At 37.7% G+C, this 103,499-nt stretch overlaps 4 protein-coding genes across 5 annotated transcripts in view; 1 reads left to right on the forward strand and 3 right to left on the reverse strand.

Moving 5' to 3' along the window:
* The window catches only part of LOC131545636 (protein-lysine 6-oxidase-like), a 7,102-nt gene extending 1,225 nt beyond the window's left edge, over window positions 1-5,877 (reverse strand). Inside the window, exons 1-6 of one of the 2 annotated variants that reach the window (XM_058784649.1) lie at window positions 5,382-5,424; window positions 4,947-5,055; window positions 2,871-3,002; window positions 1,443-1,599; window positions 294-389; window positions 107-222 (exon numbers count right to left, since the gene is read on the reverse strand). In XM_058784649.1, coding sequence (XP_058640632.1) covers window positions 107-222; window positions 294-389; window positions 1,443-1,599; window positions 2,871-3,002; window positions 4,947-5,055; window positions 5,382-5,424 — 653 coding nt within the window. Of the gene's footprint in view, window positions 1-102; window positions 223-293; window positions 390-1,442; window positions 1,600-2,870; window positions 3,003-4,946; window positions 5,056-5,381; window positions 5,425-5,464 lie in introns of those variants that run through there. The other variant, XM_058784650.1, reaches the window with a different exon arrangement.
* Window positions 5,878-17,750: 11,873 nt separating this feature from the next.
* Window positions 17,751-26,126, reverse strand: prr16 (proline rich 16). The gene is made up of 3 exons (XM_058784648.1): window positions 25,798-26,126; window positions 21,018-21,614; window positions 17,751-18,098 (listed from the first exon to the last, which is right to left on the reverse strand). The coding sequence occupies exons 1-2, from the start codon at window positions 25,933-25,935 to the stop codon at window positions 21,072-21,074; spliced, it is 681 nt and encodes a 226-aa protein (XP_058640631.1). The 5' UTR covers window positions 25,936-26,126; the 3' UTR covers window positions 17,751-18,098; window positions 21,018-21,071.
* Window positions 26,127-32,049: 5,923 nt separating this feature from the next.
* Window positions 32,050-48,685, forward strand: hsd17b4 (hydroxysteroid (17-beta) dehydrogenase 4). Its single transcript, XM_058784635.1, has 24 exons — window positions 32,050-32,259; window positions 32,715-32,768; window positions 32,845-32,952; window positions 33,050-33,109; window positions 33,931-33,952; window positions 34,375-34,421; window positions 35,532-35,616; window positions 35,690-35,877; window positions 37,337-37,428; window positions 37,596-37,620; window positions 38,368-38,496; window positions 38,605-38,699; window positions 39,303-39,533; window positions 39,611-39,662; window positions 39,740-39,811; window positions 40,142-40,245; window positions 40,333-40,398; window positions 45,058-45,127; window positions 45,342-45,448; window positions 46,222-46,308; window positions 46,428-46,511; window positions 46,588-46,726; window positions 47,633-47,754; window positions 47,830-48,685. The coding sequence occupies exons 1-24, from the start codon at window positions 32,202-32,204 to the stop codon at window positions 47,917-47,919; spliced, it is 2,187 nt and encodes a 728-aa protein (XP_058640618.1). The 5' UTR covers window positions 32,050-32,201; the 3' UTR covers window positions 47,920-48,685.
* A 102-nt stretch (window positions 48,686-48,787) lies between these two features.
* On the reverse strand, window positions 48,788-101,463 carry dmxl1 (Dmx-like 1). The gene is given in 48 exon segments (XM_058784621.1): window positions 48,788-50,659; window positions 51,844-52,061; window positions 52,154-52,206; window positions 52,283-52,374; window positions 52,782-52,859; window positions 52,975-53,102; window positions 53,625-53,685; window positions 53,757-53,898; window positions 53,975-54,096; window positions 54,173-54,259; window positions 56,725-56,775; window positions 57,000-57,117; window positions 59,564-59,765; window positions 60,195-60,280; window positions 61,406-61,557; window positions 61,634-61,827; window positions 63,138-63,386; window positions 63,463-63,584; window positions 65,862-65,938; window positions 66,016-66,204; window positions 67,126-67,574; window positions 69,835-70,413; window positions 71,162-71,284; window positions 71,287-71,401; window positions 71,563-71,728; window positions 71,910-72,007; window positions 72,661-72,830; window positions 73,051-73,161; window positions 74,719-74,844; window positions 74,847-76,247; window positions 78,010-78,231; window positions 80,094-80,213; window positions 80,295-80,382; window positions 81,364-81,453; window positions 81,531-81,652; window positions 82,014-82,668; window positions 84,595-84,809; window positions 87,245-87,421; window positions 88,834-89,002; window positions 89,784-89,976; window positions 91,451-91,629; window positions 92,454-92,520; window positions 93,705-93,819; window positions 93,908-93,986; window positions 94,377-94,451; window positions 96,083-96,208; window positions 96,738-96,858; window positions 101,326-101,463. Coding segments are annotated over 47 exon segments (8,763 nt in total). The 5' UTR covers window positions 96,825-96,858; window positions 101,326-101,463; the 3' UTR covers window positions 48,788-50,434.
* Between the last annotated feature and the right edge of the window lie 2,036 nt (window positions 101,464-103,499).

Below are 103,499 nucleotides of genomic sequence, written 5' to 3' on the forward strand. Positions count from 1 at the left end.
GATATTTATACTAGAAAACAAGACACAAACACTATGTAAGAGAGTCATTTTTTGCAGCGCACAAGGTGGTTTCTTTCAGGTAGGATGAAGAAAGCGTGTGACTTACGACGTCATGCTGCAGCCGGACACATGCGCGTAGTTTCCGGTGTAGTGGACGTCGCAGCGAACTACGTTATTGCTGAAGTCCGACTCTGACACCTGGAAGCCTGGGTTTACTGTAACCTGCAATAAAGCACATCAGATCCTTGAGAAGATCCTCAAAGCAACAGCAGCTCATGAGGAGGCTTTCTGACCTTCAGCGTGTAGCGTCCCGGCTGGACGTCTGTGATATCGATCCACTGACAGTCGATGTCTGCGCTGTAGGTGTCATAACATCCGGGACTCAAACCCTGCGATCAGTGTTGGGGAGTAACTGGTTACATGTCACGGAATTACGTCATTTAATTACAATATGTGACCCTGCAGCACAGAAGCAGTCATAAGCAGCACAGATATATTTGTAGCAATAGCCAACAATACATTGTATGGATCAAAATTATACATTTTTCTTTTATGCCAAAAATCATCAGGATATTAAGAACATGTTCCATGAAGATATTTAGTAAATTTCCTACCGTAAATATATCAAAACTTCATTTTTGATTAGTAATATGCATTGCTAAGAACTTCATTTGAACAACTTTAAAGGTGATTTTCTCAATATTTAGATTTTTTTGCACCCTCAGATTCCAGATTTACAAATAGTTGTATCTCAGACAAATATTGTCCAACAAACCATACATCAATGGAAAGATTATTTATTCAGATTACAGATGATGTATAAATCTCAATTTCACAAAATTGACCCGTATGACTGGTTTTGTGCTCCAGACTCACAAATAAGGTTACACGTTATTTTAAGGTGTCCCTGTTACAGTGTAATTTTACATTTAAGTACTGAGTAATATTAATTAACTACATGCACTTACTATATGGTTAGGGTTTGGATTAGGGTTACTTGCATGTAATTATGCATAATACTGTAATAGTAAGTAGATGTGTAACAAAGACACCTTAAAATAAAGGGTAACACCCTGTGTGAGTGTGTGAGTGTGTGTTTGTGTGAGTGTGTGAGTGTGTGAGTGTGTGTTTGTGAGTGTGAGTGTGTGTTTGTGTGAGTGTGTGAGTGTGTGTGAGTGTGTGTGTGTGTGAGTGTGTGTGTGAGTGTGTGTTTGTGTGAGTGTGTGTTTGTGTGAGTGTGTGTGAGTGTGTGAGGTGTGAGTGTGTGAGTGTGTGTTTGTGTGAGTGTGTGAGTGTGTGAGTGTGTGTTTGTGTGAGTGTGTGTGTGAGTGTGTGTTTGTGTGAGTGTGTGAGTGTGTGTTTGTGTGAGTGTGAGTGTGTGAGTGTGTGTTTGTGTGAGTGTGTGAGTGTGTGAGTGTGTGAAGCGCTGGGTAATTACACACCTGCGTGTGCGACGTGCAAGCGTAGCGGCGGTAGTATCCGGGGTCGCAGGACGTGTCCTCCAGACAGAAACTGGCTTTATGACCCTCGGCGACGCGCTGCTGTGAGCTCGAGTCCAGCAGGTCGTAATGACAGAACTCACTCATGCTGTGATAGTGACTGATCACAACAAAACATCATCAGCAGCACACACCCACAATCACATTCCCTGCTAAACATTATCAGTTATGCATATGCACTGCAAAAAACATTCTCTTACTCAGTGTTTCTGTCTTGTTTTCTAGTATAAATATCTAAACATTCTTGAATCGAGATGCATTTACTGTACAAGTACAAGTACAAGTGAAATGAGTTAAGATATTATGTCTTGTTTTCTGTAAAAAATATTAAAATGTTGTTAGTTTTCGCTTAAAACAAGCAAAAATATCTGCCAATGGGGCAAGAAAAATAATCTTGTTTAGCCTTTGAATTAAGATTAATTTTTTTACCCCATCTTAAATCATTTCACTTGTACAGTAAATGCATCTTGTTTCAAGAATGTTTAGATATTTATACTAGAAAACAAGACAGAAACACTGAGTAAGAGAATAGTTTTTTGCAGTGTGCTTTTGTTCCACTGTAACCTGATGTTTTGTGTTCATAACATCTTTTGCCCTTCAAAAGTTTTGGTTCATTATTGTTTCTGAAAGAGTTTATTATTAAGAGTTAAGTGAGTTTATTGTTAATTGAGTTAGAGAGTTTATTGTTTATTAATAGTTTCTGTCTCTTCTGCTCACCAAAGCTGCATTTATTCAATCAAAAATACAGTAAAAATAGTTAAATATTATTAGAATTCCATCAAAGTCAGCAATCATTTAGCTGTGTAAAATTTTATTTGTGTTTCTGAAAGAAGTCTCTTCTGCTCAAGGCTGCATTTTTTTTTTACAAAAACACAGTAAAAATGTTTAAATATTATTACAATGTAAATCAGCTGTTTTCTATGTGAATATGTGTTTAACTGTAATATATTTCTGTGATGCGCAGCTGTATTTTCAGCATCATTACTGCAGTCTTCAGTGTCACATGATCTTCAGAAATCATTCTAATATGCTGATTTACTGCTCAACAAACATTTCTGATTATTATCAATGTTGAAAACAGTTGTGCTGCACAATATTATTTTTCAGAATTCACAGATGAATAGAAAGTTCAAAAGAACAGTATTTATTTTTGTAACATTATAAATGTCTTTACTGTCACTTTTGATCAATTTAATGCATTCTTGATGAATAATGCATGCATTTCTTTTTACACACACACTTCTGAACAGTATAGTGCACGTTCAAATATTTTACTTTGCATCACAATATAAATAATTAATTGTACATAAAGCAGCATCATTAGCAGTTATTCTATCAAAGGCAGTGACGTGTATGTGTATTTCTCCTCACTTGTGACAGCTGTGCCATTCCCAGGCGTATCTCGGTTTGCTGGGCAGAAAGTCTGCGGTTCCTTGATTCTTCACGCGCTGTGGGAACCTCAGCAGGACCCTGGTGTCGTAATCTTGTGCGTTTGCAGCCGAACTGAGGAACACAGCAGGACATTTCATTGAAGTCTCAACAGCCTCAGCAGAGAAACCTCTTCTCAAGAAACAGTTCGGGCTCTGCACAAGTTACTGAGCGACTCTAGGCTCTTGGCAGATTATGATGTTTGATTATAGGTTCTTCAGATCAGTGTTATGTCAGGTTCTTTAAAGCACCAGAGCACTGATGCTTCTCTAAAGAGCTAGAGCGTTTCTCCTGTGACTTCAGACTGTGCTTCTACTTCACATCTTCAACATCAGCTAACAGAGAAAACGTTTTTTTCAATACACTGTAAAAAGTGATAAGTTGACTTAACTTAAAAAAATTGAGGAAACCCGTTGCCTTAAAATGATTGAGTAAATAATTTTTTTTTTTTTTTAAAGTTAAGTGAACTTGACAATTCACTTAACTTATTTTTTTAATTATAATTTACTTAAAAATTTTAAGGCAACGGGTTTCCTCAATTTTTTTAAGTTAAGTCAACTTATCACTTTCGTTGGGACAAAACATTCTTTTCGTAACATTATTAATACTTGATATACTTTCTTGAAAGGTTGAGAGGAAATGTTCTTAGAACAGTGTTCTCAAACGTCCTCATGATGTTATTTGTATGTTCTCAGAAGTATTTTCAATAACTTTCTTCAGTATTAACAACAGAACATTTTCATAACATTACACAATGAAGTGTTTAACATTCACATAACAAGGAAAAAACATTCTTTAAATACAAAAAAATGGGTGTTTTAGTTGAGAAAACATTCAAATGTAAGTGTTTTCATAACATTTTTAGAATCATGTTTCACTAATGTTCACATAACCATTACAATTTTTTTTATTTAAAAACTGACTTTTAAAAACATTGAGAAATTATGTTTTCTTAATGTTTTAAAAAAATTATAGAATGGAATGTCACTCTAATGTTCACATAACCAAGAAATAATGTTCTTTAAATATAAAAAGCTGAAGTTTTAGACGTTTAAAGAACAATTACATTTAACATTGTTACATATCGTTACAATATTGTAACATTTTCCAAATACAGAATAGAATGTTTCTCTAACATTAACATAAACAAGAAAAAACTTTAAGTATAAAAATGGGTGTTTTAGATGTTGAGAGAACATTCAGATTCAGAACCTTTTTTTTAAATTATGGAATATAATGTGTAACGTTCACATAACCAAGAGGAAACCCTCTTTAGATGTAAAAAAAAAAAAAAAAGGAAAAAAAAGGATGTTTTACATGTAACATTACATTGTAACATTGACTGAGAACATTCTAATGTAACGTTTTCAGAACATCTTCAGAATGACAGAATGGAATGTTTGTCTAATGTTTGCATAACCAAGAAAAAATGTTCTTTAAATATAACAAATTGGTGTTTTAGACATTTAGAGAACAATTACATTTAACATTGTTATAACATTCAAAATACAGAATAGAATGTTTCTCTAACATTTACATAAACAAGAATAAACTTTAAATATAAAAAATGGGGTGTTTTAAATGTTGAGAAAACATTCAGACAACATTTTCAAAATTTTAAAATATAATGTTCCAGCAACGTTCACATAACCGAGAAACAACGTTCTTAAAGGGATAGTTCACCCAAAAATGAAAATTGTGTCATCGTTTACTCTCCCTCAAGTAGATCCAAACCTGTATGAATGTCTTTGTTCTGCTGAACACAGAGGAAGATATTTTGTAACCAGGCTGTTTTGACGCATCATTGACTTCCATAGTAGGGAAACAAAATACTATGGAAGTCAATGGTGCCCCAGAACTGCTCTGTTTCCCACATTCTTCAGAATATCTTCCTCTGTGTTCAGCAGAACAAAGACATTCATACAGGTTTGGATCTACTTGAGGGAGAGTAAACGATGACACAATTTTCATTTTTGGGTGAACTATCCCTTTAATGCATCATAAGAAGGTGAGCTGCACCTGGCCAAGCAGTTCTCCTCCGCGGCGCACCTGAGGTTGTACATGGGCACTCTCTGGACATACGTGGACACCTGGATCATGTATGGATCCACCACCAGATCCGGGAGACCTGTGCACATGAAAGAGAGAGTAGTGCTTCCTTACAATCATCAGTTATGTATTTAACCTCAGAACGATCTGAAAGTAAAAAGAGGTGCTAAAGTCTGGTTTAGTGCTGGCTGTGCTTTAAAATGAAGTTATTAGAATCTTAATTGAAGTGATGAAGGACAGTAATCAGTGTTGAGTTCTAAACCTGCCTGCTTTAATTGTTTCAAAATGATTATCAGTTGAAAACATTTGTTAGAAATTTAGAAAAGTGATCAAATGTAATCAGTTACATTAATAAAGTAATTGAAATAGTTACACTAGCCTACTTATTAGATTTTAAACTGTAACCTGTTACAGCCTTCCCAGCACTGTTCATCATCATCATCATCATCTCAGAGACTGCAGATCTCCAAACACACGCTTCTTCTCACCGTTCTGGAAGTATGTGGTTCCGTATCCGTGATGCCTCTGCGTGCTTCTCTGTCTGGGTCTGTAGTACGAGTCGTAGTAGTTGTAGTATGGGTTATAGGGACTGTTCCTGACGGACTTGTAGGGATCGTAGGGGTCATCGGACACCATCCCGTCACTGGAGTTCGCGCTGGTGTTCCTCCGGTCTGTGGTGGCGGTCACCGGCACCGGCGCAGGCGCTGCTCGGGTCGCCGCTCTGCGTCCCGGTGGCACGTACCGAGACCCGGGGCTCACCAGCTGATACGAGCGCCCGTTATTCGTCCATCGCATCCGCGCTCTCGGTCCCGGCTGAAGCTGAGAGAACACCGTCAGAACGCGAGCAGAAACGCACAGAAACAGCAGAACGACACCGACACCGAACCCGGACCGCGCCATAATCCGCGTAAACGCGCCGCGAGCTCCTGGAGCGCCGTTTGAGAATGCGGTGCAGATGAGGAGGATGATGAAGATGAGGAGGAGCTGCTGCACGTGCACGAGTTTTACAGTTTCTGGATCAGTTTCAGAGTTACACAAGTGACTCTTAAAACCGCATGATGTGTGTGACCCTGGACCACAAAACCGGTCAGACTGCATCATCTGAAGCTGAGTAAATGCGCTTTTCATTGATGTATGGTTTGTTAGGATCGGACTGAGATGCAACTATTAGAAAATCTGGATCTGAGGGTGCAAAAAAATCGAGATAAAGCAGATTTGCTTTATTCAACATCAAGAAGATCAGGTCCTTTCTTTCAGAACATGCTTCACAACTCCTGGTTCGGGCTCTCGTTCTGTCCAGACTGGAGTATTGTGATGCTCTCTTGGCAGGTCTTCAGTCAGTTCCATCAAACCTTTACAATTAATCCTAAACTAACTGAGACTCGTCACAGCACTTGTGTATCATCGCTCTTCTCTTCTGATTGCTTCTATTGTCCTCATTTGTAAGTCACTTTGATAAAAGCGTCTGCTAAATGACTAAATATAAATGTAAATATAATTTTTTTTTTTTTAAATGTTGCTGATGCAGCCAAGTAGAAACTATGGTCTTGATGTTGACATAATTTTTATCATTTATTTTCACACATATTATCAATATTTCGTAAGAAATAGACTTATATTTCAGTCATTTTGCAGTTCAGGTTTTTTTCTCTGAATTGTGAGCTATAAAAAAGTTGTGACCTCTTTTGTTGTTTTTATTTTTTTTAAAAAACAGAATTGCAAGGAGAAAAAAAAAAAAATCTGGATTGCGTGATAAAAACATTGCAACTATCCAGAAATGGGCTTCCATATAGAAAAAGTAATGCTGTAGTATTTTTGCAGAAAAAACTCATTTCCATAAGAGTCATTCAGCTCATTGTGCTAAAATATTCAGTAATACTGATTTGACATACACTCTAAAAAAATGGTGCTATATAGCACTAAAAGTGGTTCTTGGCTCGTCATCATACACTGAAACAAACAATAAGTAAATTTACTTAATTTTTATTTGGCAAGTTTTTGCACAAATAAATTTTAAGTAAAATGAAAGTACTGAATTAAGTAAAATCTACTTTGCTAAGTTAGGTAAAATTAGCAAAGGAAATTAGTAAAATTAACATGGCCAGTTAGAGTTTGATGAGTAATTTTTACTGGATTATTTTATGTTAAATCTGCAATACTTAAGCATTTTTCACTCAGTCATGGCTTCTAAAATTTACTCAAACGATGTAGTACTGGGAAACAGTACTGACCCAATCAGATAGTCAATAGTCATTTTGAGTAGAAAATCAACTCCAGATGTCACAAAACAGTAAGTTACTAAACCTAACAACAAAAGCAACCATAAAACAGTGTAAATATAACTAAAAAACAGTGACAAATTTAACCTTTTTAATTTTTCATGCCCCAATGCATGATGGGAAAAACGGGATCATAACTTTGATATTTACTTAAAGAATCCTTGTAAACATGACAAACAGTTCCAAGTAAAATATGCTTATAAGTTCAAACTTTAATTTCTACAAGCTTAAATTGAGTACTAATATAGAATTTACTTTAATTTTTTAATTCTTGCCTGAACTAAATTATTTAATGTAGAAATTACATTTGTTTTTATGTAGTGTTTACTTCACCAAAAAATCATATTTATCAGTGTAGGGGAACCACTTTTGGTGCTGTACAGCACCATATCTTTAAAGGTGCTATACAGAACCTTTGTCAAATGGTGCTATATGTAGAACCATAAGAGGTGCCATATTGCATTGTATTTCTTCAACAAAAATGGTGCTAAACAGCACCAACAGTGGTTCTTTGGCTCGTAAAGAACCTTTAAAGGGACTTAAAGGGACTCAAAGGGACTTTGTATGGCAGTGGTGCTATATAGCACCTTAATCACCCCAGAGAACCACTGAAGAACCGCTGAAGAACCACACAGGAGCTTAATAGGTTCTGTATATGGTAGCGGTGCTATAAAGCCCCTCAGTCATGCCAAAGAACTGGTGAAGAACCACTGAAGAACCACTGAAGCACCAAGATTTGGTGCTATACAGCACCAAAAGTGGTTCCCCTATGATTATGAGCCAAGAACCACTTTTAATGCTGTATAGCACCATTTTTTAACAGTGTATAAAGTGCCTGTTGTTGGGCTTCTGTTTTTAATCAAAGGAGAAAAAGCAGTGAAATTGTAGTAGTAAAATCCTACGACTGGTATTTTAGAACAGAATGTGATGTGTGTTTGTCAGCTTCTCGCTGTCTTAAATGAATTTGTGGAATTCTGGGTTTGGCCGCTGGATTTGAGTCTGATGTTCTTGTGCTGACAGAAGTTTCTTGTCCTCAACAACACAGAAAGAAACACAACAGCAGCAGTGAAACTGGAGCGATTCAGATTAATGTGTGTCCATCTGTGATGAGGCCGTGTGAGGATGACCTCTGCTCATTAAACTCAAATAAAACACTCGTCTCAAGCCACATGTGGCCTCAGAGCTCGTTTAACATCAGTTACGCTCACATCAGCATCTGCGTGACACGCCGTTGATCACGTGATTCCACATACAGTACAGACCTCTTAAAGTCTGACTAACTTGCAGATAACAAAGGGCTAATCAGATCAAATTAGACCAATCTGTTGATTTGCAGCTAGTTTAAAGTAGTTCTGACCAGTCTTGAAAAAAAGTGACTTGTAAGACTAGTCTACGCAGTTTATGCAGTCAATCATTTGTTTTCATGAGTTCAGTTCAGTCCATTAATTATTTCATACAGGACAAGTTTATATAACTACGGAAGCTTAAAGCTTGTTTCTGCCACAGAACAAAAAAATACAAAAGTAATTGTGACTGTTTATCTTGCAACGCAATCAGAATTTTATTCAGAAAAAAGTAAGAATTGTGAGATAAAAAGTTGCAATTACCTTTTTTATTTTCTATTCTGTGGCACCCCCCCCCCAAAAAAAAACACTGCAAAAAATGATTCTCTTACTTCGTGTTTTTGTCTTGTTTTCTAGAATAAATATCTTTTAAAAATATGTAATCAAGATGAATTTACTGTACAAGTAAAATGATTTAAGATATTATGTCTTGTTTTCTGTAAAAAATAAATAAATAAAAAATTCCCTTAAAACAAGCAAAAATATCTGCCAATGAGGCAAGAAAAATGATCTTGTTTAGCCTTTGAATTAAGATGATTTTTCTTACCCAATTGGCAGATATTTTTGCTTGTTTTAAGCAAAAACTAACAAAATTTTGATTATTTTTTAGAAAACAAGACTTAATATCTTAAATAATTTTACTTGTACAGTAAATGCATCTTGCTTCAAGAATGTTTAGATATTTATTCTAGAAAACAAGACACAAACACTGAGTAAGAGAATCATGTTTTGCAGTGCAGAATTGCAAGATACAGTAAATTCACAATTCTGAGAAAAAAGTAAGAATTCCTGCTTTTTTTTCCTCAGAATTGTGAATTTATATCTTACAATTCTGACTTTCTTCCCATAACTGCAAGAACAAAAAATAAAAAATTGCAATTACCAGTTTTATTTATTTATTTTTTACAAATTTCCATATAACAGCACATGATTCAGCTTTTGCATAAAATGCATTAATGGCCAATAATACAGCTTAATGTGAAATGATCAAGAACATGCAGAAACGCCCTGAGAAAGACTGCAGTGAACAGTGTGACAACATGCCCCGCTCTCACGTGGCACGGCATCATGGGAGACGAGACCTGAAACAGAAGTGCAAAGCATTTAAACTCCAGCGTCTGTCTCAGAATCCGCAAACGTGAACATGAAATCACCTCAAAAACATCACCAATGCTGTTTATTTCCAAAACCTGTCCATGTGATTCTCTGAACCTTCTTGTTTCTTTGCTGTCATATTTCTCTCGTTTGCCGTTTGCTGTTGCAGCATCATGAAAAAGCTGTCAAGAGAACGAGAGAGGGATACATTTAAAGTCACAATCTCTTCCACAGCTTTCAGTGTTAAAGACCTTCAGTGACTCGACTGATGTGAGCGAATCTTTCAGAGAGATGAACGTGCCATTCACAATAGTGACCGCAAAACAGGTTTTCATTCATAAAGCTCCAAAAACCGTACTGACTGATGTTTTAGTGCATTTCCTGCAAATATGGAATAAATAAAAGGTCTCAATTAAATATGTGCAGTGTCACATGATTAGGACTGCATCAAAGCTCCGAAACAAAAGGCTGTTAATAAAGATATGACACAGATTTTCAGTACATGTTATCTTTAAGGCGTCTAGTATTAATATATGAATTCACATATCTTCAGTTTTGTTGAGTGTGGTCACAGAAGGAGTAAACATGCTGATGGTCTCAATAGTGACCGCTGGATAACAGTGAGTTTAGGTTTACATATAAATCCAGTCGCAGTTGTTGCACTAAAATGTTGCAACGACAAAATATTGCACTGAATTAAAAGTTCAAATGTTACAAATAAGTTACAATATTGATGTAATACTGGTAGCACTAATGTAACAATTTGATCATATGTGTTACAATAAAGTAACAATTCTGAAATATGTTGGTTGTATTGTTTTGTCTTTTATCTTGGCTAAGAAGTGTTGTACCAGGGTTTTTATGCATAATAATAAACCATAATATAAGATATATAACAATTTCGATGACTGCAGAAATATGTTTATTCAGTATAAACATTAGTATGACTGACCATAAAACACAATTTTTCACACACTTTTCTCAAATCATTTGGATATTTTCATGTCTGGGGAAAATTTGGGATTAAACGGGTTAAATACCAGATTTCTTTCATTCAACTCAACTCAACTCAACTCAACACGCTGGATCAGTGAAAGCCGAGAATCTCCTGAACGAGACAGTTTTTAAACGCGGTGTAAAGATCAAAGTCAAGGCGCTGTAGCGAGGTGAATATAACGGCCTGCAGGTCGGCGTCTCAATGAGCTGCAGATGTGTGGCATTGATCTGAAGACTTTAATCTGCATTCTAATGAGGCGGCGCTCCGCGGGGAGACGGCTGCTGCTCACACACAGGACATATAAAAACATGGAAAATCAGCGCTCCCCATCCCATCAGCCACTGTAAAACACCAGCGGGACGTTCTGCTCGCTCAACACACGGAGAGCTGCTGACAGCAAACCTCCACAGCCAACACGCTCACAACTTTCACTAACGGTTCAAAAATCCAGCATACTGTTATACTGTCTTCTTCTGAGACTAAAATTTCTGATTGTATCTCCTCTTAGGGCTTCAATGCCACACGCACCAAATTTGGCAGAGACCCGGGCCTTGATCTGTAGTTTGTTGCTGCAACTTTTCTAACTGATCAGACTTACAGTTATTGTATAATAACCAAAAATCAAAAACCTCTCATAGACTTACATTGGCTCAACAAAAATGCCCAATTTCAGTCCACTAGAGGGAGCCACAGGATGAGAAATCTTTCAACTCCACTCTTTTACTTTCAATTTAAATCAGTCAAATTGACAAATAAATGCATACATTTCCTTTATGCTGCCGAGTAGATCCCTGCGTGGAACTGTAATCTTAATCAAACCTCGCTCCCTCAGCTCGTGTTGGACGCAGGGTTGCCGAGTCCATGTTTTTGCCATGGAATTAGGCTACTTTTAAAATGCTGCCGTGGGTTGATTTTCCCCCGTGGGTTAAAAGTCTGAAATATTGCATGAATTACATTTGACTGAAATGCTTGTATTGAAATATTTAGCATTCTACCTGTGATAAAACTGTGCTAAATGTTGAGTTTTGTGAAGGAGGGCCTCTGGTAGGAAGCCTTTAAGCTGTGTTTATGATCAATGTGCATAACAGTGACTGTAAAATATGTATTTCAGGTATGGAAATGACTTAGGGTTAGGGTTAGGGTCATCTTAATTCAATGACTAAACAAGATAATTTTTCTTGCCTCATTGGCAGATATTTTTGCTTGTTTTAAACAAAAACTAACAATATTTATTTATTAAATTTTTTTTTTACAGAAAACAAGACATAATATCTTAAATCATTTTACTTGTACAGTAAATGCATCTTGATTCAGGAATGTGTAGATATTTATACTAGAAAACAAGACACAAACACTGAGTAAGAGAATCATTTTTTGCAGTGATTACAAGAAAACTAGACATTTCAACATTTCGAAACGGTTTTCGTAACATAAATGTGTTCGCAGTGGTTTGACGCGCTTCAGTTCTGCAGCATGAGGAGGATGAACGATGATTACGTGATACTGAGTTCATCTTCGGGTCCAGCAGCATCAGATCTGCAGGCCGTGGTGTTTGTTGATGCTCGGTTCATGAGCAGATCTCAGCTGCTGATTTTATGGCTCTCCATGCGACGTGGCAGTGAACGTGAGCTAGAGAGCGTTTGCTGATTGAACACAACGAGAGTCTCTGTTGCACAATTCATAAATACGTTGAGATCTCAGATATGGCAGAAGCTCATTCCAGCGGTCGCAGCAGCTCCATGATCACTGTAATTTGGACGCAGTGAGAACAAAGACAGGTTTGGCTTCGAGACGGCTGCTTTTACGAAGTCACACGGGCCGTAAATCAACACGTGAAGGATAAACATCACACTCTTGAGAAACTCAAGAGCCAGGGTCACGGGCAAATAAAGCTTACTGACTTGACATAATGAAAATATAGTAAAATATTGTATTCCGATAACAGCAGCAGGCTGAAGTAGAACAGATTTTATTTCTAACTAATGCAGTGCTGTGACTCATTCACACACAGCCAATCAGAAATGAGTTCATTTGCATAGAAGATTTAAAGAGACAGCAGCAAAAATAAAGGCCTGTTTAGTGGAGCGAAAACTGGATGTGAAACACTTACGAAACAAAAACTAACACACTTCAAAAAATGATTTTCTTACTTAGTGTTTTTGTCTTGTTTTCTAGTATAAATATCTAAAAAATCTTGAATCAAGATGCATTTACTGTACAAGTAAAATGACTTAAGATATTATGTCTTGTTTTCTGTAAAAAAAAAAAAAATACAAATGTTGTCAGTTTTTCCTTAAAACAAGCAAAAATATCTGCCGATGGGGCAAGAAAAATAATCTTGTTCAGTCTTTGAATTAAGATTTTTTAGCAGATGGCAGATATTTTTGCTTGTTTTAAGCAAAAAGTAACAAAATTTAGATTTTTTTTAATTTTATTTATTTTAAGAAAACAAGACTTAATATCTTAAATCTAGAAAAAAAGACAAAAACACTGAGTGCATTAGTGGATCTCAGGGGAAAAATACAGTCATGGTAATAAAAATAAAATAAAGCGAGCCTTCAAATCAGTGTTTCTCAAGCAGATCCTCAAGATGACTTTAATAATAATTTCAAATAATTTAAAACAAAGCAAATCAAACCACAAACAAACAAACAAACATAAAAAATCAAGATATTTCTTATTTTCACTCAAAAAAGGTGTGAGATAAAATTGTCACAATTTCCAAAAACAAACAGAATTGCGAGACGTAAACTCAGAATTCAGAGAAAAGCAGATTTGCAAAATGAAATCTCAGAATTGTGAGTTTATAACTCAAAATTATACGTAATTTCACTGATTTATAAGAACAAAAAAGTTGAAAAGTTGCAATTACCTTTTTACTTTTTTAGGCTTCCATATATAACAGCATGTGATTCAGCTGTTGCGGAAAACTCATTAATGGCCTACAATACAGTCTGAATCAAAAGATAGCGTTATTTACAGTGCGACAAAATGCCCCATATTAGAGCTTTACGAGGGTTACTAATCGAGAACAAACCCATCCTGAGAAACACTGCAGTGAACTGTGTGACAACATGCCCCGCCCTCCTGCTCTCAGCAGCACGGCATCATGGGACGAGAGACCTGAAACAGAAGTGCAAAAAGCATTGTTATAATCAAAAGACACGAGCCTTTAAATCAGCCTCGAGATGAGACAAATCAAACAAACTATTTCAAAGATGTTCCTCAACAACTGTTTTTTGTCTTTCAAGAACCACAGGAGAATGATTCCTTTTAAAAGCGTAGTTTCTAGATTTGGAAGAGACATGGAAATGAATTAAATCTTTAATATAATGACATGGGCATTTTTAAAACAAATACACATTTGATAGTTTCTAGTAAAAATTATATATGTGATGCTGGAGCACAAAACCAGTCTTTAGTGTCAATTTATTTTTCTGAAAAGCTGAATAAATAATCTTTCCATTGATGTATGGTTTGTTGGACAATATTTGTCTGAGATACAACTATTTGAAAATCTGGAATCTGAGGGTGCAAAAAAATCTAAATATTGAGAAAATCTCCTTTAAAGTTGTTCAAATGAAGATCTTAGCAATGCATATTACTAATCAAAAATGAAGTTTTGATATATTTATGGTAGGAAATTTACAAAATATCTTCATGGAACATGATCTTAATATCCTAATGATTTTTGGCATAAAAGAAAAATGGATCATTTTGACTATTGCTACAAATATACAAACTCGATTCCAAAAAAGTTGGGACACTGTACAAATTGTGAATACAAAAGGAATGCAATAATTTACAAATCTCATAAACTTATATTTTATTCACAATAGAATATAGAAACACATATCAAATGTTGAAAGTGAGACATTTTGAAATGTCATGCCAAATATTGGCTCATTTTGGATTTCATGAGAGCTACACATTCCAAAAAAGTTGGGACAGGTAGCAATAAGAGGCCGGAAAAGTTAAATGTACATATAAGGAACAGCTGGAGGACCAATTTGCAACTTATTAGGTCAATTGGCAACATGATTGGGTATAAAAAGAGCCTCTCAGAGTGGCAGTGTCTCTCAGAAGTCACGATGGGAAGAGGATCACCAATTCCCCCAATGCTGCGGAGAGAAATAGTGGAGCAATATCAGAAAGGAGTTTCTCAGAGAAAAACTGCAAAGAGTTTGAAGTTATCATCATCTACAGTGCATAATATCATCCAAAGATTCAGAGAATCTGGAACAATCTCTGTGCGTAAGGGTCAAGGCCGGAAAACCATACTGGATGCCCGTGATCTTTGGGCCCTTAGACGGCACTGCATCACATACAGGAATGCTACTGTAATGGAAATCACAACATGGGCTCAGGAATACTTCCAGAAAACATTGTCGGTGAACACAATCCACCGTGCCATTCGCCGTTGCCAGCTAAAACTCTATAGGTCAAAAAAGAAGCCATATCTAAACATGATCCAGAAGCGCAGGCGTTTTCTCTGGGCCAAGGCTCATTTAAAATGGACTGTGGTCAGACGAATCAAAATTTGAAGTTCTTTTTGGAAAACTGGGACGCCATGTCATCCGGACTAAAGAGGACAAGGACAACCCAAGTTGTTATCAGCGCTCAGTTCAGAAGCCTGCATCTCTGATGGTATGGGGTTGCATGAGTGCATGTGGCATGGGCAGCTTACACATCTGGAAAGGCACCATCAATGCTGAAAGGTATATCCAAGTTCTAGAACAACATATGCTCCCATCCAGACGTCGTCTCTTTCAGAGAAGACCTTGCATTTTCCAACATGACAATGCCAGACCACATACTGCATCAATTACAACATCATGGCTGCATAGAAGAAGGATCCGGGGACTGAAATGGCCAGCCTGCAGTCCAGATCTTTCACCCATAGAAAACATTTGGCGCATCATAAAGAGGAAGATGCGACAAAGAAGACCTAAGACAGCTGAGCAACTAGAAGCCTGTATTAAACAAGAATGGGACAACATTCCTATTCCTAAACTTGAGCAGCTCGTCTCCTCAGTCCCCAGACGTTTGCAGACTGTTATAAAAAGAAGAGGGGATGCCACACAGTGGTAAACATGGCCTTGTCCCAACTTTTGTGAGATGTGTTGATGCCATGAAATTTAGAAATCAACTTATTTTTCCCTTAAAATGATACATTTTCTCAGTTTAAACATTTGATATGTCATCTATGTTGTATTCTGAATAAAATATTGAAATTTGAAACTTCCACATCATTGCATTCTGTTTTTATTCACAATTTGTACAGTGTCCCAACTTTTTTGGAATCGGGTTTGTACCTGTGCTGCTTATGACTGCTTCTGTGCTCCAGGGTCATATATTATATGGAAAAAGCCCATATACGAATGGAAAAGTCATGGTGGCATCAAATATTGTTGTTAAACAAGACTTTAAATGATGGTTTACTAAATATTATGTCGACAGTTTCCCATGAGCCTCATCTGCTTCCACCTGTCACGAGAAACAACATTTACACAGATTATGAAGATCAAAATCTCACCTCTTCAATGTGCATCTGTGGGACGTTCTCAGCCGTTTCTGGTCCAGCAGGTAAAAACTAGTTAACTATGAGGAACTAGTTACGGTACATGCAACAGAACTGTAATCTGTTATGGTTACTGAGAAAAAAGGTAACACTTTATTTTAAGGTGTCCTTGTTACACGTTACATGTACTTACTATTATAATAATAATTAATTATGCATAATTACATTCCTAACCATGTAGTAAGTACATGTAGTTAATTAATATTACTCAGTACTTAAATGTATAATTACACTGTAACAAGGACACCTTAAAATAAAGTGTAACCAGAAAAACTGTGTAGTTAAATTACAGTTACTTATGAAAATGTTAATAATTACAAAGGAGGTTACATCTGAATATTTTCAGATATGATTGATTTCTTTCATGACGGCTCTAAAATATGAGACAGCAATGTTTCAGGAGTTTAGGACACATGCTTATTCCATAACTGTTTTATTTCCGATTTGGGTTTATGTAGATGCTTTATTTTTTAAGATGAACTGTTTTTGCAAGACATCGTTAGATGCCAGTGTCATAACTACGCATTTGATATCAAAAACAGTATCATAGCTATTAAACTATATCTTATGATTTTAAATCTGTATTTAACCTCACAATGATCTCATCTGATTTAGTGCTGGCTGTGCTTTAAAATTAAATTATTATAATCATAACTGTTGAGTTCTAAACCTGCCTGCTTTACATGTTTCAAAATGATTAACAGTTGAAAACATTCATTAGAAATGTATAAAAGTAATCAAATGCACTGCAAAAAAAAAAATATGATTCTCTTACTCAGTGTTTGTGTCTTGTTTTCTAGTATAAATATCTAAACATTCTTGAATCAAGATGCATTTACTGTACAAGTAAAATGATTTAAGATATTAAGTCTTGTTTTCTAAAAAAAATAATCAAAATGTTGTTAGTTTTTAATTAAAACAAGCAAAAATATATCTGTCAATGGGGCAAGAAAAATAATCTTAATTCAAAGGCTAAACAATATTATTTTTCTTGCCCTATTGGCAGATATTTCTGCTTGTTTTAAGCAAAAACTAAAAAATTTGTATTATTATTATTTTTTTTTTTCGCTAACTCATTTCGCTTGTACAGTAAATTCATCTTGTTTCAAGAATGTTTAGATATTTATACTAGAAAACAAGACAAAACACAGAGTAAGAGAATAATTTTTTGCAGTGTGTAATCAGCTACATGACTTTAATAAAGTAATTGAAATAGTTACTCTACTCATTGCATTTTAAATAAGGTAACTTGTGAGTCTGTAGCTTATTACATTTCCAAAGTAACCTTCCGAACAGCTGCAGAAACACAAACACACACACTTTATATTATAAGGTGCTTCATCAGATCAGCTCCAGTTAAACTCTATTAATGAGCGCAGGTCTCCCCCTGCTGTCCGCTTTCATCATTTATTCTCTACTCAAACTCATCTGTGGTTTATAATAAAGACATGTGCAGATGCAGATGACTTCATGTTTTTAATCAGTACATAAATACATTTTCCATCGTATACTGTGTGACATCTTTAAAATCATCTTAGAAAATATCAAAAATATGCTTCTTGTATTTGAAGGTTTTCTTTACAAAAACATAGAAGGTCCTTTACAAACGTCTGATTCTCTGGCAGCGTTGGACTGGGTTTCTCTGATGCGGTGGACTGTTAGTAGTTTTTGGTTTCTCTTCTTTAAAGGGTGATGTGATCAGATGCTCTGGCTCGTTCCCCTGCGGAGCCGCTGTGAAGAACACCGATGTGATTTCCATTAGAACCCCTCCGGGTGTTTCAGCTGAAGCTCGCGTGATGAGATGAAGATGATGGGCGTATGAGAGACCTGCAGGGAACGGAGCAGAAGGTCCAGCATCAGCATCAGCATCACAGACAGAAGAAGATGAAATGAGATGCTGCTGTGTAGGAGACGCTCATGAGAATATTCATTTCTGTCCTCCTACAGATCTGCAGATGAACATCTCTGAAAACACATGCCAAATTTGTTTCATAACAGCGTCTCATGTCCTTCCTGAAACTATCAGAGAACATCACGTCTGTCCTTCTCTTCATAATGTCCTTGAATCTTTCATCTGTATTAGACCAGTGTTGCTCATTCACGCGGCAAAAAATCATGTTTCTAGTATAAATATCTAAACATTCTTGAATCAAGATGCATTTACTGTACAAGTAAAATGATTTAAGATATTATGTCTTGTTTTCTGTAAAAAAATAAATAAATTAAAATGTTGTTAGTTTTTGGTTAAAACAAGCAAATATCTGCCAATAGGGCAAGAAAAATAATCTTATTTTTTTCAGAAAACAAGACATAATATCTCAAATCATTTCACTTGTACAGTAAATGCATCTTGATTCAAGAATGTTTAGATATTTATACTAGAAAACAAGACACAAACACTAAGGAAGAAAATCATTTTTTCCAGTATACTATCATAGCTTTTGAATTAGAATTGATTTTGTTTTCATTTAAATTTTACTTAACATTTTAGTAATTTTGTCGTATTTTTATTTTGTATTAGTTTTTATTTCTATATATAGTTTTAGTTATTTTAGTATTTTAACTCAAACTAAAATAAAAATGAGGGATAGCACCTTGGAAACTAGCTGAAATAAAAAGTATATTTAATTTCAGTATTTTTTTATTTTAAGTAATTAATTGTTTTAAATAGTTTTAATTTTTACTGTTTTTTCATTTTGTTGCCTTGGAAACTTGCTGAAATAAAATGTATATTTTAAATATTTTTATTTGAAGTAATGAAAAAAGTGTCACTCATATCATAGCTTTTGAATTAGAATTTATTTTCATATTTTGTTTTCATTTTAATTTTATATAATATTTTAGTCATTTTTTTATTTTGTATTAGTTTTTTATTTGCATATATAATTTTAGTTATTTTAGTATTTTAACTCACACTAAAATAAAAATGATGGATAGCGCCTTGGAAACTTGCTGAAATAAAAAGTGTGTTTACTTTCAATATATATTTTTTTCATTTTAAGTAATTATTTTTTAAAATATTTTTACTTTTTTCATTTTGTTGGGAAACTAGCTGAAATAAAATGTATAATATTTTAAATATTTTTATTCGAAGTAATGCATTTTTTATTTTTTTTTATTTTTTTACTGTTTTTATTGTATTGTCTGTGAAACTAACTGAAATAAAACTTATACTTTATTTTAGTAAATGTTTTTATTTCAAGTAATTTTTATTATTATTATTACTTTAGTTACAGTTTTAGTTGCTGATAATAACCCTGTATTAGAAATCTGCTGCTGTCAAACACTGATCAATGCTGGAGTCATTGAATTAATTGCTTCTTCTAGCGTATCTTCATGGTCTCTAAATGAACGGCCCTCAATGATCTCTGATGTTTTCATCTCACTGCTGAAACAATACAGATATTAAAGGACCCTTTTCACATTTTCAGTTTCCAGAAGTCATCATAGTTGGGTAAACCTCTGTAAAAGTGAACGGAGACTACAACAAAGATATTGTCTTGCATTTTCATTTGATGAAATCCATAACAGTATTTCTAAGACTTTATAAAAGAGGAAAATATGTTCAGATATAGTCAGAGGAGAGACAGATGGCAAATTACTCACACAGCAGCGTTAACTAGTTTACTCTAATTCTATTCAAGTGTCAGAAACAACAAAGTATAGTGTTAGAAACCCATAATCTTTTTAAAAACTTAGATTTATGATGTTAATAACTGAGGAAAAGCATCACAGTCTGTGAAAAGCGTCCATTGAGAATAAGGTGAGAAATGTGTGTAATATTGAGAGGATCGAGTCACATGATCACCCTCCAAAGCTCTCATCTCACAGCAACAGCTGGATTTTGATGATGCTTTTAACAACCTGAACCTGCTCAATGAGACGTTTTTAACTAAAATCCAAGTCCATATTAATCCATAATAACGCTTCCTCCAGTGATAAAGTGTTCTGGTGTGAATCAGGAGAGAGATCTGCACAGATCAAAACAGCTCTAAACAATTATGTGGCTGGATGTTGATGAGAGAGACGACAGCAGATGCACTTTTTCACTGGAGGAAGAGTTATTATGGATTATGGACTCTATGGTATTTTAGTTAAAAATGTCTTAATGCTGGATTTGTTTCAGCTTTTGTCTTCTCCAGATGTTAACTGATGGACTGGAGTGGTGTGGATGATTGTGATGTTTTTATCAGACTCTCATTCTGACGGCACCCATTCACTGCAGAGCATCCATTGCTGAGACACTGATGCAGAGACACATTTCTACAAACCTGATGAAGAAACACACTCATCCTGATCTCTGATAGACCTGAGGGTGAACACATTTCTGGCTGAACTATTCCTTTAATGATGAAGGAAGGCATGATATATGTGTCCCTGCAGCACAGAAGCAGTCATAAGCAGCACAGCTATATTTGTAGCAATAGCCAACAATACATTATATGGCTCAAAATTATCCATTTCTCTTTTATGCTAAAAATCATGTTCCATGAAGATATTTTGTAAATTTCCTACCGTAAATACATCAAAACTTCATTTTTGATTAGTAATATGCATTGCTAAGAACTTCAAAGGTGATTTTCTCAGTATTTAGATTTTTTTGCACCTTCAGATTCCAGATTTCTGCCAAATATTGTCGGATCCTAACAAACCATACATCAATGGAAAGCTATTTATTCAGCTTTTATTGACCCTTATGACTGGTTTTGTGGTCACAGATGGCTGTTGCCTCCTGAAAGCTCTTACCGTTCTAATCGAAAAGGAAACTCTAAAGAGGAGTTGGTTCAGCCTCGGTCTGCGTCAAACGGTGGTGCTGGTGGACTTGCGTAGAATGGTCTTGTGTGGTTTCTGCGAGGGGAAAGCGAGGCCGCCGTTCTCGGCGAGCGCTGGGGTCGAGCTCTGATGGACAGGACTGTGTTTGGCGTCGATCAGCTCGGTGTGTAAGTGCAGATCTGCGCTGTGGGAGTCACAGTCCGGGCAGTAGCCGTGGTACTGCACCTTCTCGCTGAAGCGCACTCGCTCTCTCGTGGTCTGAGGACAGCGGCTCTCGCCGAGGCTCTTCGGCCGGCGACACAGAGAGTCTCCGTTCTGCATCAGCGTGACGTCCTCGGCTCTGGACGCAGTGCTCCGGGGCGGAGGGAGCGGCGGCGTGGGTCTCTTCAGGACGGTGAGGACGGCTGTGGGTCTGAAGAGCGTCTCCTCGGGGTAGATCTTGACGCTGGAGGCCGTGGTGGTGGTGGTGGTGCTGCTGGAGCTGCTGTTGAGCGTGTCTGTCTTGGAGCTGTCCGTCAGATCCTCCTCCAGACGGAGATCAGACGTCAGGCAGTCGATCTCCTCAACCACCTGAGAAGCGCAGCGAGAGTCCGACGTGAGACGAGATCAACATGCACAAGAAACCACAGCGGTGGCCAAAATGATCAGAACACACAGCTAAAATATGGGTTTAAGTCAGTTATTTGTATCTTTTGCTGTAGTGTGTCAGAAGGAAGGGAGGTTTCTTGAAGCGTCTTGAGACACAGTTCTTCTGGATTTAGTCTCAGTTACAATTGATGGCAAAATGAATGTTTGGAAATGTAAACTGATATTTCCTTCTGACACACTCCAGCAGAAGATAGAAATAACTGACTTAAAACCATGTTTAGCTGCAGATAATACTAGTGCTCTAATCGTTTTGGCCACCAACTGCGATATAACTGTATGCATTTTATGTAGTGGCCGACCTATATATTGTCAAGGTCAATATATCGGCCGATATTTGACATTTTTCAAATATCGGTATCGGCCGATAAGTTTTTCTGTTTGGCCGATGTGTTCGAGGTGGAACTTTTATTTTGACGGCACTGAGAAGCAGTTTGCTGCCACAGTTTAACAGTTCTTTCTAATACGGATAGAAGTCGATCTAATAATCAGATAGAATGTTAAACAAAGGAATTGAAAGGTAGGCTATACAAAAAAGTATTATAACGATTGCTTTTATATTATTAGTAATAGAAAGGCAAACATAATACTTTCTCGATTACTGTACCATCAGCATTCAGCAAATACACATTTATATCAGATCTTTGAATGTCTAATGAACATTTCATTTCACGATCCAGCTGTGAGATCTTATAAAGTGTGTGTGTGTATATTGCATGATCGGTCGGTGCGTGCGAATAGAATGAAGACAGGAGGAGAGTTCAGCTTCACGGGAGACATGATCGACAAACTTTAAACTCATGATTTCAAACTATGCTGCGCTTGATCTATTTGCGCATATTCATGTCATTTTCACTGTGTGCTGTACGTAAAATGAGTGTTACCTTCACATGATTTGAAAAAATAATTATTCCCAATGCACACAAACTTCCCAGATTGCTGAGAGCCTTGATGGTTACAGTATTTACTTCCTTTTTATTTATGTATTTTTTAAAATATCTTTTTATTTGTGAAAAATACTGTAATGGCATTACAGAATCAAGTAGTTGTCATCTAAAGTACAAGTATGCTTATTTTACACATTTATCACACATTTCAAATATCTTAAATATTAATTAGAATAAATACATTTTTTTATAATCGGTCACTCTGCTCTCTAAGATATCGGTCAAAAAACCAATATCGGTCGACCAGTAGTTTTATGATCTCGTGTTCTGATGTTCATTGTTTCATGGCAGCTTTACAGAAAACTATGATGTTAATGTTTATAATACCTTAATATCTTCATAATATAGTTAATAATATAGTGCGATAATATAGTTACATTTTGCGGTGATATAAACAATAATGCAGATGAGATTTGCGATATATCACTTTACGAGAGTGTGCTGTATGTACCAAACTAACAAAATGTTCTAAGAACGTTTTTCTAACGTTCCCATTATGTTATTTCTGAACGTTCAAATATGCATTTTTAAAAATGTTTTTATAAAAGTTTTTTCTTGGTTATATGAACGTTAAGGGAACATTTCGCTTTAATAATTTTGCAATCATTATGGGAATGTTACAGTTTAATATTCTTTGAATGTTCTGAAACAAGTAGCAACATTTAAAAAAAATCCAACTAAACATTTCAGAAAGAAAACGTTCCATGAACTGTGTACAAGTAACGTTTTTGTGCTAACATTTTGAGAACATTATTAAAAACCAGATAACTTTGAACAAACGTTCTGTTAACGTTGCTGGTTCATAACTGTCATGAGGAAGCATTATTATGGATTATGGACTCGTATTTTAGATGAAAACATCTTTAGTCTTCTCCAGATGTTAACTGATGGACTGGAGTGGTGTGGATTATTGTGATGTTTTTATCATTCTGACGGCACCCATTCACTGCAGAGCATCCATTGCTGAGACAGAAACCAGACGCTCTAGAGACACGATTCATTATATAACTGCAATATCAAATCGATATCTGAAGGATTAGTCATGAATGACCTCTGATGTTCAGCATAAAGAGCACATGAATTCATTTTATCCAAACTGACTTAAAAAACAGAAAACGAGCGACTCATCCACTGCTGCCATAATTAATTTATACAGACGCTGAACAATTCATGTGTACGTGTTTCCATAAATACTGTAGCATCATCATGAACAGATACTGTACGTAATGAACAGCTGCAAACATTTCAGACTCAATCATGATTCTGAACAAACAGAGAAAAACAACCTCAGGATCACCACATAACAAATTCATAACTCCAGTCTACAGCTACTATAAATATATGCAGTTTCCCAGCTAACAAATTAAACATTATTTCTGAATTTTGTTTCTTGGTTATGCAAACATTAAGGTTTATCGTTTTGCAGTCATTATAGAACGTTACTTTTGAATGTTCTCTGAACGTTCTGAAACAAGTAGCAACATTTAGAATATGTTAGAACGATGTAACGTTTCTGTGCGATGCATTTTAAGAACAATATTCAAGACCAACTTTGAACAAATGTTCTATTAATGTTACTGGTGAGAACAACTGTTCATAACGTTAAGAGAACCTTGCCAGAACATTCTGAGAACGTTCCCTGTTAGCTAGGTTTTACCCACATACCCAGCTAACAGGGAACGTTCTCAGAACATTTTGGAAAGAGTTATGAACCAGTAATGTTACTTAATAATGAAGTTACTTACTAATAATGTTCTCAAAACATTAGCATAGAAATGTTATTGATACATTGTTTGCAGAACGTTTATTTTCCTTAAACAGTTTAGTTGGATGTTTGCATAATGTTTTTTTTAAATGTTACTTGTTTCAGAACGTTCAGAGAACATTCAAAAGTAACGTTCCCATAATGTTTGGAAATGCTCAAATGTAAGACAGCACACGTACGTCTGCAAGATGTCTGTTAAAGATCTCTTGATCTGGAAAGCGTCTGCTGTGTACAAACATCTGACAGACGTCTTTGAAATGTCAGTTTTACATACAAACTAATCATAAACATCTTAAAGACATCTAATAAAGGTCTATTTGACATCTGATAGGAGACGTCCTGTAGACGTACTGCAGATGAGCAAACACTCTAAAAATACGTCTTGCAGATGTAAATGCATACGTCAAATAGACGTCTCCGAGATGCTATTAACGTTCGTATAACCAAGAAAACATTCCGAAATAACGTTTTTATAACTTAATGCACTGCAAAAAATGATTCTCTTACTCTGTGTTTCTGTCTTGTTTTCTAGAATAAATATCTAAACATTCTTGAATCAAGATGAATTTACTGTACAAGTGAAATGACTTACGATATTAAGTCTTGTTTTCTGTAAAAAAATAAATACAAATGTTGTTAGTTTTTGCTTAAAACAAGCAAAAATATGTCAATGGGGCAAGAAAAATGATCTTGCTTAGCCTTTGAATTAAGATTATTTTACTTACACCATCAGCAGATATTTCTGCTTGTTTTAAGCAAAAACTAACAAAATTGTGATTGTTTTTTTTTTAGAAAACAAGACTTAATATCTTAAGTCATTTTACTTGTACAGTAAATGCATCTTGATTCAAGAATGTTTAGATATTTATACTAGAAAACAAGACAGAAAAATGTTTGCGGTGTGGGAACGTTAGTAAAATGTTCTTGGAACATATTTGTTAGTTTGGTACATACAGTACACTCTCGTAAAGTGATATATACTATTGCAAATCTCACCTGATTATGTCATTGCAAAATGTAACTATATGAATGCAATGGACATATATTATAAACATTAACATGGTTTTCTGTAGAGCTGCTTTGAAACAATGTTTCCTGACTCACGTGCGGAACAAATGACTTGTTTCAGGGCATAAATGTTTAATATGAGACATAAGAGCAGACTGAGAATGCTGCTGATCTAGTTAATATCTGAATACTGGATGAATGAGTGACAGCTGTCAATCACGAGCGTCAGAAAAGAGTCGAATCTTTGAATCTGACTCACGCGAGTGAAGCCCAGAGGTCTGTGATGATGATGTCGAGTACATGTCATGTTTTCACGAGGCCTCGATGGACCTCACCTTCATCATCATCATCATCATCATCCTCAGCGCTTATAACGCCCGGCACGCACCTCTTTGAGTTCCTTCGCCACATCCTTCAGGTCTCCCAAGATGTTCTCGAGATCCTCCACGATGCACCTGATCTGTCGTTTGACCCGAACTTTATTGACGCCTCCGTCCTCCGCCGCCGCCGCCGCGCTAACGGACATCCTCCGAAGCGGAGCGCGTCACGGCTGTGCGGCGCGTCTGCTCGTGAAGATCACGCATGTTGACGCTCGCATGTTGTCCTCGGACGCAGAAGAATCTCGAGCTGCGCGACGCGTCCACACGCGCATGCGCGCTGCCTACACAAACACTGAAGCTCGAGACCTCATGAATCCTGAACGATACACAAAACTTCCCAGAAATCATCAGTTCATGAGCAGAGCTGGTTACGTAATCAGATTCCAAAAATTAAGAACAAATTACATTTTAAAACAGCTACTCGTAATCAGACCACAGTGACTTTTTATGCATATTAATTACACAATCATAATTCATTGATTCTCCCTAATTCCTCTTTTTCATCTTTTAAGTTTTCCTACTGCTTATTTAAAGTCTTCCAGTTTTGTCATCTGATCCTCTTTCACCTAATATATTTTTATTTGAAGTACCCCTGAGATTTTAAAGTAAGTATTATAATTATGAAGTATCGCATTTGCATGTCAGGTTGGTCATGCAGGTAAACAAATAAAATATAGCATTTTTTTTTCAGTAGCCTAAGTGTTTATGCATTTTTAAATTATTTGTTTTAATTGAACATTTTTATGATTTAATTAATTATTAGCTTTTCAATAAACTCCCTTCATTTCCTTCACAACCCTTAGTTTGGGAAACCTTGAGGTAATATAATGTTTAATGCACTTCATGTTGTTGATAACAACAAATGGAATATATTTTCTTACTCTTTGTATTTTAATATAAATCTGGTACAGTATTTAAATCAATGTGATAAACAAGTTAAGCACTCTAAAAGTAGCCTAATCGAAAGATTAGATTTTTTTTCTTTTATTATTTTAATATGTTCCTTGAGGTTTACTTATAATGTTAATAAAGTTTTTTTGCACGAAAAAAAAAATTAATTGTGACCCTCATTCTGACCCTCTGTCTAAAACGACCTGTTTTAAGGGGCGTGTTCTTTAAGGCTTGTCAGTAATCAGCCAGTGTTATGATTGGCTGACGTCACCGGACAGGAAACAGTAACCCCGCCCCCTCACTATTGCATGTTTTGAGTGTTGATCAAAACAAAACGGTCATTTCCAGACAAAGCATTATGTTACTGTGTTGTGATGTTACAAGCATTTACTTACGGTTTGATGCAGATCTAGTTCCGCTTCATCTGTCAACAAATGTTTATTTGTGACTCTTCATTGTGCCTCGATTACAAAACAAAATCCTCCGACACGATCCGGGACAACATTAAAAATAATGTAATGTAATCATCCACTTGTGTTAATGTGTGTACTTCAAAAACAGCGATTTTACACCACGCTGCTGAGGAATATAATATGGTGATATAGTGTCTAGGCTATTTTATTAGTAAAGGTTGCGGAAAAGCGTTTATTTGTGTATTTGTGTGTGTTTGTGTGTGCGCAGTGCAATTACTCTCTCTCTCTCTGTGTGTTTGTGTGCATCAATTAAAGCAGCGCATTAATATAGAACGGTGATTAAACTGACTTGGAACTACCTGTGCATTAAACGGTTTTAATGCATACCTGCCAGCCAATCAGAATCCAGTATTCTGACAGATCATGGTATAATCGTCAATGTCTTGCTCTGGAGGCGTGTTTATGCAAATGCGCCTCAGATCCAAACGAGCCATTTTTGGAGCTTGATTAAATAAATGCTTTGTTGTTTTAACGGAAGAACTCTTATATGCCAAAAGATCAATGCAAATTTGATTCCTCTTTAAGGGAACATTCCATTTGCAATGTTGATAATTTTGCAAACATTATGGGAATGTTGCTGTTGAATGTTCTCTGAACGTTCTGAAATAAAAAGTAACGTTTACGCAGTGTTGGGCTAGTTACTGTAATATATTACTCATTACTAGTTACTCCTTTCAAAAGTAATATTGTTACTTTACTTATTACTTTCTGGCAACAGTAATTAGTTACACTACTAGTTACTGTAACATGGCTGACGAGACGTGAGTCGTGCGGATCCATGTGCAAGCTTTATTTAGGCAGAGACATGGTCGTACAGGCAGGGTCTAAACAATGGCAAACAGGTATGGCAGGGACAAGACAGAGTAATACTAGGGCAAGCGAAGGTCGATGATCGGCAACAGTATCCAGTGGGCAAGGCAGAGAGATAATCCAGGGAAACACGGGCTAGAACAAACACGGGAAAACACAAACCAAACAGGAAGGGGAAAACTAGGAAAACAACAGGGGCTCGGTAGAGTAGCTACGGCTATGGGAGCGGTAAACGCATACAATACTCGGCAGTGTGGCAGAGAAGGTCCAGGGTTTAAATAAGGTGTGTGATCAGTGTGTGCGTGGGATCAGGTGTGCGTGTGATTAGTGCCTGCAGCTGTGTGCTCAATTAGTGCAATGGATGATGGGAAATTGAGTCCAGTGTGCTGTGAGAGTCCATGTGGTGTGTGGTGACCTCTAGTGGTGAATGAATGGGAGTGCAGACCAGATTCGTGACAGAGCCCCCCCCCCCTAAGAGCGGCTTCCAGACGCTCCCCACAGTCTATAATCAGGAGGGAGGTGGAGCAGAGGCGGAACAGGGGGAGGGATGGAGGGCCAGGGCCTTGTGGAAGCGGAGTGATCTGGGACCGAGGTAGAGCTGGCAGAGCAGGAAGCCAGGGCAGAGTGGACGGGACTGGAACCCACCAGGGCGGAGCCAACAGAACACGAGCCCACCAGGGCGGACCAGACGGAACACGAGCCCACCAGGGCGGACCAGACGGAACACGAGCCCACCAGGGCGGACCAGACGGAACACGAGCCCACCAGGGCGGACCAGACGGAACACGAGCCCACCAGGGCGGACCAGACGGAACACGAGCCCACCAGGGCGGACCAGACGGAACACGAGCCCACCAGGGCGGACCAGACGGAACACGAGCCCACCAGGGCGGACCAGACGGGACTTGAGCCCACCAGGGCAGCGCAGAAGACCACCAGAGCCAGATAGTGGACCACCACAGCGGAGCAGACGAAGCAAGTGGAGCAGAAGACCACCACGGTGGAGCAGATAGAGCAGGAGCCCACAACGACGGATCAGGAACCCACAGCAGAGCCTGGGACCTAGGGAGAATGGAGACATAAAGAGGAGAGAGAACATGCACGGACCCAAGGGCCGAGGCAGGGAACACAGAAAGTTCATTGACGGCCTCCATAGCCGTGACAGGACAGCACGAGAGTTCATTGACGGCCTCCATAGCCGTGACAGGACAGAACGAGAGTTCAGGGACAGCCCTTCTGGCTGCGACAGGACAGGATGAGGAATCAAGGACGGCCTCTGTGGCCGTGGCAGAGCAAGACGAGAGTTGGTGAGTGGATACCACTGACACCTCCAGAGGTTCTGCAGCGGTTGCCGCCACCTCTGGAAGTTCTACAGCGGTAACAGTCTCCTCGACCGCAACTCGACAGACCGAGAGAACATTGCAAGGCGCCACCACCATACCAGGGGCTGAGGCGAGCCCCACCGCTTCTGGAGGTTCTGCAGCGTGTGCCGCCACCTCGGGCAGTTCTGCGGTGGTGTACGCAGCCCAAACGCAACATAAAGCGATTCCCATCAGGGGGAGCGCTTCAGACAGGGGAATATGCAAAAGAACAGGAGGGTTAGTGTGAGTTGGTTTGGGGATACCAGCAGTGCGTGCAGACACCAACGGTACATCCCTCAAACTAGACATCAAATTGGGATAGTGGAAGACTGACCTTGATGATCTGGGTGTGTCAGCCGTGACTCTGGACGAGCGGCGGAGACGTGCTGCTGTGACTCTGGACGAGCGGCGGAGACTTGGCTTGATTCGTTAAGATCAGCTGTGACCTGACTTGGTTCTTTACTGACAGCAATGACATGACGGGCTGCTGTTGTGGCCGCCATTTTGTGAACGGGCTCCGGTGTCGCTACCATTTTAGTCACGGACACAGTGTTGCATTCCTCTTCCGCGACACCCACAGTAAACGAAGAGCCAGCACACAGCAAAGCATAGTCTATAAAATCCTTTAAACTGATATTAAACTTTCCCTCAGGTAACCAAGACTTTACAGGCTCATTCAGTCCAAAACGAAAAATGTCTTTTAATACCACCTCATCAAAAGGTACCTTGTCCGAGATCACACAAAATTGAGTGACGTACTCCTCAATGGAAAGACTCCCCTGTCGTAGATCGAGCAACTGGTTGAAAGGATCCATACCTGACCAGGGTCCATTGCTGGAAAAGCTGCTGGATCCTCGTGTGGCCGAGTATTCTGTAACATGGCTGACGAGACGTGAGTCGTGCGGATCCATGTGCAAGCTTTATTTAGGCAGAGACGTGGTCGTACAGGCAGGGTCGAAACAATGGCAAACAGGTATGGCAGGGACAAGACAAAGAGTAATCCTAGGGCAAGCGAAGGTCGATGATCGGCAACAGTATCCAGTGGGCAAGGCAGAGAGATAATCCAGGGAACACGGGCTAGAATCCAATGGGGTGCAATGAGAGTCCAAACAGCAAGGCAAGGGTTAATCCAGGGAAACACGGGCTAGAACAAACACGGGAAAACACAAACCAAACAGGAAGGGGAAAACTAGGAAACCAACAGGGGCTCGGTAGAGTAGCTACGGCTATGGGAGCGGTAAACGCATACAATACTCGGCAGTGTGGCAGAGAAGGTCCAGGGTTTAAATAAGGTGTGTGATCAGTGTGTGCGTGGGATCAGGTGTGCGTGTGATTAGTGCCTACAGCTGTGTGCTCAATTAGTGCAATGGATGATGGGAAATTGAGTCCAGTGTGCTGTGAGAGTCCATGTGGTGTGTGGTGACCTCTAGTGGTGAATGAATGGGAGTGCAGACCAGATTCGTGACAGTTACATTACATTATCAATATAATGCAATATTTCTATCTGCTGAATGTAAGCTTTTCCATATTCCGAGCGTGCCTGCAGCACCGGGGACATCACATGCATGTGCAAGAAATTATGAAAATAAATCTAGGAATTATTTGATTGTTAGATTGTAAATCAGCGGGGTTGAGGCATCAAAAGTAACTAAGCTGTTTTATGGAAAGTAACTGTAATATTATTACTGAAATCTTATTAGTAATTAGTTACACTACTAGTTACTGCAAAAAGTAATAGTAACTAAATGACTAGTAACTAGTTACTGCCCAACACTGCGTTTATGTTAGATGAACCAACAAAATCTTCAGAAAAATGTTCCATGAACAATGCAGCTAATTACCATTTTTGTGCTAACATTTTGAGAACATGATTAACGTTGAACAAGCATTCTATAAACATTACTGGAAAAAACATGTGTTCTTAACTTTGAGAGAACCTTGTTAGAAAGTTAGCTAAAGATTTGAGAACTGTTCCCTGTTAGCTGGGATTATTACAGTGACGCACACCAACTATAAATACAAATGCAATTTAATTATGCTGCATTTTTTTCTTTTTTGTAATATATCACATATAAAATGTAGTTATTATCAGACAGATGTCAAAATTACACTCGTTTCTGTGAGAACACAAGATTTGGGGAGTGTCCTGCGCTCTGGCAGCCAATCAGAAACGCTCTTTGCCTGTCAGTCATTTTGGGTACAGGGGTTTCTGACATCGGGTTGGCTGAGGTAGATTTAGAGGGCGGGGCTTTAAAAGAGAAACGGTGTTTACTCCCGCAATTTACAAAGAATTATAAAATAAAACAATAATATAAGAACAAAACGAATAGAGCTGAAACCTACAAATATACTATTTTTAGTCAAATGATACTATGACACATACAGTCAGCACTTTATGTCATATAAGTTTCTATCAAAGCGCTATAAAATATGACTATCAGCTTTATGCTTTTGTAGGCTGTATGCAAATAATACATTCAAATTAATGTAAATATTCCTCACATCACTCAGAACCGATAAACCATATCGAGAACCGTACATTTCACACAAACGGCAGATTTCACAATTTTACACATTAACACTCTCACTGACACTGCTGTAAAAGAGCAGCTCAAACATCAGCTGTGACACTGTTTATATTCAGAATTATTCATCGCTATAAATATAACGCGCACAAATAAGAGTCACGTGCCGCCTGGTGGAGTGAAGGCGCGCGGATCTGATTGGCCGCTGCTCGGTGACGTCACCGCGCCGTTCGCGGAAGTGGGGTAAAAGTCACGGCGGAGCGTTTCACTGCAGATCCATCCGTAGACTTTTCAGAGTAAAAAACATCACCTCAGTCATCATCATAAACACAAAAACATACATCATCTGAAGATGTCAGCGCCTTTGACTTTCGACGGCAGAGTCGTGCTGGTGACCGGAGCCGGAGGAGGTCAGTTCATCATCATAAACTCACGCATTTATGCAAATAATGCAAATATGTTAATGCAGAATCCGTTAATAGAGGAATATAACGAGTGTTGCGGAAGTTTAATGCGTTAATGCATCAGACACACGCTTTCTGTGCAGTAAACAGCGAACATAAACCACAAACTTCTGTATTATTGACATTTTATTGTGCAAGTTAGTGCTGACGCATTAATATGGATGTTTTATATTTATTAGCGTGCATTATTTCGCTCAGAATATTGAGCTTAAAGGCCTTTCTAAGTACTTAAGCGTGTTGTTTGGCAGTGATGCAGCTTTTCTGTGTCGATCAAAGTACAAACAGCAGATAAGAGTCAATGACTCTGCGCCCACGATGGTGTGATTCGGTTCAGATAAGGCAGATATTCATAAATCACTCAGATAATTATGGTAATCGTGTTAATCGTGTGTGTTTTGCAGGTTTGGGGAGGGAATATGCGCTGGCGTTCGGTCAGAGAGGAGCCGCGGTCATCGGTGAGTCGCTCTGATCGGATCATTGATTCAGTTCAAGTGAGTCGCGACTCACGACTCGCTCTCTTTCTTCACACAGTCAATGATCTGGGAGGAGATATTAAAGGAGGTGGCAGGAGCTCAGCAGCCGCTGATAAAGTGGTGGAGGAGATCAGAGCTAAAGGAGGCAAAGCCGTGGCCAATTACGGTCAGTGATGATGAATCGGTTCCAGCACAGATGTGCAGTACACCTGTGATTCACATGTGTTCATGATGATCAGACCTCTGGTTTCTTCTCCTCACAGATTCAGTGGAAGACGGTGAGAAGCTCATCCAGACGGCGCTGGACACGTTTGGCCGAATAGGTGCCGTTGCATTATAAAAATAGTTTTAAAAAATAGCCTTTATATATAATGCATTATATAAAGATAGTTTTAATGCATTAATTATTCCTTGTAATGCATTTTATGATCTAATGAATAGTTGTAACCACAGTTATAATACTGATCTATCTGTTATTACACCTTTAGAAAGTATAATGCATTAAAACACAAGACAAACAAACCTTCAAATATTATGATGCATTTTTGGTTACAATTATTTATGAAAAGATATAATGCATTACTGCATACATTATGAACACCTTAATAATGCATTATACAAAAAGGGTGTTATGAAGTTTTACCCAAACACTGATTCAAAGTAAAAAAGCATTTGAAAATTGTACAAAAGAACTACATTTCTATGATGCATTGCGAATGACAATCAAATGAATGGCAAAATATAAAACCATTAATTTGAAGTTGTTGACTGTATCTGTGGAAACAACAGATTTTACATTTATTGCAAAATATGCATGTTATATATATATATACACACACACACAAATATTGAAGTATCTGATTGGTGGAATTTTCTATGCAGCATCATGGGTAATTTAGTTTTAAATATGATTATTCTAAAAATAAGTTTAATAATGAGAACGTGTTTCACTCTGAAGAAAATGATTGGAGTTTTTGCTTCCGGAACAACTGTTGCGATCTACACTTCTGCATTTTAGTGCAAATAAACTACTAAACGTGCAGAAGGAATTTCAGTAAATGATTCTTTAAATAAATGCATTAATGTCTGACAGTGATTCATTCAGCTGCTGTTGTGCTCACGAGCAGTTTGTGGTGTTTTTCAGATATCGTGGTGAATAACGCCGGGTAAGTGGATGCTTGTGAGCAGTGCTGGTTACTGCACTACTGAGAGTTACGTAATCGGATTACTTTTTAAAGTAACTAGTAAAGTAACGCATTACTTTTTAGTTTAGAGAGAAAAATCCGAGTTACGTTTTCAAATAAATAACTCCAGTTACTGTGTTTCTCATGTGTTGACGGACAGCTCTGGTGTTAGTACGTCAGTAACAGATAGAACATTTTATATTAAAAACAAACAAGCAAGCTCTGCCCAGATTTAAAAAGTAACTCAAATGTAACGCATCGCATTCCATAAAAAGTAACAAAGTAACATAATTACTTACTTTTTTTTAGGGAGTAATGCAATATTGTAATGCATCACTTTTAAAAGTAACATTGCGGCACTGGTTGTGTCGGTGTGAGCTGTACTTCTCTGCTGTTTTCTGCAGGATTCTGCGGGACCGGTCGTTCGCCAGGACCAGCGATGTGGACTGGGGTACGTTCCAGCATCAGCCCGTCACACTGTACACGTGTCGCTGTAGATCAGGGCCCGTATTCACTAAACACTTTATCTCACCACTAAGAGTTCTCCTAAACCGCAGTAAAGTTTTTAGCTAAGAGTTTTCTCTTAAAACTGTTCACAAAGCTGACAAACTTGTGCTGAGGAATAGAGAGCAGTCTTAAGCTCAGAGTGAGGGGGCGGAGTTTACCTCGTTGCTATGGGTGATGTCAGAGTGCTTATTAAGTATGCACACAGTGATTGGCTGATAGTCTCTGTCAGAGATGTATTCATAGAAATATTGTTGAGCACGATGTTATGTTGCCATATTCAAATAAAACATTTAAAATGCAGGCTAAGTGTCACTAATTAAACAAGTATATGTTCAGCTAATTGTCAGCCTCTTACATGTGTGCTTCTCATAAACAATTAGTGAATATGCAAATGTAACCCTGCAGCACAAAAGCAGTCATAAGCAGCACAGCTATATTTGTAGCAATAGCCAACAAAACAATACAATTAAAATTATACATTTCTCTTTTATGCCAAAAATCATTAGGATATTAAGATCATGCTCCATGAAGATATTTTGTAAATTTCTTACCGTAAATATATCAAAACTTCATTTCTGATTAGTAATATGCATTGCTAAGAACTTCATTTGGACAACTTTAAAGGTGATTTTCTCAATATTTAGATTTTTTTGCACCCTCAGATTCCAGATTTTCAAATCATACATCAATGGAAAGATTATTTATTCAGCTCTCAGATTATGCATAAATCTCAATTTCCAAAAATTGACCCTTATGACTGGTTTTGTGCTCCTGGGTCACATATAAACAGCATTTTAATTAACAGAGTAGAATAATCACGGCTGATAGTAAGACATGCAAATGTAAAAGAAAACCAAACTGGACTGTTACTTCTTGTCCGGCTGATTAATGAAACGAGCTAGCTTTAGCGCTAAAACACTTTGTGAGATACTCTTAGAGCAATCATTTATGAGTCCCAAATTTAGACTGACACCTATTATTTTTAATATTTTGTCTTAAATCGGTGAGTCATGAGCTACTTCTAGCCTGAGGATGTTTAGTGAATCTGTTTCAGACCTGATTCAGCGAGTGCACCTGAGGGGCTCCTTCCTCGTCACGAGGGCCGCCTGGAACCACATGAAGAACCAGAAGTTTGGGAGGTTTGTGCAGATCTGTGAAAGCCGTCTGTGGTTCTCCCCAGCCGCTCGTCACGGCTCTCGACTCTGTTCTCAGGATCATCATGACATCGTCCGCAGCAGGAATCTACGGGAACTTCGGCCAGGCCAACTACAGCGCGGCCAAGCTGGGTCTGCTGGGGCTGTCCAACACGCTGGCCATCGAAGGGCAGAAATACAACATCCACTGCAACACGGTCGCGCCGACCGCAGGATCCCGCCTCACCGAGACCGTCATGCCTCCAGGTTCAGCGTCCCTAACACTCAAACACACCGCTACAAGACCACAGTTTGAAGCATTTAATTGTGCTTTTTTTCTGCCAATGGGGTAATTTCAAACAGAAAACAAGATTATTTTGATTACCCCATTGGCAGATTATTTTGCATGTTTCACTTAATTTTGACATGTTTTTTTCTGAAAACAAGACAATTTTTACTTGTCTAGAAAATCCTTCTTGATTTAAGAATTTTTAGATATTTTGGCTGGAAACAAGACTAAAAACCTTAGTAAGAAAAGCATTTTTTGCAGTGTAGCTGCAAACTATGTACTGCAAAAAATGATTCTCTTACTTAGTGTTTTTCTCTTGTTTTCTAGAATAAATATCTAAACATTCTTGAATCAAGATGCATTTACTGTACAAGGGAAATGATTTAAGATATTAAGTCTGGTTTTCTAAACAAAATAAAAACATAAAATAACAATTTTGTTAGTTTTTGCTTAAAACAAGCAAAAAAATCTGTCAATGGGGTCAGAAAAATAATCTTAATTCAAAAGCTAAACAACATTATTTTTCTGACCCCATTGGCAGATTTTTTTGCTTGTTTTAAGAAAAAACTAACAAAATTGTTATTTTATGTTTTTATTTTGCTTCGAAAACAAGACTTAATATCTTAAATCATTTCACTTGTACAGTAAATGCATCTTGATTCAAGAATGTTTAGATATTTATTCTAGAAAACAAGACAGAAACACTAAGAAAATAATTTTTTGCAGTGTGTATACATCATACGACATGGTTAATTCAGTGCATTCATGTGCTTTATTTGACATTCTTCATTGTATACAATTGTAATTATAATTAATATTAGATATACTGTCTGCTGTTGTTATTTTATTGTTTTTATTTATTTATTTTCTCATATTTATGGTCTCCTTTATTATTTTGTGGTGTAATTATTCTGTATTTTACACATCTAAAATGCTTTGGCAATACAGTCTCTCTCTCTCTCTCAAGTTCAAGTTGCTTTATTGGCATGACATTTGTGTTACAGTATTGCCAAAGCATTTTAGATGTGTAAAATACAGAATAATTACACCACAAAATAATAAAGGAGACCATAAATGAGAGAAAATAAATAAATAAATAAATACAATAAAATAACAACAGCAGACAGTATCTCTAATATTAATTATAATAATTACAATTATATACAATGAAGAATATGTCAAATAAAGCACATGAATACAATGATTTAACCATGTCGTATGGTGTATACATATTTTGCAGCCGTCTCATCCTCTCTTAATATATAGCGAAAAGTGAACAATTCAATGCTTCAAATTGTGGAAAGAATATTTGCCCTGTAGCAGACAAGAAGAAAGCGTTTCTCATCCTCTATTTGATTTAAGGCACAGTGTTTGCCGAATAACTCTGGAGTTTGGTTTGGAGCTCAAATTCATAATCCGTGTTCCTCTGTGTGTCAGATCTGGTGCAGTCGCTGAAGGCGGAGTACGTGGCGCCGCTGGTGCTGTGGCTGTGTCATGAAGCGTGTCCGGAGAACGGAGGGCTGTTTGAGGTGTGCGGAGGACGCTCCTGTCACTCAAACACTTTGATTTCAAGGGAATGCGTGGACTGAATGAACGTATACTGTAGCTTGAACGCATTAGTTGCAGTTTAGATAAAAGCGTCTGATCAATACATACATGCAAATGTGTTTATTCTGAGCTGTTTCTTTTGTTTTAGGTCGGCGCCGGATGGATCGGCAAATGTAAGTCCTGCTGAACCTGATGATCTCTGTGGGAGAAGATCCGCATCAGCAATTCAGATACATCCATGACTCACTCTTACGCACACAATCAGCTGCACTAGTCCTTATATGTGACCCTGGACCACAAAACCAGTCTTAAGTCATACAAAAATACACTGTATGGGTCAAAATGATTGATTTCTCTTTTATGCCAAAAATCATTAAGATATTAAGATCATGTTCCATGAAGATATTTAGTAAATTTCCTACCGTAAATATATCAAAACTTCATTTTTGATTAGTAATATGCATTGCTAAGAACTTCATTTGAACAACTTTAAAGGTGATTTTCTCAATATTTAGATTTTTTTGCTCCCTCAGATTCCAGATTTACAAATAGTTGTATCTCAGACAAATATTGTCCAACAAACCATACATCAATGGAAAGATTATTTATTCAACTTTTTATTTATTCAATTTCTGGAAATTGACCCTTATGACTGGTTTTGTGCTCCAGGGTCAAACCCTTTATTATGTGTAACTATTATTAGGTGTAAAAAGGGTTTGACCTTATAGCAATGCATATTACTAATCAAAAATGAAGTTTTGATATATTTACGGTAGGAAATTTACAAAATATCTTCATGGAACATGATCTTAATATCCTAATGATTTTTGGCATAAAAGAGAAATGGATAATTTTGAGCCATACAATGTATTGTTGGCTATTGCTACAAATATAGCTGTGCTGCTTCTGCCGTCCTGCAGTGCGCTGGGAGAGGAGTCTGGGTCGAACCCTGCGGCAGAAGAACAGGAGCATGACGCCGGAGGCTGTTCGAGACACTTGGAACGAGATCTGTGACTTTACCGACGCCACCAAACCCGCCAGCATCCAGGGTAAACCACACTCACACTTACAGCTCGTTAGGACACCAAACGTCCAGAGCGCTTCAGCCTCGTTAGTGCACGTCAGAGCTAATTAACATACTCGCTGTGTTGATGAAGAATCGCTGCAGACGCTGGTGGAGGTTCTGTCCAGAGTGGAAGATGAACGCGGGATCGGAGCCAATCCGACCGGAGCGTCCGCCGGCACAAACCCTGTGAGAACATCATCAACACACTGAACAACACTGTGCTCTTCCTCACGAGCGCTGCTACTGTCCCGCTTTCCATCCTTAAACCACTGGAGATGCAAAATGTGCTCACCATCAATTCATACCAGATCAGGATGAGTGTGTTTCTTCATCAGGTTTGTAGAAATGTGTCTCTGCATCAGTGTCTCAGCAATGGATGCTCTGCAGTGAATGGGTGCCGTCAGAATGAGAGTCGATAAAAACATCACAATAATCCACAGCACTCCAGTCCATCAGTTAACATCTGAAGAAGACAAAAGCTGAAACAAATCCAGCATTTTTAAGACTCTCATTCTGACGGCACCCATTCACTGCAGAGCATCCATTACTGAGACACTGATGCAGAGACACATTTCTACAAACCTGATGAAGAAACACACTCATCCTGATCTCAGATGATCCTGAGGATGAGAACATATTCTTAAATCATTTTGCTTCGTCAGTAATCTTGATGTTTAGATATTTGCAAGATGTAAATATTAAGGAAAAGCATTTAGTGCAGTGTACACACTGATCAGTCGTGTTGAGTCTCTGGACGGCTCCTGTATAAGGTGTTGTTGTGTTGGTCAGTCGCTGGCTGTGGGACAGACGCTGCCGGAGATGAGCTTCTCTTACACACACATGAACTGTATTCTGTACGCTCTGGGAGTGGGGATGTCCACCAGAGAGCCTGACCACCTCAAGTTCCTCTATGAAGGCCACGAGGACTTCAGCTGTCTTCCCACGTTTGGAGTGATTCCGGCCCAGAGCGCCATGACGGGCCTCGGCAGCATCCCAGGCCTCGACATCGACTTCACCAGGGTAAACATCCATCATCCGTCGGTTCACATGTTGATCTGAGCGTGTGTGTGTGTGACCGGTGTGTGTGTGTGTTGCAGCTGCTGCATGGAGAGCAGTATCTGGAGATGTTCAGACCGCTGCCCACCTCAGGTGACCGCCGCAAACACACCGGATCTGCTCATGCTGTCCGCTCACGTGGATGCTGAAGATGTATTTTCTCTCCTCAGGGACTCTGACGTCTCGGGCCACCGTGGCAGATGTGCTGGATAAAGGATCAGGAATGGTCATCCTGCTGGACGGTGAGTTATAGTCCAGCTTCCACCAGTTTAACTAACGAGAGACACACGATCGACATCAAAAGCTTGGGGTTGGCAAGATGTGTTTTTTTAAAGAAGTTTTTTTTTGCTCATTTAGGCTGTGTTTATTTGCTCAAAAATACAGTAAAAAATAGTGAAATATTATTCTTATTTAAAACAGCTGTTTTCTATGTGAATGTGTTAAACTGTAATTTATTTGTTTGATGCACCACTTTTTTTTTCTTTGAGTGATTTAATGCGTCTCCTTGATGAATAAAAGTATTGATTTCTTTCAAAGTATTACTGTTGAACTGTAGTGTATTTGTGTTTCAGTTCATACGTACAGCGAGCGTGAGCTGGTGTGTTATAATCAGTTCTCGGTGTTTATTGTTGGCTCTGGAGGATTCGGAGGGAAGCGGACGTCCCAGAAGGCTGTGGTGAATCAAACACTCCCGTCACAAAAGCCATGTAACACCTTCAGCTGGATTGTGTCACAGTCATTAAAGAATGGTTTACTGTTTCAGGTCACAGCTCCTCTTCCAGACAGACCTCCAGACGCTGTGATTGTGGATCAGACATCTAGAGATCAGGTCAGATTCACACGATACCAACAGATTCACTGCATTCACACCAGAATCTTCCTGGAGCTACACTACTGTTCAGAAGCTTGGGTTTTCTTAAAGAAACGAATACTTTTATTCATCAAGGATGTATTAAATCAATCAAAAGAGGCAAAGAGATTACTGACCCTGCAGCACAGAAGCAGTCATAAGCAGCACAGCTATATTTGTAGCAATAGCCAACAATACATTGTATGGCTCAAAATTATCCATTTCTCTTTTATGCCAAAAATCATTAGGATATTAAAGTGCACCTATTATGGGTTATGAAAGGTTCATATTTTGGTTTTGGGAGTCCCCAACAACAGGTTAACATGCACGCAAGATCAAAAAACACTTTGCAATGCATTTATTTTTACTTTATTTGCTCAACGACTCCCAAACAATTCTCTCAACGATGCATTTTTCCAAACCTCTTCTTTGCGTGACGCTACTCTGCGGTGATTGGTCGATTTCATTTAAAGCAGAGGGCAGTGCTGATTTGTGAACGGCCGTTACCGGGCAAACTGCTATTTTTAACGCTCCAGCAGCGGCAACAAGTGGGCGGCAATATGCTAATGTTTCATGCTGACGTCAACATTTTAAAAACGACTCGTTTCAATGATTCAGAGTCGACTCTTTCTTTTGAGAGACAATAACTTTATACACGGTGCACTTTCAGATTTAAAACTGTGCAGGATGTTTTTATTAATTTAGAGCTGTGTTACACACTGCATGAAAGATCATCTTCAAAAATCCATAATAGGGGCACTTTAAGTAAGGATCATGTTCCATGAAGATATTTTGTAAATTACCTACTGTAAATATATCAAAACTTCATTTTTGATTAGTAATATGCATTGCTAAGAACTTTATTTGAACAACTTTAAAGGTGATTTTCTCAATATTTAGATTTTTTTGCACCCTCAGATTCCAGATTTACAAATAGTTGTATCTCAGACAAATATTGTCCAACAAACCATACATCAATGGAAAGATTATTTATTCAGATTACAGATGATACATCAATCTCAATTTAAAAAAAATTCCCCTTATGACTGGTGTTGTGCTCCAGGGTCACATTTATAATGTTGCAAAAGATTTCTATTTCAAATAAATGCTGTTCTTTTCAACTTTCCATTCATCTCTGATTTCTGAAAAATAAAATGCATCACAGTTTTTCAACTGTTTTCAACATTGATAATAATCAGAAATGTTTGTTGAGCAGCAAATCAGCATATTATTATGATTTCTGAAGATCATGTGACGCTGAAGACTGCAGTAATGATGCTGAAAATACAGCTGCATCACAGAAATATATTACAGTTTAACACATATTCACATAGAAAACAGCTGTTTTACATTACAATAATATTTCACATTTTTACAGCATTTTTGATCAAATAAATGCAGCCTTGCTGAGCAGAAGAGACTTGTTTTAGAAACATATAGACCCCAAGCGTTTGACAGTAGTGTATATAAATGTGTTTTATGTTGATGTGCATCATGTGTTGAGTGTGTGTTTGTTGGTGTGTGTTATATGATGAGTGTGTGTTTGTTGGTGTGTGTTATATGATGAGTGTGTGTTTGTTGGTGTGTGTTATATGATGAGTGTGTGTTTGTTGGTGTGTGTTATATGATGAGTGTGTGTTTGTTGGTGTGTGTTATGATGGGTGTGTGTTTGTTGGTGTGTGTTATATGTTGAGTGTGTGTTTGTTGGTGTGTGTTATGATGGGTGTGTGTTATATGATGAGTGTGTGTTTGTTGGTGTGTGTTATATGATGAGTGTGTGTTATATGATGAGTGTGTGTTATATGATGAGTGTGTGTTATATGATGAGTGTGTGTTATATGATGAGTGTGTGTTATATGATGAGTGTGTGTTATATGATGAGTGTGTGTTTGTTGGTGTGTGTTATATGATGAGTGTGTGTTATATGATGAGTGTGTGTTATATGATGAGTGTGTGTTATATGATGAGTGTGTGTTATATGATGAGTGTGTGTTATATGATGTGTGTTATATGATGAGTGTGTGTTATATGATGAGTGTGTGTTATATGATGAGTGTGTGTTTGTTGGTGAGTGTGTGTTATATGATGAGTGTGTGTTTGTTGGTGTGTGTTATATGATGAGTGTTATATGATGAGTGTGTTTGTTGGTGTGTGTTATATGATGAGTGTGTGTATATGATGAGTGTGTGTTATATGATGAGTGTGTGTTTGTTGGTGAGTGTTATATGATGAGTGTGTGTTATATGATGAGTGTGTGTTATATGATGTGTGTGTTATATGGTGAGTGTGTTATATGGTGAGTGTGTGTGTTATATGTTGAGTGTGTGTGTTTGTTGGTGTGTGTTATATGATGAGTGTGTGTTATATGATGAGTGTGTGTTATATGATGAGTGTGTGTTATATGATGAGTGTGTGTTATATGATGAGTGTGTTATATGATGGGTGTGTTATATGATGAGTGTGTGTTTGTTGGTGTGTTATATGATGAGTGTGTTTGTTGGTGTGTGTTATGATGAGTGTGTGTTATATGTTGAGTGTGTTATATGATGGGTGTGTGTTATATATTGAGTGTGTGTTTGTTGGTGTGTGTTATATGGTGAGTGTGTGTTATATGATGAGTCCGTTATATGATGAGTGTGTGTTATGTTGAGTGTGTGTTTGTTGGTGTGTGTTATATGGTGAGTGTGTGTTATATGGTGAGTGTGTGTTTGTTGGTGTGTGTTATATGATGAGTGTGTGTTATATGATGAGTGTGTGTTATGATGAGTGTGTGTTATGATGAGTGTGTGTTGTTGGTGTGTGTTATATGATGAGTGTGTGTTATATGATGAGTGTGTGTTATATGATGAGTGTGTGTTTGTTGGTGAGTGTGTGTTATATGATGAGTGTGTGTTTGTTGGTGTGTGTTATATGATGAGTGTGTGTTATATGATGAGTGTGTGTTTGTTGGTGTGTGTTATATGATGAGTGTGTGTTATATGATGAGTGTGTGTTTGTTGGTGTGTTATATGATGAGTGTGTGTTATATGATGAGTGTGTGTTATATGGTGAGTGTGTGTTATATGGTGAGTGTGTGTTATATGGTGAGTGTGTGTTATATGGTGAGTGTGTTATATGGTGAGTGTGTGTTATATGATGAGTGTGTTATATGATGAGTGTGTGTTATATGATGAGTGTGTGTTATATGATGAGTGTGTGTTATATGATGAGTGTGTGTTATATGATGAGTGTGTGTTATATGATGAGTGTGTTATATGATGAGTGTGTGTTATATGATGAGTGTGTGTTATATGATGAGTGTGTGTTATATGATGAGTGTGTGTTATATGATGAGTGTGTGTTATATGATGAGTGTGTGTTATATGATGAGTGTGTGTTATATGATGAGTGTGTGTTTGGTGAGTGTGTTATATGATGAGTGTGTGTTATATGATGAGTGTGTGTTATATGGTGAGTGTGTGTTATATGGTGAGTGTGTGTTATATGGTGAGTGTGTGTTATATGGTGAGTGTGTGTTATATGGTGAGTGTGTGTTATATGGTGAGTGTGTGTTATATGATGAGTGTGTGTTATATGATGAGTGTGTGTTTGTTGGTGTGTGTTATATGATGAGTGTGTGTTATATGATGAGTGTGTTATATGATGAGTGTGTGTTATATGATGAGTGTGTGTTATATGATGAGTGTGTGTTATATGATGAGTGTGTGTTTGTTGGTGTGTGTTATATGATGAGTGTGTGTTATATGATGAGTGTGTTATATGATGAGTGTGTGTTATATGATGAGTGTGTTATATGATGAGTGTGTGTTTGTTGGTGTGTGTTATATGATGAGTGTGTGTTTGTTGGTGTGTGTTATATGATGAGTGTGTGTTATATGATGAGTGTGTGTTTGTTGGTGTGTGTTATATGATGAGTGTGTGTTATATGATGAGTGTGTGTTTGTTGGTGAGTGTTATATGATGAGTGTGTGTTATATGATGAGTGTGTGTTATATGATGAGTGTGTGTTATATGATGAGTGTGTGTTTGTTGGTGTGTGTTATATGATGAGTGTGTGTTATATGATGAGTGTGTGTTTGTTGGTGTGTGTTATATGATGAGTGTGTGTTATATGGTGAGTGTGTGTTATATGGTGAGTGTGTGTTATATGATGAGTGTGTGTTATGATGGTGTGTGTTATATGATGGTGTGTGTTATATGATGAGTGTGTGTTATATGATGAGTGTGTGTTATATGATGAGTGTTATATGATGAGTGTGTGTTATATGATGAGTGTGTGTGTTATATGATGAGTGTTATATGATGAGTGTGTGTTTGTTGGTGAGTGTTATATGATGAGTGTGTGTTATATGATGAGTGTGTGTTTGTTGGTGTGTGTTATATGATGAGTGTGTGTTATGATGAGTGTGTGTTGTTGGTGTGTGTTTGTTGGTGTGTGTTATATGTTGAGTGTGTGTTTGTTGAGTGTGTTTGTTGGTGTGTGTTATATGATGAGTGTGTGTTATATGATGAGTGTGTGTTTGTTGGTGTGTGTTATATGATGAGTGTGTGTTATATGGTGAGTGTGTGTTATATGATGAGTGTGTGTTATATGATGAGTGTGTGTTATATGATGAGTGTGTGTTTGTTGGTGTTCAGGCGGCTCTGTACAGACTGAGCGGTGACTGGAACCCGCTGCACATCGACCCCAGTTTCGCCGCGATGGGAGGTAAAGACGCTCTTTAACAGGAAGTGTGTTATTTTCAGGATGTTAAAATATTCCAGATTAATATGCAGAGTCAACCAATGGAGTGAGTTTGGGGCGGGACTATCAGTTTGACCGACCAATGCCAGAACCCGTTCAGTTTGGAGACACAGAATAACACACTTCAGCTTTTAAACGGTTTCTGATCGTTGAAGCTTGATCTTGAAATGATCCGCAGGATTCAAGTCTCCCATCCTGCACGGCCTGTGTTCGTTTGGCTTCGCCGCTCGTCACGTTCTCAAGCAGTACGCAGGGAACGACGTGTCCAGATTCAAGTCCATCAAGGTAAAGAGGCGTCAGGACCGAGATTCTGACGGGATTCGACTTTAATGACTAGGGCTGTGAATTTAATGCGTTTATTTGGGTGCAGTTAAGACTGACTGCGTGATGAAGTCTATTAGAATGCAGTTATATGAGCCTAAAATTCAAGATATGAGCACAAAAAATAAATAAATGGGCCTCTTATATTTATATGATACGGTATAGTTTAGCAATATCACACCAGAAACAGTGCTGTTTCTCCTCAGTATCTGCACCACTGCTAATGTGATTTATACAAGTTCAATAAACAAGAAGTTCATATTGTGTTTAAGACTCAATATTATCAGCTTTTGATCAATTTTGCAAATGAAAATAGTTCCAATCAAAGCCACAGCGGCAATTCATTACTGAATTAATCCATGGCTTTGAACGAATCAAGTGAGTCGGTGATTCAATGACTCGTTCAGAAAGGAATGAAAGGCATCATTTCTGAATGAATCAGTCGTTTGAACGAATCGGTTGAATGAATGATTTAATGATTCGCTCATTAAGACAGTAACTCCTGCCACCTACTGGTGCTTTTAGTTTCATATTTAGAGTATCATTTCAATTTATATTCATACATATTTCAATATTCATTTGAATTATTATTTATTCAAAGTTTAATTAAAATATTTCTTTGTAAAGCTACTTTTTGTAATGTCTCAGTTTTGTAATGATTCTCAGTCTGAACTGATGTGTGATTAATTTGATTAATTAACCTGCAGCCCTGTTAATAACCCTGATCTGTGTTTCAGGTGCGTTTCGCGAAGCCCGTGTATCCGGGCCAGTCTCTGCAGACGGAGATGTGGAAGGAAGCGAACAGAATTCACATCCAGTGCAAGGTGAGGAAGCGTTCGCTCTCCCAGAATGCCCTGGGCCAGAGTTCTGCTCTATTTGTGAATGCAGTAGCCGGCGGCTGTGAAGTCAGCAGCGCTTGCAGTGATCTGTTCTGGCGTTCTAGGTCAAGGAATCGGGCGATGTGGTGCTGTCTGGAGCGTATATAGACTTACACCCAGAAGCGTCCGTCAGCGCCGAGCCGCCGCAGGCACGTCTCTCACGATTAACACAATCTGTGCTCAGACTCGCTCCGAGCAGACCCTGATGATGGTGTTCATTCACAGACCGGCGGCCTGCAGAGCGACCTGGTGTTCGCTGAGATCGGACGCAGGATCAGAGACGCGGGAGACGAGCTGGTGAAGAAGGTCAATGCTGTGTTTGGATGGGAGATCAGCAAAGACGGCAGAACCGTCCGAGAGTGGAGTGAGTGACGGACACAACATCATCATCATCAGTTTGTGTCTTGTTTTCTAGTATAAATATCTAAACATTCTTGCTTCAAGATGCATTTACTGTACAAGTGAAACGACTCGAGATAATGTCTTGTTTTCTGTAAAAAAAAAAATCAAAAAATGTTAGTTTTTGCTTAAAACAAGCAGAAATATCTGCCAATGAGGCAAGAAAAATAATCTTGTTTAGCCTTTGAATTAAGATGATTTTTCTAACCCCATCGGCAGATATTTCTGCTCGTTTTAATGATAAAAAAAAAAAAAAAAAATTTGTACTGGAAAACTTAAGATAGTAATTTTTGTTTTCTGGAAAATTGCACATTAAAAATACTGAGTTTTTACTTAAAACAAGAAGAAAAAACTTCAGAGAAATGAACTTAATTCAAAGGAAAATCGAGATTATTTCTCTGACCCCATTAACAGATACTTGTTCTTGTTTTTAAGCATAAATAACTTAATTTTGATAAATTTTTCAGTAAACAAGACTTCATATCTTTATGCATTTTGCTTCTCAAGTAAATAGGGTTCTTACACCTTTTTCAAATTCAGATTTAAGCACTTTTAAGGTGGTTTTTCAAACTTTTCTGTCAATGGGATAAAACAAATAATCTTAATTCAAAGGCTAAACAAGATAATTTTTCTTACTCCATTGGCAGATATTTTTGCTTGTTTTAAGGAAAAACTAACAACATTTTTAGATTTTTTTTTACAGAAAACAAGACATTATCTGAAGTCATTTCACTTGTACAGTAAATGCATCTTGATTCAAGAGTGTTTATATATTTATTCTAGAAAACAAGACAGAAACACTGAGTAAGAGAATGATTTTTCTGCATTGCACTGCCTCAGAAGATGATGTTTGACTGTACTGCTCTTGCAGCCATCGATCTGAAGACGGGCCGAGGATCTCTGCACAGAGGAGCCTCTAAAGCTGACGTGACCTTCTCCGTCTCCGACGAGGACTTCATGGAGGTGGTGCTGGGCAAACTCAACCCTCAGAAGGTGCTGCGTCTCTCACACTTCTGCCGCCGCGCTCGTCCTGATATTCACACTCGTTCTGCTCTGTTTCTCCCGCAGGCGTTCTTCGCTGGCAAGCTGAAAGTCAAAGGGAACATCATGCTGAGCCAGAAGCTGGAGGCCGTGCTGAAGGACTACGCCAAACTCTGAAGATCCACGCTTCTAAACGGATTCATCACCACTAATCACAGCTGTGAACATCTTCCTTTGTGTTTCTGTCTCGTTTTCTAGAATAAATATCTAAACATTCTCGAATCAAGATGCCCAAAATTACCCAAATTGTGTTAGTTTTTGCGTAAAACAAGCAAAAATATCTGCCGATGGGGTCAGAAAAAAATCTTGTTTAGCCTTTGATTTGAGATTTATTTTTCTGACCCCATTGGCAGATATTTTTGCTTGTTTTAAGCAAAAACTGAGTTTTTTGTTTTCAGAAAACTTTTTTTTACTTGTCCAGTAAATTCATCCCGATTCAATAATTCTTAAATATTATTACTAGTGCTGTCAAACCATTAATCGTGATTAACTGCATTCAAAATAAGTTTGTTTACATAATATATGTGTGAGTACTGTGTATATTTATGTATATATAAATACACACACATGCATGTATATGTTTAATAAAAATATTTTGTTTATATATTTATAAATAAATTCTATGAATATACATATATGCATGTAAATACATGTAAATATTTTCAAAATATATACATGCATTTGTGTGTATTTATATATATATATATATATTAAATATACACAGCACACACATTATTGTAAACAAAAACTTTTATTTTGGATGTGATTAATCGTTTGACAGCACTAGTTTATACTAGAAAACAAGACAAAAATACTAAGGAAGAAAATCATTTTTTGCAGTGTGTGCATTAATCACCTCATCACTTGATTCTGGTTCATTTAGACATTTCCAATAATGTTGATACAAACGCTAATACTGTACTAATGTTTATAATAAAATGACATAATCATTAATAAAAACTTACAAACTCCGCAAAGAAATATGGATGTTGCATTAAGTCATTTATTTTCTCATTACATACAGTCATGTATATTACAGATCTCTTCATACTCATTATAAAATTAGATTCATTTGCGTATATTCACATTTGAGAGGTTAAAGGGCAGAAAGCATGATCACTACAGCCGATTCCTTACATTATTATATCAGCAATAATCTGGGGGAAGAAAACATTATTTTGCTCTGTATTCCCGTCTTGTTTTCCAGAGCAAATATATGAATATTCTGATATCAAGACATTTACTGGAGATGCAAAATTACCTCAGATATTAATTCTTGTTTTGTGAGAGGAAAAAAAAAAAGACCATTTATATATTTTATTTTTTTTAATTACTTGTTTATACTTAAAATAGGGGGAAAAAAACGTAATTCAAAAGGGAAAACAATTATTTTATGAGCCCGTTGCCAGATATTTGTTCTGGTTTTAAACACTTAATTTTGATTAATATTTCAGACTTAATTTTGCATCTCCAGTAAATGATTCTTGATTTAAGGATGTTCAGATATCTGTACCGGAAAACAAGACCGAAATCCTGAGGAAGAGCATCAGTCTCTGCGGTGAAGAACAACACCATGACCTTCATCAGATAAAAATCTCTCGAAAGAACGAATGAAGAGGAGCCGCGCTTGTGCCCGAGTTGATCGACGGCAGGTAAAAGAAAAGCGTAAAAAATAAACCCTGAACAACGTTCCTAAAAACAAACGTCTGCAGGAGCCTCGATGATTATAAATATGCTTTATATTAACACAGAATCATTTCATCACGCCTTGAGTTCAACTCCATATTTACACTGAAAATAAAAGTAGCTGTGATCTTCATTCCAGTTAGCCGTGAGGTGAAGCTGATTGCTTGATTCACAAATGGAATGATGCTTCGACACAAAATGCTTCATATTGGAACATAGGAACGATTAACACTCGTATAACTATCTGTGTGAGTCAAAAATCAAATCCTGTCATCGTCTACTCTTCCTCGGCTTCAATGAGTGTCTTTGAACACTAAAGATGATGTTTTAAAGAGCGAACAGTTGACGGCACCCATTGACTTCTATACTACAGGAAAAATTACTATGGAAGTGAATGGGTGCCGTCAACCGTTCGCTCTTTAAAACATCATCTTCAGTGTTCAGCAGAAGACAGACACTCGTACAGGTTTGAAACGACACGAGGGAGAATAAATAATGACTGTTTTTATTTTTTGGTGAGCTGTCGCTTTAAAGCTGCATGGCCGAGTTCATCATCTCAGCCTACTAAATACTGCTTACTGTAGTAATATACAATACCTTCCCATAGAACGATTATAACAACGACAGAAACTACCACACATCGTTTGACAGACGCAACAGAATCCAGTGGTCTGATGACGGAGACGTCCAGCGCGAGAGATGATTGGGTAGAAATATAAGGACACTTATCACTATATTGAGTCTAGAGCACGATCACAACACCGCTTAGCAACAGTTTGGCTAGTTAAGGCTTTACTGATATATATATATAGATATATTTCAGATTAGTATGCTGCAGAAATCGTAGAGTGTGCTTCCGTCCCAGGATCCCTGTGTTTGGGTTGTGTGTCCTCGAGCGTCTCTCTCGTATTGCTTGTCTTACCGTGTGCAAAGAGTCATGAGTGTGCTACATGATGAACCTGACGTCGCTCTTGGCTGCGCTGCAGTAGAGGCTCAGAGCGTCGGGGAGCAGGCGCAGCTTCATGGTGCCGTCTGCGCCGCAGGAGAAGATGTGATTGGCCGGGCCGGTCTCGATCTGCATGACACCTGTGCCCAGGTTACGGAAGAGCGACTGGCGAGCGTGTTCATTACTGAAGTTGTGCAGGAGGCTCTGGGTGGACATGCTCCACACCTGACACACACACACACACACACACACACACAACACAGTCATGTGACTCCTGACAGAACTATATCAACATGTACTTATTCCCTGTGATCAACTAGTGTGCTGGACAAGGTTTTAATAATCATTCTGCGTTGCATAAAGAGCACCAGGTCTATTTTAAGGACTGTTAAGATTTGTTTGCATTGTGACATTTTTCTCATGACAATAAATATTCTCTGTTCCAATTCTCATTGCTGTGATGAGGAGAAATGCTTTATGTTTATTTTTATAATTAATTTTAATATATTTTTAAATTTTTGACTTTTTTGATTTATTTACAAATATAAAATGCTTCAAATAATTATTTATACACAAAAATATACAAATAATTCTATAGTTTAACAATGTTAAAAATGCAGTAATTTTGTCTATATAAATATATAATGCTGCACAATAATAATATTTATATATAATATATTTAAAACAATATGTAAAATAAAAAAAATAAAAAAAATAAAAAATAATAAATTGTGTGTGTATATATATATATATATATATATATATATATATATATATATATATATATATATATATATATATATATATATATATATATATATATATATATATATATATAAAATAAAATTAAATAATATATATACACATTACTTTACACATTAATAATAATAATTAATTCTAATAATTAATATTAAATAATAATTAAATCTTTAATTCTTTTAGTATTATAAGAAAAATAAGGACTTTTTTGTATTATACTAATAGGAATTTTTGGAGGAAAAAGTATTGAATTTTTATGAAAAATGCAAAACAATCATAATGTCCAAAAAACAGGCTGCATTTTTAATTTCAGATTAGTGAAAACATGTTAATCATCTCCTTTCATCCAGCAATGTTTATTCCTAACTAGTTATTCCCAAAGCAACCAACGATGTGTAAAAACTGTTCTCTGTAATTGAAATAAATCTAAAGTAAAATGATATAAATATATGGAAATTTTAAAACTAAAAATGTTTTTTTACAAAAAAGTTGAAATGCTAAAATTACTAGACCTGACATAAACAGAAAGGCTAAATAAACAAAACAAAACAAACTTACATGCCTAAAACTCAAGCTGAAAATATGAAGCTAAAAGCTATTTGAAAATCTGAGTAAGTGCTGTAAGCGTATACAAGCGCTGCGGCTCAGACCTTGATGTTGCCCTCGGCCGATCCGCTGATGAAGCAGCTCTCGGTGGCGTCGACGGCCAGCGCTTTGACGGGCGAGTCGTGAGCCTGGAAACTCTGGCGCTGGATCTTCAGACTGAGGTCCAGAACACTGATCCAGCCCCGCCGGCCTCCGCTGAGCAGCAGCTGCTGTTTGGACGCCAGAGCCAGAACCGTGGAGCCAGACTCGTGACAGATGAAGCCTGCAGCACACCACTCGTTTAGATGTGTGAGAGTGTGTGTGTGTGTATGTGTGTGTGTGTGTGTGTGTGTGTGTGTGTGTGTGATGACTTACCGTGAACTAGACTGTATGCCGGCGTGACCAGCGTATCCCACAGACACACGTTCCTGTGATGAGAGAATGTGTTAGGATTTAGTTGTTTTTTGTCTGTGTGTGTGTGTGTGTGTGTGTGTGTGTGTGTACCTGTTGTCTGTGGACAGGCCTGCGGTGGCGATGAGAGATGATGAGCCCACAAACACAAAGTCATTTGCGGTTTTATTGTGACACTGAAGAGTCTGGAGGAAAACAAGGAGACGATCACACAGAAGATGATGAGGAACACGGCTAAGAACAGCATTCATTTGAAATAGAAATCTTTTGTAACATTATAAATGTCTTTACTGAAAAGTGAAATGTGAAAGTGACGTGACATGTAGCCAAGTAAAGTAACCCCTTCTCAGAATTTGTGCTCTGCGTTTAACCCATCCACATGCACACAGCAATCAATTACAGTTTAACAGAAATTCACATAGAAAACAGCTGTTTTAAATTGCAATCATTTTTCACACTTTTACAGTTTTTACTGTATTTTTGATCAAATAAATGCCGCTCTGATGAACAGAAGAGACTTCTTTCAAAAACATTTAAAAATCATGTACATGATAGTACTGTACATGAGGAACAAAGAGAGCGGTGGATGTACCAGATAGGGTTTGGGAGTGTTTCCTGAGGTGCTGGTCTGCCAGAGACTGAGCGCTCCGTCCGCATCCACGATCCCAAACTACAACACACACACACACACACACACACACACACACACACACACACACACACACGTGAGCCGGTTTACACGCACTACAGTCACACAGCAGTGACACCTGACGATCCGGACGCACCTTATTGCCCTGATAATTGAAGCGTATCCTGGTGACCCTGGAGTTCCCGGGGCTCCTGAAGCAGGTGATCTGCTGTGAGTGACCCCATTCAAACATGCGCACGCTGCCGTCCTGAGCTCCGGTCAGATCTACACACACACACACACACACACACGGTGGGAGGCGCTATTACACGTCTTCTGAAAGAGAACTGAATCTCTGGATCAAAACACGGCGATGTAGAATCAGAAACAAGTGATCACATGTGTAAGCAGATGCATATGCAAAATAACAATCATCAAACATTAAACAGCATATAAATCAAAACTTTATTTAGCCTAATGTTACCGAATGAAATATCGATCCAGAAAGTGGTTTAGGATTGTGCAAGCTGTGGAGTTTTGATTATCATTCTGAATCTGATCCATATTCTTTGACAAAAAGACCATTGTTCAAAATAGACATAATTGAAGATATTTCAGTTCAATATTTGAAAGAAATGATGTGAAAAGAGATGAAAACATTCACCGAGAACTTTCTGAGTGAAAACATTGTCTAGTGGCATTTAAAGCAGTTACGCTTTAGAAACAGATGAATCTGACAAGAACGGCGTGTTTTAGTTTGAGAGAGCTATAATAAGCATGTCGTGTGTGTTTGATGCAGGCACTCACAGTAGGGCAGCGTGGGGTGTGACGTCATCCGCCTCACGTTGTTGATGTTGCGTTTGATGAGCTGCATGAACACACAGAAGAGCGTTAGCGTGTGCGGGGTGTTAGCGGTGGAGTGTTGTTAGCGCTGCTCACCACGGCGGCTCCTCGGCCCGTCTGCAGGCCGCCCAGCCAGGGCATGTTGATGGGTGTCCCGGGGCTGCTGTGGGTGTAGGGTGTGCTGCCGTGAAGCGCGGTGAAGTCGTCCCGAGCGTGAACCACCAGGAAATCATCCGTCCTGCCAAACAACACATCACACGCTCTAGTGCCGGGCCATATGCCATTATCACGCTGCTGTTGCTGCTGTAACTCACCCTTTGACCTCGTTCTCGTTCTCGTCATCGACCCAGGTCAGGATCTGCGTGGCGAGGATGGAGGACACGTCCAGCTCCTGGATGTCGTGGGTGGAGGCGATCACTAAACAGTTGCGATTGGCCTGGAAGACAGAGAGAGGCTGTTGTTTACGCTTCGGATCAGACACAAACACACCGCAGCATGTCGCGTCACAGCACCTTATTGATGGCGAACGCCGTGATGATGTCCGACTCCTTGTGGATGATGCGAGCTTTTCTTCCAGGAAACCCCAGATCAGCCTCGATCTGCAGGAGGAAGGAGAGAGCAGCACCATCACGAACACTCGTCTCAGACGCAGCGGGCTCATGTGTTCACTGCAAAAAATTGTCTTGTTTTCTACAAATTCTTGAATCAAGATGAATTTACTGTACAAGTTAAATGACTTAAAATATTGTGTCTTGTTTTCTGTAAAAAAATAAAAATAAAAAAGTAACAATTTTGTTAGTTTTTGGTTGAAACAAGCAAAAATATCTGCCAATGGGGCAAAGAAAAATAATCTTGTTTAGCCTTTGAATTAAGATTTTTTTTTTTTTTACCCCATTGGCTTGTTTTAAGATTTTTTTTAAAAGAAAACAAGGCTTAATATCTTAAATCATTTTACTTGTCAAGTAAATACATCTTGATTCAAGAGTGTTTAGATATTTATTCTAGAAAACAAGACAGAAATACTAAGAAAGAGAATCATTTTTTTTGCAGTGTTCTGACTAGGGATGCAACGATGCACGATTCAATCGTTGATAAAATATGTGTGGTGATTCAAGTCGGCTTGAATCAGATTTATATGACTGTCTCTGAGAGGAACTGACTGTCTTCAGAAAAGTTTAGATGGTGTTTTCTTTTCATCTGGTCTCTGTATAATGCATATTAAAGTAGCAGCGCTGCTGTGTTTACAGCGGTAACCAAGGAAACACTGTATCGCTGCTGTTCCAAAAGCGCCACCTGCTGGCAGAGAGTGCAACTGCGTCTCATTCCGCTCATCTGCTGTGATGATTTATGTAGTATAGTTTAGTTAGTATAGCTACTCCTAAATATAATGTAAACTTTAATTTTCAGTAAAGCTGCTTTGCAACCAGTGTTGGGTGTAACTAGTTACTAAGCAATTAGTTACTGTAATTTAATTACTTTTCCCTTGAAAAAGTAAAGTAAGGGATTACTCTTATTTTTTCTGTAATTTAATATTAAATGCAGTTACTTCTTATGTAATTGAACTTAACACTGTGTGTAGACTGTAGAACAGTTATATACAACAATACAATCGTGGATTTAACATCAAAATTTAAAGTCTAACCTTAAAATGCATGCTTTTTATATACCCTTCTCACTTTAAATACTTTGGTGAGTTAATAAGAATATTGATAACACTTTAGTGCTCAATTCTCACTATTAACTTGTTGGTTATTAACATGAATATTACTGGGATATTAGCTGTTTATTATTACTTAAAAAGCACATATTAATGTCTTATTCTGAAGACCATATTCTAAATCTTTAATCCTACCCAATTCTTAAACTTTATTGTCAACAATTAATAGTATTAATAAGCAGTAATTAGGAGTATATTGAGGCAAATGTATAGTTAGTTTATAGTTATTAGAGAGAATTGGACCCTAAAGTGTGACCAGAACAATTTATGTAGTTATATATTATTTATTTGAAGGAATTAAAAGAACCGTTTCATGTCTATCCTTGTATCTTTAACTTGCTGAGGTTGATATAGGATTTAGAAAGTAATGAGTAATAAGTAATTAAATATATTTTGGAGAGAGTAATTTGTACAGTAATCTAATTACACCGTTGAAGATATAATTAGTAACTAGTAATTAATTACTTTTTTGGAGTAACTTACCCAACACTGTTTGCATCGTGAAATAAAAAAAAACTTGAATTGAATAGTTTCACAAAGTTAAAGTTGAAACATTCTGTTTTGCTTCAAATTTGGAAATTATACAATCTAATTTAAATCAGAAACTGCTGCAGTGTTTGCCTTTAATTTTAGTAAGAAGAGATTTCTTTTATTTATTTGATTTGGGATGTTTTAAAATTTCAGTTTAGTTTTGTTATGTGACATATTTCAATTTCACAAAGAAATGTGCAGCATTTTGTCCGAGAAATAATAAAAGGACACCGTTTCATTTATAATTTGGTGTTAAATCTCTTTTTTAAAAGACAAAATGTGAGAAAATCATATTGTGAAACCAGTACCACGAATCAAATCGCATCATGTCTCCTTTATAATATAGCGCTTTATACGATACAGATCGAGTCAAAGCAGCTTTACAGTATTTAACAGGAAATAGAGTTGAATCTAAAATGCATGGTAAGCGGAGTGAATCGTTACATCCCTCGTTGTGACACAGATCACATTCACATGTTGTGCTGTTTAAAGACTCTTGAGCTACTGCTAGAGGAGAATAAATGTTTAAATAATGTGTGGAACAATCCGGTTTATTCACTAACGCACAGTGTTCAAGCTTTAAATCAACAGGAAATCACATCATGTTTAACTCGGGTATATACAAGGAAAACAGATTTAGGTCAGGACTTGATGTTCAGTTGCTGCTGTTAAGACACAGTCTAGTTTAGAGGCACTACTGAGCAGATCTGTGATTTCATGTTGATTTGCAGATAAACGTGCATGTTAAAGAGCCTCACGGCTGGAGGAGGAGGATGATGATGATGATGATGAAGGAGCAGAAGCTCTGTTAGATACCTGGTTGTGTGTGGACTCCGGCGGCACAGAACATTTCACACTGTCAGTCTCCTGATTCAAACATGCAGGTCAATCACACACATCACAGTCCACGATTAGACGGTAATTACAAACATCTTCAATTAACACAAGTACAACACCAGTTAACAGTATTAATGACATTAATGACTCAACAGACGGGGGTGACTGCTAAAAACACAATCAGGAGGAGTGAATCAAGCATGGGGGACAGACTGTATTTTGAGGTGCATTCTGGGAAACAGCAGCACAAATACCTCATTCTGATCTCGTTTCTTGGTGAAGATGTTTCGTATGAACGTCTCCTGAACCTCTTCCTGTTTGACCAGATACTGCCACAGCCGTCTGACGGGCAGAGCGGAGCGCCGGCGAGACCTGAGAATCAAACTCGCTCAGAACCTCATCACAAAACACTAGTGATGCAAACTGAAAATTCAGGAGGCACTTGCACTGCAAAATATGATTTTCTTGCTTAGTGTTTGTGTCTTGTTTTCTAGTATAAAGATCTAAACATTCTTGAATCAAGATGCATTTACTGTACAAGTAAAATGATTTAAGATATTAAGTCTTCTAAAAAAATAAAAATGTTGTTAGTTTTTGCTTAAAACAAGCAGAAATATCTGCCGATGGGGCAAGAAAATAATCTTGTTTAGCCTTTGAATGAAGATTATTTTTCTTACCCCATTGGCACATATTTTTGGCTTGTTTTAAGAAAAAACGAAAAAAAAAAATTTTCTTTTTTTTTTTTTTTAGAAGACTTAATATCTTTGACTTAATTCAAGAATGTTTAGATATTTCTACTAGAAAACAAGACAGAAACACTAAGAAAATAATTTTTTTCAGTGTAGCCAAAAGTGAATAAAGGTTATTTAAAAATTAATTATTTAATCAAATGTATTTTCAGTTGTACAAACATTTAAACTGTGCACAAGGCAGTTTTTAAGTCAATATTTTAATTATGAATTGTGTTTAGTAAATATCTTAATTATGAATTATTAATTACTAATTTAAAAAGTCGCTGTTTCAGTCAATGATTTCTGACCTACAAAAACCAAAAACTGCTGTTTCAGTTTTAAAGTGCCCCTATTATGGATTTTTGAAGATGATCTTTCATGCAGTGTGTAACACAGCTCTAAGTGAATGAAAACATCCTGCAAAATTTTAAATCTGAAAGTGCACCGTGTATAAAGTTATTGGGCCTCATTTATCAATCTAACGTAGAAACGAGCGCACAAATCAGCTTACGACAAGGTTCACGTGTGATTTATAAAACATTCGTATGCCGCCAATCCCATCGTACGAAGGATCGCACGTTGATAAATGTGGCGGAAGAAAACAATCGCCGTTTGAATATCACGCCCCTAAAAACACCCCGGTTTAGAAGCCCCGCCCCTAGAGTTTACGACACGGAGAAACCAAACCCGGCCAAAAAGAGGAAGTGATCTCATGAAACAGAAACTGATCTTACTCCAAAAACACCCTTTAACCTAATAATAGCAAACAATGGCATTCATTTATATGTATATTAAATACCAGTAAATATAACGAAACATTTATAAACATTATAAACACTATATAGATTATTTAGTTCTGCTTAATCCACAACAAACCCTTTAAATTTAACGGTATTACAGAACAAGAATGAAAAAAATGAGTAGCTATAAAATGTTATATTAAACTATGAAGTAAAACACAAATTAGGCTTTAGTGGCATTCATTATGAACAGAATACAACGTCAAGCTAAAATGAATTTATTAAAGCGAAACTAAACGGCTTTGAGCTCACAAGCCTCTCTCATTCGACATCCAAATGTTTCCATTTTTGCCATGTAACATTTGGTTGCTAAACTATTATCTGTGATATAAACAAGGCTTTGTACGTCACTTGCGTCTAAAATATCTACGTAAAACATCATCCTTCACATGCGCAAACAAAAATGTTTGTTTCGGCGCTGCATGCTGAACTTTTTTGGTCCAAATTGTGCAGTGCAACTTTGTGTTTCGGTGACTGCATTTTAGTTTGATTAATGGCTGAAATGTCAAGTTAGTAACGCTGAAATGTTATGTGTGTGCGTGTGATCACCCAAAAAAAACTTTGTTTGTTGGTTTAGGAAAATAATCTAAATGAACAAAATGCTGTCATTATACAATTCTCCGAAACTATATGCTGCAAGCAAGTTCAGGCTAACTTGCGTACACGAGCTCAGACCTGACGTGAGATTTGATCGTACCCACCGCTCACGTCCATATTGATAAATTTAAATTTTCTGTCGTACGTTCGTTTCGTAAATGAGGCCCAATGTCTCTTAAAAGAAAGAGTCGACTCTGAATCATTGAAACGAGTCGTTTTTAAAACGAATCCCAAACTGTTTTGTGTTGACGTCAGCATGAAACATTAGCATATTGCCGCACACTTGTTGGTCTTTTCATGTTGGTCTGAATAAAAATGCAAATTCATTCTTTGCCACTAGGTGCCGCTCTTGGAGTGTTAAAATAGCGGTTTCCGCTGTAAACAAAGCAGCACTGCGCTCACAAACACTGCTTTATCAGGCATTACAGGCGAGATGAGATGAAAATGAGAACAATCACTGCAGATTAGAGTCACGCAAAGGAGGGGTTTGGAAAAATGAATCGTTGAGAGAATCATTTGGGAGTCGTTGAACAAATATGGTAAAAATAAATGCATAGTATAAGACAATGAAAGTGCTTTTTGACCTTGCATGCATGTCAAGCTGTTGTTGGGGACTCCCAAAACCAAAATATGAACCTCTCATAACCCATAATAGGGGCACTTTAAGTGTGTGTGACGTGTATGCTGTACCTGAAGGGTGTGTTGGAGGGCTCAAACAGGGCTTTGTGCCGCAGCAGCGCCGGACCTGACGACACGCTCTCCTCCAGCAACTGTGTGCAGATGAACCTCGACGGAGGACCTCCGAATATCTCCAGCCTCTTGAGCAGCAGCTGCTCCCAGCGCTGGAGCGTCTTGAGAGCGGCGTGACAGAGCGGAGAGCACACGGGCAGATCTGACACACACACACACACGTGTTACACTCTACCAGGGATGTAACGGTATGAAAATTTCTTAACATGATTATAGTGACCAAAATGATCACGGTCTTGTTAAAATGTGCTGGAAATGTTCAAAAAGTACCGACACACAAATCACTTCAAGTTTTATATTTAAACTCAACAAACAACAAATAAAATTACTTTTTGTTTGCATAAACACTAAAACAATAACATTACCAATGATGTCCGATTATAAGTATTTTATCTGAGCGAATGCCATCGAATGCTTTTTGAAGACAGTCAGAATCTTCAGAGGTACATTTATATAATTAATTCATTCATGTATTAATTTGTATAATTCCCTTAGCACTCTGTAACTCTAGTTACAGCACACACACACACACACACACACACATCATACGTGTGCTGTAACGTCTCATTACCTAAGAGGTCGTGACCTGCCATCGGGTATAAGGTCTTGAGGTTGAACAGGACCGTCTGCACCATGGCCAAGCGCATCAGACACCAGCTGCACAGAAACATCATCATCATCACAGCTGCAGCTCATCACATGACTCACGGCTAGAGCTGCACCATTCTGGATAAATTGACAATCATAATTTTTTGGTCTCAAATAGAAATCACTATTATTCCACGATTCTGAACTAAACAAAATATTTTGTGTCTATTTAAAAGTGTTTAACTTATTTGAATAAATTATTAAACATTTTAATATATGTGTCCCTGCAGCACAAAAGCAGTCATAAGCAGCACAGCTATATTTGTAGCAATAGCCAACAATACATTGTATGGCTCAAAATTATACATTTCTCTTTTATGCCAAAAATCATTAGGATATTAAGATCATGTTCCATGAAGATATTTTGTAAATTTCATACCATAAATATATCAAAACGTCATTTTTGATTAGTAATATGCATTGCTAAGAACTTCATTTGAACAACTTTAAAGGTGATTTTCTCAATATTTAGATTGTTTTGCACCCTCAGATTCCAGATTTACAAATAGTTGTATCTCAGACAAATATTGTCCAACAAACCATACATCAATGGAAAGATTATTTATTCAGCTTGATGTATTAATCTCAATTTTAAAAAATTGACACTTGTGACTGGTTTTTGGTCCAGGGTCACATATATGTATCTGAAATATAATATATTTAATACACCAATCTCTTGAATGAATGATTCAATGACAAATACATTTTTTACAATCACTTGTCGCCACCTACTGGCAAAACAATGCAATCAACACAAATGTTATTTAAAGCACCAATTACTTTCAAAAGTTGGCTTGCTCTATTGTGATCGCTACCATAGACATCAGTGTTTATATCTAGAGAACTATACTCTTTCATTCCGGTATTTCTGTGATAATATGAATGACTGTAAGACAGAAATAATACTGTGTAATTAAAAAGACGTGTTTGTGAAGCTGCTTCTTAACTAAACATGGTAAACTGCTCTCTTCATCAGCAGCGGCGCGAACACAGATTTGAATGTTCCGGGATGATTTTTCAAAGGTTTAATAGACACAGACGAATCGTTGTCACGTAGAAATCAGATCGCATGTGTGTTTGAATCGAGATCGCGATCTTTTAACGATGAATCGTGCAGCTGTACTCACGGCTCACCTGTACGAGTTATTGTTGGAATGCTCTGCCAGCGGAGAGTTGGTATCAAAGGAATCTCCTTCATCCTCATCTTCCTCATCATCCTCTTCCTCACTGCCTTGGCTCTCCTCAGAGTCGTACTCCACTCGGCTGGCGGACGGAGGCAGGTACGGCTTCACGCAGGACAAACGTATGAGTTCACAAACACAACAGTGTCAATTTACTGCAAGCTGAAGAATAAAAGAAAACCTTTGCGATGAAATAGTCCCAGATGCTAAGCTCAGGCGGCACGAAACGCTCTTTACTGACGGATGTGTCCAGCTCCATCACCACGGGTCTGGGTCTGGGGCTGACCGGGCTGACCGGGCTGTCGGGAACCTCTCTGGAGTTACTGCGTGATGAGCGCAGCCGGAAACGCCGCTGCTTCCGCTCCGCATCTTCCACTAACACATGCACACACACACACACACACACACACACACACACACACACACACACGCAAGTAAAGAGGAGCAAATTGTGAGCAAGACACCTTAAAATCACTCAAACACAACAGAAAGCTTTAATTTCACTGGAGCTGATAATCGCAATTCACTAACGCAATAATCACCAATTTAATACTTTGTTTCAGGGTTTACCAAACAGGGGGTTTTATACTGATAAAAAGCTAATAATTAATAAATGTAAAATTAAAATGAATTAATAATTTAAAATAAAACAATTAAAATAAAATATTTACAAAAATTAATGAAATATTAAAAGTGTGAAATTGAAATAAATCATTTTAAAACAAAAAGTTTTAAAAATTTTTAATTTAAAAGAATCTAAATAAAACACTTATTCAAATTAATTAAATCAATGTAAAACTGAAAAATAATTTTGAAATAAAAATCTAAATAAAACAATTATTTAAAAGAATTCAATTATAAAAATGTAAAAATGAATTTTTCTTCAAATCAACATAAAACACTTACTAATATTAATTAATCCATTAAAATGTAAAATTGAAATTCATCATTTTAAAATAAAAAATCTAAACAAAAACGTATAAAAATAATGAAATCGTAGAAATTTAAAATAAAATAACTAATTTTTAAAAATCAAACTTAAGAACATATTAAAAAATATTACAATGTAAAACTAAAATAATTTTGATATAAAAAAAAAATTGTTTATCTGCATGTCATGTGACCATTATTTCAATTATTGAAATATTGACTTAGAATCTCAGGGGGACTTCCAAGATAATATTTGAGCTCAAAGGGGTTAAGATGACAAAGAAGTGCGTGTCTATTAACTGTATATTATACTGCTACCTTTTAAACATTTTTACAGGAATACTGTAAGTCAATTATAATATTTGACTTGATTTTTCATGAACAGGTCACAGTGTGAAGGCTCCTGAGGTGAGACTGATTAAACTAGCAGAACCCACAGGTTGCTAGGCTACCCGGGGTGGTTGCTAAGGTGTTGCTGTGCGGTTGCTAGGCTACTCGGGGTGGTTGCTAGGGTGTTGCTATGCGGTTGCTAGGCTACCCGGGGTGGTTGCTAAGGTGTTGCTGTGCGGTTGCTAGGCTACTCGGGGTGGTTGCTAGGGTGTTGCTATGCGGTTGCTAAGGACGTTCTTAGTGTTAAGAGAACATGAAAGTCTTACTGCATCAAGTTGTCTTATTTTTTTTTGTTTTCTCAACTATTTATGTTTTCCAGAGCTGGTTAAACTAGCAGACAAACAGCAGCACGAGGAGAGCAGAACCTGTGGGTGAGCTGGGTTTCTCCGGCACAGGAGCACGAGCGCGAGCGCCGCCGCCGAACACGGCCACCCACAGCTTGCTGTTGAGCGGGTGAGCGACGATGCGGAAGAGCTCGTGGCTGGAGTGAGTGGCCAGACCGTGGACGAACAGGCCGAGGAAGACAGCGGTCAGGATCTCACACAGAAGCACAGGCAGACCGGGCTGGTTCTCGTCTCCAGACGCACTCAGCAGCCGCATCAGGACGCTCACACCTGCACAGACACACACGTGAGTCTGGAGTCTGACGATGAGCTCAGGGGTCAGAGGTCAGAGGTCACTGCGCTTTACCAGGCCACTGCGCAGGAGAGGTGTTGGGCAGGATGGCCTCCTCCATGCTGACGCTCCTCACCGGGGGCTGATGGGTAAGCAGGACGCTCTGGTAGGTGATGCCCGTGAACGGATTCACATGGCTGAGGAAAAACATAAATATTAGAATTAGGGTGTTCATTTGGATTGGATTTTGGATTTGAATCCATGGTTTTGAACAAATATTGACGGTCTAACAAACAACATGTACTTTTAAAAAAATGGGGGGAAAAAATTATGTTTAAAGTCACGATGAAACAAGCTTCAACAGATCTTTTCTCTGTAATTGACATCTGAGTGAAGTGGATTATCGAAAAAGCATAAATGTGGGGCGGGACTTGGTTCTATACATTAGTTGTTGATTGGATGGTAAGAAGTAGGCGTGGTGCTCAATAGTGGAGGCGGAGCTTAGCGTTAGAATGGAGGGGCGGAGTTTAAGCAGATTAAATGATTGAAGAAATCCTGCATCACCATTAAGATTATTCATTACGAGCTCGGAACATTTGTAAAAATGAAACATGCACAGATCGCTCATAGTGAGATCTATATCATGCATTTAGAAAATGGATTTTCATTTCATGATGACTTTAAAAGGCTTAGCTCATGCATCACCCTCAGATCGTCCCGCATCTCGTTCGCTCTCTCTCTGGTCTCTATTCATTTACTGTCCAAAGAAGATCATTCATAAAGAAAGCAATACGGGTTTGAGACGACATGAGGGTGAGCAAATGAAGACAGAATCCTAACTATTGCTTTAATCATTCAGATTTCTGTTCCAACACTCAGTGAGAGTGCTGATAAACACGTCTAATCTGCCGTGACGGAGAATAACTGTGCAAAGGATCCACACAAAGGCCACGTTCATCTGTAAATGCCACACGTCACATGAGTGTCACATTCATGGGTCATTCGCTCATTATCAGACCGAGCGATTACAAGACAAGCAATGTGACCCGTGCTGGCAATTTTGAGCTACACGCAAAAAAAGTGAAAAATGTCAATTTTAGTTGAGGTTTTCACAAAAATGAGTTCATTAAGCCCTTGTCTAGCAATCCCAATGCTCCAAATAGCAATTAAACATATAAAATCATCTTTATTTGTACGTTTTCTGAGAGGAGTACCTTTTTCTCTGCTCACTTCTCGCGCTGTCTGGGTGCGATCTCGATAAATATACACATATACACTGAAGTACAGTATTTAAGTGTTCACGCAAACATAATCTGTTACGTCTGGGGAAAAACACCGAATGTGTGACATTATATTAGATCTGTGCATTACACTGTGTCTTAATATACAGGCCGTCTGTCGCATTAATGTTAATCTAACAATAAAAGAAAAGAGAATCACTCACTGCTTGATTGAACTGCTTTTGTAGTTTTAATAATCAATTCATTTGTAATGAACACACTAAAGGGATTTTTACATTTAATCATTTAGTTTTTCTTACTTGAATGCTTTTGTTTAGAAGTGAAATGAAAAAGTAATACACTGTACACCTGTTTCTTTCTTATATTTGTTCTACTGTTTTTTTTGTTTTGTTTTGTTTTTTCTATCTGTTCTTATTTATAATAACAAAGATAAAATAAAAAAGCTATATCGTGATTATTAATATAGTAATTGTGACCCTGGAGCACAAAACCAGTCATAAGGGTCAATTATTTGAAATTGAGATTTATACATCATCTGAATAAAGCTGAATAAATAATCTTTCCATTGATGTATGGTTTGTTGGACAATATTTGTCTGAGATACAACTATTTGAAAATCTGGAATCTGAGGGTGCAAAAAAATCTAAATATTGAGAAAATCACCTTTAAAGTTGTTCAAATGAAGTTCTTAGCAATGCATATTACTAATCAAAAAGTTTTTATATATTTACGGTAGGAAACTTACAAAATATCTTCATGGAACATGATCTTAATATCCTAATGATTTTTGGCATAAAAGAGAAATGTATAATTTTGATCCATACAATGTATTGTTGGCTATTGCTACAAATATAGCTGTGCTGTTTATGACTGCTTCTGTGCTGCAGGGACACAATTATTATTAAGAAAAGAACTGGAGGAAAAGAAGCAATGTTGCTCTGTGATTTTGCTTTGGAACCTTCAGAAAACTCTCTCAAATTTGACTTTGCTGACTCTATCAACTTCAAACAGGTGTAGCTCAGTCATTTTCGTCCGAATGCAACAAATCATGCATCATTTTGAAGGTCTTAAAATACAAATAACTCATTTTTGTGAAGTTGCTCATTGTGACTCATTTTGCCAGCACTGGTCACAAAAAGTTGCAAATGAAGAGAAACGTTCCATAACAAAGAATCAAATCAGTGATGAGGGCAGAGGTCACGGGGTCACCCTGAGGCCGACAGACAAACCCACCTGTAATTGTGTCCATCACAGAGACACTGATAGATGCAGGCGGAGAGGGAAGCCGCCAGTGTGTGCATCACGTAGATCTGAGACAGAAGGAAAGATGCGTTAGAGGACCAATCACGACAGTAACGACAGCTCGTTATGATGAGCCACGCTTCACCTCATTGTTGACGATATCCGGGTGCGGAGGCGCGTCCAGAGCGTTGATGGTGTGCAATATGTCATGCGTGAGGTTGGTCAGGTGCACTATGGGATTGGCCACCACCGTTTTGGAGCTGGCGGTCCAAGCCAGGAAAAGAGGAACAGACATGTGCTGCGGAGCGGGAGCGGAGATCTGCAGACCGCCGTCCTGAAGACAGACAGAGAAAACACATCCATAACTCACATGTGCAGATGCAATAATGAGCAACAGCTGCGGCCAGGAGACAGAATCCATAGCGGCTCGGAGAGCTCTTCAGAAAATACAAGCACCAGCAAATTATAAAACAACATCTTCAGTTTGACAGCACATGCTCTGCAAATACTCACAACACAACAAATACAGAAACACGCAAGTAGCACAGACCACAAAATCACCCCAACAAAACTAATTATATATTGATTACCATTTGTATAACCACAGTTGTATAAATACCATGGTTAAACTATGCTTAGTGTAGTAAATCCATGGATAATTTGTGCATGGTTTAACTATAGTAACCAGTTTTTATTTATTTTTATATAATAAATGTATTAATTAATCAATTTTAATAGTAAAACCTTATGCTATGGTTGATTTTTGTAGAGGAAGTAAGTTAGACAGTTAAGATCTGATTCAAGTGATTCAATACAAAATTGCACTGTAAAAAAAATTATACTCTTATTTAGTGTTTTTGTCTTGTTTTCTAGTATAAATATCTAAACATTTACTGTACAAGTGAAATGACTTAAGATATGTCTTGTTTTCTTTAAAAATAAATATAAAAATTTTGTTAGTAAAAAAAGCTAAAGTATCTACCAAGAAAAATAATCTTGTTTAGTCATTGAATCAAGATTATTTGTCTTATCCCATTAGCAGATATTTTTGCTTGTTTTAAGCAAAAACTAACAAAAATGTGATTATTTTTTAGAAAACAAAGACTTAATATCTTAAATCATTTTACTTGTCAAGTAAATGCATCTTGATTCAAGAATGCTTAGATATTTATACTAGAAAACAAGACAGAAACACTAAATAAGAGAATTGTTTTTTTTTGCAGTGTGTATAACGTGTATAACTCAAGCGTGTTACCTGCTGGGACTCCTGCAGCAGCAGAATGAGCTCCATGCGGACCGAGGCCAGTCCTCCTCCGTGAGAGCCGTGCAGGCTGCAGTAGCTCAGGAAGATGCGCAGCAGCGGCTGGTTCCTCTTCAGCCAAAGCCTGCGCCGGTGCTGCAGCTCTCGGGCCTGCTCCGCCGAGCCCCGCTCCTCCAGATCCTCCACCTGGCTCAGGTCGGTCGAGATGCCCTCGGGCAGCTGCTGGAGGAAGGGGTTGTAGCCGCAGCAGCTCTGCAGCGCCGCCACGGCTCGCTCCAGCCAGTGGCACAGCTGATGCCGCAGCTTCCCTCCGTCCAGCTCGTATCCCGTGGACAGCGTCCGCAACTCCGTGGTCAGGATCTTCAGACAGGAGCTGAACTTCAGCTGCGCGGCAAGCATGTCCTCGGTCAGCGCGGGCGAATCGTCTGCGCCGCAATCTAGTGCTGTCAAATAAACATTCAAATTTCGAATATTCATCGAAATTAAAATAAAAATCCACATTTGAATAGAAAAATGGTTGAAAGTATACTTCAGTTCTGAGTAGGGTCGGGAATCGAAAATCAATTCCAATTCCAGATTTGAATACTTAAGCAGGGTTGCCAGGTTTTCACAACAAAACCCGCCCAATTGCTACTCAAAACTAGCCCAATCTTGTTTCATAAAATACACATTTTTTTGTCCAGGTTTCCCTGGTAAATTCACAATCTGGGGGCTAAATATGACGTTATTGGGGTCGCTTCAACCCGCGGACATCAAAAACAGCTCACAGCAACAGTGTTAAAGTAGCCCAATTCTGCCGGAAAACAGCGGACTTGGCAACACTGTACTTAAGGTCAGGAATCGGATCCTAGATGTAAAATTTAAATTTTAATTCCATCTATCAATTCCTGTGTGTGCATCTTTGTTTTAGGTGGCGAAAAGTGGCTGTTAAAAATCTATTTGTCTTTGAATCATTCATTCAAAAACACTGATTCATCCAGTAATTAAACGAGTAAATCTTGAGTGAGTCATTGACTACGTTTACATGCGCACGATTATTTCCAGTAAGAGGGTAAGGAACAGAGACTGCTGGCAGCGAGTTGTGTTTTCCCCAGAAATGCGACGCTTTCTTCCCCGCCATCGTCTCTAATCTGCGTATTATTGCAGGTGCGTGTCACGTCATTCATGTACGTCACGAGCGCATGCGCATTTTGGTCAGAGCGGCAATACTGCGATTAAAGTGTTTACATGCCTGTATATTTCGATTAGAATTGGCGTATGCCAACTATGTTAATACGATTATGCTTGCTGCGATTATGAGCTTAAGATAAGTATTTAGATCGAAGTATTGCGTTTACATGAGGTAAAGTTTAATCACAATATTGTCAAAATCACATTATAATTCGCATTAAGAGGGTGCGTGCAAATGCACTGATTGAATCATTCCATTAATAAAGATTTTGTTTATTTTTTTTTCAGATTTGTGAGAACTACAACCTTCATTTAAAAAAAAAAAAAAAGTCTCAATTTATCCAGAACCGTGCAGCTCTATTTTGCACACAAACAGTTCTTAATCAAGTACAGTTTTTATGTAGCCGGCTGATTTTTGTTCATGGTATTATTCAGCAGCAATTAAATGTTTTTTATAAAGAGAGACAGAATAAATATGTTTGATATCTAAATGTTGGACTTCTATTAATCACATTGGAACTGAAACTGGGAATTGAAAGAATCGGAATTGATAAAGTTATCAATACCCAATACCCAACCCTAGCTCTGAGGTGAATGCTTACAGCAGAATGCACAGATTCTCTAATTATACTCCATGTGCATGAACACATACGCACTAGAAAGTTTAAGCCTTGTCCAGTGTCTGCGCTATTTCTCTCCAGATATTAAGAGCGATAAAAATGTCTTTGCATTGGTTTAAACTAGAGTGGATCTCTGACATCTGTGCGTCAATGCGGGCGATTTGTTGTAGTGTGTTGTTGTTCCACCACTTTTGTGGTATTGAAGAACCTTTCAGTTCTTAAAAGAATAATTTTTCTTAGTGTAGAGCATTTTAATAAACTAAAGAACCTTTTTCCACTATAAATGACTTTTTGTGCACTGGAAAGGCTCATGGAATCATAGATGTGACTAATACAGTGCTGCAGCGATGACGTATTTTTGTATGCCAAAGCCCAGACGCGAGTTGCATTCCACAATACAATGCAAAAACGTCACATTCGAAATTTAGGCGTAATTTTGCATCACACCGTGTCCAAACTACACGCGACGGTGACGCTGCGACACGCGATAAAAGGTATCTTTTCCATGTTAATCAGACACGCAAAATTTCTGTTTTAGAAATGGTTTCTTAGAAACGCATCCTTTTCGTTTCATTGCCAGAGGGATATCCATCACCGTTGCACTCGTGTGAGACACGTTTAGAAAGCCATGTAAAATTAATGCAAGTTTAACTTTTAAAAAACATGTCTTGAGACTTTTTTTCCATCCCACTGCATCTCGTATTTTTAAATGAAAAACTACTCTGTGATTGGCTTTCGTTTCTTTGTTTTAAATTATGATGCTGTTTTGTTTATAATTGTTTAAGCAAATAAACATGATGCACTTTTTCACAGGTAGTCATGTTATTTATTTTATAAATTGTGTCTTTTAAATTCAAATATAATTCAAATATTGATCATATTTAAGTGCAAAATTCCATTTTGACAGCCCTACCGTGATCCCTGGGGGTGGACGCCGCTTCCGGAGCGCCGTCGCCTTTCTCCGGACGGATGGTCTTCATCGCCAGGCCCGATTCGTCCTCGTCCGAGTTGTCTTTATCGCTGTCCCACTTGAGCTCCAGAGGCTCGTCCTGCAGGGTGACGGACGGATGGCTCCAGTCGAAACTCAGCACCGAGTCCGACTGACTGTCCTCTCTGGGAGACGAGAGCGAGGACACCGACTCCAAGCCGTTGAGAACCGGCTGAGACCAGTCCAGAGCCGAGGCCTGGTCTTTGTGCTCGCTCAACGACACGTGCGAATTCTCGCAGGGCTTCGAGCACTTCACGACTTTGGGCATTTTGGAGAGCACCTCTAAAGCCAGCATGGGGCAGCCGGCCTGTAAGTGCGCATAAGCGGCGGTGAAGAAGAGCCTCCTCTCTGTGAGGCTGATGGAGTCGACGGCGCGGCCTTCAGTGGTCAGACCCACTTTAGCTTTATCCGAGGAGCCGAAGTGACGGCGCAGCAGCAGCGGGTGTGTGCGGAGGTAGGTGTAGAAGTTAAAAACATCAGGACTACAGGGAGATGATCCGGTTCCTGAAAGAGATCGAGTCCAGTCAGTAACACACGAGGAGGTAAGGAAATAGAAACCTCTTAAGAGTAAACGCTCTCCCACGGTCACCTTTGGTTTGCTTAGTTGGGGTCTAAAGGACACTTATTATTCAGTAATATTACTGATTTAACTGCACTGACAAAAGAGAACAAAACTAGAAGTGAATTGATCTAATTGATTGGTCTTCTGTAGAGCTGCTTTACTGCTGAAACTGAAACCAGTTGATGAATTTTACAACATTGACACTGTTATTGATCCAAACTGAATTGATTTGATCTAAATAATGACACTTTTGTCTTCTGTACAGCTGCTTTATAGCTGAAATTGAATATTTTTCATAATTAGAAAATAATGCAACATTCTGGTATTTTTGACTGTTTATTTGTATCACTGTGAAACAATATGTATTGTACACAGAAATAAAGCATTAGAAATAAAGGAGATTTTCATTTTGATGTCATTTTACTACTTTCTTATCACAACAACAATCAACGGAAGATCAAATCAGTTGTTTGTACTCAAATCCACATAAATTAAACCCAGATCTGTGCCTTGATGCATAATTTTGGAAAACTGCTCTAACGCAGAATGAAACGCAGTGCAAGATAACACAAATGAAAATGAAACATTTTTAGGATAAATAACCAGCCGGCTGCAGACGTTTATGTTTAATAAATCAAGAAAGGCAGAAATCAAGACCATGATTAAAATCAGCAGTCAGTCTCATCTCACCTTCATGAGACGTGTCTGTGTTGGGCTCAAGCAGCGTGTCCAAAGCCCTGCTGTAGTCATCTAAGACCCAGTACGCCATGCTGCGTAAGAAAGGGTCCTGATGGGCGCGATCTGGTGGTCCTGACCCAACACGTGCCTCTGCAGGATTCGCTTGTAGCTGCAGGACATCTCGAACTCAGACTCGTACAGCCGACAGACCACCAGAGCCAGCTGAAGGTCCTGCATCTTCTCTATACAAACCTGATCGAGCGAGTAAAACCCACAGATCATGAGAATATCATCAGCTGACAGGAAGTGTTTCCAAAATACGCTTATACTTTCCTTCTATAAAAGTCACAACGATCTTGTTTCAGCAGAATATGACAGAGGAAGGGTTCAGAGAAGAATATAAACAGGTCTACCTCAACAGCATCTTTCAGGGATCCAGCCAGCAGAAAGAAAGCCGCAGAATGTTGGAAACGTTGCTTTCCGAGCAGAGAGAAAGCGTTCTTCAGCGCTGCCTTCCTCCAGCGGTCTTCACTGAAGTTATTGCTGAAGAACGCCGTCATCTTCGCGTTATGTTGGGACCTGCAACACACAGGAGCTCTCAGTGGATTGAAGCTTCGCTGACAGGTGTGTGTGTGTGTGTGTGTGTGTGTGTGTGTGTGTGAGTGTGAGTGTGAGTGTGTGTGTGTGTGTGTGTGTGTGTGTGTGAGTGTGAGTGTGAGTGTGTGAGTGTGAGTGTGAGTGAGTGTGTGTGTGAAGTTACCTGTACAGTCCCCAGACCACAGCTTTCTTCTTCATGGCCAGATAAAACAAGGCTGCGTCTAACGGGTCGTTGTTTCTCTGATAAGCAGCTTTTGCTACCTGGTAGGAGATAGAGGTCCACTGATCATTACACTTGCATTTCATAAAGCCCATGCTTGAGTCTTTGCTGAATATATTCGCTGAATATTGTGGCTGAAGACATGCATCTGATGCACAGAAGAATAATTAAACAAGCAGCAGCTACAAACTGAGCTGGCCTGTGTGAAAGTTTATGACTAGATTATGAGTAGATTTAACATTATATAAAAACTTTTCAAGTGCATAGTCCACACTGTGACAATAATACCTACAACGTTTTATGTCAACATACAGAAGCATTGCAGAGATACAAATTATTTACGTATATTTGATGTATATTTAATATTTGATGCTTGAGGTTAGGTTATGATGTACCAGTTACAAGCTAAAAGTTCATGAAAACAATTCTAAATTTGCCATCAGGAATAACAAAAAGTGTTCAATAACTGTTTACAGCCTGCCACAGACTCACAGCCAAAAAATGCAGAACAATCCAGGGAAAGCTAAGAGATGCAGTAGATGGTGCTTGACCCCTAATAACTCCAACACAGTAAAACATGAATGTGTGCTTTATTTACTTAAATATCCTGGATTATTATATGTCCTGCCAATATTGGCAAAATATACTCATCGTCATCTAATATGCACAGAAAATGCGCTCAGTTTGGTCAAACCTTCTCAATGCATCTGCGAAGCTTATTGGTGCTCCTGAGCCACCAGCCCACACCCATGGCTCTCAGCTCGGGCCACGAGGGATCTCCTTTCTGCAGCGCCGGAAGCATGTTGAGCAGCTCCTCTTCAGCCTCGGAGTGGAACGCCCAGGCGTAGTGACAGGTGGACAGTCCTGTTGACCAGCAGCACCTGAGTTACTGAGCTCAAAATCCACAGAACACATCACAGCTGAGGAAGATCAGCTGAGATTTACAATTACGTCTACGCAAGGCATTGCACTCGAGGTACACATTTAACCAGTGCATGCATTTCACTGGGAATCGAACCCATGACTTTGGAGCCATTCTCTACTCTTTGAGTTACAGAAACCACCATCTGAACGCTTGCCGTACCTTGGCAGAGGAGCGGAGCGCGATGAGCCGGAGGCAGAGACGTGAGGAGGAAGGTGTGCAGACGAACGGCCAGCAGGAACTTCAGTCCACATTCATCCAGCGTCTCTCCACCTGAGCAAAGGTTTATCACATCATAACTACAGCTAGAATCTAACTAAATCTAATCAATTATGCAATGTGGTGATTAATTAATCTAATCACATATTAATCATACATCAAATGCAGCTGACAAAAGATAATTTAGAGCCATTGTTGTGTTACATGAGAAAAGCATGAAATAGATATGACGAAAAGTAGCTTTAGAAAGAAATTTCCCTCTTTCAAATTTTTGGGTGAACTAACCCTTTAATTATAGATTTTTAAAATAATGTGTGAATTTTTTTTTTTTTTCACTCTAACACTGAATAAGAGACTAAAACTGCCAGTAAATGTCTAAAGTCATTTATTCATTCGATTCGTTCAAATGGCTGATTGATTCAGAAATGAAGTAAATGGCTCTCTTTATGAATAGCCCATTGAATCATTGATTCACTCGATTCATTCAAAACACAGAATCGTTCAGAAATTGTGTTGCTTATAGATGCACAACAGTTCTGCTGTAGCTTTAATAGGTAACAGCTGCATTGACAAAACTAAGCAAAAACAGACAATACTGTGCATAAAATATAACACAATATTAAATTCTTTTTTTTTTTAAACTGTTGTATAAAATCAGCATCATACTATTCGGGACAAAAGCAGCACTCGTGAAATATTGCTCTCGATGCTCATGTGATATTGATAAACTATATCATATGATATAAATATAAGACAAAAACTCATACTGGGGTATTTTTCTCTTTAATTTTTGGGGGCATATACAGCGGTGGCCAGAATTATTAGAGCACTAGTATTATCAGCAGCTAAAAAATGGTTTCAAGTCAGTTATTTCTATCTTTTGCTGGAGTGTGTCAGAAGGAAATATCAGTTTACATTTCCAAACATTCATTCATAATCCAGTGAGATGTTTGTGCTCCACACAGAGATGTGATCTGATCATCATCGGTGTGTCTGGAATAACATGAAGAAACAGAACAAACTGAGACTAAATCCAGAAGAACTGTGTTTCCAAAACGCTTCAAAAAACCTCCTTCAAAGCTACAGTGCTGTTAACAGTTTTACGCACTTGTGTAAAAATGATGTAAAATGAGGATGCTGTCAAAAATAAATTTTCTTTATCAATTAACTTCTATGAACTAAATTAAATCAACATTTGTTGTGAGCATCCTTTGTGTTTAAAGCAGGTTTTGTCCTCGCTGCACTTGAGCAGAGTTTCTCAGGAGGTTTCTTGAAGCGTCTCGGAGGCAAAGTTCTTCTGGATTTAGTCTCAGTTTGTTCTGTTTCTTCATGTCACTCCAGACAGACTGATGATGATCAGATCACATCTCTGTGTGGAGTGCAAACATAAAATCTCACTGGATTATGAATGAATGTTTGGAAATGTAAACTGATATTTCCTTCTGACACACTACAGCAAAAGATAGAAATAACTGACTTGAAACCATTTTTTAGCTGCTGATAATACTAGTGCTCTAATCGTTTTAGTCACCGCTGTATGTGTATTCCATCATAACACAAATGATGTCCCTACAAATGAAAACTGCAGTTATACCAGTGAGAGATACTGACCTTGGCCTTTCCCTTGGCTTTCTCCAATGTCGGTGCTGGTGGAAGCGATGGTGTCCGCTAAAGCCATCAGAGACATCTGCTCCATCCGCGTCAGTCCCGGCATGCTGGAGTGTAGCAGGTGTCCGATAACACCTGTGCATGTTCGGATCCAAAAAACGTAGGGCTGTATTTCGACAGATCAATGACTTTAGCGTTTGCATCCTCCTCATCGCCATCAAAAGGGTCCATGTCATCCGCGCTGACGCCGGCGGCCTGGAAGAGCTGGTCGTAAGCGTCGCTTTGGCCGTGAGTGCTCACGCTCTCCGATCGTTCTTTGGCACTCGGAGCCGTTTCCTCGTCGGCGGCTAACAGCGCATACAAAGGCAGCGGCGGGATGGAGTCGATCTCGGTGTAGTCGGAGCTCTCAGCTTTGCTGAACATCTTGGGATCTCGAGCGGTGCTTCCGCTGGCGCTGATGGTGAGCGAGCGCAGACGCCGCTCCTGGTTAATCGTAACGTCCTTCATAGACACGATCTCCCCAGCAATGCACTTCACCAGATGGGACAGGATGGCTTTAGCTCGTCGCACCTTCCCAAGGTCCATGAGCTCCAGCAGCTGCACTGGATGATACTGGGGAAGAGTAGGAAACAGGTGATAGGCTGCCTCAAACAACCCAGAATCCTCCATCTCGGCCGGGAGGTCGTACACGGTTCTCTTTCCGCTGAGTTTCTGAGCCAAACTAGTCATGGATCTGGTGAGGGTCTTTTTAGAAGGATTCGGACTGAGTCCCTCCTGTTTAAGCGACGTCACGCTACCATTAAGTGACGGTTTGCCCGGAGCCGGCGGCTGCCATTGGGAATAGACGTGCATTTCACAATCCATCCCGACTACTAAGATGCCATCTCGCACCCAAGATAGAGAGACAGGAATGGGTAGCGAGCCTTCAACTGACGACACCAGATCCACCACTCGGAGGAGCACCAATCTAGAGCAGCTCTGCTCCTTACTGCAATCAGAGAGTACCAGATCTGGAGGTTTTCCAGAAAGCATCCCGTACATGTAAAGTTTGGATCCTAGCCCTACAGTTAATATGTGAGAGCCGTCTTCTCTGGAAACCCAGTCTAAGTGTACCTGCCTCTTAACTGAACAGCCGTTAATCAGGCTTTTATCACAGTCGTTCGCACCGGGGCTGTATGCGCCGCAGACTTTAAGCGTCTGCTCCAGAATCCACTGAGAGCCTCCGGTGGAGTCGCACTGGAAGATGCTGATGTGCATGATGGACTCGTGGCTCCGGTGCGCGACTGCGACTCTGCTGGTGTGACAGCAGCTGAGACCCATGAGCTGACCGCACACGCTCAGAGCGCTGCTGCTGACCATGCCCTCCTCCACCAGCAAAGGCCACTCCTCCCAGAGGTACGACGGGTCAGCAGAGCCATCGGGGTCAGAGACAGCGCTGCACCTCCAGAACCGGACGGATCCATCTGAGCAAGACGTGGCCAGCAGATACGGAGAGCGTCCGGCCGGCTGCAGAGACGAGGCGCTCAAATGACCTGCAACGCAAATGTTGATGTTCGTTAGGAATGAGCGATATGGGCTTAAAAATATATCAAGATATTCTGTTTCTTTAGAGAAAAGTATTTTCGTTCCTATTTTTACCCAAAATAGGGTGTTGTGAGCATTACTGAGTAAACACACGTAATGTAATGACTGTTTAATTCATACTGGAAGCCGGAGGGCGCTCTTGCGCAGAAACTCCACATATGCATCGCAGAAGTAATAGCACTGACGAAGCTCCAGGAAATCCCTAATATGGACAAAAGTATCCAGTTTTCGCTGAATAAACGCACAAAGGAGAAATTTTAACTGAAGAAACTTGAAGACAATAAACATACGATTGCACAAACTATATGGTTTATCTGTGTTCTTTAAGCTATCTTTATATAAAAGTATATTTATAATGCAATGCTAATCGCCTTTATCACTGTATATAATACTATCATTCTGTAATATGAAACCATTTTAATGTGACATGCTATAACAAGAATATCTATGGAAGAGATGCTACATCTTTTCCTCCTCATTATTTTCATGTTTTCATTTGTATTCTGCCGTAACAATATGAACCAAAATGACATATCCTGTAAATTTATGCTCTGCTATCCTGATTTAATTTATGATAAATCCAAAAACCGCACTAAGCATATCTATTTTTCTCCCTAAGTCCTCATGTCTCTTTCCAGATTACACAGATGCTTTAAAATGTGATTGTCTCCTGTTTTCACTTCTAATCCCTATTAGCAGTGTTTACTGGAATGTTTCTAAAGCAGGTATATACACTACAATATTTATTGTCTGTATAAAATGATGGCGCAATCTCAATGTTTCGGTTAATTAATTAGTTACATAACGTAACAATGTTACATAACACAGACGTGTGATATTTAACCCAATTAATGTTATTGCCAACTGCATAAATTTTGGCACAGGTGTGTATTTTTATTGGAATTTTACTATTTCACTTCCATTTCCTTTAATAAATCTGCACTAGGTACACAAAATAGTTCCTCTCAGGACCTTAAGGACAAAAATATCCCCATTAAAACTGCTATTTTTAATCACAGTGTCATTTAACTGTAAAATTATGCAATTTTTGTTAATAGGCTTTCATTCTGTTGGCAAGGCTTCAAAATAAAATCTTTTTTACCAGATGGTGTTTTTTTGAGATATCAACCTCAAATTTGGAACACAACTTGTTTAGATTTATGGCTTTGATTTTCTAGCAGGTTTAGAGTCATAAAATATATATTTTATAAAAAATATCGTTCATAAATCATTTTCATAAACTTAAACCTCTATAACGTTTTTTTTTGGATTCACTTTTTAAACTTTTTTTTACTTCAACAATAATCTGCCATGGGTCTTCTTTAAAATGAGACCAAACTTTTTTTTAATTGACGCACAAGGGTTAATATTGCTGTGGAAAGTTTTTGGAGTTATTCATGCTGTAGTAATTGGTTAATGATTTTACACTTTTAAATTTTCTTTTAATGTTGGATGAAGGTTGAAGGGGGAGTAGAATGATGTCACCTCATAGTACCTAGTTTTTGAAAATGTGTGTTATATTGTGTTCTTACAGCAAATCTTTCACTGATTGTTTACAGTTTAACAGAAGCTCCTCCCATAATTTGCACAAAGCGTCATGGAGTGTTTTAAAAAGGTGGATAAATACAGGCCATAATTGGAATAATCAGAACATCGTGCTGCACTGAAGGATCTCATCATCAAAGGTGCACAGAGGTGTTTTGCGGTCACCTGCAGCAGGTGATACACGTAGGACTTCAACGCCCTGCGGCAGATCCAGCTCCTGACTGAAGACTTTTGTGTTGGTCAGAGCGAGGCGGCAGGCGCTCTGGAGGTTAGACGTCTTCAGTTTGGGTCTTGGGGATTGTGGCGAGCCGACCGTCTCAAAGTCAAACTGTGAGCTGTTCACGTTTGATGGAGACACTGTCTCTCTGCCGGGAGTTTGAGTTTGCTCTGAAAGAACGACACAAATCTGCAGTTCAGTTGACAGAAACAGTCAAATATAAAGACTACATGCATAATCTTTCATCAAAATGCAATTATTTGCTCTGTCTTTCCTTTACAGGTGACATCATAATTAGTGGCTGACCGATATGGGTTTTTTGATGGCCAACGCAGATGCCGATATAAAGCCGATAAATATGATATATCACATTATTTAATTTAAAGATAACAAAAATACATGAATAACAATCGCTGAAATTAAATTGTATTTATTTTGCATAATAGTATATCAAAATTAGGGGAGTGCGATATTGACAAAAAATAATATCTCGATATTTTCTGGTATTTTATCGATAGCGATAATTAGACGATATTTTGCCGAGTGTGTTATTGTGCTGGTATCTACCGTGGACAGCTGACCCCTAAGATTTTTGATATTCTGTGTAGAGGTCAGTTCACACTGATAGAAATTCATCTTTTCTAATAAGTTTAAATTTATTTTTACATTTTATGGGCATTTATACCTTTATAAAACCATTTTTTCTAAAAATGTCTATTATCTTTTGAGTCAAAATCCTTACATTTAATCAGTGACATTTGGGCTGTTACCAAGCAAATTAAATCAGTATCAACAAAATTCATCTTCACAATGCAGAGGAAACACAGAAGCTGCGTCTGAAGAGGTGTTTAGATGTGTTTACACACTGTTTACTGCAGGACATGAATGCATTTAACCTGCAGTTACAAATGCATAAATCATGTTTTGATATATTAAACATAAAATGTTAAAATACTGATATTTGAAATTATGTAAACAATAAAAGATACTTTAAATGTGAAATTAAAACCGCCAGCAGGTGGCAGCAAGTCACTGTTAATAAGTGAGTCATTGCGCTTGAACCGAATCATTTAAATGGTTGACTCATTCAGGAACGAATCACCGTCATGTTGCTCAGAGACGCAAAACAGTGCTGTGGCTATGTTTGGAATTATTTTTATTGTGGAAATGAGCAAAATCAGGAAATATGGTGTCTAAAAAATAAGTCTTCTTGTTTATTGAACTGTTGTAAATCATGGTAATTTTTGGAGAAAAACAGCACTCTTCGTGTGAAATTGATTAACTATATGAAGTGGTAAAAATGTATACATTTTCTGCCCCCATGTCCTGAATTTGTGCTCATTCTAAATGCATTTTAATAGACTGAATCATGCAGTGAAAGAACACACTCTCGCACTAGTCTAGACTTCAACACGTAATGTAAGCGTGCGCTATTGCAGTGCTCATTAGGGCTGGGACGATAAATCGATGCAGAATCTTTTTGTGGATCGATTCTGAGATTTTCAGAATGCATGGTGATTCTCTCTGGAATGGATTCTGAGTTTATATTTTAACAGCAGATGGCGCTCTACTCTAGTTTTTATCCACACACTCAAATACTGATGAAGAAGAGCGCTGAAGAGCACTTGTGTGTTCGGCTGAGTCTGTAATCTCACCTCGGCTCAGAATGCTTTTATGACGCCAGATTAATGTAAACACAGCCCACTGTGAACACCCTTGTGATTCGCTTTAAACTTTTCCAATCTTATGAATGATTATTTTAGTTTCAAGTGTGTGTAAGGATTTGGAAACAATCAGAGTACGTCTGATTCTGGAGCATGCAGCTCCCATCTGCTGTTCAAAACTAAGCTCAGAATCCACTCCAGAAAGAATCGATTCACGATGCATCGGTTTATTTTCCCAGCCCTAGTGCTCATGCTGTTATTTAGGCTTTGTTTGATCAAACTTGCACTCATGTCTGACCCCAATCTGGCACTTTTCACAGTCAAATCAAGTGTGTGTCTCATTATATAGCATAAGATCCATTACAAACCCATAATGACGGGAACTGCGTCCAGCTGTAGATGCCACATGTGCAGGAGCGACCTGCCGCTCTGAGTGATCTCCACCACCACCAGGAAGAAGCGAGCGGAGAAGAGCGTCTGGCTGGGAACTGAAGGACAGATAAACATTCATGACACAGCACAGAAACACAGCAAACACTGCGGCGTTATCAGAGAGAATGAGATTCTACCAGAATCCTGCAGGTAATCGTCTACTTTCTCGCTTCCCAAGATCAGGTCCTCCTCGAACACGTGCAACAGCTGAGTCTCTTTCCCCTGCTGAACAAACAGAGAGAGAGACGTGAGCGCTGAGCACTCTGGGAAATAACATCATGCTCTTGTTTTAGTTACACATGCCACTTTTTATTTTATCCTTTCTAAAATGCCTGAGAAAGCGATATGGTTTAGTGCGATTATTAAGCATGCAAAGATTAAGCACCATTATCTTTTTACAGCTTTCAATAAATGCTGTTTCACACAAACTCCATCTCTAACGAGTCGTTTATAATGTGCATTTGAAAATGCAACATGCACCAAACGTCTTCGCAAGTTTGTAATGAGAATGGTTTATAAATCTGTTGTCATCAAAAGAGAAGCATTTATAAATAGAAGTTATCCTGCAGTTTTCCTCCAAAATAATAGCTATATGCTTTAACAAATAAAGAAAAATATATATATAATTGCAATTGTACTGTTGTTATATAAATAATAACAATTATGATTATTATTATTCAAATTCAAAATGTTTCTGTGAAATACTTTAGAGTTCAATAGTATTATAGTTTATTTATCTATTTTTATAGATGTATAATCTATAACTTATAATCTATATTTGTCTTAATAAATATATTTATAAAGTATAAATGAATATATATATATTTTTATAATTTACTTAATTTATTTATCTATTAATATAAATTAATTTATTTTTATTATTATTAATTTTTTTTTTAAAGTCTACCAGGGGGTGGGATGGGTTCTAAATTCGTACAGCTGCTTTTTTTTAATATATTACTGTTCCCTGAAAAAAAAAAAATTAATAAACAGTTGTTAACAAAAAAAATTAATTAATTAATTAATTAAATAAATAATAATTATTATTGCAATTAGACATATTTCCCCAATTTTTCCTGCCTGTTTTTTCAAAGAAATAATGCACATACAGTCTCATGGCTGGTAAAAAGTCACCAGCTATCAGCAGGTGTGGTGAATGTTAGTTTTAGGCCCTGATTAAGCGTCTGTGGTGGATCTTATACGTACAAAGTCTGTGATGGCATCAAGCTCAATGATGCAGCCTGGTCTGGCCGTCGACTGCTGGCTGATGATGTTAAACACCTCTCCAACATATTTCTGGAGGAAAAACACATTAAAGATAAGCAGGACTCTGCTATTTGATATACTGATATAACAGCCAGACTCATTCTTACGGAGATGTCGGGGTTGGAGAGTTCACTCAGCAGTTTTTTGGCCTCGATGATGGCCTGATAGAGTCGGAGCGAGTGTCCGTCACTGGCGATGAAGCAGGCACTGGGTGAGTTTCCATACACACCTTTGGGAAGGAAATTAAATATGAATACAGCAACAGTATCATCCAATCAGCTGCAAGCTGGAGAACAGACAGGCGTGACACACGAGGCTTCACCAGTTAAACTTTTAAAGATGCACTTTAAATATTCATGAGCTGAATACACATTTATGAATATTCCATGCAGTAGAGACTCTGTTCGAACAGGGCTGCGTTCCTGTAAATGTTTCCCACTCGCTCATTAAAAATCTCTGAAAATATCAAATGAGTGCTTTCTCCTGTACTGTACTCTTACTTTCTGTTTTTAATGTAAGACTGTCAGACTGAACAAGTTTTCCACAGCGAGTTTTGCTTTTATATCAAAATCTAAGGAAGCGTTCCTCACCGAGGCAGTTGCTGGGGATGAGCGTAGGCAGCCAGGCCACGTTAGAGAAGGCGGAGGCGTGCAGGGAGTTGATCCTGGCCAGCTCGGACACGCCGCCCGAGAACGACAGCGGCCCCACCGGATCCACCCGCCATAGGATCAGCTCGCTGTAGATGGCGCTGGGGTCCTGCGAGATGCCACCAGACGCAGTCCTGCTCCTGTGGGCTGGGGCGGTCAGAGCAGCGGCGGGCGTCCGCAGGGCGTTGTGGTGCGAGGTGGTCAGCAGCAGCGGCAGCAGAGAGTGGCAGGCCAGATCGTTGAGGTGGAAGCGATGACCGCAGTACCGTGACTTGTGAGAGACGCTGAGTACCGTGGAGAAGGCCGAGTCCTCGGCGAAGCTGACGGCCCACTGGTTGAGCGAACCGTCAGCGTGTTTGGAGATCATCAGGACGCTGGGGGTGAAGATGCTGAGCCGCAGGCTGCTGGAGGAGGGTTTGTTCTGGCTCTGTCCGATCAGAGCGGAGGACGACGAGTGCGGCAGGCCCGCGGGACGCTGACGGCCATGCTGGATGGCCAGGTCCACGTTTCTGTTGCAGGCGTACATGACCACACTGCGGCTGAGAGAGTTGGCATCGCCGGTGGGGAAGGCCACGGGAATCCTGGACACGAAGGAAACCTGGGAACAGAATGAACTCATCAGAGATGAAAGATCAGTAGGGCTGCCCTCAACTAAAGATTGTTCTAGCCGTTCATTTGAATCATTAGTCGACTAATCACATGTTTATTAATAACCCATTTAAATCATAATAATGTGCCTTTGCATTCATAAAGCTTGCCACAGCACGTCAGCAGAAGTAATGATTATGTGTCAGGAAAAAACAGTAAGAAGGCTACATTAACTTTTTAATAATTTATTGATAAACTGGTGCTTTGTGTGTCTTCGGTTTAAGAGATGAAGTCGGCGGCACTGACTTGTCATCTCCGCAGTAATGGAGGCACCTATATGCATGTTTCATACGGATTACATAATCAGAGAATACCTGTTTTACATTTGAATTGGTTCATTTGAAAGTAGACATTTCACTCTATATATATATATTTTTTTTATGTCTGAAAGGGAAGTATACACGGAGTTTCGCACTTAAGTTCACGGAGACCGAGACGGCAGAAAGTGCATCCTGTGTGCTTTCATTATTTTACAAAAGCACAATGTTTTGTTGTTATTGTGAGCACACACAAATAAACGTAGAGTCTTTACAGATTAAAAAAATCTATTACTCTTATCTGTATGACCAAAAATGACAGAGTATTTTAGGAGCAAGTGACTGCACCGGCGCCTTCATCTGTCCTGCAGTGAGCTACTGTTCAGCTTCCACACTCCACACAGACACTTGAACAGCACACATTTCTCTAGGTTAACATTAGATTGAGCGGCCATGTAAAGTTGCTGCTACTAACATATTTCAGATAAGCCATATTTGAGGTCGATGAATGATAGGCGAGCATTTGGATGTCCTGCCCGATGTACTGTATTACCACAGAGAATACAGACTATAAAACGAAGCACACATCAAAATTGAACTGCATGGTGATAAACCTGTATTTACAAATTATGTCAAGAGTAAGAGACATCTTTTCTTGAACAGCTATATGAATGAACATGTTATCAGTCTAAATCAGGGCTCAGTCCGGAGCGCTGTATGACTGATGTGTCTGTTTAATTTAACTTTACTCCAAATATATGAACTTACCTGTTTTACCTGTGTTCGTTATGTCCAAATATTTAGTGTTAAACTGTTGGTCTTTAAAATAAACATACTTTTGATTTTGACCGATTTTGCAGACCTTTTAGACTGATAACTTCCGTGTACCAATGCAGCAAACCTGTCACAGGACAAGCGGTCCTAATAGCGATGTATGACTGTTGTAACCGAAAACATATGAACTAGCTGTTTTACATATTTTTATATTTAACATGTTAGTTTATCAGTATGTTTGAAAAGTATATCATGTCGATTATGGACCCTTTTCACAAGATTGTGATGACGAAAGTTTTTTATATTTTGACTTTTTTTTTTTAAATGAATGTACACTTATAACACCATACTCTGTATTATATCACTTTTGCATCAAATTACATTTATTTTTATTTTTTTTAAGTCACTATTTAACACTAATGTGAGGGTGTTTCTAATACAGAGTCTATGGGAGGGACGGTAAATTTGACATCGCTCTCTCTTCTGACTGCCGTTATCAGTCTCTCTCAGTTTTTTTTCCTTTTTTTGAAAGTCATGAAAACACTGTCGTGGAGTTTTTCTTTTGCTATTTGAGCAAATGGGAATGCAAAAAATATATATTTGTGGTACTCTGCTCACTGCTCTTCAAGTTAACCCAACTATGATGACTTCCGCTGCTGAGAGATTGGTGCTTCCATAGGCTCACTCGCTCTTTCACGTAGCCTATGAAATAGCCTATGACAAGTACAGAAAGTCTCTCTCTTGCCCTCACCTACCCATGCACAATAATATCGTGTATCGCGATCTCACAGGCTGGCGATTTGACAATATGAAAAATTACCATATCGCCCAAAACTAGTCTGTACCTGCGTCTGTCGAAACATGCCGGGCTGGTATTCGTCCAGCCAGTCGACGTGCCACACCATCAGCGAGCCATCCATCGGGTGGATGCTAAACAGCATGTCTGCTGCTCTGTTCCAGTCTCCCAGCAGCACATCCACCTGATGATCCACCGCCGCCGCAGGGAGAGAGACGGAGCCCAGAGCCGCAGCATCAGCACCGCTCCCCTCCTCATCAGCATCTGCTCAGAACAGACAGATTTCAGCTTCATATGATCCTCACATGCTGTTCACACAGGCCTATTACTGTAGAAATGTTACCAATAAAACTGCAAAAACACAGACAGTGACTTTTATTTTTTAAGCAGAACAGTAAAGAAGATTTTTAACTGAAACCGTGCTCCTTGGTGATTCATATAATGCAAGTCAACGGTTACCGGCACTTTGAGAATAAAAAAATAAAAAATTATATCATTGATCATAATATCCTACTTTACCGGTTGGAACATGTTGTCTGCATTAAGGGTACTGCTTTGGAGTGGTTCAGGTCCTATCTAACTGATAGGACTTTTTCTGTCCGCCTTGATGACTTTGTTTCCTCATCAGCTCCCCTTCTTTTTGGAGTCCCTCAAGGCTCTATCCTTGGCCCTATGCTGTTTTTCCTGTATATGCTCCCATTAGGGTCTATTCTCAGGAAATATAATATTTCGTTTCACTGTTATGCAGATGACACACAAGTTTCTCTGCCACTGAAACAGGAACATGTCAGTTCTTTGCAACTTTTTGATTGCCTCAGAGACATCAATTAATTAATTAATGACAGCAAGACTGAAATTATGATATTTGGTCCAAATTGTACTAACAAGGTCTCTAACACTGATCTGGGCCCTTTGCTTCCACATGTTAAATCCACTATTAAAAACCTGGGTGTAATATTGGATGTGGATTTTAAACTTGACAAACAGATAAACTCTGTAGAAAAGTCAAGTTTTTAATCAGTTAAGGCTTTTAGACTTTTTTTGTCATTTAATGATTTTGAAAGGCTTATAAATGTTTTTATTTAATCTCGTTTAGACTATTGTAATGCCCTCTACGTTGGTGTCAACCAGGCCTCTCTATTACGCTTGCAGTTAGTGCAGAATGCCGCAGCTCGACTTTTAACTCGAACGCGTAAACGGGAAGATATTTCCCCCATATTGTCTTCCCTACATTTGCTTCCAGTCCGTTTTAGAATTGATTTGAAGGTTTTAGTGCTTGCTTATAAATCCTTAAATGGCTTAGCCCCAACCTACCTTTCTGATCTTATATAACTGCATGTTCCATCCAGGTCTCTGAGGTCTGCTGACCTTATGTTGCTGGCAGACCCTAGAGTAAGACTGAAGCACAGGGGAGATCGTGCCTTTGCTGTAGCTGCCCCTAAACTCTGGAATGCACTACCATTGTCTGTGAGGATGGCCCCAACTTTGTCTGCTTTTAAAACTAGTCTTAAAACACATTTTTATTCATTGGCATTTAATTCAGTTTGAGAGCTGTGGTTTTTCTGGGTTTTTTAATCTGTAATGTACAATACTATGTCCAGTACCTTATTGTTTTTTGTTTTAAGACCCTTTATGTACAGCACTTTGGTCAACTACTGTTGTTTTTAAATGTGCTCTAGAAATAAACTAAACTTGAAACAAAGCATATCAGGCAACACAAAATGAATCCCCATGGCTCCTGACGATATATTGAGGTCTTATGAAGCGAAACGATCGGTTTGTGCAAGAAAATTAACATTATTTACAGCATTATTACCTGTAATCCAGAGCCCCAGACAAAGCGTCTGGAGATGGCTGACAGTCACTGTGAGTGGAAATGAGCTGAAATATCGGCGTATCTGATCCTGTGATGAATGAACTGGTCCCGCTCCAGTTCCTCCAGAAACAGTTCGACTCGGACCGAAGAGCCGCTGATATGTGTGAACCGAGAGCTTGAACAAAGGGGTGAAATGAACGCTTTTATGGTTTCTCATGGTCTATGTAAAAAGCTGAGCTGATGAAGACTAGTTTATAGACTTTATATGCTTTAAACTGTAAAACATCCACGTTTCACATTATTATTGGCTGTTTTAATAATATAATTGCATATACGCAATGTCATTGTGTGATTACATAAACTAATGAATTGAATCAGTTCATTGAAAGGAACTAACCGAAAGAACCAGTTAATGGACAAGAATCAGATTTACACATTTGCCTGAGTCTCTGGATTACAGATAATAATGTCATAAATAATTTCTTGCACAGAGCGATCTTTTCACTTCATAAGACCTCAATATATCATCAGGAGCCACAGGGATTCATTTTGCATTTCTTGATATGTTTTTTTATTCTCAAAGACAGGCAGCCGCTGTCTTGCATTCTATGAATCATCAAGAAGCACGGTTTCAGCTGAAAATCTTCTTTACTATTCTACTGAAGAAAAAAGACACCTACATCTTGGATGGCCTGAGGGTGAGTAAATTAACAGCAAATGTACATTTCTGGCTGAACTGTCCCTTTAATAAACGGTTCTGCCTCATCTCGACTTGACTGGTTCAAATCCTGCTCTGAACGCTCACATTAGTGTCACTCTCACATGTAAACACCGTAAATCAGTCCTGCCCTCTAATATATAGCTCAGATGATTCACACGGTACCGTAGCTCTCTGTGGGCCCGTTCTGCTCGCCGCTGCTCTTCAGCTGCTGTAGAAACACCTCCATGCTCAGCGTCAGGTGCAGCTCTTTGTTATTGAGCCAGTGAACGGTGAACGGACCGCCCGGTTCCTCCTCATCAGAGCCGTTCATGGACGAGATGGAGGGCAGCAGAGGGATATCTGCACACAAGCATCACCATTACATTATCTGTCTTCAGACAAAGGTCACTGCATGTTTTTTGACAGCAGGTTTGAAGAGCTACAGAGAGATGAGATTTCAGAGCGACAGCAGGAGGAAGCTCAAAAAAGTCATTTTTATCCTGTTAGTCACACAAAGCTGTCGTAAGGAGGGTTGAAGAGTTGAAATCACTGTTTGAGTTTAAGTGTATTTGTTTACAGGGGAAATGCACATTATAGAACATTACTGTAAATGTACCAGAATTAGCCAAAAGGCTGTTTCATCTGTAGACCCTTGACAGAATTTTTAAAAAAAAGTCACCTTAAAAAAAATCTTACAATTATACAAAAACAAAAGGGAAAAAATAAATAAATAAACAAAACGCTCTCTTTAACACTTTTCTACTGTTTTCTAGGTTTATTTTTAAAAATTTTTTTAAAACAGCACGACACACAGTTAATTCATTATAAATCATGCTGGAGGTTTAGTCACATGTTATTACAGGGATTGCCAAACTTTTTTATTTAACACCACACGTTCCCGGTTCTCTGATATCAGTTAATGGTCACATGACATGCAGATACACAAATATAATACATTGGTAAACCATATACTGTATTTGATTTTTAGATATATTTTTGATATTTGATTTGTTTTTATTTTTAATTTATTTATTTACTTACATTTTACTCTTTTATGATTTAATTAAGTGTTTTATTATTTTAATTTTAAAATAATTTATTTTAATTTTATACTTTTATTATCCCTTTTGAAAAAGAAATATAATTACATGTATTTGAATTACATTTATTTCAAGCTAAGTATGCTACAAATACATTTACATATTTTTGTATTTAATAAAAATAGCCTGCAATTGCACTTTTAGTATACTAAACTGGAATACTTAAAGTCTGCTAAATTGGAACAATTTCAGAAGTCCAACTAAAGATATACTGAAGTATATTTGATTGTGCTAAAGTGCAACTATTGCGAGTATACTTCAGGTGCACTTTAAATATCTTGCATTTAAAGACTGATATTATTCAAAGATCATACAATCCTCATCAATAGTGACACTAAAACACATTTTACGCTTAATATTAAGAAACGTGCATTGTGCACAAGTAGTGCACAAGTTTCATTATAATTTTTATTTCAGTAAGCATTAAGCAGTATGTTCACTTGAACTATACCTAGTATGAAATAAATGCATTTCAAATATATTACTTTTTTACTAGGGATTGCATTAATTATTAGCTTTTTATCAACTCATGAACACTGCTGTATTTATTTGTCAGAAACAAAGATAACTGAACTCAACTGAGTGTGAGTTCATCTCTGTATTTATCCAGCACACGGTTTTCTGGGTCATGTCTGTGTCACATGTGAAGGCTGAAGGTCTGGTGTGTGTTACCTGTGGCTGGGTTGATGCTGGCGGCGATGTGGAAGTGGCACAGTGCGTTGGCGTGCAGCATGTTGGTGCGATGTGTGTTGTGTTTGTTCTGCTGCTGGGGCAGAGGACCGCTGTATGAGAGCTGAGATAAACAGCGCACCTCCTCTCTCCACGACGGCTTCAGCTTCAGCTGCGAACACAAAACAGACGCTGCTGTATTCTTTCATTAGTGAACACTAGACTATACTAAATTCTAATTTTGCACTTAAATATTATCAATATTCAAATTATATTCGATTTAAAAGACATGATTTCAGTTGGGGGGGAAAAAAGCTATTGGCTTCTCTCCTGAGGCCACAAGAAGGCGCATCGATCAAAATATTGCTAATGCACGTTTATTAAAGCAATAAAATAGCATGACTATCTGTGAAAAAGTGCATAATGTTCAATTGAAAAAAAACAGCATCATGTATGCAATACAAAGAAACGAAAGCCAATCACAGAGTACTTTTTCCATTTAAAAACACGAGATGCAGAGGGATGGAATGAAAACAGCCATAAAGTCTCGAGACATGTTTTTTTAAAAGTTTGAATTTTACATGCTTTCTAAACATGCGGCTCTATTGAGCGAGACGCGAGTGAAACGCTGATAGACGTCCCTCTAGAACATGCGCAAAATATGCGTTCTGTGAGAATGGCTTGGTTTCAGTTTTGACGAAAACAAGATCTTCTCCGCATTGATTTTCTGTTTTTCCGCAATATTTTGAATGAACAACGCAGCATTCAGTGCTTTCAACTGGACAGGCTAAAAAAAGCATTAAAAGCAACGACACCTACATCCTTATCACATAACGCACACCTAAAATTTTAACGCAATGTTTTTGCATTCAAATGTGGATTGTTATTTTAAATTCGAGGAATATTGGACATTCTAATTTTGATTTGACAGGCCAAGTGAACACGCGCCTCACCTCCAGCGGGTTCTGGTTCTGCGCTCGGCTGTTGCTGGAGCTCTTCTTCATGCTGTTATTCTTCATCACATCGTTGCTGCTGTGATTGTGCCGGAGTCCAGACAGAAGACAGTCGCTGGGCAGCAGCGTTTCGGCCCACAGGCGACACACACTGTCCTTGCAGCAGGTCAGCAGCACGTTACACACCGCGCCTCTGGAAGTACATTTACAATTAGCAGATGCTTTTATCCAAAGCGACTTACAAATGAAGACAATAGAAGCAATCAAAATCAACAAAAGAGCGATGATATAGCAAGTGCTATAACAAGTCTCAGTCAGCTTAACACAGTACACACAGCAAGTTTTTTTTTTTTTATTATATAATAAAGAGAAAACAGACAGAATAGAAAAAGAATATAGCGAGCTAGTGTTAGAGGCCTTTTATTTTTGCATTTGTTAATTGTATGATGAATAGAAAGAAAACAAATGGATAGAAAACAAAAAGAATAGAGAAGCTAGTGTCATTTTTAAAAAATAGAATTAGAATAGAGAGTGCTAGAGTTAGAGGGTCAAATAAAGAAGTAGTAGTAGTATATTTTTATTTAATGCCATGTCAGCATCTTTGGCTATTTTCATGGCAAAAACAATAAAAAACACAATTAAAAACCAGCAAACAAACAAACACAAGTTATATTACACAAGATTTTTTACATTAAAATATGAGCAACATACGCTGAGCAACTACCGGGATGCAGAGATCTTATTTGGTTGAAGCCAAATCTTATTTCATTATATAGTAATTTTATTTCACAATAACAATTTATATCATGATATAGTCGTTTTTGTTATTTTATATTTTTTGGTAATAATAAGAGCATAGATGCAAATACCAAACTAAATGACAAATACAATAAAACAAAGACACAAATGAAATAAATAGGGCCCTATATGAAATGTTTTATTTTTTCCCAAATTCCATTTCAATTTTTATAGACTCTATTTTAATGGTTACATTAAAAAATATGAATCAAAAAGCATGTCTAATTAACTGAAATCATAAAACTTTATTAAAAGTTTAATAAAAATTACATTTTTAAGGCCCTATATGAAATACATTTTATTACTTTTCTCAAATTCAGTTTTATTTTTCTGTGAACCTGTGTTTTCCATTACTTTTCTGGATTCCATTTTAATCGTTTCGTTACATTTTAATAATCAAAATCATATCTAATTAACTTATAAAGGATAATTAGATTTTATAAAGAATTTATTTATTATAGGATTTTTTTAATTTTTTTTTTAGAAATACTGTGTTGTGTATTTACAATTTTCTAGTAAATAAATTCTGGTAAATAATTTTTCTGCTAAATATTCCTTAAATATTGTTTTAATAATATTTGTATTATTAGTAGTAGTATTATCATTACATTAAGTAATATATTTCTGTCATGTTAAACCGAACTTTTATTTTGACGGGTTGCTGCGAAGATCTTTGTTTGGATGTGATAAGAAACGGTAAAATGCTCATGAAGTGACTCTCAGAGCAGTTCTAGAGATTTCGTTCAAAGATGTTTGACAGAAAGGGGAATCTTGCAGAACTTGCACTGATAGAAATACCACTTGATCAAATCTAGTTTTAAAAGAGATTAAAACCCTATGCCTCTGGAAGAGCGGGACAGAGCGGTCACCTGGGCATGTATTCGCTGGTCTTCCTCCAGGAGAAGCCGGTGACGGAGCGAGGGTGAGCCAGGTAAATGTAGGAGAAGCTGATCTGGGCTCCGGAGCGCAGGTCGAGCAGCGTGAAGAGTTTGGTGACGTCTGCCTGCCATTTACTGGTGTTGTACCACACCTTCACCAGACAGTCGTCCTGCAACAACACAATCCCTCAATAACGGTGCATGCTAGTCACGTCAGAAAGACCGTATTTAGGAGCCGAGTGAACATGTTTCAGTGGGAAACTCATAACTTTCTTTAAGCCCAGAGCTTCCAAGTTGTATTAGTGAGAAAACATTGGAGAAGCAATAGATGCAGTGTCTGTATTGATGGTAAATTTGCTGATTTATTTATCATTTTACATCAGCATCAAAGACAGCACATTTTTTCTTCATAGCCTTTGATGTTGTTTGAGATCTATAGGGATTTTATATGCATGTCTACTTAACATTTTATGAGTTAGTTTTTTTTTAAACACCAAATGCCAATTCTATTTCATTCTGGTTTTTACTGTATTTCTTCTTGACTGTACTGCAATTTTATTGTTTTATTTTTTTATTATTTGTTTACTTTCCTCAAACAATAATACACTTCCATCAGATGCACATCACATATTATACACCCGAACACACTCATATATAAGCACACATATATCTACACTCACATTCACAAATGTTATTGTTTTAAATGTGCTTTATAAATAAACTTGAACCTGAATTATATTCATGGCAAGTAATGTGATTCAAAATAGTTTTAATAACAACAATAATTCTATACAGTAATTTAACTATTATTTGTACAAACAATAAATAAATAAAAATTACACAATTTTTCTATTTAATATTTGATCAAAAATAAATTTTTGGGCAACTTGTTTAAATATATAACATTTTTCATTTACAATAAGACCAAGTTGCATGTACAAAATATTATTGTACTGTAATAACATGCACACGTCATATATGTACAAACACTAACCTGTCCTGCAGTCGCAAAAAACTCTCCATCCGGGGAAAACTTGATGAAGTGAGTCGAAGCGGCGGACCTGTAACAACCAGAGAGATTTCACTGAGAACACACTTCACACTCTAATGACAAATAATACTTATACGGCCTTATGAAATATGTTTATTTTTCTGGATACCTGGAAATTTCTGGAAAATTTAACGGGTACATTTTAGTAATTAAAAAGCATGTCTAATTAATTGGAATCATGAAATATATTCAATTTAACAACAATTTATTAAAGGTTTAACAAAAATTTAATTTTTAGGGACTTATGAAATCCATTATTATTTTTTCCCCAAATCCTATTTCTAAATTCCATGTTTTTCCATTTACATTTTTCTGAATTCTGTTTAATTAGTTAAATTGAATTAAAATGAATAATTAATTGAAATCATGAAATGTATACAATTTAACAACCATTTTTTCGATTCCTCGATTTCTAAAAAATTTAATCGTGGCAAAATATTAAATTTGAAGTAATTGATAAAATCGCCCAGCCCTAGTGCTGTCTATTTAATTTTTTCTGGATTGATGATTTAATACAAATTTGTTATCAAAAATGGTGGTAATCTAATTAAAGTAGTAGTTCACTTCCAGAACAAAAATTTACAGATAATGTACTCACCCTCGTCATCCAAGATGTTCATGTCTTTCTTTCTTCTTTCTTTCATTTTTTGAGGAAAACATTTCAGGATTTCTCTCCGTATAATGGACTTCTATGGTGCCCTGCGAGTTTGAACTTCCAAAATAGAGGAGTTGGAGGAGAAAATGAGATGACAGTTTTTCCACATGCCCTAACTGTCATGAACCGGAATACACAGAGTTCAAGCAGAGCTACACAAGACAAGCATTTGAGGTTATAAAGTATATAAATTGTAAATTTTTTAGAAAATGACCGATTGTTTTGCTAGATAAGACCCTTCTTCCTCGGCTGGGATCGTTTAGAGCCCTTTGATGCTGCACTGAAACTGCATTTTGGAAGTTCAAACTCGCAGGGCACCAAAGAAGTCCATTATATGGAGAGAAATCCTGAAATGTTTTCCTCAAATAACATAATAATTTCTTTACGACTGAAGAAAGAAAGACATGAACATCTTGGATGAGTACATTATCTGTAAATATTTGTTCTGGAAGTGAACTACTCCTTTAAGGCATAAAACACTGGAGCTGCCTGACGTGTATTCAGAGAAACTCAGAGTGATGTGATGGACGAACACTGACTTGCATTGCCATGCGCATCTCCAGGAGCGCTGAGGAGCGGCGGGTTCGGTCTCAGTGCTGGACTGAGCGTCACACCACAGCTGCAGACACGCCGAGCCCGTCAGCAGACAGGAACCTGCGAACAGCATCAGAGAGAGAGAGAGAGAGAGAGAGAGGTCAGCGGCTCGTCTCAGACAGGACAAGCATACGCTGACCTCACGTACCTGTGGGGTGCCACGTCAGGATGTGTGCCACCGACTGCAAGACAAACTGCCCGCTCTTCTGCCAATGATAACTCAGCTTCTGCGGAGCAGAAACACACACAACCAATCATTCACATGCATGCATTTGGCAGACGCTTTTATGCATTGCATTCAAGGAATACATGTTATCAGTTCATGCATTCGCTTTTCTGGTTAAATCAATTTTAAAAATTACTTTTTTCATTACTGGATGAATCAGTGTTTTTGAATGAATCTCTTGAATGAATGATTCAAAGACAAATACATTTTTAGCAGCCACTTTTCACCAGCTAAAAAAAAAAGATGCACACACAGGAATTGCTAGGTGGAATTAAAATTTTATCCAATTCTTGACCTTAAGTATCGGATTCTGGCATTGGAATTGATTTTCAATTCCCAACCCTATTCATGACGGCTTTAAAAGAGTGTATTTATTCCAGAAGTAACTCACTTTTTGTGCTTTTCCTTGTGGACTGACCTCCACCGGCTCAAACACACAAATAATGTTTCCATACGACGCTGCAATCTGAAAACAGAGCAGATTTAGAAAGGTTGCACAGTAATAATCCTGTTCGGATGCTAGTCGAACTCTTGCTGAATCCTAAAAACTTTCCCGGATCACTTCAAACGCTCTCCATCGTTTGTCTGTTGTGTTTCCCCACTTCAGAAAGGTTCCCACGCTCGTGTGTTTTCCTGCACAATGAGCTGGTAACGTGAGCACACTATGGGTGGATGGTTTTAATTAAGGGAAAGCGAGAGAGCATTTCAAAGCTCTTCAGGCGAGGAGGATGTTTAGACCACAGCATGTCTGGCATGTCAATGACGTCCAGTTTACAGGTCCAGGAAACTCTTATGGATGATGCAGGGCTTCAGTTCAATTCATAAAATGCGTATTGTTTCAGTTAAGAAGCCAGTGGTGTCTGTGTCGAGGATAAATCAGTGATGATCAATCAGACTGTTATAAACAGATCTTGATACCGTAAGCATTAATTACTGCTGCTCATGTATTAACGTATCATAGATGACAGCAGACGAACAGTATTTACTATACAAGTCTCAAATCACTGGTGTCCAACTTAAGAAGGAAATCATAGACATATACGAATAAAGGGAGAGGAAATATCCCATTTTCATACTTTACTCTACTAAACTGTCCTGTTAGCTATAATAAACTATAAACAAGCTCAAGAGAGTTCACATATGTTGGTTGTTCAGTATTCATTACTCATTCAAGATCAACATAATTAGCCAGAGTAAGACACTCAACGTACCTGAGAACACACTTCACACCCTAATGGCAAATAATACTTATACGGCCTTATGAAATGTGTTTCTGGATACCTGGAAACTTCTGGAAAATGTACTAATGGTTAAAGTGTGGTTTTAGTAATCAAAAAGCATTTCTAATTCATTTGAATCATGAAATATATTCAATTTAACAACAATTTCTTAAAGGTTTAACAAAAACTAAATATTAATTTTTTCCCCAAATCCTATTTATTAGCTAAATTGAATTGAAATGAATAATTCAAATCATGAAATGTATACAATTTAACAAACATTTTTTAAACGATTAACAAAAATTACATTTTTAGGGCCCTATGAAATTCACATTATTTTTCCCAAATTTTACTGTAGTCTGTTTAAGTGGTGTACAAATGTATGCATTTATTTATTTATTTATTCTGTGCTGTCTATTTGATTTGTTCTGGATTTATGATTTAATACTAATTTATTATCAAAAATAGCGGCAATCTAATTAAGGCATAAAACATTATAAAACTGAATTAATCTTTAAAAATGTGTTCAAATGAAGATTTAACCATCACTTTTTATTTTTGGGGGGTAAAAAACTAAATAAAAACACACTACTAATTAAGACACAGACATTACATTTAAATAGCAGTCTTCTATGCTTTGATTTTCACAGAAACTTACTTAAGTGCAATTTTCTTAAGTGCACAGGACTACTTTTGATATATTCATCCAAATTTTGCCAAATTATTCCCTGGGAATCAAACCCATGACCTTGGTTTTGCTGTTTTGGTGTTGATCTAATGTCTGCGCTACAGGAATGTGATGTTCAGAAATAAAGAAATGAGAATGAGGCATGTGTGACTGACACCTGACATCACAGCAAGTGTGTGTGTGTCTCACCTGTCCGCCTTGCAGTGAACAGTCCACACAGCCCACCTGGATGTTCCCGTGTTTGGCTCCTGGGATGATCTGGATCCTTTCAAAGTCACTTCCCAGAATGACGATGTCACAGCCAGAGGCGTAGGCCTGTCCCACGAGCATCAGACACACAGACAAAACAAGATCACACACAGAGTCTGATATTAATGACCACAGTGAGCATATATTCAGATTTTATCAATTAATCCAAATGTAATGTTTTGCTACATTTAAATTTTTTTTTAATCAAAGAATCACAGTTTTAAATGTTTTCATTTACTGTTAATAATCGCCGCTGCTGCTGTTACACTGACAGTCAGGAAGAGTTTGAATCGACCTCTAAAACTGAATGCTTTGGCTATGAAATATTTTGCATTTTTATTTTACATTATTTCTGAACATATCGGACGTGATTAAGACCATATTTGCCTTCATATTCATGCATCTTTTCAGCAAAGATATTTAACAAGTGAATTTGCTTTGCATTTACAGCATGTTGAACTTCATGTGAACAGAACTTTCTTTAACCAGATGGTTCATAAAGAGAACATTACTAAAACGGACTAGATAAACATTAGAAATCAAACGTTGTGTTAGAAATGGAGATGTTATGTTGTGCGGTATCGGGCAGGTTTACCGTGAAGGGCTGGTTGTTGACGCTGCCCACAGAGAAGCAGTTGTCTCCGGGGTTTACGGCTCCTGTGAGCACCTGGTGCAGGTTCATGCTTCTTGGCACACTTGAGTTTCAGTACAAACCCCTGCAAACAGACGGAGAATCAGCGACTGCTGTCAGCAGAAACACACACACACACACACACACACACACACCTGTCCAGACTGCCTTCAATACACCTGCTCTGCTGAAGCTTCATGTGGAACTTACTAGAATGTAGTAGTAGTAGTATATTCTTATTTAATGCCATGTCAGCATCTTAGGCTATTTTCATGGCAAAAAAAATAAAAAATGCAAGTATACAATAAAACCAGCAAACAGACAAACACAAGATTTTTAACATTAACATATGATAAAAATTTAAAAGAATTTCCTGGCAAAATTATACTAAACTCTTTAAGTGAGCTCATAAATTAGTTTTCCACATACATTAAAAGCAGGACAGTCCAATAAAATATGAGTTACTAGAATGTAAAACCACAGATATATTCCCAAACCACAACCTTTTATGATCACGGCGTCTGGCTATAATTCCACATATCATCTATAATGTGGAGCAGAGAGTGCAGGACAATATAGTTTCAGAAGAGTGGAAATAAAAATTGCAAAACACACATTTAAGTATTTATTTTATTGCACTTTATCTATTTGTGTCTGAAGATTTGAATCTTTAAATAATTTTTTCTCTTACAAAAAGCAAACTTTACTTATTTATATCCCTCTATATTTTGAAGGTTTGTTTAGATTTCATTCTCACTGAGTCATACGACATTTCACTCCTAAAAACATGGTGAATATGTGTTTGTTTTCTGTCTGTTGAGAGTATTTTCTGATTATTGAGTGATAAAAAGAGAAATCCAGAATCCATCTGGAAAAACTCAAAGTTGATAACAAAATCAAACTAGAATTATGAACCTGGATTCATCCAATATATTATGTTCTGCAAATGCATGCAACTTTAGGACAAAACGTCACCGGGTCCACTCATCATTTTAATCATACACTAGATTTAATTATATCACATGGAATTGATCTTACTGATATAGATATCGCACCAAAGTGATGATGTTACTGATCATTTCCTTGTATCGTGCATGCTGCGCATTACTGATATTAACTATATGGCTCAGCGTTATCGTCTGGGCAGAACTATTGTTCCAGCCACCAAAGACAGATTCACAAATAACCTGCCTGATTTATCTCAACTGCTCTGTGTACCTATAAATACACATGAACTAGACCAAATGACTAGCAACATGGGCACTATCTTCTCTAATACATTAGAAGCTGTTGAAAAAGGTTAGAGAAAAACGTACTGCGCCATGGTACAACAGTTATACCCATTCTCTCAAGAAAGAAACTCGTAATCTTGAGCGCAAATGGAGAAAAACTAACTTGGAAGTGTTTAGAATTGCGTGGAAAAACAGTATGTCCAGCTACAGACGGGCTCTAAAAGCTGCCAGGGCAGAGCATATCCACAAACTCATAGATAATAACCCAAACAAGCCAAGGTTTTTATTCAGCACAGTGGCTAGATTAACAAATAAACAGACGTCACCCGATCTAAATATTCCCTCACAGTTTAATAGTAATGACTTTATGAATTTCTTCACTGATAAAATAGATAACATTAGAAATACAATAACAAATGTAGGTTCTGTGGCGTCTAGTCCTTCAGCTTCATTCATCGCTCCCAAAGAAAAACTGCAGTGCTTTACAACTATAGTTGTACGATAGTATCTGTAGTATAGTATTATGTAATTATAACTGTAGTTATACAATATGCATCATTCATTCATTCATTCATAGGACAGGAAGAGCTAAATAAACTAATCACTGCATCTAAACCAACAATATGTTTATTAGATCCTGTCCCCACTAAACTACTGAAAGAGTTGTTACCTGTAGCAGAAGAACCGCTTCTCAATATTATTAGGTAAGGTAAGGTAAGGTAAATTTTATTTATAGAGCACAAGTTTAACACAAATGTAGTTGATCCAAAGTGCTTTACAATAAAAATAACAATTTAAAAGAAAAAGGAAGGGGAGACAACAGGAAATCAAGTATCAAAACTTGTTTTTATTAACTCATCGTTATCTTTAGGTCACGTTCCAAAACCATTCAAGCTGGCGGTTATTAAGCCTCTTATTAAGAAACCACAACTAGATCCTAGTGAACTGGCAAATTACAGACCCATTTCAAATCTTCTGTTTATGTCTAAAACTTTAGAAAATTTGTGTCTGCTCAATTGTGCTTCTTCTTGCAAAAAAATGATCTCTGTGAAGAATTTCAGTCAGGTTTCAGGCCTCACCATAGCACAGAAACTGCACTTGTTAAAATTACAAATGACTTGCTTCTTGCGTCAGACCAAGGCTGCACCTCATTGCTAGTTTTACTTGATCTTTGTGCTGCGTTCGACACTATAGATCATGACATACTTATAGATCGATTACAAAACTATACGGGTATTCAAGGGCAGGCTTTAAGATGGTTTAGATCCTACCTGTCAGATCACTACCACTTTGTTCATTTAAACAGGGAGTCATCTCAACTATCACCAGTAAAGTATGGAGTACCACAAGGATCTGTCCTAGGACCTCTACTATTTTCAATATACATGTTGCCCCTTGGTATTATTATTAGAATATACGGGATTAGTTTCCATTGTTATGCTGATGATACTCAACTATATATCTCAACAAGACCAGATGAAACTTCTGAACTATCTAAGCTAACAGAGTGTGTTAAAAATGTGAAAGATTGGATGACCAATAATTTAATAATCCTATTAAATTCAGATAAGACAGAGATATCCTGATAACGTTCGGGGTTCAGACACACTCTCTCTGTTTAAATCTAGATTAAAGACACATCTCTTTAGCCAAGCATTCGCATAATGCATCTTATAATCTTGTACTGCAGTTATATCTGCTAAAATGTACATTATTATTCTTTAGCTTGGGTTGAACAAATAATTTTTGTTTGGATGGAACAGCAGCTACGCTAATTATGTCTCTATTTGTTTCTCTGTTTTTGCCGCGGGATTAACATCCAGAAGAAACTAGGAATCACAGAAGCTTCAGTCTGGATCCAACCCTTAAATGATCTGAGACGACCGAACACCTGAGAAGAGATGATGCCAACCCCTCAGACAGTATACAGAATTACCAAATTTTGCCATAAGTTAAATATAATATATAAATATATTGTAGAAACTTAATTTCCTGTAAAGCTGCTTTGCAATGATTTGTATCATAAAAAGCACTATACAAATAAAATTGAATTGTATGGGTCAAAATGATCCATTTTTCTTTTATGCCAAAAAATCATTAGGATATTAAGATCATGTTCCATGAAGATATTTTGTAAATTTCCTACCGTAAATATATCAAAACTTCATTTTTGATTAGTAATATGCATCGCTAAGAGCTTCATTTGGACAACTTTAAAAGGAGATTTTCTCAATATTTAGATTTTTTTGCACCCTCAGATTCCAGATTTTCAAATAGTTGTATCGCAGCCAAATATTGTTCTATCATAACAAACCATGCATCAATGGAAAGATTATTTATTCAGCTTTCAGATGATGCATAAATCTCTATTTTTTTAAAAATTGACCCTTATGACTGGTTTTGTGCTTCAGGGTCACATATATCTGAACATACATCACATTTATTTATGTTATATCCATAAATAATCTGACATAAGTCACATTTACTCATTTATCAGCTGATGTGTTCATGTTTTCTATAATTCTATTTTAACAACTTGTATGAAGCCATATGCAAAATGAATGCAACTCTATACATCTCAAAACAGATTTTAACAACAACAAAAAAATCAAAGTTGTGGCAGGGTGCAAGAATATACAAAAAATTAAATAAAATAAGTGTCTCATGAGTCATGTTTGATTTTTTGCTTCTAAATCCATTCAAATATGCATGTTGTTTATTCTCGTTTAAAAACTGATCAAATGATGGCTAACCTTAAGTTTATTTCCTTACATGAATATGATAATATTCAAGTCAAATAACTACTTGTATGATACAATGAATAATACATGTTCTCATGTAAAACAGTAAAATGACAGACAGTTCCAGTTTGTTTGGTCATACGGTGATGTGTCAGTCAATCAGTCACGTGATCAGTGGTCAGTCATGAGCTTTAACCTCTTTTAAATGTCTAAACTGTCTGATAATTCACTTCTGACCTAACAGCAGACTTATCTTGAATATATAATCAACTGTGAGTTTAACAAAACACAGTTTTCTGATTTTCTCTCAGAGGATCCAGTCAGAGCTCGAGCTCCTCAGCTAGCCATGCTAACATCCCACTGACAGCTTTAATCAGAACATTTCGTGACAATCCATCACAGACATCTAAAAGCCACAGTTCTGGACCGTTTCGGTGATCCATGTACATCGCATCACGATTAATACACATCTGATGAATTTTCATTGGAGACTGCTGATGTTGTTAGCCGCGTAGCATTAGCATGACAGCTGGCGAACATCAGCAATGAGAAAGATTTATAAAGTCGCGCGCGTCTTACCTCAGAAACGGGTTTCATTTGTGCTCAAGCTCCAATATAATGTGTGTTCCTCTCATTATGAGAGATAATAAATACACACAATGATTTGGTGATGTTTGTGTGCGGAGACTGCGGTGCGGATCAGGAAGTGGGGCGCGCAAGGCATTATGGGAGTTGTAGTCGCTATCTGACTGTTAAACTGCACGTTAATCACATGTCTCATTGGCGTACTTTAAAACAACAGTGCACATCTGAACAATATTGCATATATAAAATATATTTAAATATAATAGTATTTATAATATAAAATATGTTAGGGTTAGTGTTAGTAAATGCGATTTACTTTATCGCCTTTCAGACATGTCTTGGGAACATTTTCATTTACAACTGAACTTAATTTGTAAATTTATAGTTATTATATAGTTATATTATATTAATTTATATTAATTGTACTGTTAATCTATAGTACACAAATGAGAGTACTGGGACAGTTCTGAGACAAAAAATTGCCCATAAGTCAACAATATATATATATATATATATATATATATATATAAACACATACATATATATATAGATGTGTGTGTGTGTGTGTGTGTGTGTGTGTGTGTGTGTATATATATATATATATATATATATATATATATATATATGAGATATCAAAAGGGCCAAATATATAATTGTTAAAACATGTTTCAAAATATATTTAGATAAATATATTTTCTACCAATATATTTTTTGCTATTTTTTGTATGTAAGCATTTAAAAATATATTTTTGCCCTCTACGTATTTCAATCCAAGAAAATACACTGACATGTCACATATGTAACTTTATTTGTTGTCGTCTATGTGAACACACTGTATAACACATTTGAATAAAAATCAGCAAGGAACATAATTTACAATATTCTACATTTAATACAATACCTAAATTTACAATATAGCCAACTTACATTGCAAAACTTTATCTTTATAATACTTAGCATTCACATTTTCTTTTTGTCTAAAGGTATACTACTGTAAGATTGGAAATATATTTTCTTGCTCTAAAGTAGCCTACATTTTGAAACTAAATATAATTTTAATTTCAAAAATATATTTAATGGTTTACAACATATATTTTTGCATGTGTTTAAAATGTTTTGGCCATAATAATATATATTGGGTGTGTAACAACACCACAGCAGTATGACATGTTTTAATCTGAGCATCTAAAGTGCGGAAGCTGAAGTGATTCTGCTGAGTTAGTGACATGTGATCAGACCGGACGGATCAGCACTTCAGTGATCAGAACATCAAACCCTCATGAGTTTGTGCTGTTTAATGCTGTCATTATTCACACTGACTGCTGGGTTTGTGTCAGTGCAGCTGGTTATGATAACAGCTAACATTTGAATATTTATCATAAATATTTAACTGCAGCATAAAGAGCTCTGAACAGCACACTCTCACACACACATCCACTTCATGTCCTTCACTGCTTCTTTAAAAACTATCTGTCCGTTTGAATTGAACAATTGGACTTTTGATATTTGACATTTTTATATTTAATTGATAATTACGTTCTCATCTAGCATGCACATATCAGATCATATAGCAATGTATTAATCAAGACAGAAGTTGATTCTCTTGTTTTGTTTTCTCTCGCCAAGTCTGCTTTTATTGGATTAAAAAAATAGTGAAAACAGTAATATTATTAAATATTCTTACGAAATTTAAAATAACTGTTGTCTATATATGTGTGCATGTACAGTGGGGCAAAAAAGTATTTAGTCAGCCACCAATTGTGCAAGTTCTCCCACTTAAAAAGATGAGAGAAGCATGTAATTTTCATCAAAGGTATACCTCAACTATGAGAGACAAAATGAGAAAAAAAAATCCAGAAAATCACATTGTAGGATTTTTAAAGAATTAATTGGTAAATTCCTCGGTAAAATAAGTATTTGGTCACCTACAAACAAGCAAGATTTCTGGCTCTCACAGACCTGTAACTTCTTCTTTAAGAGGCTCCTCTGTCCTCCACTCGTTACCTGTATTAATGGCATCTGTTTGAACTCGTTATCAGTATAAAAGACACCTGTCCACAACCTCAAACAGTCCAACTCCAAACTCCACCATGGCCAAGACCAAAGAGCTGTCAAAGGACACCAGAAACACAATTGTAGACCTGCACCAGGCTGGGAAGACTGAATCT

Source organism: Onychostoma macrolepis, chromosome 08 (assembly GCF_012432095.1).
Source record: "Onychostoma macrolepis isolate SWU-2019 chromosome 08, ASM1243209v1, whole genome shotgun sequence".
Lineage (NCBI taxonomy): Eukaryota > Metazoa > Chordata > Actinopteri > Cypriniformes > Cyprinidae > Onychostoma > Onychostoma macrolepis.

Excerpts from the sequence above, each read along its gene's own strand:
- prr16 (XM_058784648.1), bottom strand. The coding sequence starts at position 25,935 with ATGTCCGTTAGCGCGGCGGCGGCGGCGGAGGACGGAGGCGTCAATAAA. Across the intron at positions 21,615-25,797 it reads TGGCGAAGGAACTCAAAGAG|GTGGTTGAGGAGATCGACTG; the intron begins GTGCGTGCCGGG and ends TGCGCTTCTCAG.
- hsd17b4 (XM_058784635.1), top strand. The coding sequence starts at position 32,202 with ATGTCAGCGCCTTTGACTTTCGACGGCAGAGTCGTGCTGGTGACCGGA. Across the intron at positions 39,812-40,141 it reads AATGGTCATCCTGCTGGACG|TTCATACGTACAGCGAGCGT; the intron begins GTGAGTTATAGT and ends TTTGTGTTTCAG. Across the intron at positions 45,128-45,341 it reads CAGTTTCGCCGCGATGGGAG|GATTCAAGTCTCCCATCCTG; the intron begins GTAAAGACGCTC and ends AATGATCCGCAG.